The sequence below is a fragment of the Cherax quadricarinatus genome, chromosome 15 (assembly GCF_038502225.1).
Source record: "Cherax quadricarinatus isolate ZL_2023a chromosome 15, ASM3850222v1, whole genome shotgun sequence".
Classification (NCBI taxonomy): Eukaryota; Metazoa; Arthropoda; class Malacostraca; order Decapoda; family Parastacidae; genus Cherax; species Cherax quadricarinatus.
In genome coordinates, this window is record NC_091306.1 from 18,083,544 (window position 1) to 18,206,963 (window position 123,420).

Below are 123,420 nucleotides of genomic sequence, written 5' to 3' on the forward strand. Positions count from 1 at the left end.
CACATCTCTTCCCACTCTGACCTACACACTGACCACATCTCTTCCCACCCTGACCCACACACCAACCACATCTCTTCCCACCCTGACCTACACCCGACACACCGACCACATCTCTTCCCACCCTGATCTGCACACCGACCACATCTCTTCCCACCCTGACCTGCACACCGACCACATCTCTTCCCACCCTGACCTGCACACCGACCACATCTCTTCCCACCCTGACCTGCACACCGACCACATCTCTTCCCACCCTGACCTACACCCGACACACCGACCACATCTCTTCCAACCGAGACCTACACCCGACAAACCGAACACATCTCTTCCCACCCTGACCTACACACCGACCACATATCTTCCCACCCTGACCTACGCCCGACACACCGACCACATCTCTTCCCACCCTGACCTACACCCGACACACTGACCACATCTCTTCCCACCCTGACCTACACACCGACCACATCTCTTCCCACCCTGACCTACGCCCGACACACTGACCACATATCTTCCTACCCTGACCTACACAAGACACACCGACCACATCTCTTCCAACCTTGACCTACACCCGACAAACCGAGCACATCTCTTCCCACCCTGACCTACACACCGACCACATCTCTTCCCACCCTGACCTACGCCCGACACACTGACCACATCTCTTCCCACCCTGACCTACACACGACACACCGACCACATCTCTTCCCACCCTGACCTACACCCGACACACCGACCACATCTCTTCACACCCTGACTTACACACCGAGCACATCTCTTCCCACCTGGACCTACACCCGACACACTGACCACATACCTTCCTACCCTGACCTACACACCGACCACATCTCTTCCCACTCTGACCTACACCCAACACACAGACCACATCTCTTCCCACCCTGACCTACACATCGACCACATCTCTTCCCACCCTGGCCTACACACCAACCACATCTCTTCCCACCCTGACCTACACCCGACACACCGACCACATCTCTTTCCACCCTGACCTGCACACCGACCACATCTCTTCCCACCCTGACCTGCACACCAATCACATCTCTTCCCACCCTGACCTACACACCAACCACATCTCTTCCCACCCTGACCTACACCCGACACACCGACCACATCTCTTCCCACCCTGACCTGCACACTGACCACATCTCTTCCCACCCTGACCTGCCCACCGACCACATCTCTTCCCACCCTGACCTACACCCGACACACAGACCATATCTCTCTCCACCCTGACCTACACACTGACCACATCTCTTCCCACCCTGACCCACACACCAACCACATCTCTTCCCACTCTGACCTACACACTGACCACATCTCTTCCCACCCTGACCCACACACCAACCACATCTCTTCCCACCCTGACCTACACACCGACCACATCTCTTCCCACCCTGACCTGCACACCGACCACATCTCTTCCCACCCTGACCTGCACACCGACCACATCTCTTCCCACCCTGACCTACACCCGACACACCGACCACATCTCTTCCAACCTTGACCTACACCCGACAAACCGACCACATCTCTTCCCACCCTGACCTACACACCGACCACATCTCTTCCCACCCTGACCTACACACCGACCACATCTCTTCCCACCCTGGCCTTCGCCCGACACACCGACCACATCTCTTCCCACCCTGACCTACACACCGACCACATCTCTTCCCACCCTGGCCTTCGCCCGACACACCGACCATATCTCTTCCCACCCTGACCTACACACGACACACCGACCACATCTCTTCCCACCCTGACCTACACCCGACACACCGACCACATCTCTTCCCACCCTGACCTACACACCGACCACATCTCTTCCCACTGACCTACACCCGACACACAGACCACATCTCTTCCCACCCTGACCTGCCCACCGACCACATCTCTTCCCACCCTGACCTACACCCGACACACCGACCACATCTCTTCACACCCTGACCTTCGCCCGACACACCGACCACACCTCTTTCCACCCTGACCTACACCCGACACACCGACCACATCTCTTCCCACCCTGACCTTCGCCCGACACACCGACCACATCTCTTCCCACCTTGACCTACACCCGACACACCGACCACATCTCTTCCCGCCCTGACCTACACACCTACCACATCTCTTCCCACCTTGACCTACACCCGAGACACCGACCACATCTCTTCCCACCCTGACCTACACACCGACCACATCTCTTCCCACCTTGACCTACACCCGACCACATCTCTTCCCACCCTGACCTTCGCCCGACACATCGACCACATCTCTTTCTACCCTGACCTACACACCGACCACATCTCTTCCCACCCTGACCTACACACCGACCACATTTCTTCGCACCTTGACCTACACCCGACACACCGACCACATCTCTTCCCACCCTGGCCTTCGCCCAACACACCGACCACATCTCTTCCCACCCTGACCTACACACCTACCACATCTCTTCCCACCGTGACCTACGACCGACACACCTGACCTACACTGACACCAACCTTCATATGTGTCTCTCTTAAATAAAATAATCTTCCTATCACGAACGCCAGTACTTTACAAAGGGCTGCAGTGCCCAGTCGTGCTATCAGCCAGCTTAATGTGCAGTCAAAGAACAATCAGAAACGAGGAATAAAAAACTTATACAGCAGAAATATAAGAATATTAATTCTACTTATTATAATAATAATATAAAGAAGCGCTAAAGCCATTAGGGTTATTCAGCGCAGAAGGACACAGGGTAGTGCAGGATCAGAGTACCAGAGGTGGAGAGGATAACTGAGGAAAGTTAGAAAGGGTTGTGAGGAATGCTAAAGGAGGAATTATCAAAGTTTGTGTAATAAATTAGGTGCGGTCAAAAAGTCAAAGAGGAAGTCTGTGTATACACAGAAGAATAGTTCTGGTTGAACAAATATTCCCAGTATCAGAACGTACGTATATTATATGTACTGTCTACAACGTTCAAGGACAAGTTAAGCCTAACAATGAATAGAGTTTTGGAGAGAATGAGGAACATTCTCGGCTAGACCAGCAGTAACATACGCATACAAAGAGATCAGAGAATGGTGTGAACCAGCCAGAGGCACGAAAGAGTCTGGTGAAATGAGGCGTTCAATACAGACTGAATGCCCAGCAGAGATCTGCAATAACTGCCAGGAACAACTAACACGCTCCGTGAAACACCCAACGTTTCCCTCTACAACACTCCGAAGGGGCTACAGAGATGCTGGTGAAGGGTTTCTGATTCAAGGGATTGGAGCTACCTTCTCCCTCGCATCAAACCAGATTCCCTCCCATTCCCAAGACATTATATAACCCTCACAACGGGTTTAGTTATTTTCTGTGAATATGATGGTAATTTTTATTTATTAATCATTCTTGTCTTTCTGAGGTGGGTGTCAGTCACATCACTCAGACATGCTAGCACATCACTCAGACATGCTGGCACAACGGATGGGGTTGTAGGCGCCCTTATAAACACAAACATTAAAAATCAGGAACGTGACGGTAAGCTGTCCAATATACAAAAAGAGTTAGAAACAGAAATACAAATAGCTAGAGCTTCATTTAAGGTTATTAATATAATATTCAAGAGGTTGCTAGTAGAATTGCAGTAAATCAACCATTCAAATCATTATGAAGCTGTGTGTAGTCTGTGGTCAGTCAAACAAACGGGCTTCCACATGGATAAATTGTCATTTTTGTGGAAATTGGTGTCACGCTCCTTGTGCAGATATCCCAGAACTAGCTACAAGCAGTATTAAAACAGAGAAGTGTTTTTGGGTATGCCCAAATGAGGAAAATCTGTGGACTAAAATCACAAGGGTATTAAAAGAGGACAACATCAAAGCTGCTTTCATAGAAAACCTGGAAGCTTTCTACAACAGATGGGAACATAAAAAGTCTGGGCTGAATGGTACTGCCCTTGATACTGGCCATGTAGTCACAAACTGTAAGGCTGGAGGTGATGTCCTGGTAGTCAGTAAATGTGGGGCTGATAGTGCTGTCCTGGGAGACAGTAATGGTGAAGCTGGAGGTGCTGTCCTGGGAGACAGAAATGGTGAAGCTGGAGATACTGTCCTGGGAGACAGTAATGGTGAAGCTGGAGATTTTGTCCAGGTAGTCGGGAATTATACGCAGGAAGGAATACATATAAATGACCTCATAGGGGACAGGAGCCATAGTAGGGAAACAAGTGTAGTCAAAGATAAGATAAAACCAATATTGCAAACTAGAAATACCGCAGGAAATAGCAAACAAGAGGACTCCAATAGCAATAGTGAGGATAAATTACCAAAAACAACTGGTGGGAGCTCCATTGTTGGTGCTAGGGAGGATAGAAGTAAGACAGGGAAACATGCACCAACAGGGAATACAGTCACAGAAACCCAAGGCAAGCGGAAACCAAGCCTGTGCACATACTATGCACTTGGTATCTGCTGGCATGGGAAATCTGGAAAAACAGACGGGACATGCAACTATGACCACCCTAGAAAATGCCATGCCCATATGACAACAGGAAAATGCAAACTCCCTTCCTGTAAGCTTTTTCACCCTGAAATGTGTACCTCTTCAGTACAGGAAAGACTGTGCTATAACTTAAATTGCCAGGCATACCATCTAAAGGGGACAAAAAGATACAAAACATCCAGGCCATGGGAAAACCTGGGTAGCCACAGCTACCCAGGAAGGAAAAAAAACTGGCAGGAAATGGCAGAAATCGTACACCAAATCCAGTCATTCCTGGAGTGGAACCACAGTCGATGGCCTCCACTCCAAACCAACAGATACAGATACTAATGCCGGAAAAAAAATCCCCCCCCCCAGTACCAACAATACCACCAGTCCGATAACATTCTTCTTTGCAAATATACAGTGTCTAAAGCCAGCAACAAACAACAAAATACCTTTCATCCGTGGACTGCTTGCAGAGGCAAAGGCAATGTTGGCGGCTTTCACTGAGACCCACATAAAGGATCACTTGGACAACGAAATATGGATCCCAGGTTACAACCTATACAGATGTGACAGAGTGAACAGGCAAAAGGGGGGGGTTGGCCTGTACATTGCAGAGTCACTTGTTTGCACAGAACTGCTTAATGCCTCAAATGATGTAGTGGAAGTTTTAGCAGTAAAGGTCGAGAACCAAAACCTAGTCATTGTGGTAGTCTACAAGCCTCCGGATGCAACATCCCAGCAATTCCAGGAACAGCTGTTAAAAATTGACCACTGTCTGGAAAATCTTCCAGCTCCTGCACCCAACATCTTGCTCCTGGGGGACTTCAACTTAAGGCACCTAAAATGGAGGAATATAGCAAATAATATTGTTGCAGTAATAACACCAGGAGGCAGCTCTGATGAAAACTCACACTCACACGAGCTTTTAAATCTCTGCACAAAATTCAATTTAAACCAGCAAATAATAGAGCCTACTAGACTGGAGAATACACTAGACCTCATCTTCACTAACAATGATGATCTGATAAGAAATGTCACCATATCAAAAACAATATACTCAGATCACAACATAATTGAGGTTCAGACATGTATGCGTGGAGCCCCAGACCGACAAAATGAGACTAGTCACGAGGGAGCATTCACCAAATTCAACTTCAATAACAAAAACATAAAGTGGGACCAAGTAAACCAAGTCCTAACCGATATAAGCTGGGAAGATATACTAAGCAACACAGACCCAAACTTATGCCTAGAACAGATTAACTCGGTGGCACTCGATGTATGCACAAGGCTTATTCCTCTAAGAAAAAGGAGGAGTAGATGTAAAATAGAAAGAGACAGGCGCTCCCTTTACAGGCGACGGAAAAGAATAACAGAGCGGCTAAAAGAGGTCAATATATCTGAAATGCGCAGGGAGACACTGGTCAGAGAAATAGCAAGCATCGAACTTAAGCTAAAAGAATCCTTTAGGAGTCAGGAATCGCGGGAAGAACTAAAAGCCATAAATGAAATCGAAAGAAACCCAAAGTATTTCTTCTCCTATGCCAAATCAAAATCGAGAACAACGTCCAGTATTGGGCCCCTACTTAAACAAGATGGGTCCTACACAGATGACAGCAAGGAAATGAGTGAGCTACTCAAGTCCCAATATGACTCAGTTTTTAGCAAGCCGCTAACCAGACTGAGAGTCGAAGATCAAAATGAATTTTTTATGAGAGAGCCACAAAATTTGATTAACACAAGCCTATCCGATGTTATCCTGACGCCAAATGACTTCGAACAGGCGATAAATGACATGCCCATGCACTCTGCCCCAGGGCCAGACTCATGGAACTCTGTGTTCATCAAGAACTGCAAGAAGCCCCTATCACGAGCCTTTTCCATCCTATGGAGAGGGAGCATGGACATGGGGGTCGTCCCTCAGTTACTAAAAACAACAGACATAGCCCCACTCCACAAAGGGGGCAGTAAAGCAACAGCAAAGAACTACAGACCAATAGCACTAACATCCCATATCATAAAAATCTTTGAAAGGGTCCTAAGAAGCAAGATCACCACCCATCTAGAAACCCATCAGTTACACAAGCCAGGGCAACATGGGTTTGGAACAGGTCGCTCCTGTCTGTCTCAACTACTGGATCACTACGACAAGGTCCTAAATGCACTAGAAGACAAAAAGAATGCAGATGTAATATATACAGACTTTGCAAAAGCCTTCGACAAGTGTGACCATGGCGTAATAGCGCACAAAATGCGCGCTAAAGGAATAACAGGAAAAGTCGGTCGATGGATCTATAATTTCCTCACTAAAAGAACACAGAGAGTAGTCGTCAACAGAGTAAAGTCCGAGGCAGCTACGGTGAAAAGCTCTGTTTCACAAGGCACAGTACTAGCTCCCATCTTGTTCCTCATCCTCATATCCGACATAGACAAGGATGTCAGCCACAGCACCGTGTCTTCCTTTGCAGATGACACCCGAATCTGCATGACAGTGTCTTCCATTGCAGACACTGCAAGGCTCCAGGCGGACATCAACCAAATCTTTCAGTGGGCTGCAGAAAACAATATGAAGTTCAACGATGAGAAATTTCAATCACTCAGATATGGTAAACATGAGGAAATTAAATCTTCATCAGAGTACAAAACAAATTCTGGCCACAAAATAGAGCGAAACACCAACGTCAAAGACCTGGGAGTGATTATGTCGGAGGATCTCACCTTCAAGGACCATAACATTGTATCAATCGCATCTGCTAGAAAAATGACAGGATGGATAATGAGAACCTTCAAAACTAGGGAGGCCAAGCCCATGATGACACTCTTCAGGTCACTTGTTCTATCTAGGCTGGAATATTGCTGCACTCTAACAGCACCTTTCAAGGCAGGTGAAATTGCCGACCTAGAAAATGTACAGAGAACTTTCACGGCGCGCATAACGGAGATAAAACACCTCAATTACTGGGAGCGCTTGAGGTTTCTAAACCTGTATTCCCTGGAATGCAGGAGGGAGAGATACATGATTATATACACCTGGAAAATCCTAGAGGGACTAGTACCGAACTTGCACACGAAAATCACTCACTACGAAAGCAAAAGACTTGGCAGACGATGCACCATCCCCCCAATGAAAAGCAGGGGTGTCACTAGCACGTTAAGAGACCATACAATAAGTGTCAGGGGCCCGAGACTGTTCAACTGCCTCCCAGCACACATAAGGGGGATTACCAACAGACCCCTGGCAGTCTTCAAGCTGGCACTGGACAAGCACCTAAAGTCAGTTCCTGATCAGCCGGGCTGTGGCTCGTACGTTGGTTTGCGTGCAGCCAGCAGCAACAGCCTGGTTGATCAGGCGCTGATCCACCAGGAGGCCTGGTCACAGACCGGGCCGCGGGGGCGTTGACCCCCGAAACTCTCTCCAGGTAAACTCCAGGTAAACATCACTCAGACATGCTGACGCATCACTCAGACATGTTGACACATCACTCAGACATTCCTGCACATCACTCAGACATGCTAGCACATCACTCAGACATGCTAGCACATCACTCAGACATGCTGGCACATCACTCAGACATGCTGGCACATCACTCAGACATGCTGATGCATCACTCAGACATGTTGACACATCACTCAGACATTCCTGCACATCACTCAGACATGCTGGCACATCACTCAGACATGCTGGTACATCAGTCAGACATGTTGGCACATCACTCAGACGTGCTGGCACATCACTCAGACATGTTGACGCATCACCCAGACATGTTGACACATCACTCAGACATGCCTGCACATCACTCAGACATGCTGGCACATCACTCAGACATGCTGGCACATCACCCGTTATGATACATGTATTGCCTCTAGTAGCCCTTTACAAAGAAGTATGCTTTGATGTTGATGAATTATTATTATAGTCAAGGGGGAAGCGCTAAACCCGTAGGATTACACAGCGTCAAGGAACCTTCCTTGAGGAGTAATATTGATAACAAGCTCTTGATCAACTATGGGGGACAGCCTAGCTTAACCTAACCTAACTTAGAAATGGGCTACAAACAGTATATGAAGAAGTTCCTCATTGTTGGCAGGACGGGAGAATACTTATCTCTGAACGCTGGAACAGATTTCTTGAGATACATAAATACGATATTTGTTAAGTGAAAATATCTCCAGAGAATACTATGATTACCTCTAGCATACAGCCAGTTTCCGGTTCGTAACAATTTGACAAGTGTATTCTAGTCCAGTTATCCCGTGGCTTCTCAATAGCGCTTTTTGGGTTACAACTAAATGAATACAAACCAACCAAATAAAGGTTGAGATCTTTAATAACAAAGGTGTCTAGATGGTAATAATTACAGTTAATGTAACTTGAAGACTATGTGAAGAATACGAGAGTACGGGGAATACCCCACAAAGGAGGGTAGAGAGCCAGACACTTGCACCCACCTTAATTTAGCCCTCGCAACACAGATAAATCATAAACAGATACATCAACGTGGCTCTTGAATGTATTCAGACTTTTAAAACTGAAGTGGCAGAATGGAGATCATTTGAATTCTACCAAAATAAAGCCTAATGACTACAAGTGGGCCGTTAACCGTGCTAGAATGTACCGGAAAGGCAAACTAGCAATGTAAGTAAACGAGGTGTTTATTATTTTGAAGAAATAATGAATAATTAAATGTACGCATTCGTGACTGAACATTATATTCTTAACACTTTTCAATTTGGCTTCAGGCCAATAAAGTAGGAATTATGGATATATATAGTATATACTGCTACAAGGATTGGTCTGCTTATAAACTGAGAGTACTTTAATCCTTGATGATTAATGTACAAGTGAATTACAAACTTAACAATCCACATACAGTTGATAAACTTTAAGCCAATGAGACTAGCTAACCACCACAGCAACAGATATTTGTACCTCGGGCTGGGTTCCTCTAACAAGTTGACAGTAAACCCTTCAAACAGCTTCTCAGCTCGCAGGCGACAGGGCACACTACACTGACTACCCAACTGACATACATATTTCGGTGAGGTAATCTTTATTAATCGTTCACTTCTTGTATGGATGGTAAGCTATGTACGAGGTAATGCCTTTAATGAGGGGGTTGCTGAAGTCTGCGTTACTCCCAGCTCAAACATTTTAATATTAAATGTATACAAATACCTATTGTGGAAAATTGCATTTATCTGAATGTATCATTATGTACATAACAGTAAATGAACAAAGATAATTATTATTTATCAGTTAGACAAGTAGGAATTTGGGGCACCTAGGTCGCAAAAAATGTCCCCCTTCGATACCTACCACTGTCATATCCACTAGTTGCTCTGGACCTATTAATTACAAATAAAATGTACATACACCAGGAATTCTGGTAAATATATAAGTTTGTGGACTGTATATTAAAATTAATAAATGATTATATATATATATATATATATATATATATATATATATATATATATATATATATATATATATATATATATATACACCTTTATATAACAGAAGGAGAATATATCTTAATCATAACACTCACCAATTTGACTGGAGATTAATGTGTCATGTACAGGACCCCCCCTTTTGCCTACATTTATGAAAAATTTACTGGCCAGAATTTAAACATAAATTAGACAGCTTATCTGAGGTTTCTGGAGTTGTCCTGTCCTGTCGCCTGATACTCAAATTATGCAGGAATGCACATCCAACAATTTCGCCTCCTATTTGAAAGGTGTCAGCCCAATTTTAACCTCTAGAGCACGAAAAATTCTTCCCATTACTAATGTCTGTTACTCCAATTCAAACAAACAATGGCGACTGTCTTCTGCGCAGGTGCAGCTTCCCATTTTTTATGACAAATTTTACTAAATACAGTATGGCCATCTATTTACATATAACTACTGTATTTCTGGAAAATATATACAGTATTTTCCACACTGCCGCCGGGCGGGTTCGTTGCTAAAGACTCAAATTGCTCATTTGACAATGGTGGAGGACCTGGGTACATATAGGATCTGGCATCCACATGGCGACATATTACACAAGATTTAATCACCCTTTTTACACTTTGCCGTCCTTGTGGAATCCAGAAAGTTTCCCTAATACAATTTAAGGTATTTTGTACCCCACCATGCGTTACATTTTTATGGGCATTTAGAACAAGTAAATTTGTTAGATGATGAGTTTTGGGCAGTAAGATAGGGTGTTTAGCATAATCACCCAATTCAGCATTTTGTAACCTACCTCTGCACCTAATTACATTGTTCTCTAAATACAGCCCTAATTTCTCTATTATGGAACCTTTCACAATTTTTCTTTCCATCATCAATTTAATCTCATTTCCATAGATTTCTTCTTGTGCCCTCTTTATCCAATATTCAAGTGGATGTGAAAACTTATATGAGATATTCATCTTGTTAAGAAATTTAAACACCAACTTAGTTACATTGATTAGTTTGGGTAAAGAAGAATACCTATATCAATGGCTAATGAAGGACAAACTATTGGAGCGGTGGTTACAGTAATTTCAACAGGAGCAATATATGCCTTTTGTACAGGCCAATTAGCTTTATTTACCAACCAGCTCGGTCCTTTAAACCATGATACAGCATTTACAAATTTAGCATAAGGTAAACCTCGAGACAAGAAATCAGCTGGTTTCTCCTCACCAGGTATATGATTAAATGTTAACATATGCTGACCCAAACTATTATACTTCTCTTGCATCTGATTCAGCAACTCTGTTTTGTACGTACACAATTTTACTGTTTCCATTACGAATCCATTGTATGGATACCTCATTATCAGACCAAATTACAGTGTCGCTAATACTATTTATCTCCTGCAACTTATTTCTTATATAATTAGCTAATTTGACACCCACATAAATGGCTGTTAATTCCAACTGAGGCAAGGTACGTGATTTAATTGGAGACACTTTAGCCTTAGACATAACAAGAGAAATAACACTATTACATTGAAGGTAAGCAACTACTCCATATGCCAATTTTGAAGCATCACAAAAAATGTGGAGTACATTTTTCCCATTTGGATTGGCCACCTGGCGTGGGAACTCCAACATTGGATTTTTTTCATAATGACCAATTAATTCATCCCACCTGTTAATGAATTCCTCAGGTAGAATTTCATCCCAAGCACATTTAAGTTTATATGCTTCCTGTATTAATAATTTCCCTCTTATAGTAAGGGGTGACACTAAACCTAGTGGATCAAAACATTTGGAAACTTCAGCAAGCAAAACTCTCTTAGTTAATTTATTGAGCATACTGTAATTATTTGGTTTTAACATTAACAAATCTCTCTCATCATCCCAAGTTAATCCCAATACATTACTACATTTTGGGACTTCATCTCCAGGGTAATCTTTACTTATTTTGTCCTTCAATTTGGACGAATTACTATTCCATTCCCTCAGAGGCATATTTGCACTTTGCATTATTTTATTAGCCTCTCCATAAGTCATTAACAGTTCCTCTTCAGTTGACGTCACACCCAGGAAATTGTTCACATAAAATTGTTTGCTCATTACTTTACTCAAAGGACTTCCCAAAGGACCTGTCATCAAACAGTCATTTAAACTAGATACATTTTTGTTACTCCTGGCACTACAATTAAACACAATCCTCAAAGGAGTGGTCTTAGAATCCTTCTTCACTCCGTGATGTGGCAAATAGTGACCATAAATTTTGGCTTGCTCAGGAGGTACCTCTTCTATAAATTTATTAATTAATTGCTCAGCAATTATATCATTATAGACAGTTAACAATTCTGGTGTCTTACTCAGTTCGCGGAGCTGAGCCTTTAACTGTCCATATGCCATTCTGTAATTAGTGGGCAATTCTGGATGGTTCAGTCTCCATGGAAGTCGTACCCAGTATTGTCCAGATTCAAATTTTACATCTCTCAGGTATTGCTCCTGAGTAAAAGAATCGTCTGGACTTTCTTCATTTACATTTATTCCAATGCTGTCTAATTCCCACAATTTATGCACTGGCTCAACACCATCTTCTATGGAAGAATTATACTGGGGCACGATTTCATGAGTAAGACACACAGTTACGGTATTTGTAGTTTCCTCTAGTCATGAATTATTATTACGAGGAATCCTACCATACATTACATGGCCTCCTGCAGTCTTCAAAAGGGTACACCACATTTCTTTACCATACCCTTTACATAGGAGGCATAATAGTCACTACCTGTCAAAATATTTATTGGGCCTACAGAATCATCACTTACACCAGAAGGTGCTAAATTTACATTATGTGAAAGACTTTCTGTAGCTTTACTAAGCCCTACTGTAGATATTTTCTCTGGAAGTCTATCTACAATTACTTCATTAACACGTTTTTTCTCATTGCCCAACCTGACAGTTACATAAACAGTGTCATACAATTGAGCTCTTTTATCTGAGAGAAAACCAGATAATTTTAAAGTTGTGGGATCTCCCATCTGTACTTTCATACCATCAAGACATTTACGTTTTATGAAAGTACGCTGGGATCCCTGGTCCAATAATGCATTTACATTTTTTGATTTATGCCTTTTATCATCAATTTTTACCTGTAACACAGGTAAGGCTACTTCAGCAAAACCATCATTATTAATATTAGCAGCAATTTTTACATTAGCTACTGTTGTGTCAGGATTGTCAACATTATCATTATTATCAACATTATCATATAGACCCTTACACATGACTATACGGTGTCTTCCTTTGTGACATTGATAACAGTTATTTAATTTGGCATGACAATCCTTTACATTGTGATTACCTAAACACCTGATACATCTGTCAAGTTCCTCCAATCTTTCAACTTTATCATTCCATGAATTGTATGCATTGCAATTCTTAAAAAAATGAGTACCCTTGCAGAAAAGACAATCTCTCTTTTCTTTGACTAGTTTCTTATTAACTGAGCTACTCTTACGAGGGTACTTATTCTTCTTACATTGTGGAGAATCATTATTTCTGATTCCTGCTACTTGATATGCACCTATACAACTATTTTTAGGAAATGAATTTTGATTATTACCATTGGGATAATTTTTCCCTTTGTGAAACTTGACAGATACCTCAGAGTTATTATGTGTTGCATCTTTAAAATGATTTAGTTGGCTGGTCTGCAACTGCACAATTAATTCTTGTAGACCTAGTCTTATTTCCTCCAGTTCAAAACAACCCTTGTGATATTTGTTCGAGAGTCATTCAAGTGTTTTATAGCTTAATTTATTCTGTACCATGGCACTCAATAACCAGTCTGATTCCTTCAGATTATATTTATTACTTAAAGTTTTGAGAGTGCTCTCCAGTTTAACTCTAAACTGCTGTAAACCTTTGTAAGTATGATCCGGAGATTTTAAATTAACAATGATATTCACTAGATCCAACCTTGACTTTCACCAAGTCAACTGCTTCCTTGTAAAAGTCATCTACATTGGGAAAGGCTTGTATGAGTATGTGAGCATCTCCTCTTACCTGTCCTTTGAGGTAAAATAATTTAGTTACACAGGCTAGGTCACTCCTATCATGTACAACTGCTCTAAAAATTGACCAAAATTCCTCCCAATTTTCACCAGGATTAAATACAGGTAAACATAATTCTGGGAGTTTTGGCAAAGACATATTATTTGTTGGAGCAGACTGATTAACTGCCTGGTTTACACATTTTAATTTATTCAAGGCCTGACTTTTACAAGAATCTTTTCCTCTAATTCATAATACTGATTAATCTTGAGATCTACTTCAGTCTCATCTACACAGTTTACTAATAAATCTCCTTCATATTTGTTGTAATATAATTTGTATGAATCATATCTATTACCTAAAGCATCTAATTGCAATTTTAAATCATCAGTATTCACAGTTTCTTGATTCATTAATTCCAAACATTTATTATATGCCTTGGTTACATGACCCTTTCTAGCTTGCAGTGATGCTTTCTTTGCTCTATATTCCATATGTTTGTCTTCTATATTAATTTCCTCATTTTCAGCCATGATGCAATGTATTAAATTCAACTTAATTAATAACACTGGTTACAACTTACAACACTGATATAACTTACCTTTGAATAAATCCTAGCTACTTGAGCTTAGCAATTACATGCAAAAAATTATAATATAAATTTTAAATGTACATTAATACAAACAAACCTTTAGCCAGACTTGGCTTATCAAAATTATTATACAAATTAATATAAATCCTTGCCAGAATTTGGCATAGCAAAATTAATATTATACACATTAATATAATTAGTTACACTTGGCTTATCAATTACACATACACTGATATAAATCTTGGCCAGAATTGTCTTATCAAATTAATATTATACATATGCATTAATATAAATCCTAGCCACTTTGGCTTTGCAAAATTAATATTATACACATTAATATAATTAGCTACACTTAGCTTATCAATTACACATACACGTATACACATTAATATAATCTTTAGCCACACTTGACTTATCCAAATTAATATTGTAATAATTATAATCCACTACACATTAAGTAAATTTGTGAACTTAACATCCACCTCCTTCTGTCATTTCACATATAATTATTAAGTAATTAACTAATTAATTACTTCACTAATTACCTCCGGTTCAAGAAAGACCAACGGGCAAATTAAATGTGGAAAATTGCATTTATCTGAATGTATCATTATGTACATAACAGTAAATGAACAAAGATAATTATTATTTATCAGTTAGACAAGTAGAAATTTGGGACACCTAGGTCGCAAAAAATGTCCCCCTTCGATACCTACCACTGTCATATCCACTAGTTGCTCTGGACCTATTAATTACAAATAAAATGTACATACACCAGGAATTCTGGTAAATATATAAGTTTGTGGACTGTATATTAAAATTAATAAATGATTATATATATATATATATATATATATATATATATATATATATATATATATATATATATATATATATATATATATATATATATATATATATATATATATATATATATATATATATATATATATATATATATATATATGTATGTATATATACACCTTTATATAACAGAAGGAGAATATATCTTAATCATAACACTCACCAGTTTGACTGGAGATTAATGTGTCAAGTACAGGACCCCCCCCCTTTTGCCTACATTTATGAAAAATTTACTGGCCAGAATTTAAACATAAATTAGACAGCTTATCTGAGGTTCCTGGAGTTGTCCTGTACTATCGCCTGATACTCAAATTATGCAGGAATGCACATCCAACAATTTCGCCTCCTATTTGAGAGGTGTCAGCCTAATTTTAACCTCTAGAGCACGAAAAATTCTTCCCATTACTAATGTCTGTTACTCCAATTCAAACAATGGCGACTGTCTTCTGCGCAGGTGCAGCTTCCCATTTTTTATGACAAATTTTATTAAATATAGTATGGCCATCTATTTACATATAACTACTGTATTTCTGGAAAATATATACAGTATTTTCCACACCTATTGTCCATAAGCGACACTTTAGGCTTTGAATTTAATTATTTAATTTAAAAAACGCTAAACCCATGTGGGTCTTTCAATCCAATGGACAGTGAAGGTTCGAGTCTCGTCTCCCTATGGCCAGGCAGATGGGAGGATACATTGTCTAAATAATAATGTCGCCTTTGCTCATACATCTGATCCCTGGTTTTAAGACATGATATCATAACTCATAACGAGATCTTCATAATGTTGTGAAAGAAAATTTTGTAAGAAATTTTGTGTAGTGACTATTATTATTAAAATCATGGGGGAGCGCTGAACCCATAGGGATTATACATCGCCTGTAGGGGGATTGAAGGTACTCAGGCTCAGTTCGGGGGACTGGAGCACAGATCCAATTCCCCAGATCAAGAGCCCTCACCAACGTCAAGGACCCTCCCTTGAGAGTTGTGGAGTGACAGGGCGACCTCATGCACACGAAACCTGCTTGCTTGTTCGAGGCTCTAATTATAACAAATTCCTAGAATTATTTTTATATTCACAAGGAAGAGCTAAATTAATAGTCGTCAAACAGCGCCTTGGAAATGGGAAGTGAAAAGGTTGAAGGGGCAAATTCCTGGTTAGTACCTGTTCAACTATTCTGCTGGTATAATGTGTTAGTAACACACCGCGGGGGTTCATATATTAACTCATTTTTTTTATAAATTGCTTAACAGGACACCATATGACTCTTCTAGAAAAGTGTAGACGTATACTGCGGGTGCTTGTAAATGTATTTCGTAGAGAAGAGTGAATCAGCATATTGCTGGTGCTTATTGTGTAATTCGCATTTAAAAGAATAGTGTGGCCGTATACTGGCCGTATTTTAGGTTAATTTTACACATTAACAAGTGTTAGTCTCCATCTCGGCTCATTTCAGAGTCCTGCTCTAACTTGTGCATATAGCTCCCCCTTTATCCCAGGAACCAAACCGTAACAAGCGGTCGAACATGGCAACAGGTGGAACATGGCAACAGGTCGAACATGGCAGCAGGTCGAACATGGCAGCAGGTCGAACATGACAGCAGGTCGAACACTGGCAGCAGGTCGAACACTGGCAGCAGGTCGAACATGGCAACAGGTTGACCATTGACAGCAGGTCGAACATAGCAGCAGGTCGAACATGACAGCAGGTCGAACATGGCAGCAAGTCGAGCATGGCAGCAGGTCGAGCATGGCAGCAGGTCAAACATGGCAACAGGTCGAACATGGCAACAGGTCGAACATGGCAGCAGGTCAAACATGGCAACAGGTCGAACACTGGCAGCAGGTCGAGCATGGCAGCAGGTCGAGCATGGCAGCAGGTCAAACATGACAGCAGGTCGAACATGGCAACAGGTCGAACATGGCAACAGGTCGAACATAGCAGCAGGTCGAACATGGCAGCAGGTCGAGCATGGCAGCAGGTCGGGCATGGCAGCAGGTCGAACATGGCAGCAGGTCGAACATGGCAGCAGGTCTAACATGGCAGCAGGTCAAGCATGGCAGCAGGTCGAGCATGGCAGCAGGTCGAGCATGGCAGCAGGTTGAACATGGCAGCAGGTCGAGCATGGCAGCAGGTCGAACATGGCAGCAAGTCGAACATGGCAGGAAGTCGAACATGGCAGCAGGTCGAACATGGCAGCAGGTCGAGCATGGCAGCAGGTCGAGCATGGCAGCAGGTCGAGCATGGCAGCAAGTCGAACATGGGAGCAGGTCGAACATGGCAGCAGGTCGAGCATGGCAGCAGGTCGAGCATGGCAGCAGGTCGAGCATGGCAGCAAGTCGAGCATGGCAGCAGGTCGAGCATGGCAGCAGGTCGAGCATGGCAGCAGGTCGAACATGGCAGCAGGTCGAACATGGAAGCAAGTCGAACATGGCAGCAGGTCGAGCATGGCAGCAAGTCGAACATGGCAGCAAGTCGAGCATGGCAGCAGGTCGAGCATGGCAGCAGGTCGAACATGGCAGCAGGTCGAGCATGGCAGCAGGTCGAGCATGGCAGCAGGTCGAACATGGCAGCAAGTCGAGCATGGCAGCAGGTCGAACATGGCAGCAAGCCGAGCATGGCAGCAAGTCGAGCATGGCAGCAGGTCGAACATGGCAGCAAGTCGAGCATGGCAGCAAGTCGAACATGGCAGCAAGTCGAACATGGCAGCAAGTCGAACATGGCAGCAAGTCGAACATGGCAGCAAGTCGAACATGGCAGCAAGCCGAGCATGGCAGCAGGTCGAGCATGGCAGCAGGTCGAGCATGGCAGCAGGTCGAACATGGCAGCAAGTCGAGCATGGCAGCAAGTCGAACATGGCAGCAAGTCGAACATGGCAGCAAGTCGAACATGGCAGCAGGTCGAACATGGCAGCAAGTCGAACATGGCAGCAAGTCGAACATGGCAGCAAGTCGAACATGGCAGCAAGTCGAACATGGCAGCAGGTCGAGCATGGCAGCAGGTCGAACATGGCAGCAAGTCGAGCATGGCAGCAAGTCGAACATGGCAGCAAGTCGAGCATGGCAGCAGGTCGAGCATGGCAGCAGGTCGAACATGGCAGCAAGTCGAGCATGGCAGCAAGTCGAGCATGGCAGCAAGTCGAACATGGCAGCAAGTCGAGCATGGCAGCAAGTCGAACATGGCAGCAAGTCGAGCATGGCAGCAGGTCGAGCATGGCAGCAAGTTGAACATGGCAGCAAGTCGAGCATGGCAGCAGGTCGAGCATGGCAGCAAGTTGAACATGGCAGCAAGTCGAGCATGGCAGCAGGTCGAGCATGGCAGCAAGTTGAACATGGCAGCAAGTCGAGCATGGCAGCAAGCCGAGCATGGCAGCAAGCCGAGCATGGCAGCAGGTCGAACATGGCAGCAAGTCGAGCATGGCAGTAGGTCGAACATGGCAGCAAGTCGAACATGGCAGCAAGTCGAACATGGCAGCAAGTCAAGCATGGCAGCAGGTCGAGCATGGCAGCAAGTCGAGCATGGCAGCAAGTCGAGCATGGCAGCAAGTCGAGCATGGCAGCAAGTCGAACATGGCAGCAAGTCGAGCATGGCAGCAGGTCGAGCATGGCAGCAGGTCGAACATGGCAGCAAGTCGAGCATGGCAGCAAGTCGAACATGGCAGCAAGTCGAGCATGGCAGCAGGTCGAGCATGGCAGCAGGTCGAACATGGCAGCAAGTCGAACATGGCAGCAGGTCGAACATGGCAGCAAGTCGAACATGGCAGCAAGTCGAGCATGGCAGCAGGTCGAGCATGGCAGCAAGTCGAGCATGACAGCAGGTCGAGCATGGCAGCAAGTCGAGCATGGCAGCTAGTCGAGCATGGCAGCAAGCCGAGCATGGCAGCAGGTCGAACATGGCAGCAGGTCGAGCATGGCAGCAGGTCGAGCATGGCAGCAAGCCGAGCATGGCAGCAGGTCGAACATGGCAGCAGGTCGAGCATGGCAGCAAGTTGAACATGGCAGCAAGTCGAGCATGGCAGCAAGTCGAGCATGGCAGCAAGCCGAGCATGGCAGCAAGTCGAGCATGGCAGCAAGTGTAAAGAAACTTGCCCACACTATGAATGTACTCTATTACAGGAAGATTTTATTTGTTATTTTGCCCTTAGAGGAGAGATTATAGATAATTCCCGTACACCCACCTATTTTACTCTTCTACACCTTCCCCCCCCCCTCTGAAGACTCTTGGATCAAAAAGCGCTTTCAGCTCACATCTGAAGGGCCTGGGTTCGATACCAGCACAAGTGGAAACATTAGGCTGGTTTCCTTACACTTGTTGCCTCTGTTTACCTTCCAACCCGTTCACCCCTCAACACATATACACCCATTCTCTCTTTCTCTCTCTTCCTCTTTCTCCTTTCTCTCTCTCTTTCTCTCTTACCCCTCAAGGAAGGTTCCTTGATGTTGGTGAGGAGCTCTTGATTTAGGGAATTGGATCTGTGCTCCAGTTCCCCGAATTAAGCCTGAATGCCTTCCACATCCCCCCCCCCCAGGCGCTGTATAATCCTCCGGGTTTAGCGCTTCCCCCTTGATTATAATAATAATAATAATCTCTCTTTCTCTCTTCTTTCCTTTTTCTTTCTTCATCCCTTTCTCTCATCCTTCTCTTTCCCACTTTACCTTTCTCTCTCTCTCTCTCTCACTCTCTCTCGCACACACACACACACACACACACACACACACACACACACACACACACACACACACACACACACACACACACACACACACACATACATACACACGTATTTCTTCAGTCATAGAGGTGTCAGGAAGTGGAATAGTCTCTTAAGTGAGGTAGTGGAGGCAGGTACCATACATAGCTTTAAGAACAGGTATGTATGATAAAGCTCATGGAGCAAGGAGTGGAACTAGTGGCGACCAGCGAAGAGGCGGAACCAGGAGCTATGAATCGACCCCCGCAACCACAGTTAGGTGAGTAACACACACACACACACACACACTGGCACTAGTATGGAATCCACACCTGGTCAAGAATATGATGAAATTGGAGGAAGTGCAGAGGTTTGCAACAAGACTAGTCCCGGAGCTAAGGTGTATGCTCCAGGTAAACTCCAGGTATCTCCTACGAGGAAAGGTTAGGACGACTCAACGTGATGACACTGAGGGACAGGAGGACTTAAGAGGATATGATAACAACGTACAAAATTCTGAGATGAATTGAGAAGGTGAACAGATACAGAATGCTTAAGATGGGAAATAGGGACAAAAGGGCACAACTGGGATCTGAAAACTCAGAGGATTCATAGGGATGTTAGGAAGTATTTTATCAGCCTTATAGTTGCCAGGAAGTGGAACAATCTGGAGTGTGAAGTGGCAGAGGAAGGATCCATACATAGCTTTAAGAAGAGTTACGATATAGCTCTTGAAGCCGTGAGAGAATGGACTTAGTAGTGGCCAGCGAAGAGGCGGGGCCAAGAGCTGTGAATCAACCCCTGCAACTACATATAGGTGAGTACACACAAGTGCGCGCGCGCGCACATACAACAGGCAGTGTGTATCGGCAACTACTAACTAAAACTAACTATAACTAGGCCACCAGATATTCCGCACCCCTCCCCCCCCCTCCCCAGGTACAACATACATAGTATAACACTGACCGAGTTTTGTACTGTGTTCACCTTGAGATATATTTGTATACCTTATATTATAATTTAAGTGACATGCACAACGCTAGTAAAAAAAAAAAAAATGTGGTTTAATGTCACACTTTGCAAAGGTTTTATGCTGCTATTTTCTTGGAATGTTGCGTTCCGTGAGGTTATTGTTTGTACGTCTTGGAGACGTCGCTATCATGACGCAATGACCACGTTCATGCTACGTCTCAAACTCTTCTAAAGACGTTCAAGGTGAGCCTCACCTGACTGAGGACCTTCTTGGTGGTGGTTGTTGGTGTTGGTGGCTGTTGGTGGTGGTGGTTGGTGGTGGTGGTTGGTGGTGGTGGTGGTGGTGGTTGTTGTGGTGGTTGTTGTTGGTGGTGGTGGTTGTTGATGGTGGTTGTTGGTGGTGGTTGTTGGTGGTGGTGGTTGTTGGTGGTGGTTGTTGTTGGTGGTGGTTGTTGGTGGTGGTGGTTGTTGTTGGTGGTGGTTGTTGGTGGTGGTTGTTGGTGGTGGTTGTTGTTGGTGGTGGTTGTTGTTGGTGGTTGATGGTGATGGTGGTTGGTGGTGGTGGTTGGTGGTGGTGGTGGTTGGTGGTGGTGGTGGTTGGTGGTGGTGGTGGTTGGTGGTGGTGGTTGTTGGTGGTGGTGGTTGTTGTTGGTGGTGGTGGTGGTTGTTGGTGGTGGTGGTTGTTGGTAGTGGTGGTGGTGGTGGTGGTGGTGGTGGTTGTTGTTGGTGGTGGTGGTTGTTGTGGTGGTTGTTGGTGGTGGTTGTTGTTGGTGGTGGTTGTTGTTGGTGATGGTTGTTGTTGGTGGTGGTTGTTGTTGGTGATGGTTGTTGTTGGTGGTGGTTGTTGTTAGTGGTGGTTGTTGGTGGTGGTTGTTGTGGTGGTTGTTGGTGGTGGTGGTGGTGGTTGTTGTTGGTGGTGGTTGTTGTTGGTGGTGGTTGTTGTTGGTGGTGGTGGTGGTTGTTGTTGGTGGTGGTTGTTGTAGTGGTTGTTGTTGTTGTTGGTGGTGGTTGTTGTTGTTGGTGGTGGTTGTTGGTGGTGGTTGTTGGTGGTTGTTGGTGGTGGTTGTTGGTGGCGGTGGTGGTTGTTGGTGGTGGTTGTTGGTGGTGGTGGTTGTTGGTGGTGGTGGTGGTTGTTGTTGGTGGTGGTTGTTGTTGGTGGTGGTTGTTGTTGGTGGTGGTTGTTGGTGGTGGTTATTGGTGGTGGTGGTTGTTGGTTGTGGTTATTGGTGGTGGTTGCTGTTGTTGTTGTTGGTGGTGGTGGTGCTGGCTGTTGGTTGTGGTTGTTGTTGGTGGTGCTGGCTGTTGGTTGTGGTTGTTGTTGTTGGTGGTGGTTGTTGTTGGTGGTTGTTGTTGGTGGTTGTTGTTGGTGGTTGTTGTTGGTGGTTGTTGTTGGTGGTTGTTGTTGGTGGTTGTTGGTGGTGGTTGTTGGTTGCTGGTGGTGGTTGTTGGTGGCGGTGGTGCTTGTTGGTGGTGGTTGTTGGTGGTGGTGGTTGTTGGTGGTGGTGGTGGTTGTTGTTGGTGGTTGTTGTTGGTGGTTGTTGTTGGTGGTTGTTGTTGGTGGTTGTTGTTGGTGGTTGTTGGTGGTGGTTGTTGGTTGCTGGTGGTGGTTGTTGGTGGCGGTGGTGCTTGTTGGTGGTGGTTGTTGGTGGTGGTGGTTGTTGGTGGTGGTGGTGGTTGTTGTTGGTGGTGGTTGTTGTTGGTGGTGGTTGTTGTTGGTGGTTGTTGTTGGTGGTGGTGGTGGTTGTTGGTGGTGGTTGTTGGTGGTGGTTGTTGGTGGTGGTTGTTGGTGGTGGTGGTGTTTGTTGGTTGTGGTTATTGGTTGTTGTTGTTGTTGGTGGTGGTGGTGGTGGTGCTGGCTGTTGGTTGTGGTTGTTATTGGTGGTGGTGCTGGCTGTTGGTTGTGGTTGTTGTTGGTGGTGGTGGTTGTTAGTTTGAAGGTGATCTTGTACACGAGGGTCACTAAGGCTGCACCTAACATGTACAGTCAGTGTAGTATATACTGTACATAACAACCCACATACATTTATCTGATTTATTATTATTAGTATTAGTATTATTATTATTATTATTATTATTATTATTTTGTTGCGGCGCTGTATGACCCCGGGGGTTTAACACTTACTTTTGATTGTAATAATATTTTGTTGTTGCTGTTTTCATATTTTTTAATTTTTTTCCTTATATTATTACTAATTTAATTTTAAAAATAAAATATTTATTGTCTTTTATTAGTATTATCGTTGTTATTTATTAGTAGTAATTATAATAGGCAGTTGAAATTATTAGAAGATATTATTAACAGTTACTATTTATTTATTTATTTATTTATTTATTTATAATTTGAGCACACATACAGAGGTACAAAAAAATACAGATAAGAGCAGCATGCCAAAGCCACTTATACTATGCATAGCATTACGGGCTGGCTTAAAATTAACTTAAGATTAACTAAGCAATGATGAAATCAGTGAAAAACATTAACGTAAACTGATTACTATAAAGCACAAGTGAGTATTACAAAGACAGGTCATATGGTTGCATGCATTGTTGTAAATTCAGTAGAATGGAGTATTCTGTTAGGTAGTGTATTTAAAAAATAATAAAGTTAGATTGGGTTTTAGGTTTAACATTTATGTGATATAATTGTGAGAAACATTTAAGATATACAATTTATAAGGTTCAGTTATTCAGTATTTATTTGGTTTTGGGTGAGTAAGTGATCTTTGAGAAGAGACTTGAATAATTATTAGTAATAATTATTAGTAATTACTGCTGTTTAATGATATTTGTTATTTAGTAATTATTAGGATTTTTTATTTAATTATTAGTATTAATTATTACTTGATTTTAGTAAAAAATCAATAGTTTTGTTAGTAGTTATTACCCCGGATTGTTAAGCTACAATAGTGCCGGAAAACTAAGCAGTGTGACTTTTTTCTTTTACTATTGAGCCTTTGCTTATCTTCCCCGGGATGCCACCCACAACACTGTGCTAACACCCAGGTATCTCTTTACTGCTAAGTGGACAGGAATATACCTGGGGAGGGTTTCGGGGGTCAACATCCCCGGGGCTCGGTCTGTGACTAGTCCTCGTGGTGGATCAGGATCTGATCAACCAGGCTGTTACTGCTATCCGCACGCAAGCTGATGTACGAACCACAGCCCGGCTGGTCAGGTACTGACTTTAGGTGCCTGTCCAGTGCCTTCTTGAAGACAGCCAGGAATCTATTGGTAACCCCCTTATGTATGCTGGGAGGCAGTTGATTAGTCTTGCGCCCCTGACACTTATTGCGTTGTCTCACAATGTACTCGTGGCGCCCGTTTTTCCTTTGGGGAATGTTGCATCTCCTGCCGAGTCTTTTGCTTTCGTAGGGAGTGATTTTCGTGTGCAGATTTGGTACTAATCCCTCTAGGATTTTCCATGTGTATATTATCATGTATCTCTCTCGCCTTCGTTCCAGGGAATACAAATTAAGGGACTTCAACCGTTCCCAGTAATTAAGGTGCCTTATCGTACTTATGTCTGCCGTGAAAGTTCTTTCTACACTCCAGGTCAGGAATTTCGCCTGCCTTGAAGGGGGCAGTTAGTGTACAGCAGCATTGCAGCCTAGAGAGAATAAGCGTTTTGAAGAGAATCATCATGGGCTTGGCGTCCCTAGTTTTGAAGGTTCTCATTATCCATCCTATCATTTTCCTAGCAGATGTGGTAGATACATTGTTGTGGTCTTTGAAGGCGAGATCCTCTGACATTATCACTCCCAGGTCCTTCACATTACTTTTTCGCTCTATTGTATGGTTAGAATTTGTTATATACCCTGATACAGTTTTAATTTCCTCAAGTTTTCCATATCTGAGTAGTTGAAATTTCTCTTCATTGAACTTCATACTGTTTTGAGTGGCCCATTTGAAGATTTGGTTGATGTCTTCTTGGAGTCTTGCGGTGTCTTTGATGGAGGACACTGTCATGGCAGTTCAAGTGTCATCCGCAAAGGAAGACACGGAGCTATGACTTACATCTCTATATCAGATATGAGGATGAGGAATAGGATGGGAGCGAGTACTGTGCCTTGTGAACCAGAGCTGTAGCTGCCTCGGACTTCACTGTTTACATTACTCTTTGTGTTATATTTGTCGGGAAGTTATAGATCCAGGATGCAATCCTCTAGGATGCCACCCTCCAGGGCACAATCCTCTAGGATGCTGCCCTCCAGGATGCAATCCTCTAGGTGCCACCCTCCAGGATGCAATACTCTAGGATGCCACCCTCCAGGATGCAATTCTCTAGGATGCCACCCTCCAGGATGCAATTCTCTAGGTGCCACCCTCCAGGATGCAGTCCTCTAGGATGGCACCCTCCAGGATGCAATCCTCTAGGATGCCACACTCCAGGATGCAATCCTCTAGGATGCCACACTCTTGGACGCAATCCTCTAGAATCCTGCCCTCCAGGATGCAATTCTCTATAATGCCACCCTCCAGGATGCAATCCTCTAGGATGTCACTCTCCAGGATGCAATGCACTAGGATGCCACACTCCAGGATGCAATCCTCTAGGATGTCACCCTCCAGGATGCAATGCTCTATGATGCCACACTCCAGGATGCAATTCTCTAGGATGCCACCCTCCAGGATGCAATCCTCTAGGATGCCACCCTCCAGGATGCAATTCTCTAGGATGCCACCCTCCAGGATGCAATTCTCTAAGATGCCACCCTCCAGGATGCAATCCTCTAGGATGCCACCCTCCAGGATGCAATACTCTAGGATGCCACCCTCCAGGATGCAATCCTCTAGGATGCCACCCTCCAGGATGCAATTCTCTAAGATGCCACCCTCCAGGATGCAATCCTCTAGGATGCCACCATCCAGGATGCAATCCTCTAGGATACCACACTCCAGGATGCAATCCTCTAGGATGCCACCCTCCAGGATGCAATCCTCTAGGATACCACACTCCAGGATGCAATCCTCTAGGATGCCACCCTCCAGGATGCAATTCTCTAGGATGCCATCCTCCAGGATGCAATTCTCTAAGATGCCACCCTCCAGGATGCAATCCTCTAGGATGCCACCCTCCAGGATGCAATACTCTAGGATGCCACCCTCCAGGATGCAATCCTCTAGGATGCCACCCTCCAGGATGCAATTCTCTAAGATGCCACCCTCCAGGATGCAATCCTCTAGGATGCCACCCTCCAGGATGCAGTTCTCTAAGATGCCACCCTCCAGGATGCAATCCTCTAGGATGCCACCCTCCAGGATGCAATCCTCTAGGATACCACACTCCAGGATGCAATCCTCTAGGATGTCACCCTCCAGGATACAATCCTCTAGGGTGCTACCCTCCATGATGCAATCCCCTAGGATGCAACCTTCTAGGCTGCCACCTTAGGATGCAACCTTCTAGGCTGCCACCTTAGGATGCAACCTTCTAGGCTGCCACCTTAGGATGCAACCTTCTAGGCTGCCACCTTAGGATGCAACCTTCTAGGCTGCCACCTTAGGATGCAACCTTCTAGGCTGCCACCTTAGGATGCAACCTTCTAGGCTGCCACCTTAGGATGCAACCTTCTAGGCTGCCACCTTAGGATGCAACCTTCTAGGCTGCCACCTTAGGATGCAACCTTCTAGGCTGCCACCTTAGGATGCAACCTTCTAGGCTGCCACCTTAGGATGCAACCTTCTAGGCTGCCACCTTAGGATGCAACCTTCTAGGCTGCCACCTTAGGATGCAACCTTCTAGGCTGCCACCTTAGGATGCAACCTTCTAGGCTGCCACCTTAGGATGCAACCTTCTAGGCTGCCACCTTAGGATGCAACCTTCTAGGCTGCCACCTTAGGATGCAACCTTCTAGGCTGCCACCTTAGGATGCAACCTTCTAGGCTGCCACCTTAGGATGCAACCTTCTAGGCTGCCACCTTAGGATGCAACCTTCTAGGCTGCCACCTTAGGATGCAACCTTCTAGGCTGCCACCTTAGGATGCAACCTTCTAGGCTGCCACCTTAGGATGCAACCTTCTAGGCTGCCACCTTAGGATGCAACCTTTTAGGATGCAACCTTCTAGGCTGCCACCTTAGGATGCAACCTTCTAGGCTGCCACCTTAGGATGCAACCTTCTAGGCTGCCACCTTAGGATGCAACCTTCTAGGCTGCCACCTTAGGATGCAACCTTCTAGGCTGCCACCTTAGGATGCAACCTTCTAGGCTGCCACCTTAGGATGCAACCTTCTAGGCTGCCACCTTAGGATGCAACCTTCTAGGCTGCCACCTTAGGATGCAACCTTCTAGGCTGCCACCTTAGGATGCAACCTTCTAGGCTGCCACCTTAGGATGCAACCTTCTAGGCTGCCACCTTAGGATGCAACCTTCTAGGCTGCCACCTTGGGATGCCGTCCTACAGGATGCTGCCACCTCCAGGCTGCCGCCCAAAACGGCTTAACACACAGGTAAGCCTCGTTACTTGTCCCGTAGCTCGATCGCTAGCGCACTCAGCTCACACACTGAGGTCCGGAGTTCGAATCTCCTCTGGTACGGCTGGAAAACATTAGGGACGTGTTTCCATAAGACACTTGATGTCCCTGTTCACCCATCAGTAAAATGGGTACCTGGGAGTTAGTCGACTGGTGTGGGTCGCATCCTGGGACAAAAATGACCTAATTTGCCCGAAATGCTCGGCATAACAAGGGACTTTCTATATAGTAGTATATCATTGATGTCAGCTAGGACTGTATACCTTGTATATGTACTTGTAGTAAATGAAGATATTATTATTATTACTGGGAACGGTAATCCCGTAAGGGCATGTATAATGGGAAGCAGATTCGATCCGAGAAAGGGGAGGGTAGCTCCAATTCTTTTGATCAAGGGAGCCCTCGCTAACATCAAGGAGGAGCCTCCCTTGAAAGGGTGTTAACTTAAGTGACAATAACTCCAGCACCTGCTAACAATTTCTTAATGAATTCTACCTTCAGACGACGCAGCGTTCGTTTTTGACCAGCATTTTGTGTACCCAGTAAGCTATTTGTTGTAAAAGCGCTTACAGGTCTTATCTTATTTCGTATACCTAACAAGTAGAAGTGATTAGAAAGGGAATTAGAAATAATTTATATATAGATATTTTATTCATTGATGAATGGAGCAGAACATAAACATCAGGTTGTGACGTCCATTCTGGCCTCTACCACACTTGTTTTTTTTCCCATCTTCCTGCACTCTCTGGTGTCCTCTCGGTTATGGAGGCAGCAGGAGCAAGCACTGGAAGGAACACAAGATACATGATGGAAGGCGTTGGTGCTAGAGTCATCAGAGGACCAGACTGGAAGTGGGGGAAACAGGTAGGCTTGTCTCTGCTTTGTGGTACCTCTTCTCAACTGATCTGAGTTTCATGTGTAGAATATTACTGGTTATGAGTGTGAGGTTAGAAGAATGCAATTGCAAGAGTTTGCAGAGCCCTCATTAAACTACTAAGTGGTTTGTGTGGGTAGAGAATCAGAATATTACATTAAAAAAAAAGAGTTCAACAAGGACCCCAGTGGAAATGCCACTTTGTTTGATTATTTTGAGGTTATCCTAGGTAATTTTCACACATGTTGCTATATATGATAATTTGTGTAAGTGTATTTGTGTACCTGTACTTAGATGAACTTGCTAACAATATATGTTGCTTTTCTTAGACTGTTTCAGATTAAAGGACAGTGTTTTTTAATCTATTTCAAATTTTCATATCAGTATTGTATGATTTTTTGAGCTGCCAGTTACAATACAGTGCAGTACAGTATAAAATGAGAGATAAGATTTTGTTTGGATTTTTAACCCAGAGGGTTAGTCACCCAGGATAATCGAAAGTCAATGTCATTGAGGACTGTTTGTCTTATTTCTATTGAGATCCTTCAGTTTGGTCTCTCAGGATGCGACCCACACCAGTTGACTAACACCCAGGTACCTACTTGCTAGATAATCGGTGACAGCAGGTATTAGGAAACACACCCAATGTCTCTACTTGGAGGATGTTCTGGGGGGGAGGTCAATACCTCCATTGCCTGGTCTATGACCAGGCCTTGCATATACTGTAATTGTTGAATGTTGGACAGATTTAAGGACTGTTAATGATAATTTTCTGCAGGATGGTGGTGAAGGGCATGTGGGGACTGTGAGGAATTTTGAATCTCCTGAGGAAGTAGTGGTTGTTTGGGATAATGGAACAGCCGCTAATTACCGTTGTGCTGGTGCTTATGACCTCCGAGTTTTAGATTCTGCTCCGACTGGTGAGGACTACTGTATTTTGTATTTGTAAATTTTTATGAGTTCATCAGGGCCTCTGGGAATTCACATACCTTTGTTATATGATCATGGCCTTTAGATCCACACATTCATACTCTGACCAAATCAACTTTTATATACACTTTATAAACAATAATCAGCTTTCACTTATATGGTGTCCTTATGCTCTAATGTGGCTAAAAGGAAAATTATTTGTTATACAGTATATTATGAATTTTTTTTAATACACTGGCTGTCTCCCACCAAGGTAGGGTGACCCAGAAAAGAAGAATCATTTTCATCACTCTCTATTGCTGTTTTGCCATAGACATGCTGACATTATGACTTGGCTGCCCCTCCATACTTCGGTATCCCCTCCCCTCCTTAAGAGTGCAGGCTACTTTCCACCTTCAGGACTCATATCTGGCTGACCAGTTTCCCTGAATCCCCTGCTCACACTCCGTCAGCATGTAAGATCATAAAAACCACTTGCCTCCACTCACTCCTAACACACTTAACTTATCCTCTGAGCTGAGGACTAATGGATAATTGAATTTTCCTTGATTTTCTGATAAAATGAACTTAAAACTGCAGTCTCTCTTCACTTAGCAACGTTCTCGTTTACCGACGCCTCAGACTTACGATGGGCTCTCTGACCAGTATTCATAACTAAATAATGTATATTAGAGCTGATTTTCTCTATTCTGTTTATTTCAATATACAGTGGAACCTCAAAAATCGAACGTATCACATATCGAACGTTTCGAAAAATAAGACCATTTTTTCAGACAAACTGTGTCCCTATTATTGAACATGCCCCTATTTTCGGACCGCCAGGTACAGGACCTGTCCACTGGCCCGCTCTGTCCTCGTTCCCGTTCAGGCGCCATGAGCAGTCTAGCTTTGTTTATGCTTGAGTGAACACTAACCTGCAATCTCATTCACACATTTTACGATTATTTAATTGTGTTTAATGCTTGTAGGGCTGTGAAATAAGCTGCCATGGGCCCAAAGAAACTTGCTAGTGGTTCCCCTGTGGTAAAGAAAGTGAGAAACACCATAGATGTGAAGAAGGAAATAATACAGAAGTATGAGATTGGAGTGAGACTTGTTGAGCTTGCCAGGATGTACAGAGGACTGTGGACAGTTATTTTGTGAGACAGAAACAGACGACTGTGGACAGTTATTTTGTGAGACAGAAACAGACGACTGTAGACAGTTATTTTGTGAGACAGAAACAGACGACTGTGGAGTTATTTTGTGAGACAAACAGACGATTGTTGACAGTTATTTTGTGAGACAGAAACAGACGACTGTGGACAGTTATTTTGTGAGACAGAAACAGACGACTGTGGAGTTATTTTGTGAGACAGACGATTGTGGACAGTTATTTTGTGAGACAGAAACAGACGACTGTGGGGTTATTTTGTGAGACAGAAACAGACAACTGTGGAGTTATTTTGTGAGACAAACAGATGATTGTGGACAGTTATTTTGTGAGACAGAAACAGACAACTGTGGACAGTTATTTTGTGAGACAGACGACTGTGGAGTTATTTTGTGAGACAAACAGACGATTGTGGACAGTTATTTTGTGAGACAGAAACAGACGACTGTGGATAGTTATTTTGTGAGACAGAAACAGAGGACTGTAGACAGTTATTTTGTGAGACTGGGGTCCAATGACTCTCAAGCTGGTCCTAGTGGCATTAAAATACAGAGAAGGGAAGCAACCCCAGAGAGGGCTTTGATACCGGAAGTCCTCATGGAGGGGGATTCTCCTTCCAAACAATAACCCCAACTCCCTCTCTCCTCCTCCCTATCTTCCAGATGCCATCACCAATCTTCAATAAAGGTAAGCAAAAATGTTATTTTATATTACTATACATAATTAAAGACTATAGCATTTGTTGTGTGTATGTAAAACTGTAATTAATCTCTATAAAATGTATTTTTTGTGTGAATATTTTTGGGTTTCTGGAACGGATTAATTGTATTACCATTATTTCTTATGGGAAATATTGCTTCGAATTTCAGACTTTTCGAATTTAGAACTAGCTCCTGGAACGGATTAAGTTCGATTTTTGAGGTTCCACTGTACGGTACACTACTGTATAAACATTTAAAAATGTATCAGAAATGTTATAAATGGTGCAAAGGTGACATTAAACAATATCTAAGATGGTTGACACAAACTCACTACCATTATAGTATGCTCCTCACTTAGCGACGAATTCGTTTAACGATGTGGTCTCAGGAACAGAACTTTGTTGTTAAGTGAGGAGAGGCTGTATATACACATTCTGTACAGGAATTTTATATTACAGCATTTAAATTCAGATATAAAATGACTAGTAGATTCCTCTTGTATATTCTGTATTTTATTTTCTTCCCTCTGTACAACTGAAGTAGCTTTATATACCTATAGTAAACTTATACTGAATTAAATCCTAAAATATATTTTTAGATTTTGTTAGGAACACATTGACAGATGCCTCTTGATGTACTTGCATCACTGGCTCTATCTTGTATTAAAAGGCTTCACACTTAATCAGATTGAATTTTTTCAGGAGTGAAGCATGAGGGCACAATGTGTGATACTTGTAGACAGCAACCAATATTTGGTATACGATGGAAATGTGCAGAATGCAGCAATTATGACCTATGTTCTGTGTGCTATCACAGTGACAAACACAATCCTAGGCATCGTTTCTATCGCATTACCACAATTGGGTGTGAAAGGTAAAGTTTTATCTTTCTTCACATTTGGTACTTTTTTTTTTCTGGTATCCATCATGAGACATGATACTGAAGATGTAAAAACAATTTAACAATGCTAATATACTGTACATTCTTAATGCTGTCTTTCAAAAGTTAGCATGGTGGCAGCCAGGAAATGCAAAGGGCCAAAGTAATATGGGATCTTCACTTGATATGAAGATTGTGCAATTTCTAGTCAATTAATACTCCTGCAACTGGTTTTTCTTGCTCTGAAAATTCACTGTTGCCATCTAAGTTTTTTAACACCTTAACTAAATAAAAGAATGTAATGTAAGTTAAATAGTATTGTTAAACTTTAGGTTAATTTTATAAAAGTGCTTTTTCAAGCATTGTAAAAAAAAAAAAAATTGTGCAAAATAAGTTTGGATTTAAATTGTACGGTCAATCTCTGTAAATAGAAAAGCTTACCATAAAAAAATGGAAAAAGGAAATAAAACACAATTACCTTTAATAGGCAACTTAGAAAATACAAATATTAATATCTGGCCATTTAACATTTTGCTTTCATTTCATTCTTAATCCTTTGTTTGGTACATGGGCGATGGCAAACATTTTTTTATTAGTCCAAAAATTTTTTGGACAGACTTTATACAGCTCATTATATTCTCTCAGTATATAATATTTTCATGTAGCTTTACTTTGTATATGCAGTATTGTTGATTTGTTGTCTGCTGTTGAAGATTACTGGAATTTACTATCCACAGAGTGTTACTTGAACCTCGGCGTAAAAGTAAAAAAATTGGCATCCGTGGTATCTTTCCTGGTGCTAGAGTAGTAAGAGGAGTAGATTGGCAGTGGGAAGACCAAGATGGAGGTAATGGGAGACGCGGTAAAGTCTCAGAGATTCAAGATTGGTCTGCAGCTTCACCAAGATCGGCTGCCTATGTCATCTGGGATAATGGTGCCAAAAACTTGTACAGGGTTGGCTTTGAAGGCATGGTAAGATGTCACTACTGAAATGAGGTATAGCAGCTACTTATAAATATGAATGCCAAATCAACATTTAACATTGTTTAGAAAATGTTTGGAAGTCTTCCTTTGACAATCTTAAATATTTTTCTTCCTATGAAGTTAAATTGGAAGATGTCAGAGGCTGTAGTTATGATTAACTTCAGATATGCTGTTGGAGTGTGAGCAGGGTAATATTTTGTGAAGGTACAGTGGACCCCCGCATAACGATTACCTCCGAATGCGACCAATTATGTAAGTGTATTTAAGTAAGTGCGTTTGTACGTGTATGTTTGGGGGTCTGAAATGGACTAATCTACTTCACAATATTTCTTATGGGAACAAATTCGGTCAGTACTGGCACCTGAACATACTTCTGAAGTGAAAAAATATCGTTAACCGGGGGTCCACTGTATTCAGGAAAACCAGTTAGTCAGACTTGAGTCCTGGAGGTGGGAAGTACAATGCCTGCACTCTGAAGGAAGGGTATGGGATACTTGTTGTTTAGAGTGACATCTAAACTGTTGTATCTGTGCACCTCTGGCAAGGCAGTGATAGTGTGAATGATGGTATTTTTTTTTTGGGGGGGGTCACCCTGCCTGAGTGGGAGATGGCCATAATTTTGTCTAAATTGTAATTTTACAATTCCTTAACTAGGTGAATATCTAGTTTCCTTATTGATATATGCAACTTTGTAACAAGCTGACACACGTTAACTAAAGATACATGGACAAGGTAGCCGTTTTATTTAAGAACGTTTAGTTCTTGGTGTAGCTTGTCAAGTACAAGGTCTGTAAGCAGAACCATGGTGTTAGCCAACGACTGGAAATTCAGAGATACTTTAAGCAGTAAAAGTACACATATATGCAAATCCCCCTACCATAGGCTAGCACGGTGGTAGCTTGAGTTACGATGGTCTAGAGTTATAATAATTTTGAGTTATGATTTACCTTCATAAAGGAATTTGGTTTTGAGTTGGGATGAAATACTTGAAATACAACATGCAAATAATGATTGGTAGGCTTGTGTGAGTGTGTTAGATTGGAATGATTGGAGATTAGTAACTTTTATGACTTGATGTCCTGTTGGTAGCATGAAGGGATTCAGGTAAACAGGCTAGCCAGACTTTAATTCACCCCTCCTTCAAAGTGCCTGCACATTGAAGGAGGGGTAAGGATGATGTAGTTCAGAGGGTCATTTGATTTGTAATGTCTACTCCCTTCTGGTGATTTTATTTTTTTTCTTTCTCCAACTTTCTTTGGTAGTAGATGGCCAGTGTGTTCAAAAAATATTTGAGCATTCCAAGATTACATATTAAAAAATTACTGATATATATTGCAAGGTTCAAGTATGTAGGTCTTTTTGCTTTCTTTTTTTATCCTCATCAAGTTGGCCGTCTCCCATCGAGGCAGGGTGACCCAAAAAGAAAGAAAATCCCGAAAAAGAAAATACTTTCAGCATCATTCAACACTTTCACCTCACTCATACATAATCACTATCTTTGCAGAGGCACTCAGATAAAACAGTTTAGAAGTCCCTCCAAACTGTCAATATCCCAGACCCCTCCTTTAAAGTGCAGGCATTGTACTTCCCATTTCCAGGACTCTAAGTCTGGCTAAATCTATAATAACTGGTTTCCCTGAATCCCTTCACTAAATATTACCCTGCTCGCACTCAAACAGCTCCTCAAGTCCCAAAAACCATTCGTTTCCATTTACTCCTATCTAACACACTTGCACCCTCTTGCTGGAAGTCCAAGCTCCTCACCCATAAAACCTCCTTTACCCTCCCTCCAACCTTTTCGAGGATGACCCCTACCCCACCTTCTATCCCCTACAGATTTATATGCTCTCTAAGTCATTCTACTTTGATCCATTCTTTCTAAATGACCAAACCATATCAACAACCCCTCTTCAGCCCTCTTGAGCAATACTCTTAGTAACTCCACACCTCCTCCTAATTTCCACACTCCAAAATTTCTGCATAATATTTACACCACACATTGCCCTTAGACAAGACATCACTGCCTCCAGCCGCCTCCTCGTTGCAGCATTTACAACCCAAGCTTCACACCCATATAAGAGTGTTGGTACCACTATACTACTTTCATACATTCCCTTCTTTGCCTCCTCAGATAACGTTTGTCTCCACAGATACCTCAACGCACCACTTACCTTTTTCCCTTCATCAATTCTGTGGTTAACTTCGTCCTTCATAAACCCATCCGCTGACAGCTCGGCTCCCAAATATCTGAAAACATTCACTTCTTCCATACTCCCTCTCTCCAGTGTGATATCCAATTTTTCTTTATCTAAAGCATTTGATATCCTCACCACCTTACTCTTATCTATGTTCACTTTCAACTTTCTGCCTTTACACACCCTCCCAAATTTGTCAACTAACCTTTGCAACTTTTATTTAGAATCTCCCATAAGCACAGTATTATCAGCAAAAAGTAACTGTCAACTCCCATTTTGTATTTGATTCCCTATAATTTAATCCCAGGTGGCCCGGTGGCCTGGTGGCTAAAGCTCCCGCTTCACACATGGAGGGCCCGGGTTCGATTCCCGGCGGGTGGGAACATTTCGACAAGTTTCCTTACACCTGTTGTCCTGTTCACCTAGCAGCAAATAGGTACCTGGGTGTTAGTCGACTGGTGTGGGTCGCATCCTGGGGGACAAGATTAAGGACCCCAATGGAAATAAGTTAGACAGTCCTCGATGACGCACTGACTTTCTTGGGTTATCCTGGGTGGCTAACCCTCCGGGGTTAAAAATCCGAACGAAATCTTATCTTATCTTACTCCTCTCTCCAACACCCTAGCATTTACTTCTTTTACAACCCCATCTATAAATATATTAAAAAACCATGGTGACATGACATTACACATCCCTGTCTAAGACCTACTTTTACCGGGAAGTAATCTCCCTCTCTCCTACACACCCTAACCTGAGCCTCAGTATCCTCATAAAAACTCTTTACAGCATTTATTAACTTACTACCTATTCCATACACTTGCAACATCTGCCTCATGGTTCCCCCTATCCACTCTATATATATGCCTTTTCTAAATCCATAAATGCAATGAAAATTTCCCTACCTTTATCTAAATGCTGTTCACATATATGCTTCAATGTAAACATTTGATCTACACTTAACCTACCCACTGGAAAGCCTCTTTGCTCATTTGCAATCCTACTCTGTCTTACCTCAAATTCTTTCATTAATAACCCTACTGTACACTTTACATGGTATACTCAGTAAGCTTATTCCCTTATAATTTTTACAATCTTTTTTGTTCCCCTTCCCTTTATGTAAAGGAACTATACATGCTCTCTGTCAATCCCTAAGTATCTTCCCCTCTTTCATACATTTATTAAACAAAAATACCAACCACTGCAATACTATATCCCCCCCTCCTTTTAACATTTCTTTCATGATCCCATCAGTTTCAGCTGCTTTCCCCCTTTCATTCTACGTAATGCCTCACGCACCTCCCCCACACTCACATCCTGCTCTTCACTCCTAATAGATGTTATACCTCCCTGACCAGTGCATGAAATTACTACCTCCCTTTCTTCGTCGATATTTAAAAGTTACTCAAAATATTCCCGCCATCTACTTAATACCTCCAGCTCCCCATCTACTAACTCCCCTACTCTGTTTTTAACTGACAGATCCATTCATTCCCTAGGCTTTCTTAACTTGTTTATCTCACTCCAAATTTTTTTCTTATTTTCAGCAAAATTTCTTGCCAGTGCCTCTCCCACTCTTTCATCTGCTCTCCTGTTGCACTCTCTCACCACTCTCTTCTCCTTTCTTTTACTCTCCATATATTCTGCTGTTCTTACAACACTTCTTCTTTGTAAAACTTTCATAAGCTACCTTTTTTCTCTTTTATCACACCCTTTACTTCATCATTCCACCAATCACTCCTCTTTCCTCCTGCACCCACCCTCCTATAACCACAAACTTCTGCCCCACATTCTAATACTGCATTTTTAAAACTATCCCAACCCTCTTCAACCCCCTCACCACTACTCATACTTGCATTAGCCAACCTTTCTGCCAATAGTTGCTTATATCTCATCCTAACTTCCTCCTCCCTTGTTTATACACGTTCACCTCTTTCTTACTTGCTGTTGCCATTGTCCTTTTGTCCCATCTACCTCTTATTCTAACTGTAGCTACAACTATATAAAGCTCCAATATATCCATGCCCCTCTATAAACATGTACATCCTGACACCTACCCATCAACCTTTTATCCACCAGTACATAATCTAACAAACTACTTTCATTACGTGCTATATCATACCTTGTATACTTATTTATCCTCTTTTTCATAAAATATGTATTACTTATTGCCAAACCTCTTTCAACACATAACTCAATTAAAGGCTCCCCATTTTCATTTACCCCTTGGACCCCGAAGTTATCTACTAGTCCCTCCACAACATTTTCACCCACTTTAGAATTGAGATCCCCAACCACAAGTACTCACTCACTTGGTTCAAAACTCCCCATGCACTCGCTTAACATTTCCCAGAATTTCTCTCTCTACACTTCTCTCTTCTCCAGGTGCATGAACACTTACTATAACCCACTTTTCACATCCAACCCTTATTTTACACCACATAATCTTTGAATTTGTACTTTTATATTCCTTCTTTTCCTGCCATAACTTATTCTTCAACATTATTGCTACTCCTTCTTTAGCTCTAAGTCTTTTTGAAATCCCTGACCTAATCCTATTTATTTCTCCCCACTGACACTCTCCTACCCCCTTCAGCTTTGTTTCACTTAAAGCCAGGACATCCAGCTTCTTCTCATTCATCATAACATCCACAATCATCTTTCTTTATCATGATTAATTATACTACTCTTACTCTGTCCATGTTTGAATTTTATTTAACATCATGCCAAAATATAGTATAAAGTACAGTTGTACCCCGAGTTTCGAACTTTCTTCTTAACAGAATGCTGTTCGAGTGCCGTTACCGAACGAATTTGTTCCCATAAGGAATACTGTAAATTAGATTAGTCCATTTCAGACCCCAAAAATGCACTTACAAAAGCACTTACAGTAATACACTTACATAATTGGTTGAGTTGGGAGCAGTTCGAAACTTGGGGTACCACTGTATATTGCATTTGTAGTCCTCATTATCTCAGAAATATCTGCTTGCATATTTGCACACCAATTCTTATTGTTGCAGTATAGTATAGTTGTATAGTATATTGGTATTTTTACATTATAATTTCAGGCTGATCTTAAAGTAGTAAATGATGCAAAGGGAGGAACTGTGTATCGTGACCATCTTCCCATGCTTGGCGAGCAAAACCCGGGCCGCTCAGGTCCTCATGGGCTGGCCATTGGAGACCAAGTAAGTGTAAGAATTGTTCCATGGCTGCTCTTGTCTTGTTTTAGTTTTTAATTAATTTAAATGTGCATGTGTAGCAATGGAAAGAAACATAAGGAGAAGTTTTGAGGAAATCTTTCTTATCCACTGAAACTTTCTAAGCAAAATACAGTAGCTGTTGTATGGGGATGCCTTGTCACTTTTTCCTATTCCCTGTGTTTTTAAATTTATTATTTCCTGATTCACATTTTGCCTCCTCTATAGCTAATAATAAATTGTTTTAGGGTTCATTTTGCTAACTCCCTAACCATATATTTTTGAGTGTACAGAACTTACTATTCATTGTTAATAGTGAAACTATTTTTAGATAGTGTCAGTAATGCTTCCAGTACATCTTCATAAAGCTTTGAATACACATGCATATAATTTGTGTAATATGTGGTGTTTAAGGTGATGCTTTAATGTATTTTTTTATGGAAATGATATTTTTATGAATCTGCTACAAACTTTAATTGTTATTTTTTTTTAAATTTCATCTTTAATCTAATATTCTTTAACTAGAACAGGATTTCATTCAACCATGCTCTTTATATGAAGTGCTTGAGTTATGTCTTTTTCTTAGTCCATCTCATAACTTGCCTTTATAAATTATTTTACAAATTTGGTCACCTGCCATAAATGTATCTAGAAATATGGAACATTTAGTAACAATGCTTATAATTTATCGTTTCAACTTCTACATTCTTTTCTTTTTTTAACTTATGAATAGTGCAGTTGCCATTTTTTGATTGTAGAAATAAACATGCGAGACAAATGGAAAAGAGGGGGAAAAAAGCGATAAAAACTAATAAAAATGCTACTGTGATTCATGAAATACAATTTATTATTTAACCCCTTGACTGTCGCAACCCTCAATCGTGAGGCATCTCCTGGTGTCGCAAAATTTAAAAAAAAAAATTATTTTTTTCTTATGATATGATAGAGAATCTTTTCACAATTGTAATGACACCAAAAAACAAAATTTGATGGAAAACTGACGGAATTAAACTCTTGCGAAGTTAGTGACCTCGGCGATATTTAAAAATCGGCTATTTCGCCCACTTTGAGCCCTATTTTCGGCTAGTTCCATTGTTCCAGTCAACCAAACTCATAGCTATTTCTTTAGAACTCTGTTTTTTCTATCGATTGTGTACAAGAAACTGCCCATTTACCGATTTCAACTACCCAGTAACGTGGTCAGAAATTTGCAATTTGGCCAATTTCACGAAAATTAAAAAATATGACAGTTTCAAAATAAGGTCCAGAATGAACAATGCAGACATTCCTGGCTCTAAAATAACATTTTCTTTGTTCATTAATCACATATCCAGCCCCCTCTGATATTACTCTTGCTTTCTATTTTGAATTTTTATTCAAACAAAAAATAGAAGATTTACTGTTATGCAGACTACTGCAATACTGTAATAATTGTACAAATAATGTCAACCCATTCATGACTGCATATTAGAATGGCTAGTTGGACATTTATTGGACAATGACATCATTTGTTTACTTTTGAACATCGGCAAAAATCAAACATTTCCCCTACTTTGAGCTCCATTTCCAGGCTCTTTTCTTAATAAAACCAATCAAAATCACCTCCATTTCTATAATATGTATTCCATTCTATCAGTTGAGACCAAGAAAATGAGAATAAAACCATAAATACTATACGAAAATAGACCACAAAGTCAGCATTTTAATTAAAAAAAAACGGTCGGAGTATTTTTTTCTCATTATGCATTGCGTGCTCCAGGATTTTTTTATATGGTGCACACTGACCACACAGACCCATTCTCTCACATGTGGACCTACCAGCTTTCTCCTGCTTGATTTGAAGCCGCTAGAATTTATGAGTATACATATATACGTCACCTAGGTAGTAGGTTGGTAGACAGCAACCGCCCAAGGAGGTACTACCGTCCTACCAAGTGAGTGTAAAATGAAAGCCTGTAATTGCTTTACATGATGGTAGGATTGCTGGTGTCCTTTTTTCTGTCTCAAGATCATGCAAGATTTCAAGTATGTCTTGCTACTTCTACTTACACTTAGGTCACACTACACATACATGTACAAGCATATATATATACACACCCCTCTGAGTTTTCTTCTATTTTCTTTCTAGTTCTTATTCTTGTTTATTTCCTCTTATCTCCATGGGGAAGTGGAACAGAATTCTTCCTCCGTAAGCCATGCGTGTTGTAAGAGGTGACTAAAATGCCAGGAGCAAGGGGCTAGTAACCCCTTCTCCTGTATAAATTACTAAATTTGAAAAGAGAAACTTTTGTTTTTCTTTTTGGGCCACCCTGCCTCGGTGGGATGCGGCCGGTTTGTTGAAAAAAAAAAAATATACGTCAAACACGGTACCTCGTAAGACGTATATATACGACCGAAACAGTCAAAGGGTTAATGACAAGTAGCAGATTATCCAACGAGAATAAAAACACATAATACTATGACTGGAACAATACACAAATTACCCTGCACATAGGAGACTAAAACTTATGGCAATGTTCTGGTCCAACTTGGATGATTAACCCTTTCAGGGTCGCAACCCTTGGTCTCAGACTTACTCTCAGGGTTGCAATATTTAAAAAAGAATAAAAGTTTTTATATTTTATGAAATGGTAGAGAATCTTTTTCCGAAAGCAATGAAACCAAAAGTATGAAATTTGATGGAAAACTTAGGGAATTATGCTCATAAAGTTAGCAGTCTTGGTAATATTTACGCACTGGTGATTTTGCCCACTTTGTGCCCTAGTTTTGGCCAATTCCATTGTTCCAGTTGACCAAACTCATAGCTATTTTGCTAGTATTCCTTCTATTCTATCGATTGAATACAAAAAAATGCCCATTTACCTATTAACATTTTTCCAATAAGGTGATCAGAAATTGGTAATTTGGCCAGTTTCACACAATATTCAAAAGTTTCCAGTTTAAAAATAGGGTCTAGAATAAACAATGTAGACATTCCTGGCACTAAAAAACATTTCCTTTGTCATTAGTCACATCTCCAGGAACCTCTTATATTTCACTTGCTTTCCATTTTGAAATTTTATTAACACAAAAAATAGAAGATTTACTGTTATGCAGACTAGTGCACTATTGTTGCATTATCGAACATTTCCGCTACTTTGAAATCAATTTCAAGCTACTTTCAGTCCTGAAACTAATCAAAATCATCTGTATTTCTGTAATATATCATCCATTCTGTCAGGTGAGACTAAGAAACCGAGTTTTTTTTATATTTTTTATTATTAACACATCGGCTGTTTCCTACCAAGGCAGGGTGGTCCAAAAAAAGAAAAGCTTTCATCATCATTCACTCCACTGCTGTCTTGCCAGAGGCATGCTTACATTACAATTATAAAACTGCAACATTAACACCCTTCCTTTAGAGTGCAGGCACTGTACTTTCCATCTTCAGGACTCAAGTCTGGCCTGCTGGTTTCCCAGAATCCCTTCATAAATGTTACCTTGCTTACACAATAACAGCACGTCAAGTCCTAAAAATCATTTGTCTCCATTCAGTCCTATTTAATACGCTCATGCATGCTTGCTGGAAGTCCAAGCCCCTCGCAAACAAAACCTTCTTTACCCCATCCCTCCAACCTTTCCTAGGCCAACCCCTACCCTGCCTTCCCTCCACTACAGATTTATATGCTCTCGAAGTCATTGTATTTTTTTTCGCCCTCTCTACATGTCCGAACCACCTCAACAATACTCCTCAGCCCTTTGGATAATATATTTGTTAACCCCGCACCTCCTCCAAATTTCCAAACTATGGATTCTCTGCATTATATTTACATCACACATTGCTCTCAGACATGATTTCTCTACTGCCCCCAGCCTTCTTATTGCAAGATTCACATCCCATGTTTCACACCCATATAAGAGCATTGGTATAACTGTACGTGTACTCTCATACATTTCCCTCTTTGCTTCCATGGATAACGTTCTTTGTCTCCACAGACTCTTCAGTGCACCACTCACCTTTTTTCTCTCATCAGTTCTGTGATTCGCCTCATCTTTCATAGACCCATCTGCTGACACGTCCACTCCAAAATATCTGAATACATTCACCTCCTCCATACTCCCTCCAATCTGATTGCCAATCTTTCATTACCTAAATTTTTTTGTTATCCTCATCACCTTACTCTTTCCTATGTTCACTTTTAATTTCCTTCTTTTACATACCCTACCAAACTCATCCACTAACCTCTGCAACTTCTCTTCAGAACCTCCCAAAAGTATAGTGTCATCAGCAATGAGCAACTGTGAAAATTCCCACATTGTGTTAGATTTTTTTATCTTTTAACCCCGCACCTCTTGCCAACACCTGAGCATTCACTTCTCTTACTTCTCTATCTCTAAATATATTGAACAACCATGGTGACATCACACATCCCTGTCAAAGGCCTACTTTTACTGGAAAATAATCTCCCTCTATCCAGCATACTCTAATCTGAGCTTCACTATCCTTGTAAAAACCCTACTGTTTTCAGTAACCTACCTCATGTTCCATATATTTGCAACATCTGCCACATTGCCTCCCTATTCACCCTATCATATGCCTTTTCCAAATCCATAAATGCCATAAAAACCTCTTTACCCTTATCTAAATGTTGTTTGCCTATATGTTTCACTGTAAACACTTGGTCTATACACCCCCTACCCTTCCTAAAGCCTCCTTGCTCTTCTGCTATCCTGCTCTCTGTCTTACTCTTTATTCTTTCAATAATAACTTTACCATACACTTGACCAGGTATGCTTAACAGATTTTTTTTCTTTGAACAAACTAGCCATATCCCACTGAGGAAGGGTGACCTAAAAAGAAAAACAAAAGTTTCTCTTTTAAAATTTAATAATTTATGCAGGAGAAGAGGTTACTAGCCGCTTGCTCCCAGCATTTTAGTCGCCTTTTATGACACACATGGCTTACAGAGGAAGGATTCTCTTCTGCTTTCTCATGGAGAACTCAACAGACTTCTTTCCCAATAATTTTTACACTCTTGTGTCCCCTTTGCCTTTATATAAATGAACTATGCATGCTCTCTGCCAATTCTTAGGTATCTTACCCTCTTCCATACATTTATTAAATAAAAGCACTATCCACTCCATAACTATATCCCCATCTGCTTTTAACATTTCTGTCTTTATCCCATCAGTCCCAGCTGCTTTACCCCCTTTCATTCTATCCACTGCCTCATTCACTTCTCCCACACTCACAACTGGCTCTTCCTCACTCCTACAAGATGTTATTCCTTCTTGCCCTATACATGAAATCATAGCTACCCAATCTTTATCAACATTTAACAGTTCCTCAAAATATTCCTTCCCTCTTCCTGATACCTCCAGCTCTCCATTTGATAACTCTTCTCTCCCATTTTTAACTATCAGAGCCATTTGTTCCCTAGGCTTTCTCAATTTATTAATTCTACTCCAAAACTATTTCTTATTTTCCACAAAATTTGTTGATAACATCTCACCCTTTCTCTTATTTGCTCTCTTTTTACATTCCTTCATCAGTCTCTTAAACTTTCTTTTTCTCTCCATATACTCCTCCCTCCTTACATCACTTCTACTTTGTGAAAACCTATTGTATGCTAACTTTTTCTTCCTTACTACTCTTTACCTTATTGTTCCACCAGTCGGTCTTCTTCCCTCCTGCACCCACTTCCCTGTAACCACAAACTTCTGATGAACACTCTAACACTACATTCCTAAACCTACCCCATACATCTTCATCCCCGTTGCTTATGCTCTCACTAGTCCATATATCTTCCAATAGTTGTTTATATCTTACCCAAACTGCCTCCTCCTCTAGTTCATAAACCTTCACCTCTCTCTTACTTGTATCCCATCTACCGTTTACTCTCACTGTAGCTACAACTAAAAAGTGATCTGACATATCTGTGGCCCCTCTATAAACATGTACATACTGAAGCATACCCAACAGTCTTATATCTACCAGTATGAAGTCCAACAAACTACTGTCATTACACCTTATATCATATCTTGTATAAAAGCACATGAAAATACACCAGGTTTTAAGCCAAAAACATGGTCGCAGTTTTTTTCCTCATGCACTACATGCTGCAGGATTTTTTTATATGGTGCACACTTATTGCATTGACCTATTCTCTCTTATCTATGCCCAAATTTACTGCTCACAGCTTATCTCAGTGAGTTGAGCTCATGGCATAGTACTGTAGGACCGACACTGGCTTCAGAGCCGTTATATAACAGGACTGACACCGAAAGGGTTAACTAGTCACATGACTAGTTAATGCGATCAGTTGATAGTACTAGTCAGGTTATTTGTGTATTATCTGGCAAAAAGTCACGGTAGCCTTGGTGGTAGTGTCAGGTAATGGTGAGACTGATCAGCTTATCAAAATTTAGAATTTTTTTTGTTGGAATAATATTTTTTCGATATTACTGTCTTGCCAAGTGAGTGTAAAACTGAAGCCTGTATTATGAAGTACTGCAAAAAAAATATTTATATAGAATAACGCTCCTTATATACTTAGTATACTGAAAGTGGACATGTATTATTCCCTGAAAGCAAACACAGTTTTATTCCAGCCAGTCAGGCAGTTGCCAGGACAGGAGCAGATGAAAGGTGTGTTTAGCTCATAATGAGTCGGGTGGTGACTGGGGTAAAGTCATCATGTTTGGGCGGTAGTTTGAGTAGGTAATTTTGATAAGTTTTTTAGTGTATACTATAGGTGTTTGTGCTCTCATGTTTATTTGTAAGGCCCTAATATGCAGAGGCCTGTTTATGCGAGAGTACTGTATGGTGTTTTGCCTGCTGGTAATTAGTCTACCAGCCAGAAGTGAAGATGGGGGTGTGTATGTCATGGTGCCTCTCTGATGATTTATTTTGTTTAACTCATTAGTAGCAGTATGCTAGTGAGCTAATGTGAACTGGAGTGTGGTGTTTTTTTGGAGTAGATTGTAAGTTGTATATATTTTTTATTTTTTTTTTTAACAAGTCGGCCATCTCCCACTGAGGCAGGGTGACCCAAAAAGAAAGAAAATCCCCAAAAAGAAAATACTTTGATCATTCAACACATTCACCTTACTCATGCATAATCACTGTTTTTGCAAAGGTGCCCAGAATACAACAGTTTAGAAGCATATGCGTATAAAGAATAAAACATACCCCTCCAAACTGCCAGTATCCCACACCCCTCCTTTAAAGTGCAGGCATTGTACTTCCCACTTCCAGGACTCAAGTTTGGTTATATGTATAAAAATAACCGGTTTCCCTGAATCCTTTCACTAACTATTACCCTGCTCACACTCCAACAGCTTGTCAGGTCCCAAATAGCATTTGCCTCCATTCACTTTCTATCTAACATGTTCACACACGCTTGCTGGAAGTCCAAGTCCCTCACCCACAAACCCTCCTTTACCCCGTCCCTCCAACCTTTTCACGGACGACCCCTACCCCACCTTCCTTTCCCTACAGATTTATATGCTCTCCATGTCATTCTACTTTGATCCATTCTCTCTGAGTGATCAAAACACCTCAACAATCCCTCTTCAGCCCTCTGACTAATGCTTTTATTAATGCCACACCTCCTAATTTTCAAACTCCGAATTTTCTGCATAGTATTTACACCACACATTGTCCTTAGACAGGACATCTCCACTGCCTCCAACCGTCTCCTCGCTGCAGCATTCACATACCAAGCTTCACACCCATATATGAGAGTTGGTACCACTGTACTTTGATACATTTCCTTCTTTGCCTCCATAGATAATGTTTTTTGTCTCCACATATACCTCAATGCACCACTTACTTTTTTTCCTTCATCAATTCTATGGTTAACCTCATCCTTCATACATCCATCCACTGACACGTCTACTCCCAAATATCTGAAAACATTCACTTCTTCCATACCCCTTCTCTCCAATTTGATATCCAATTTTTCTCTATCTAAATCATTTGATACCCTCATCACCTTACTCTTTTCTATGTTCACTTTCAACTTTCTACCTCTACACACACTCCCAAACTCATCCACTAACCTTTGCAATTTTTCTTTAGAATCTCCTGTAAGCACAGTATCATCAGCAAAAAGTATCTATGTCAATTCCCATTTTGTAATTGATTCCCCATAATTTAATCCCACCCCTCTCCCGGACACCCTAGCATTTACTTCTTTTGCAACCCCATATATAAATATATTAACCCTTTGACTGTCGCGGCCGTATATATACGTTTGTGAGGTACCGTGTTTGACGTATATATACTCATAAATTCTAGCGGCTTCAAATCAGGCAGGAGAAAGCTAGTAGGCCCACATGTGAGAGAATGGGTCTGTGTGGTCAGTGTGCACCACATAAAAAAAATCCTGGAGCACGCAGTGCATAATGAGAAAAAAAAAACTCCGACCGTTTTTTTTAATTAAAATGCCGACTTTGTGGTCTATTTTCGTATAGTATTTGTGGTTGTATTCTCGTTTTCTTGGTCTCATTTGATAGAATGGAAACTATATTATAGAAATAGAGGTGATTTTGATTAATTTTACTATAAAAAGAACCTGGAAATGGAGCACAAAGTACAGGAAATGTTTGATTTTTGCCGATGTTCAAAAGTGAACAAATGATGTCATTGTCCAATAAATGTCCAAATAGCCATTCTAATACGCAGTCATGAATGGGTTGATGTAATTTTTACAATTACTACAGTATTGCAGTAGTCTGCATAACAGTAAATCTTCTATTTTTTGTTTGAATAAAATTTCAAAATAAAAAGCAAGAGTAATATCACAGGGACCTGGAGACATGACTGATGAACAAAGAAAATGTTATTTTAGAGCCAGGAATGTCTGCATTGTTCATTCTGGACCTTATTTTGAAATTGTCGTATTTTTTAATTTTCGTGAAATTGGCCAAATTGCAAATTTCTGACCATGTTATTGGGTAGTTGAAATCGGTAAATGGGCAGTTTCTTGTACTCAATCGATAGAAAAAATAGAGTTCTGAAGAAATAGTTATGAGTTTGGTTGACTGGAATAACGGAATTAGCCGAAAATAGAGCTCAAAGTGGGCGAAATTGCCGATTTTTAAATATCGCCGAAGTCGCTAACTTCGCGAGAGCGTAATTCCGTCAGTTTTCCATCAAATTTCGTTTTTTTGGTGTCTTTACAATCGGGAAAAGATTCTCTATCATTTCATAAGAAAAAATAATTTTTTTTTTTTTCGAATATTTTGCGACACCAGAAGCAACTTCAGGATTTGGCCCTTCGACAGTCAAAGGGTTAAACAACCATGGTATCATTACACATCCCTGTGTAAGACCTACTTTTACTGGGAAGTAATCTCCCTCTCTTCTACATGCCCTGATCTGAGCCTCACTATCCTCATAAAAAACTTTACAGCATTTAGTAACTTACTACCTATTTCATATGCTTGCAACATCTGCCACATTGCTCCCCTATCCACTCTGTCACATGCCTTTTCTAAATCCGTAAATGCAATGAAAAGTTCCCTACCTTTATCTAAATACTGTTTACATATATGCTTCAATGTAAACACTTGTTCTACACATCCCCTACCCACTCTAAAACCTCCTTGCTCCTCCACAATCCTACATTCTGTCTTACCTTTAATTCTTTCAATACTAACCCTACCATACACTTTCCCTGGTATACTCAGTAAACTTATTTCTCTATAATTTTTACAGTCTTTTGTCTCCCTTCCCTTTATATAAAGGAACTATGCATGCTCTCTGCCAATTCCTAGGTACCTTCTTCTCTTTCATTATATTTTTTTTTTTATTATCACACTGGCCGATTCCCACCAAGGCAGGGTGGCCCGAAAAAGAAAAACTTTCACCATCATTCACTCCATCACTGTCTTGCCAGAAGGGTGCTTTACACTACAGTTTTTAAACTGCAACATTAACACCCCTCCTTCAGAGTGCAGGCACTGTACTTCCCATCTCCAGGACTCAAGTCCGGCCTGCCGGTTTCCCTGAATCCCTTCATAAATGTTACTTTGCTCACACTCCAACAGCACGTCAAGTATTAAAAACCATTTGTCTCCATTCACTCCTATCAAACACGCTCACGCATGCCTGCTGGAAGTCCAAGCCCCTCGCACACAAAACCTCCTTTACCCCCTCCCTCCAACCCTTCCTAGGCCGACCCCTACCCCGCCTTCCTTCCACTACAGAATGATACACTCTTGAAGTCATTCTGTTTCGCTCCATTCTCTCTACATGTCCGAACCACCTCAACAACCCTTCCTCAGCCCTCTGGACAACAGTTTTGGTAATCCCACACCTCCTCCTAACTTCCAAACTACGAATTCTCTGCATTATATTCACACCACACATTGCCCTCAGACATGACATCTCCACTGCCTCCAGCCTTCTCCTCGCTGCAACATTCATCACCCACGCTTCACACCCATATAAGAGCGTTGGTAAAACTATACTCTCATACATTCCCCTCTTTGCCTCCAAGGACAAAGTTCTTTGTCTCCACAGACTCCTAAGTGCACCACTCACTCTTTTTCCCTCATCAATTCTATGATTCACCTCATCTTTCATAGACCCATCCGCTGACACGTCCACTCCCAAATATCTGAATACGTTCACCTCCTCCATACTCTCTCCCTCCAATCTGATATTCAATCTTTCATCATCTAATCTTTTTGTTATCCTCATAACCTTACTCTTTCCTGTATTCACCTTTAATTTTCTTCTTTTGCACACCCTACCAAATTCATCCACCAATCTCTGCAGCTTCTCTTCAGAATCTCCCAAGAGCACAGTGTCATCAGCAAAGAGCAGCTGTGACAACTCCCACTTTGTGTGTGATTCTTTATCTTTTAACTCCACGCCTCTTGCCAAGACCCTCGCATTTACTTCTCTTACAACCCCATCTATAAATATATTAAACAACCACGGTGACATCACACATCCTTGTCTAAGGCCTACTTTTACTGGGAAAAAATTTCCCTCTTTCCTACATACTCTAACTTGAGCCTCACTATCCTCGTAAAAACTCTTCACTGCTTTCAGTAACCTACCTCCTACACCATACACTTGCAACATCTGCCACATTGCCCCCCTATCCACCCTGTCATACGCCTTTTCCAAATCCATAAATGCCACAAAGACCTCTTTAGCCTTATCTAAATACTGTTCACTTATATGTTTCACTGTAAACACCTGGTCCACACACCCCCTACCTTTCCTAAAGCCTCCTTGTTCATCTGCTATCCTATTCTCCGTCTTACTCTTAATTCTTTCAATTATAACTCTACCATACACTTTACCAGGTACACTCAACAGACTTATCCCCCTATAATTTTTGCACTCTCTTTTATCCCCTTTGCCTTTATACAAAGGAACTATGCATGCTCTCTGCCAATCCCTAGGTACCTTACCCTCTTCCATACATTTATTAAATAATTGCACCAACCACTCCAAAACTATATCCCCACCTGCTTTTAACATTTCTATCTTTATCCCATCAATCCCGGCTGCCTTACCCCCTTTCATTTTACCTACTGCCTCACGAACTTCCCCCACACTCACAACTGGCTCTTCCTCACTCCTACAAGATGTTATTCCTCCTTGCCCTATACACGAAATCACAGCTTCCCTATCTTCATCAACATTTAACAATTCCTCAAAATATTCCCTCCATCTTCCCAATACCTCTAACTCTCCATTTAATAACTCTCCTCTCCTATTTTTAACTGACAAATCCATTTGTTCTCTAGGCTTTCTTAACTTGTTAATCTCACTCCAAAACTTTTTCTTATTTTCAACAAAATTTGTTGATAACATCTCACCCACTCTCTCATTTGCTCTCTTTTTACATTGCTTCACCACTCTCTTAACCTCTCTCTTTTTCTCCATATACTCTTCCCTCCTTGCATCACTTCTACTTTGTAAAAACTTCTCATATGCTAACTTTTTCTCCCTTACTACTCTCTTTACATCATCATTCCACCAATCGCTCCTCTTCCCTCCTGCACCCACTTTCCTGTAACCACAAACTTCTGCTGAACACTCTAACACTACATTTTTAAACCTACCCCATACCTCTTCGACCCCATTGCCTATGCTCTCATTAGCCCATCTATCCTCCAATAGCTGTTTATATCTTACCCTAACTGCCTCCTCTTTTAGTTTATAAACCTTCACCTCTCTCTTCCCTGATGCTTCTATTCTCCTTGTATCCCATCTACCTTTTACTCTCAGTGTAGCTACAACTAGAAAGTGATCTGATATATCTGTGGCCCCTCTATAAACATGTACATCCTGAAGTCTACTCAACAGTCTTTTATCTACCAATACATAATCCAACAAACTACTGTCATTTCGCCCTACATCATATCGTGTATACTTATTTATCCTCTTTTTCTTAAAATATGTATTACCTATAACTAAACCCCTTTCTTTCATACATTTATTAAACAAAAATACGAGCCACTCTAACACTATATCCCCCCCCTGCTTTTAACATTTCTGTCATGATCCCATCAGTTCCAGCTGCTTTACCCCCTTTCAGTCTACGTAAGGCCTCACACACCTCCCCCCACACTTGCATCCCACTCTTCTTCACTCCTAAATGATTGTATTCCTCCCTGGCCATTCCATGAAATTACCGCCTCCCTTTGTTCGTCGATATTTAAAAGTTGTATGTAAGTTATATATAAGTGGGTTATAGTAAGCATATATGCACCTGGAGAAGAGAGAAGTGTAGAGGAGAGAGAGAGAGATTGATTTTGGGAAATGTTGAGTGAATGCGTGGGGAGTTTTGAACCAAGTGTGAGAGTAATAGTGGTTGGGGATTTTGATGCTAAAATGGGCAAAAATGTTGTGGAGGGAGAAGTAGGTAAATTTGGGGTGCCAGGGGTAAATAAAAATGGGGAGCCTTTAATTGAGCTATGTGTAAAAAGAGGTTTGGTAATTATTATTTATTATTATCACACTGGCCGATTCCCACCAAGGCAGGGTGGCCCGAAAAAGAAAAACTTTCACCATCATTCACTCCATCACTGTCTTGCCAGAAGGGTGCTTTACACTACAGTTTTTAAACTGCAACATTAACACCCCTCCTTCAGAGTGCAGGCACTGTACTTCCCATCTCCAGGACTTAAGTCCGGCCTGCCAGTTTCCCTGAACCCCTTCATAAATGTTACTTTGCTCACACTCCAACAGCACGTCAAGTATTAAAAACCATTTGTCTCCATTCACTCCTATCAAACACGCTCACGCATGCCTGCTGGAAGTCCAAGCCCCTCGCACACAAAACCTCCTTTACCCCCTCTCTCCAACCTTTCCTAGGCCGACCCCTACCCCGCCTTCATTCCACTACAGACTAATATACTCTTGAAGTCATTCTGTTTCGCTCCATTCTCTCTACATGACCGAACCACCTCAACAACCCTTCCTTAGCCCTCTGGACAAAAGTTTTGGTAATCCCGCACCTCCTCCTAACTTCCAAACTACGAATTCTCTGCATTATATTCACACCACACATTGCCCTCAGACATGACATCTCCACTGCCTCCAGCCTTCTCCTCGCTGCAACATTCATCACCCATGCTTCACACCCATATAAGAGCGTTGGTAAAACTATACTCTCATACATTCCCCTCTTTGCCTCCAAGGACAAAGTTCTTTGTCTCCACAGACTCCTAAGTGCACCACTCACTCTTTTCCCCTCATCAATTCTATGATTCACCTCATCTTTCATAGACCCATCCGCTGACACGTCCACTCCCAAATATCTGAATACATTCACCTCCTCCATACTCTCTCCCTCCAATCTGATATTCAATCTTTCATCACCTAATCTTTTTGTTATCCTCATAACCTTACTCTTTCCTGTATTCACCTTTAATTTTCTTCTTTTGCACACCCTACCAAATTCATCCACCAATCTCTGCAACTTCTCTTCAGAATCTCCCAAGAGCACAGTGTCATCAGCAAAGAGCAGCTGTGACAACTCCCACTTTGTGTGTGATTCTTTATCTTTTAACTCCACGCCTCTTGCCAAGACCCTCGCATTTCCTTCTCTTACAACCCCATCTATAAATATATTAAACAACCACGGTGACATCACACATCCTTGTCTAAGGCCTACTTTTACTGGGAAATAATTTCCCTCTTTCCTACATACTCTAACTTGAGCCTCACTATCCTCGTAAAAACTCTTCACTGCTTTCAGTAACCTACCTCCTACACCATACACTTGAAACATCTGCCACATTGCCCCCCTATCCACCCTGTCATACGCCTTTTCCAAATCCATAAATGCCACAAAGACCTCTTTAGCCTTATCTAAATACTGTTCACTTATATGTTTCACTGTAAACACCTGGTCCACACACCCCCTACCTTTCCTAAAGCCTCCTTGTTCATCTGCTATCCTATTCTCCATCTTACTCTTAATTCTTTCAATTATAACTATACCATACACTTTACCAGGTATACTCAGCAGACTTATCCCCCTATAATTTTTGCACTGTCTTTTATCCCCTTTGCCTTTATACAAAGGAACTATGCATGCTCTCTGCCAATCCCTAGGTACCTTACCCTCTTCCATACATTTATTAAATAATTGCACCAACCACTCCAAAACTATATCCCCACCTGCTTTTAACATTTCTATCTTTATCCCATCAATCCCGGCTGCCTTACCCCCTTTCATTTTACCTACTGCCTCACGAACTTCCCCCACACTCACAACTGGCTCTTCCTCACTCCTACAAGACGTTATTCCTCCTTGTCCTATACACGAAATCACAGCTTCCCTATCTTCATCAACATTTAACAATTCCTCAAAATATTCCCTCCATCTTCCCAATACCTCTAACTCTCCATTTAATAACTCTCCTCTCCTATTTTTAACTGACAAATCCATTTGTTCTCTATGCTTTCTTAACTTGTTAATCTCACTCCAAAACTTTTTCTTATTTTCAACAAAATTTGTTGATAACATCTCACCCACTCTCTCATTTGCTCTCTTTTTACATTGCTTCACCACTCTCTTAACCTCTCTCTTTTTCTCCATATACTCTTCCCTCCTTGCATCACTTCTACTTTGTAAAAACTTCTCATATGCTAACTTTTTCTCCCTTACTACTCTCTTTACATCATTCCACCAATCGCTCCTCTTCCCTCCCGCACCCACTTTCCTGTAACCACAAACTTCTGCTGAACACTCTAACACTACATTTTTAAACCTACCCCATAAGTAATACATATTTTATGAAGAAGAGGATAAATAAATATACAAGGTATGATATAGCACGTAATGAACGTAGTTTGTTAGATTATGTACTGGTGGATAAAAGGTTGATGGGTAGGTGTCAGGATGTGCATGTTTATAGAGGGGCAACTGATATATCGGATCATTATTTAGTTGTAGCTACAGTGAGAGTAAGAGATAGATGGGAAAAAGAGGAAAATGGCAACAACAAGCAAGAGGGAGGTGAAAGTGTACAAACTAAGGGAGGAGGAAATTCGGGTGAGATATAAGGAACTATTGGCAAATAGGTGGGCTGGTGCCAGTATGAGTAGTGGGGGGGTTGAGGAGGGTTGGAATAGTTTTAAAAATGCAGTATTAAAATGTGGGGCAGAAGTTTGTGGTTATAGGAGAGTGGGTGAAGGAGGAATGAGGAGTGATTGGTGGAATGATGAAGTAAAGGGTGTGATAAAAGAGAAAAAGTTAGCTTATGAGAGGTTTTTACAAAGCAGAAGTGTTATAAGAAGAGTAGAGTATATGGAGAGTAAAAGAAAGGTGAAGAGAGTGGTGAGAGAGTGCAAAAGGAGAGCAAATGATAGAGTGGGAGAGGCACTGTCAAGAAATTTTAATGAAAATGAGAAAAAATTTTGGAGTGAGTTAAACAAGTTAAGAAAGCCTAGAGAAAGAATGGATTTGTCAGTTAAAAACAGAGTAGGGGAGTTAGTAGATGGGGAGATGGAGGTTTTGGGTAGATGGCGAGAATATTTTGAGGAACTTTTAAATGCCGACGAAGAAAGGGAAGCGGTAATTTCGTGCACTGGCCTGGGAGGTATACCATCTTTTAGGAGTGAAGAACAGGATGTGCGTGTGGGGGAGGTGCATGAGGTATTACATAGAATGAAAGGAGGTAAAGCAGCTGGAACTGATGGGATCATGACAGAAATGTTATAAGCAGGGGGAGATATAGTGTTGGAGTGGTTGGTACTTTTGTTTAATAAATACAGTGGACCCTCGCATAACGCTATTAATCCGTTCCTGAGAGCTCAATGTTAGGCGAAATTATCGTTATGCGAATTAATTTTCCCCATAAGAAATAATGGAAATCAAATTAATCCATGCAAGACACCCAAAAGTATGAAATTTTTTTTTTTTTACTACATGAAATATTAATTTTAATACACACAAACTGAAGAAGACATGCACAGTTACATGACACTTACCTTTATTGAAGATCTGGTGATGATTGATGGGATGGGAAGAGGGGAGAGTGTTGATGGTCTTAGTGTCTAGAAGGGGAATCCCCTTCCATTAGGACTTGAGGTGTCAAGTCCTTTTCTGGGGTTACTTCCCTTCTTCTTTTAATGCCACTAGGACCAGCTTCAGAGTCACTGGACTTCTGTCGCACAACACATCTGTCCATAGAGGTCTGTACCTCTCGTTCCTTTATGACTTTCCTAAAGTGGTTCACAACACTGTCAGTGTACAGGTTGCCAACATGGCTTGCAACAGCTGTCTGAGGGTGATTTTCATCCATAAATGTTTGCACTTCAAGCCACTTTGCACAGATTTCCTTAATCTTTGAAGTAGGCAACTTCTTCAATTTCTCTATCCCCTCCTCCGAAGCAGTTTCCTCAGGTGTGGCCTCTTGCTGTTGAAGTTGATCTAGCAGCTCATCAGTGGTTAGTTCTTCATTGTCCTCCTCCACTAACTCTTCCACATCCTCCCCACTAACCTCCAACCCCAAGGACTTTCCCAATGCCACAATTGATTCCTCAACTGGCATATGCCTCTCAGGGTTAGCCTCAAATCCTTCAAAATCCCTTTTGTCTACACATTCTAGCCACAGTTTCTTCCAAGCAGAGTTCAAGGCCCTCTTAGTCACTCCCTCCCAAGCCTTACCTATAAGGTTTGCACAATTGAGGATATTAAAGTGATCTCTCCAAAACTCTCTTAGAGTCATTTGAGTTTCTGAGGTCACTACAAAGCACCTTTCAAACAGAGCTATTGTGTACAGTTTTTTGAAGTTTGAAATGACCTGCTGGTCCATGGGCTGCAAGAGAGGAGTGGTATTAGGAGGCAAAAACTTGACCTTAATGAAGCTCATGTCCCCACAAAGTCGCTCTGCCAAGTCTGTAGGATGACCAGGAGGCACTTAAGGTCTAATTTATTTTCAATTAGGTAATTTTTCACAGTGGGGGCAAATGCTTGGTGTAACCAGTCATAGAAAAAGTCCCTAGTGACCCATGCCTTACTGTTTGCCCTCCACAGCACACACAAATTAGCCTTGAGGATATTCTTTTGCCTGAACGCTCTGGGAGTTTCAGAGTGATACACTAATAAAGGCTTCACTTTGCAGTCACCACTAGCATTGGCACACATTAACAGAGTAAGCCTGTCTTTCATAGGCTTATGTCCTGGGAGTGCCTTTTCCTCCTGAGTAATGTAGGTCCTGCTTTGCATTTTCTTCCAAAACAGGCCTGTTTCGTCACAATTAAACACTTGTTCAGGTTTCAGTCCTTCACTGTCTATGTACTCCTTGAATTCCTGCACATATTTTTCAGCTGCTTTGTGGTCCGAACTGGCAGCCTCACCATGCCTTATCACACTATGTATGCCACTACGCTTCTTAAATCTCTCAAACCAACCCTTGCTGGCCTTAAATTCACTCATATCATCACTAGTTGCAGGCATTTTTCTAATTAAATCCTGATGAAACTTCCTAGCCTTTTCACATATGATCGCTTGAGAGATGCTATCTCCTGCTATCTGTTTTTTGTTTATCCACACCAATAATAGTCTCTCAACATCTTCTATCACTTGCGATCTCTGTTTCGAAAACACAGTTGCACCTCTGGCAAGAACAGCTTCCTTGATTGCCGTTTTCTTTGACACAATAGTAGCGATTGTTGATTGGGGTTTACTATACAACCTGGCCAGCTCGGAGACCCGTACTCCACTTTCATACTTAGCAATGATCTCTTTCTTCATCTCCATAGTAATTCTCACCCTTATTCCTGTAGGGTTGGCACTAGAAGCTTTCTTGGGGCCCATGGTCACTTATTTTGCAGATGAAATCACCAAAAACGCTGTAATAATACGAAATGTTCCGATTGTATGCTTGGATGTTACCGCGGAGGCTGGCTTGTAAACAATGCCACCGGCGGAACATGTGAGGCTGGCTCAGGCCGTACATAGACGCGTCTTGGACGAATAGCGTTGAGCGAGTTTTTTAGTGCTATGCGAGGCAAAATTTTAGCGATAAAATGTATCGCTGTGGGGTTTTAACGTTATGTGATGCCAACGTTATGCGAGGGTCCACTGTATATGAAAGAGGGGAAGGTACCTAGGGATTGGCGGAGAGCATGTATAGTCCCTTTATATAAAGGGAAGGGGGACAAAAGAGATTGTAAAAATTATAGAGGAATAAGTTTACTGAGTATACCAGGAAAAGTGTACGGTAGGGTTATAATTGAAAGAATTAGAGGTAAGACAGAACGTAGGACTGCGGATGAGCATGGAGGTTTCAGAGTGGGTAGGGGATGTGTAGATCAAGTGTTTACATTGAAGCATATATGTGAACAGTATTTAGAAAAAGGTAGGGAAGTTTTTATTGCATTTATGGATTTAGAAAAGGCATATGATAGAGTGGATAGGGGAGCAATGTGGCAGATGTTGCAAGTACGTATATGGAATAGGTGGTAAGTTACTAAATGCTGTAAAGAGTTTTTATGAGGATAGCGAGGCTCAGATTAGGGTGTGTAGAAGAGAGGGAGACTACTTCCCAGTAAAAGTAGGTCTTAGACAGGGATGTGTAATGTCACCATCGTTGTTTAATATATTTATAGATGGGGTTGTAAAAGAAGTAAATTCTAGGGTGTTCATGAGAGGGGTGGGATTAAATTATGGGGGATCAAATACAAAATGGGAATTGACACAGTTGCTTTTTGGTGACGATACTGTGCTCATGGGAAATTCTAAAGAAAAATTGCTAAGGTTAGTGGATGAGTTTGGGAGTGTGTGTAAAGGTAGAAAGTTGAAAGTGAACATAGAAAAGAGTAAGGTGATGAGGTTATCAAATGATTTAGATAAAGAAAAATTGGATATCAAATTGGGGAGGAGGAGTATGGAAGAAATGAATGTTTTCAGATACTTGGGAGTTGTCATGTCGGCGGATGGATGTATGAAGGATGAGATTAATCATAGAATTGATGAGGGAAAAAAGTGAGTGGTGCGTTGAGGTATATTTGGAGACAAAAAAGTTATCTATGGAGGCAAAGAAGGGAATGTATTAAAGTATAGTAGTACCAACACTCTTAAATGGGTGTGAAGCTTGGGTTGTGAGTGCAGCAGCGAGGAGGCGGTTGGAGGCAGTGGAGATGTCCTCTCTAAGGGCAATGTGTGGTGTAAATATTATGTAGAAAATTCAGAGTGTGGAAATTAGGAGAAGGTGTGGAGTTAATAAAAGTATTAGTCAGAGGGCTGAAGATGGGTTGTTGAGGTGGTTTGGTCATTTAGAGAGAATGGCTCAAAGTAGAATGACATAGAGAGAGTATAAATCTGTAGGGGAAGAAAGGCGGGGTAGGGGTCATCCTTGAAAAGGTTGGAGGGAGGGGGTAAAGGAGGTTTTGTGGGCGAGGGTCCTGGACTTCCAGCAAGCGTGTGTGAGCGTGTTAGGAGTGAATGGAGACGAATGGTATTTGGGACCTGACGATCTGTTGGAGTGTGAGCAGGGTAATATTTAGTGAAGGGATTCAGGGAAACCGGTTATTTTTATATAGCCGGACTTGAGTCCTGGAAATGGGAAGTACAATGCCTGCACTCTAAAGGAGGGGTTTGGGATATTGGCAGTTTGGAAAGATATGTTGTGTATCTTTATAGGTATATGCTTCTAAGCTGTTGTGTTCTGAGAACCTCTGCAAAAACAGTGATTATGTGTGAGTGAGGTGAAAGGGTTGAATGATGATGAAAGTATTTTCTTTTTGGGGATTTTCTTTCTTTTTTGGGTCACCCTGCCTCGGTGGGAGACGGCTGACTTGTTAAAAAAAAAAAAATTTATGTAGGTGAGTTTTTGACCTTCCTTCCTAATAATAATTAATATTGTTTAATATATGAGTACATTCTGGCCCAAGGTTTGCTGTTTATTTCAGTGTAATTTTATAACCCCTAGACAGCAGTGTGAGCAGCCTTTAGGAGCCAGGATCATTCTATTTAAGTTACGATATCAAAGTCATAACATGATGGCCTGCAGTGAAAAATTATGACGTTAACAGTGGTAATTCACATTTGAAACCTGGAGTCTTTAAAGGAAGGATTGTTAGTAGTAACTTTTTTCAGGTGTAATGCAATAATGTTTCTGCCTGACTGACAGGAATAAAAAGCGTTCGCTTTCAGGGAATAATACACGTCCACTTTCAGTATTCTACATGGAAAATGATATATATGGAGCGTTATTTTATATAATTATTTTTTTTACTGTACTCCGTAATACCTGTAATTGCTTTACATGATGGTGTCTCTTTTCTGTCTCATAAACATGCATGATTTCAGGTATGTCTTGCTACTTCTACTTACACTTAGGACACACTATACATACATGTACACTACAAGCATATTCAGTAGGGCCCCCACTTTACGGCATTCCACTAATATGGACATTTCAAATTATGACCAAAACCCACTTTATGGCTACCCCGTATACGGCTCAAGAAATCGTAATGACACGATTGCAAACAAACCATACCCCCGGCTGGGATTGAACCCGCGGTGGTTTTATTGGCTGTTTCTTTGTGCTTCTTGATAGAATGAAAGTAGTTTGAGATAGGGCTCAGTGCAGTGAAAATGTTTGATTTTATGGCAGTTTTCCTGAGGAGGCATAGGTCCCTGTACCACCCTTCCCTTGGTCAGGTTTATGGGATTTTACTTGTACTGTATGCTTCAATTATTGGGATGCAATAAAACCAAGACAAGTCATTCTTGGTTATATTTTATTACCCATGAAATAGGGTAATACTGTACTTGGATTCAAAATGGAGGGCAGGTGTTATATAGGAGAGGTCTGGGGGACATGATTAACCCTTTCAGGGTTTTCGACGTACTAGTACGGCTTATGCACCAGGGTTATTGACATACTAGTACGCCTAAATTCTAGCGCTTTCAGATCTAGCGAGAGAAAGCTGGTAGGCCTACATATGAAAGAATGGGTCTGTGGTCAGTGTGCACAGTATAAAAAAATCTTGCAGCACACAGTGCATAATGAGAAAAAAAAACTTTGACCATGTTTTTGGATTAAAACAGCAACTTTACACTGTATTTTTGTATGATATTTATTGCTGTATTCTAGTTTTCCTGGTCTCATTTTATAGAATGGAAGACATATTACAGAAATTGAGATGATTTTGACTGGTTTTACAATGAAAAGAACCTTGAAATTGAGCTCAAAGTAGCAGAAATGTTCGATTTTTACCAAAGTTCAAAAGTAAACAATCATGCCGCGTCCAATACACGTCAACTGGTGAGTCTAATATTATTTCACAAGTGCGCTGATATTATTTATACCATTTCAACACTAATGCAGTAGTCTGCATAACAGTAAATCTTCTATTTATTGTAAGAACAAAAATTCATAGTTGAAAGCCAAAGAAATATAAGAGGGGCCTGTGGACGTGACTAACGAACAGTAAACTTGTTATTTTAGTGCCAGGAATGTCTTTCTTGTTTATTCTGGACACTATTTGGGAACTGGCATCTTCTGAAATTTGTGTGAAATTGGCAAAATTGCCAATTTCTAACCACTTTATTGGATAGTTGAAATTGGTAAATGGGTGGTTTCTTGTACTCATTCGATAGAAAAAATGGAGTTCTAGTGAAATAAATATGATTTTTGTGGACTAGTACACAGGAATTGGCCAAAAATAGGGCTCAAAGTGGGCGGAATCGCCGATGCGTAAACATCGGTGAGACCGCTAACTTCGCGAGAGCATAATTCCGTAAGTTTTCCATCAAATTTCATACTTTTGGTGTCATTATGATCGGGAAAAGATTCTCTATCATTTCATAAGAAAAAAATAATTTTGTTTTTTCCAAAAAATTTTCGACCCTGAGAACAAGTTTAGGAGAGGGCCTCTTGACCCTGAAAGGGTTAATGAACAGGATAGGTTGCTTAAGCAGCTGGAATGCATACAGTGTTTATTCTGAACTGTTTTTAAATTGAAATGTATTGAATTTTGTGTAAAATTAGCCAAATTACCCACTTCTGTGCACTTTATAGTGCACAGAAGTCAATAATACATAGCATACTATTGATTGTTTTATATGCATAGAAATTAAATAAAAAAGTTTATTCAGTTAAGTAATAGAAAGTGATGAGAATAACTACTGATGATGAAATTATATGTTGTATTATAGTGATAGTACTAGGCTATTTTGCCCTGGAGTTAAACTTATGACAAAAAGATTTCCTCAATATTATTTCTCACCTTTAAGATTGTGATTTTTTTTTTTTTTTACCAGATCTGTGATGAATGTAGTGTTTGTTTTTGTTTATTTTTGTATTTGTGGAATGCAGCTGTCATATAATTACATTTACTTGGTAAAAATATAGCAAATGTAATTTACTTATGTGTCATATCTTAGTGTTCCAGACAAAAGCTCGTATTCTAGTTGGGTTAGTGCAAATATATATCTTGATAAACATGTCTACTAGCCAGTATTTAATAATTTTTTTAAACAAGAACTTTTACCTCTCAAGTTATACACTATTTAGAAATTGATGCATCTAGTAAAACAAACGTAAATTAAAACCAATGCAAAAGTTTTATTACTCTGAACCATCTCTCATCAAGGCTGTTGATAAAGATTGGCAGTTTTCCTTTCCAGTTAGTAACTAGCTTTAATGTATGTACATGCTAGTTATAGTTAGTGTTGGATCCTGCTTCTGTTGATGTGGATATATAATTAACCTTTTAATTAAACTTTTTTTTTCCCCTATGAAAAGTCTTAATTGGTAACTGGTTTGACTAAAAATAGTCACTTTTGGTCTTGTACTCAGTGCCTGTATCCAGAAGGGTTGTTGCATTAAGAGTTTCTGTACATACAGTACTTGCATTCATAGACTTTCCTTCTGAGGCATTCCTTCCAAAGTTATTTCTTCAGATTCTAATATTCAGTTTTTATATGTTCTATATACAGTGGAACTCCAGATCGTAGTTAATCTGTTCCAGAAGGTCGGTTTAAATCTGAAACATACGAAAACCAAAGTAATATTTCTCATAGGAAATAATGTACATAAATACAATTAATCCGTTCCAGACACCCAAAAATATTAACAAAAAATACATTTCTTAAAGAATAACTATAGTTTTACACACAGAAAACAATGAGAAATAAATATAAAACACTAATGAAATGGATAAATGAACATTTAAATCACTATTACATACCTTTATTGAAGACACTTGTTGGTATATGGAAGAAGGTGAGGAGGGGAGAGAGAGGAGAGCTTATTGTTTGGAAGGGATATCCCCCTCCATAAAGACTTCAGGTATCAAAGCCCTATCTGGGGTTACTTTTCTTCTTTGTCTTTTACTGGCACTGGATCCCTGTCGCGCTAAAAATCTGTCCAGAGAGCTCTGTTTCTGGCGTCTCTTTAAGATTTGCCTAAAATGGGCCTCACCATACCATACAACACTGTGTATGCCACTACACTTCTTGAATCTGTTGAACCAGCCTCTGCTGGCTTTAAATTCACTAAAAGCAGCACTTGTTCCAGGCATTTTCTTTACGAGATCTGCATGCAACTGCCTTGCCTTTTCACAAATGATCGGCTCTACAATATTATCTCCCGCTAACTGTTTTTCGTTGATCCACACCAACAACAACTTTTCCACATCTTCGATTGTTTGTGATCTCTGTTTCATTAGTATATTTACCCCTCTCACAACTTTAGCTTCCTTGATTTCTGCTTTCTTTGCCAGAATGGAACAGATTGTTGATTTAGACTTCCCATATATCCTGGCAAACTCGACTAAATGTACGCCACTTTCGTATTTTTCTACAATCTCTTTCTTGAATTCTATCGTGTTTCTCACCTTCTTTACCAAAGGGCTGGCACTAGGAACTTTCTTTGTGCCCATGGTGGCTTATTTTGCAGTCACACTCGATAGTGAAATAATGCTCACTCGACCAGTGACAGACCCAGACTGAGACACGTATGCATGAGTGGCAGCTTCCTGGGCGGGCGGATGTGTGTGATACATACGATTTCCGGGTGGAGGTACGAAATTTCGCCCAAAAAAGTGGTCTAAATCTGAAATGTATGATATTCGGTGTGTACGAAATCTGGAATCCCACTGTATATAAATTCTATGTGGTTCCTTCTTTTGGCCACTCAACCTTTATTTGGAATTGGCCTCTGTTAATTTTTTCCACTTGTCTCTTTGTTATTAGCTTAACTTATCTGTCAGGTCTGTCATTTATCATTGCCTAAGAAAATTAACAGATGGGTACAAAAATGTGTTTTTACTAGCACTCTACTATGAGATGCCTTGATAAATAACAGTGTGTATTTTTACTTAAGTTCTGTAGATGAGTCTAGTTCCAGGCATCTCAGTAACCGGCTGTAAGCCTACTAGTGAGATGGCATTACTGCTTCTACTTAAATATAATATTCTCAGAGAAGAGAAGGGCCAAGTACTACATTATGCAGGTACCATGCAAATTTTGCACTTACCTGCCTGTACAAGAAGGGTTGCATAGCACCTTCTGCCAGGTTTTCTTGTACGTTTTGTGTATCAGTTTTTGCATTTGCTTCTTTTTGTTTGTTGTCCTCCTCACATTATTACAAATGCAAAATAACTAGAAAAATGTAATTGTAATATGATGCTTATTTTACACCAAAAATACCACCCACTTTGAGGCTACTTTAAGAACATTCAGCATGCAAAGTGAGAACATAATATTGTTCTCACTTTGTATATTATATTATACTCAGCCTTCATTACAGTCTCAATTTAGAGCTCCTCTGAATTTTCTTCTATTGAAAGACAATCCAAAATTTTTTGTGTTTTACCAAACAATCTGCAAAGAGTTTTACAGTAAAATAATACAGTATATATCTGAAATTTGGGCACACTTGATATTTCCCTTGACATTTATATTACATTATCAATAATATTGTTGTAGACACCTCATGTATGACCACTTATACACTTTTGTGCATGCATTACAAAATGCTTTTTACAGCTCTTTCATTTCTCCTCTTATAAATCCTAACTATCAGAACATTAGCATTACCCAGATTTTGCAGCTAAGGCGCAGGCACTGCTTTTCTCATCTCTCCTGAAGTTTGCTGCCCTTTCATACATCAACTCAGGTTCTGCTTTACAAGTGATCACACTCTGTGCATCATAATGGACACCATCGTTTACTTATATAGCAAATACAGTGATACCTTGAATTTTGAACGGCTCCCATCTTGAACAATTATGTAAGTGTATTTTTGGGGGTCTGAAACAGATTAATCTAATTTACATGATTCCTTATTGGAACAAATTCGTTTGGTAATGGCACTCAAACAGCCTTCTGGAATGAGTTAAGGCCGAAATTCGAGGTACCACTGTAGTATGCGTAGGATTTGGTTCATAGTTATATACTATGCATTTTTCATGTATTCCTTAGTTTCCAAGGTTAAAAAAAGTGTGTGTGTGTACTCACCTATTTGTGGTTGCAGGGGTCGAGTCATAGCTCCTGTGTGTGTGTGTGTGCGTACATACATACGTACGTACTCACCTAGTTGAGGTTGCAGGGGTCGAGTCCAAGCTCCTGGCCCCGCCTCTTCACTGGTCGCTACTAGGTCACTCTCCCTAAACCTTGAGCTTTATCATACCTCTGCTTAAAGCTATTTATGGATCCTGCCTCCACTACATCGCTTCCCAAACTATTCCACTTCCTGACTACTCTGTGGCTGAAGAAATACTTCTTAACATCCCTGTGATTCATCTGTGTCTTCAACTTCCAACTGTGTCCCCTTGTTGCTGTGTCTCATCTCTGGAACATCCTGTCTTTGTCCACCTTGTCAATTCCTCTCAGTATTTTGTATGTCGTTATCATGTCCCCCTTATCTCTCCTGTCCTCCAGTGTCGTCAGGTTGATTTCCCTTAACTTCTCCTTGTAGGATATACCTCTTAGCTCTGGGACTATTCTTGTTGCAAACCTTTGCACTTTCTCTAGTTTCTTTACATGCTTGGCTAGGTGTGGGTTCCAAACTGGTGCCGCATACTCCAATATGGGCCTAATGTACACGGTGTACAGGGTCCTGAACGATTCCTTATTGAGATGTCGGAATGCTGTTCTGAGGTTTGCTAGCTGCCCATATGCTGCAGCAGTTATTTGGTTGATGTGTGCTTCAGGAGATGTGCCTGGTGTTATACTCACCCCAAGATCTTTTTCCTTGAGTGAAGTTTGTAGTCTCTGGCCCCCTAGACTGTACTCCATCTGTGGTCTTCTTTGCCCTTCCCCAGTCTTCATGACTTTGCACTTGGTGGGGTTGAACTCCAGGAGCCAATTGCTGGACCAGGTCTGCAGCCTGTCCAGATCCCTTTGTAGTTCTGCCTGATCTTTGATCGAATGAATTCTTCTCATCAACTTCACGTCATCTGCAAACAGGGACACTTCGGAGTCTGTTCCTGCCGTCATGTCGTTCACAAATACCAGAGACAGCACTGGTCCTAGGACTGACCCCTGTGGGACCCTGCTGGTCACAGGTGCCCACTCTGACACCTCGCCACGTACCATGACTCGCTGCTGTCTTCCTGACAAGTATTCCCTGATCCATTGTAGTGCCTTCCCTGTTATCCCTGCTTGGTCCTCCAGTTTTTGCACCAATCTCTTGTGTGGAACTGTGTCAAACGCCTTCTTGCAGTCCAAGAAAATGCAATCCACCCATCCCTTTCTCTCTTGTCTTACTGCTGTCACCATGTCATAGAACTCCAGTAGGTTTGTGACACAGGATTTCCCATCCCTGAAACCATGTTGGCTGCTGTTGATGAGATCATTCCTTTCTAGGTGTTCCACCACTCTTCTCCTGATAATCTTCTCCATAACTTTGCATACTATACATGTCAGTGACACTGGTCTGTAGTGTAGTGCTTCATGTCTGTCTCCTTTTTTAAAGATTGGGACTACATTTGCTGTCTTCCATGTATCAGGCAATCTCCCTGTTTCGATAGATGTATTGAATATTGTTGTTAGGGGTATACATAGCGCCTCTGCTCCCTCTCTCAGGACCCATGGAGAAATGTTATCTGGCCCCATTGCCTTTGAGGTATCTAGCTCATTCAGAAGCCTCTTCACTTCTTCCTCGGTTGTGTGTACTGTGTCCAGCACTTGGTGGTGTGCCCCACCTCTCTGTCTTTCTGGAGCCCCTTCTGTCTCCTCTGTGAACACTTCTTTGAATCTCTTGTTGAGTTCCTCACATACTTCATGGTCATTACTTGTTGTCTCTCCTCCTTCCTTCCTTAGCCTGATTACCTGGTCCTTGACTGTTGTTTTCTTCCTTATGTGGCTATATAACAGTTTTGGGTCAGATTTGTGTGTGTGTGTGTGTGTGTGTGTGTGTGTGTGTGTGTGTGTGTGTGTGTGTGTGTGTGTTTGTGTTTGTGTTTGTTTGTTCATTCTCCTAATTGTGGTTGCAGGGGTTGATTCATAGCTCCTGGCCCTGCCTCTTCACTGGCCACTACTAGGTCCACTTTCTCCCTGCCCCATAAGCTTTATCATAATTCTTCTTAAAGTTATGTATAGATCCTGCCTCTGCTACATCACTCTCCGGACTGTTCAGCTTCCTGACAACTCTGATTGAAGAAGTAGTTTTTAACATCCCTGTGACTCATTTGAGTTTTCAACTTCCAGTTGTGACCCCTGATTTGTCGTGTCACATCTCTGAAACATTCTGTCCCTATTCATCTTGTCGGTTTCTCTCATTATTTTATGTGTCGTTATTATGTCCCCCTCTCCTGTCCTCCAGTGTTGTCAGGTTGAGTTCCCTTAACCTTATCCTAGTCTTGTTGCAAACCTTTGCACTTTCTCTAATTTCTTGATGTGTTTGAGGAAATGTGGGTTCTATACTGGTAATGCATACTCCAATATGGGCCTGATGTACACGGTGTACAGTGTTGTGAATGACCCCTTACTTAGATGTTGAAATGCTATTCTCAGATTTGCCAGGTGCCCGTATTCTGCAGCTGTTATTTGGTTGATGTGCGCTTCAGGAGATGTGCTCAGTATGATACTCACCCCCAAGATCCTTTTCCTTGAGTGAGTTTTGCAGCCTCTGATCTCTTAGGCTCTGACCTCTGTCTGGTCATCTTTGTCCTTCCCCAATCTTCATAACTTTGCACTAATTGGGGTTAAACTCCAGGAGCCATTTGTCAGACCAGGCTTGCAGTCTGTCCAGATCTCCTTGTGGGCTTACCTGATCCTCATCCGCTTGTATTCTCCTCATTAACTTCACATGGTCTGCGAACAGGCACACCTCTGAATCTAACACTTTCGTCATGTCATTCATATATATAGGAACAGCACTGGACCTAGGCCTGACCCTTATGAAACCCCACTTGACACATGCACCCACTCTGACACCTTATCTCGTAGTGTCACATGTTTCGTTCCTGTCAGGTATTCCCTGTTCGATGGCAGTACTTTTCCTGCTATTCCTTCCTACTCTAGTTTTTCAACCAGTCTCTTGTGTTGTACTGTGTCAAAAACCTTCTTACAGTCCAAGAAGATGCAGTCTACTCGTCCCTCTCTCTCTTGTTGTAGAACTCCAATAGGTTTGTGATGCAGGTTTTTCTCTCCTGAAACTGTGCTGTTCATTCCTTTCTGGGTGCTCCACCATTCTTTTGATAATCTTCTCCATAACTTTACATATTATACATATCAGAAACACTAGTCTGTAATTTAGTGCAACCTATCTGTTTCCTTTCTTGAAAAGTGGGACTATATTTGCAGTTGCCCTGTTTTGATAGATTTATTGAAGATTGTTGTTAGTGGCACACACAGTGCTTCTGCTCTCTCTGAGGACCCAAGGAGAGAGATTTTGTGTGTAGATGTAGGTGTGTACATGTAAATGTAGATGTGTGTGTGTAGGTGTGTGGGGGGGGGGGGGCGGAGAATGTAGGTATGTATGTACGTAGGTAGGTATGTATTTAGGTATGTAGGTCACCCTGGAGTGTGATACATAAATGTTGTGTTTGAAAAAAGTTTAAAGTTATCCATCTCATTATTTCATAAAACAGTTTTAAATTGTTTGGTCTTTAAGAAGTCTTGCCCATGCAAATATAGTTTTGTATTATATATTGCTTTTGTGTGTGTGGATTCAAATGCCCTGTGATAATGAGCTTGACTAGATTTGTTCCTTAATGGCATTTCTAACACTACCTTTAAAGCTTCCTGCCTACTTGCCTTTCTGCCTACCTATATGCTGTGTAACTACTTACCTGCCTACTTCCTGCTTGTAAGTGTCATAGTAAATAGTATCTGTAGTATTCAGAATGCCCTTTAGTTTTTTTTTTTTGAAATTTGGAACATAAAAATGGGAATTAGTTGGAACATAAAGGACTTGGATTTCCAAATGTGATATAGTAACTTTGTCATCAGCAAGCTGTTTTGTAAGTATAAACAAATTTGTATTTAATTACCCTAAGTGTGTTTCTATCACAAACTTACTTTTGAGTGGTATTTGATTTGCATTTACAGTAATAATCTTCTTTAAAGTGTCTTTTCCTGGTAGAGTATCTTTTAAGATTTTTATTATTAAATTATGCTAGCATGCCTCACATAGATTATCAGTACAATGGACCCCACCTTACGATGGCATCGCGTTACGTTAAATCCACCATACGATACATTTTAACACAAAAATTTTGCCTCGCCTCACGCTAAAAAACTCGCCTCCCATGATTCGTCCGGGACGCGTCCCATGTGTGGCCTCAGCTGCTCCGTGCGTGCCAGTGTTTACAAGCCAGCCAGTGCGGTCGCATCTATGCGTACATTTGGTACATTTCATGTTATCACAGTGTTTTTAGTGATTGTACCTGCAAAATAAGTGTCAACCCTGCGGGAAAAAGGGTGAAAATTACCATGGAAATGAAGAAAGAGATAATTGCTAAGTGCGAAAGTGGAGTGCGTGTCTCGGAGCAGGCCAGGTTGTATACCAAACCCCAATCAACCATTGCTACTATCGTGGCCAACAAAATGGCAATCAAGGAAGCTGTTCTTGCAAAAGGTGCAAGTTTGTTTTCGAAACAGAGATCACAAGTACTCGAAGATGTTGAGAGACTGTTATTGGTGTGGATAAACGAAAAACAGATAGCAGGAGATAGCATCTCTCAAGCGATCATGTGTGCAAAGGCTAGGAAGTTGCATGATGATTTAATTAGAAAAATGCTTGCAACTAGTGGTGATGTGAGTGAATTTAAGGCCAGCAAAGGTTGGTTTGAGAGATTTAAGAATCGTAGTGGCATACATAGTGTGATAAGGCATGGTGAGGCTGCCAGTTTGGACCAAAAAGCAGCTGAAAAATATGTGAAGGAATTCAAGGATTACATAGACAGTGAAGAATTGAAACCTGAACAAGTGTTTAATTGTGACAAAGCAGGCCTGTTTTGGAAGAAAATGCCAAGCAGGACCTACATTACTCAGGAGGAAAAGGCACTCCCAGGACATAAGCCTATGAAAGACAGGCTTACTCTTCTGATGTGTGCTAATGTTAGTGGTGATTGCAGAGTGAAGCCTTTATTGGTGTATCACTCTGAAGTTCCCAGAGCGTTCAGGCAAAACAATGTTGTCAAGGCTAATTTGTGTGTGATGTGGAGGGCAAACAGTAAGGTATGGGTCACTAGGGACCTTTTCTATGACTGGTTACACCATGCATTTGCCCCCACTGTGAAAAATTACCTAATGGAAAAGAAATTGGACCTTAAGTGCCTCCTGGTATTAGACAATGCTCCTGGTCATCGTTCAGACTTGGCAGAGCGACTTTCTAGGGACATGAGCTTCATTAAGGTCAAGTTTTTGCCTCGTAATACCACTCTTCTCCTGCAGGCCTTGGACCAGCAGGTCATTTCAAACTTCAAAAAACTCTACACAAAAGCTATGTTTCAAAAGTGCTTTGAAGTGACCTCAGACACTCGATTGACTCTGAGTTTTGGAAAGATCACTTTAGCATCCTCAATTGTGTAAACCTTATAGGTAAGGCTTGGGAGGGAGTGACTAAGAGGACCTTGAACTCTGCTTGGAAGAAACTGTGGCCACAATGTGTAGAAGAAAGGGATTTTGAAAGGTTTGGGACTAACCCTGAGAATCCTATGCCAGTTGTGGAATCCATTGTGGCATTGGGGAAGGACAGTGAAGAACTAACCACTGAAGAGCTGCAAGATCATCTTCAACAGCAAGAGGCCAGACCTGAGGAAACTGCTTCAGAGGAGGGGATAGAGAAATTGAGGAAGTTGCCTACTTCAAAGATTTAGGAAATGTGTGCAAAGTGGGTTGAACTGCAAACCTTTGCAGATGAAAATCACTCTGACACAGCTACTGCAAGCCGTGATGGTGACTATTACAATGACAATGTTACCGCCCATTTTATTAAAGTCTTAAAGGAACGGGAGGTACAGACCTCTATGGACAGATATGTTGTGCGACAGAGGTCCAGTGACTCACAAGCTGGTCCTAGTGGCATTAAAAAATGAAGGGAAGTAACCCCGGAAAAGGACTTGATACCTCAAGTCCTAATGGAAAGGGATTCCCCTTCTAAACGATAACAGCTTCCACACTCCCCTCCTCCCATCCCATCAATCATCACCAGATCTTCAATAAAGGTAAGTGTCATGTATTGTATTCTTAGTAGAGTATTATTTGTGCATGTCTTCTTAAGTTTGTGTGTATTAAAATTAATATTTCATGTGGTAAAATTTTTATTTTTTCATACTTTGTGATGTCTTGCATGGATTAATTTGATTTCCATTATTTCTTACGAGGAAAATTAATTCGCCATACGAACGGATTAGTATCGTAATGCGGGGGTCCACTGTATTTATTACTTAAATATTTTCCTGAAAGCTTATTATTCTCATAACATAGAAATTCATATTTATTTGTAATGTTAAAATTTTTGATGTACTGGTTTTATCAGCAAATGCCAATAATCTCAAAGAAGATTTTGATGTGTTCAGGTTTTCATGTTAAATTATTGTAAAGTATTATGGTAAATAGATGGAAGGTGTGTATTGTTTTATAAAAGAAAAAGGGAAAATTAGTGCAGCGCTTGAAAATTTTGTTTGCTGTGTCGTGCAAGAATACAGGTTGGCCATCACTAATCCGGCATCATTGGGACCTGTAGTGTGCTGGATTAGTGAGTTTGCCAGATTACAGAGTGTTAGGTTAGAATACACTTAACCCTTTGAGGGTTTTAGTCGTACTAGTATGGCTTACGACCCAGTGTTTTTGATGTACTAGTACGCCTAAATTCTAGCGCCCTCAAATCTAATGAGAGAAAGCTGGTAGGCCTACATATGAAAGAATGGGTCTATGTGGCCAGTGTGCGCAGTATAAAAAAAATCCTGCAGCACACAGTGCGTAATGAGAAAAAAAAACTTTGACCATGTTTTTGGAATAAAACAGCGAATTTGCACTGCATTTTCGTATGGTATTTATTGTTGTATTCTAGTTTTCTTGGTCTCATTTTATAGAATGGGAGACATATTACAGAAATTGAGATGATTTTGACTGGTTTTACAATGAAAAGTACCTTGAAATTGAGCGCAAAGTAGCAGAAATGTTCGATTTTGATCAAAGTTCAAAAGTAAACCAATCATGCCAAGCGTCCAATACACGTCAACTGGTGAGTCTAATATTCTTTCACAAGTGCGCTGATATTATTTATACCATTTCTACACTAATGCAGTAGTCTGTATAACAGTAAATCTTCTATTTTTTGTAAGAATAAAAATTCAAAGTGGAAAGTCAAAGAAATATAAGAGGGGCCTGGAGATGTGACTAATGAACAGAGAACTTGTTATTTTAATGTCTTTTTTGTTTATTCTGGGCCCTATTCAGAAATTGGCATCTTTTGAAATTTGTGTGAAATTGGCAAAATTGCTCTAATTCTGACCACTTTATTGGATAGTTGAAATTGGTAAATGGGTGGTTTCTTATACTCATTCGATAGAAAAAACGGAGTTCTAGCAAAGTAGTTATGATTTTTGTCGACTAGTACATTGGAATTAGCCGAAAATAGGGCTCAAAGTGGGCAAAATCGCCGATGCGTAAACATCATTGAGACCGCTAACTGCGCGAGAGCATAATTCCGTAAGTTTTCCATCAAATTTCATACTTTTGGTGTCATTATGATTGGGAAAAGATTCTATCTTTTCATAAGAAAAAATAATTTTTTTTTTTAAATTTGGCCGACCCTGAGAACAAGTTTCGGAGAGGGCCTGTCGACCCTCAAAGGGTTAATTAACCTGTCAATAGAGATTCTTTCTGCTACATCTTCCTCATTTTCATCACTGATTTCTCCTCCACTGGTTGTGGATTTACAGCCATCTGCACAATTTCTGAGTCAATATAATGATGAAATTTGAGTAAGTATAATGATGAAATTTGAGTCAGTATAATGATGAAATTTGAAATTATGCTAGCCAAAATTAGTGCCAGATTACTGATGGAACCGGATAACTGTTTGCCGAATTAGTGATGGCCAACCTGTAGTAGTACACGTATTAGTAAAGTGATAGACAATCAGGCTAATTCATGTAGGCAGAGTGGTGGTAAGGTGATAGACAGTCATGCTTATTTAGGGAGTGTGGTGATAAGGCAATAGATAATCATGCTTATTTAGGGAGTGTTGTGGTAAGGTGATAGAGATGCTTTGGCATGTTGGATACAAGTTAGTGTGAATTTTATTTTCTCATGTAAAGTGGTTAGGAAATTAATAGCATAATTCAGTTCTTATATACTTTACAAACTTTTCATTTTAACTCTTTGACTGTTTTGGTTGTATATATATGTCTTATGAGCCAGTGTTTTTGATGTATTTATAATAAAAAATTCTAGCGGCTTCAAATCAAGCGGGAGAAAGCAAGTATGCCCACATGTGAGAGAATGGGTCTGTGTGGTCAGTGTGCACAATATAAAAAAAAATCCTGCAGCACACAGTGCATAATGAGGAAAAAAACCCTCCAGCCATGTTTTTGGATTAAAATGTCGACTTTGAGGTGTATTTTCGTATAGTATTTATGGTTGTATTCTCATTTTCTTGGTCTCATTTGATAGAATGGAAGACATATTACAGAAATAGAGATGATTTTGATTGGTTTCACGATGAGATGGACCTTGAAATTGAGCTGAAGGTAGTGGAAATGTTCGATTTTTGCCGATGTTCAAGAGCAAACAAATGACGTCATTGTCCGATAGGTGTCCAGTTAGCCATTCTAATATGCAGTCATGAATGGGTTGACATTATTTAGGTAATTATTACAATAATGCAGTAGTCTGCATAACAGTAAATCTTTTTTTTTTTCTTTTGAATAAAAATTCAAAATAGTAGTTGAAATCGGTAAATGGACAGTTTCTTGTACTCAGTCGATATAATAAATGAAGTTCTAAAGAAATAGCCATGAGTTTTGTTGACTGTGACAATGGAATTGGCTGAAAATAGGGCTCAAAGTGGGCGAAATCGCTGATGCGTAAACATCGCCGAGATTGCTAACTTCGCAAGAGCGTAATTCCGTAAGTTTTCCATCAAATTTTATACTTTTGGTGTCATTAACCCTTTGATTGTCACAACCCCCAATCCCGAGGTGTCTCCTGGTGTTGCAAAATTAAAAAAAAAAAAAAAAAATTTTCTTATGAAGTGATAGAGAATCTTTTCCCGATTGTAATGACACCAAAAAAAACGAAATTTGATGGAAAACTGACGGAATTATGCTCTCGCGAAGTTAGCGACCTCGGCGCTGTTTACAAATCGGCGATTTTGCCCACTTTGAGCCCTATTTTCGGCTAATTCCATTGTTCCAGTCGCCCAAACTCATAGCTATTTCTTTAGAACTCCATTTTTTCTATCGATTGAGTACAAGAAACTGCCCATTTACCGATTTCAACTACCTAATAATGTGGTCAGAAATTTGCAATTTGGCCAATATCACGAAAACTAAAAAATATGACAATTTCAAAATAAGGTCCAGAATGAGCAATGCAGACATTCCTGGCTCTAAAATAACATTTTCTTTGCTCATCAGTCATGTCTCCAGGCCCCTCTGATATTACTCTTGCTTTCTATTTTGAATTTTTATTCAAACAAAAAATAGAAGACTTACTATTATGCAGACTACTGCAATACTGTAATAATTGTACAAATAACATCAACCCATTCATGACTGCATATTAGAATGGCTAGTTGGACATTTATTGGACAATGACATCATTTGTTTACTTTTGAACATTGGCAAAAATCAAACATTTCCCCTACTTTGAGCTCCATTTCTAGGTTCTTTTTATAGTAAAATCAATCAAAATCACCTCTATTTCTATAATATGTTTTCCATTCTATCAAATGAGACCAAGAAAACGAGAATACAACCATAAATACTATACGAAAATAGACCACAAAGTCGGCATTTTAATTAAAAAAAACGGTCTGAGTTTTTTTTTCCCATTATGCACTGCGTGCTCCAGGATTTTTTTATATGGCGCACACTGACCACACAGACCCATTCTCTCACAGGTGGGCCTACCAGCTTTCTCCTGCTTGATTTGAAGCCGCTAGAATTTATGAGTACAGTGGACCCCCGCATAGCGATTTTAATCCGTGCAAGAGGGCTCTTCGTTATGCGATATGATCGGTATGCGAATGAATTTTCCCCATAAGAAATAATGGAAATCAAATTAATCCGTGCAAGACACCCAAAAGTATGAAAAAAAAAAATTTTACCACATGAAATGTTAATTTTAATACACACAAACTGAAAAAGGCATGCACAATTACATGACACATACTTTTATTGAAGATCTGGTGATGATTGATGGGATGGGAGGAGGGGAGAGAGAGTGTTAGTGTTTAGAAGGGGAATCCCCTTCCATTAAGACTTGAGGTGTCAAGTCCTTTTCTGGGGTTACTTCCCTTCTTCTTTTAATGCCACTAGGACCAGCTTCAGAGTCACTGGACTTCTTTCGCACAACATATCTGTCCATAGTGGCCTGTACCTCTCGTTCCTTTATGACTTCCCTAAAGTGTTTCACAACATTGTCAGTGTACAGGTTGCCAACACGGCTTGCAATAGCTGTGTGAGGGTGATTTTCATCCATGAAGGTTTGCACTTCAAGCCACTTTGCACAGATTTCCTTAATCTTTGTAGTAGGCAACTTCTTCAATTTCTCTCTCCCCTCCTCTGAACCAGTTTCCTCAGGTCTGGCCTCTTGCTGTTGAAGTTGATCTATCAGCTCATCAGTGGTTAGTTCTTCATTGTCCTCCTCCACCAACTCTTCCACATCCTCCCCACTAACCTCCAACCCCAAGGACTTTCCCAATGCCACAATGGATTCCTCAACTGGCATAATCCTCTAAGGGTTAGCCTCAAACCCTTCAAAATCCCTTTTGTCTACACATTGTGGCAACAGTTTCTTCCAAGCAGAGTTCAAGGTCTTCTTAGTCACTCCCTCCCAAGCCTTACCTATAAGGTTTACACAATTGAGGATATTAAAGTGCTCTCTCCAAAACTCTCTTAGAGTCAGTTGAGTTTCTGAGGTCACTACAAAGCACCTTTCAAACAAAGCTCTTGTGTACAGTTTTTTGAAGTTTGCAATAACCTGCTGGTCCATGGGCTGCAAGAGAGGAGTGGTATTAGGAGGCAAAAACTTCACCTTAATGAATTTCATGTCCCCATAAAGTCGCTCTACCACGTCTGTAGGATGACCAGGGGCATTGTCTAACACCAGGAGGCACTTAAGTTCTAATTTCTTTTCAGTTAGGTAATCTTTCACATTGGGGGCAAATGCATGGTGTAACCAGTCATAGAAAAAGTCCCTAGTGACCCATGCCTTACTGTTTGCCCTCCACAGCACACACAAATTCTCCTTGAGGACATTCTTTTGCCTGAACGGTCTGGGAGTTTCAGAGTGATACACTAATAAAGGCTTCACTTTGCAATCACCAGTAGCATTGGAACACATCAACAAAGTAAGCCTGTCTTTCATAGGCTTATGTCCTGGGAGTGCCTTTTCCTCCTCAGTAATGTAGGTCCTGCTTGGCATTTTCTTCCAAAACAGGCCTGTTTCATCACAATTAAACACTTGTTCAGGTTTCAGTCCTTCACTGTCTATGTACTCCTTGAATTCCTGCACATATTTTTCAGCTGCTTTGTGGTCCAAACTGGCAGCCTCACCATGCCTTATCACACTATGTATGCCACTACACTTCTTAAATCTCTCAAACCAACCTTTGCTGGCCTTAAATTCACTCACATCATCACTAGTTGCAGGCATTTTTTTAATTAAATCCTCATGCAACTTCCTAGCCTTTTCGCTTATGATCGCTTGAGAAATGCTATCTCCTGCTAGCTGTTTTTCATTTATCCACACCAATAAGAGTCTCTCAACATCTTCCATCACTTGCGATCTCTGTTTCGAAAACACAGTTAAACCTTTGGCAAGAACAGCTTCCTTGATTGCCTTTCTGTTGCCCACAATAGTAGCGATGGTTGATTTGGGTTTCTTGTACAACCTGGCCATGTTGGCGACACGCACTCCACTTTCATACTTATCAATGATCTCTTTCTTCATCTCTATTGTAATTCTCACCCTTATTGCTGTAGGGTTGGCACTAGAAGCTTTCTTGGGGCCCATGGTCACTTATTTGGCAGATAAAATCACCAAAAACACTGTAATAATACGAAATGTTCCGATTGTATGCTTGGATGTTACCGCGGAGGCAGGCTGGTAAACAATGCCACCAGCGGCACATGTGAGGCTGGCTAAGGGCGCACATTGGACGTGTCTCGGACGAAGAGCGGTGAGCGGGTTTTTGAGCGGTATGCGAGGCAAAATTTTTGCGATAAAAGCGAGCGGTATGCGGATTGTACGTTATGTGATGGCGACGGTATGCGGGGGTCCACTGTATATATACGTCAAACCCGGTACCTTGTAAGGCGTATGTATACGGCCGCGACAGTCAAAGGGTTAACATCGGGAAAAGATTCTCTATAATTTTATAAGAAAAAATATATTTTTTTTTTTTTTTTTTTGAAAATTTTGTGAGACTTAGGATTTGGGGTCGCGACAGTCAAGGCCTGTCGACCCTTTCAGAAAAAAAAATTATTTTTTCTTATTAAAAGATAGAGAAACTTTTCCCGTTCATAATGCAGCAAAAGTATGAAATTTGATGGAGAACTTACAGAATTATGCTCTCGCGAAGTTAGCGGTCTCGACAATGCATCAGCGATTTCGCCTGGTTTGAGCCCTATTTTTGGCCAATTCCCGCGTACTAGACGACAAAAATCATAAATATTTCACTAGAACTCCATTTTTTCTATCGAATGAGTACAAGAAACCACCCATTTACCGATTTCAACTATCCAATAAAGTGGTCAGAAAATAGCAATTTTGCTAATTTCACACAAATTTCAAAAGATGCCAATTTCCAAATAGGGTCCAGAATAAACAAGACAGACATTCCTGGCACTAAAATAACATTTTCTCTGTTCATTAGTCACGTCCCCAGGCCCCTCTTACATTTCTTTTGCTTTCCAATTTGAATTTTTATTCTCACAAAAAATAGAAGATTTACTGTTATGCAGACTACTGCATTAGTGTAGAAATGGTATAAATAATATCAGAGCACTTGTGAAAGAATATTAGACTCACCAGTTGACGTGTATTGGACGCGTGGCATGATTGTTTACTTTTGAACTTTGGCAAAAATCGAACATTTCTGCTACTTTGAGCTCAATTTCAAGGTACTTTTCATTGTGAAACCAATCAAAATCATCTCAATTTCTGTATTATGTCTTCCATTCTATAAAATGAGACCAGGAAAACTAGAATAAAACAATAAATACCATACGAAAATGCAGTGCAAAGTCGCCGTTTTAAACCAAAACATGGTCAAAGTTTTTTTTTCTCATTACGCACTGTGTGCTGCAGGATTTTTTTTATACTGTGCACACTGACCACATAGACCCATTCTTTCATGTGTAGGCCTACCAGCTTTCTCTCGCTAGATTTGAATGTGCTAGAATTTAGGCGTACTAGTACGTCAATAACCCTGGTGCGTAAGCCATACTAGTACGTCAATAACCCTGGTGTGTAAGCCGTACTAGTATGTCGGAAACCCTGAAAGGGTTAATAAAAATGCAATGTAAAGTTAAATGAAAACCAAAAGTAATAGTTGCTCATGACTTCAGAGGAGGAGAAGGTAGAATTATTTAGGATTAAACATGTTGGTATTACAAAAATATAAAGATAAAGGAAAGATCTGCAAAGGTGAATGTGGCAGTATATAACTGCAGAAGTTGATTAAGAGAAGAAAGCAGGAAGTACAGCGCAAGTATTTTATGTTTAGTGAAAATGCACGGGGATAATAGTTTTTGTTTTTAATACAGTACAAATAGAATATTTTAAAATCCATTCATGTATAAAAAAATCAAATTTTGCAGAAGTGCATTACTGTATTTGGATAGCACCTGTATGTCTGTATTAACTACTGAATGACTTGTTTATACATATTATACTTCTTTACAGTATGTGTGTGGGCATCAGGCATGCACTTCACTTGTAATATTTTTCTGATAATACAGACTTGACTAGTAATTAATTTATTATTATTTTTATTATCACACTGGCCGATTCCCACCAAGGCAGGGTGGCCCGAAAAAGAAAAACTTTCACCATCATTCACTCCATCACTGTCTTGCCAGAAGGGTGCTTTACACTACAGTTTTTAAACTGCAACATTAACACCCCTCCTTCAGAGTGCAGGCACTGTACTTCCCATCTCCAGGACTCAAGTCCGGCCTGCCGGTTTCCCTGAACCCCTTCATAAATGTTACTTTGCTCACACTCCAACAGCACGTCAAGTATTAAAAACCATTTGTCTCCATTCACTCCTATCAAACACGCTCACGCATGCCTGCTGGAAGTCCAAGCCCCTCGCACACAAAACCTCCTTTACCCCCTCCCTCCAACCATTCCTAGGCCGACCCCTACCCCGCCTTCCTTCCACTACAGACTGATACACTCTTGAAGTTATTCTGTTTCGCTCCATTCTCTCCACATGTTCGAACCACCTCAACAACCCTTCCTCAGCCCTCTGGACAACAGTTTTGGTAATCCCGCACCTCCTCCTAACTTCCAAACTACGAATTCTCTGCATTATATTCACTCACCACATTGCTCTCAGACATGACATCTCCACTGCCTCCAGCCTTCTCTTCGCTGCAACATTCATCACCCATGCTTCACACCCATATAAGAGCGTTGGTAAAACTATACTCTCATACATTCCCCTCTTTGCCTCCAAGGACAAAGTTCTTTGTCTCCACAGACTCCTAAGTGCACCACTCACCCTTTTCCCCTCATCAATTCTATGATTCACCTCATCTTTCATAGACCCATCCGCTGACACGTCCACTCCCAAATATCTGAATACGTTCACCTCCTCCATACTCTCTCCCTCCAATCTGATATCCAATCTTTCATCACCTAATCTTTTTGTTATCCTCATAACCTTACTCTTTCCTGTATTCACTTTCAATTTTCTTCTTTTACGTACCCTACCAAATTCATCCACCAATCTCTGCAACTTCTCTTCAGAATCTCCCAAGAGCAGTGTCATCAGCAAAGAGCAACTATGACAACTCCCACTTTATGTGTGATTCTTTATCTTTTAACTCCACGCCTCTTGCCAAGACCCTCGCATTTACTTCTCTTACAACCCCATCTATAAATATATTAAACAACCACGGTGACATCACACATCCTTGTCTAAGGCCTACTTTTACTGGGAAATAATTTCCCTCTTTCCTACATACTCTAACTTGAGCCTCACTATCCTCGTAAAAACTCTTCACTGCTTTCAGTAACCTACCTCCTACACCATACACCTGCAACATCTGCCACATTGCCCCCCTATCCACCCTGTCATACGCCTTTTCCAAATCCATAAATGCCACAAAGACCTCTTTAGCCTTATCTAAATACTGTTCACTTATATGTTTCACTGTAAACACCTGGTCCACACACCCCCTACCTTTCCTAAAACCTCCTCGTTCATCTGCTATCCTATTCTCTGTCTTACTCTTAATTCTTTCAATAATAACTCTACCATACACTTTGCCAGGTATACTCAACAGACTTATCCCCCTATAATTTTTGCACTCTCTTTTATCCCCTTTGCCTTTATACAATGGAACTATACATGCTCTCTGCCAATCCCTAGGTACCTTACCCTCTTCCATACATTTATTAAATAATTGCACAAACCACTCCAAAACTATATCCCCACCTGCTTTTAACATTTCTATCTTTATCCCATCAATCCCGGCTGCCTTACCCCCTTTCATTTTACCTACTGCCTCACGAACTTCCCCCACACTCACAACTGGCTCTTCCTCACTCCTACAAGATGTTATTCCTCCTTGCCCTATACACGAAATCACAGCTTCCCTATCTTCATCAACATTTAACAATTCCTCAAAATATTCCCTCCATCTTCCCAATACCTCTAACTCTCCATTTAATAACTCTCCTCTCCTATTTTTAACTGACAAATCCATTTGTTCTCTAGGCTTCCTTAACTTGTTAATCTCACTCCAAAACTTTTTCTTATTTTCAACAAAATTTGTTGGTAACATCATCTAATTTATGATAAAATATTATTCGGATGCTTTGCTATTTCTTTCACGGTTGGCTACAAAAAATTTAAAATTTAACCTATTGCAATAGAAAGCCTGATATTTCTGATTGAACCATGCTTAAGTGATGAAGAAGCAACAAAGAAATAGCAGAGTATGCTTGCTAGTTAATTACTGGCCATGGCTTTGCTACTGTAAAATTTTAATTGCCCTAATCTTTTATTTCAGTTCGCTTCATTTTTATAATTGCAGTAATCAGTCCATTTTGGTTTATTTGTTTGTTTTGGTGTTTTGCGAGAACTCAGAACAATTCAGGGATGACCCAAATGACCGTTAATGACAGTAAGCACCAAAAGAAAGTTGTTTAATTGCATATTTCGATATTTCGGAGCAGTTTAGACATTTTCTGACATATTTGAAATTTTAGCTGCAGTATGCATATTGTGATTAGCAAAAAAAATGATTGGATATTGGCTGGTCCCTATGAATTCAGATAAATTGTATTTGTATAGTTCTGTCTTTTTAACTTTTTTTGTTAATAGGTACAGTAATTGGATAGCAATTCCATTTATGTGTGCCCAAATTCAGAGAGATTGTTTCTATATACAGTGCTTTGAAAAGTATCGTATGAGTATTCATAATAGTTACATGCTTGTCATTAATGCATATACTATATTGATGCTAATTTTGTATTCATTGTTTTTTTTTATTTTTAATAGTGATTGCTTTATTAAATAAGAGTATTACTGCATTATATTTTACAAATTAAGATTAAATAATGCTAATGTTCTATATTTTAAATATCTTATAGCAGCTGAATTAGTTTAAATGTATGCCTTAAGTTTCATTAACATGCTTAATTTTTGCAGATTTTATTAAAATTTTCACTTAAATTTATTTATTAATTTCTCTATAACTTTTAATTTTAGGTAAATGTTGATTTGGAATTGGAGATTGTACAGTCTCTGCAGCATGGGCACGGTGGCTGGACAGACGGCATGTTTGAATGTCTTGGCACTACTGGCACTGTGGTTGGCATCGATGAAGACCATGACATTGTTGTTGCTTATCCCTCTGGCAATAGGTGAATATGATTATATTTTTATATGATAAGTTGGCATAATATTGGAGATTGATGGCTACCATGAATATTGCTCAGAAAATATTGCTAGTGGGAGAAGACAGATTTCTACTTAATTCTACAGTGTTTAAATAAGTGACTTAGGCCTAATATATAGTCAGTGTGTTTTGTGCACTATGTTTCACCTTAAAAGAGAAACTTATAAGTAATTTATTGTGCATTCTGCTAATTATACACATTTAAAAAGATTTGCTCATTAAGATCAGTCTGAAATTTTTCTGATTTTCTGCCCCCCCCCCCCACCCCAACAAGTTGGCCATCTCCCACCGAGGCAGGGTGACCCAAAAAGAAAGAAAATCCCCAAAAAGAAAATACTTTCATCATCATTCAACACTTTCACCTCACTCATACAACAGTTTAAAAGCATATATGCATATGTAAAGATATACAACATATCCCTCCAAACTGCCAATATCCCAAACCCCTCCTTTAAAGTGCAAGCATTGTACTTCCCATTTCCAGTACTCAAGTCTGGCAATATAAAAATAACTGGTTTCCCTAAATCCCTTCACTAAATATTACCCTGCTCACACTCCAACAGCTCGTCAGGTCCCAAAAACCATTCGTCTCCATTCACTCCTATCTAACACGCTCACCCACACTTGCTGGAAGTCCAGGCCCCTCGCCCACAAAACTTCCTTTACCCCTCCCTCCAACCTTTTTGAGAATGGCCCCTATCCTGCCTTCCTTTCCCTACAGATTTATGCGCTCTTCAAGTCATTCTAATTTGATCCATTCTGTCTAAATGACCAAACTACCTCAACAACCCATCTTCAGCTCTCTGACTAATACTTATATTAATTGCACACCTTCTCCTAATTTCCACACTCTGAATTCTCTGCATAATATTTACACCACACATTGCCCTTAGACAAGACATCTCCACTGCCTCCAGCTGCCTTCTCACTGCAGCATTTACAACCCAAGCTTCACACCCATATAACAGTGTTGGTACCACTATACTTTCATACATACCCTACTTTGCCTCCATAGATAACGTTTTTTTGTCTCCACATATGCCTCAAGCACCACTCAACTTTATCCTTCATCAATTCTGTGGTTAACCTCATCCTTCATAAACTCATCCACTGACACCCAAATATCTAAAAACATTCACTTCTTCCATACTCTCTCTCTCCCATGTGATATCCAAATTTTCTTTATCTAAATGATTTGATACCCTCATCACCTTACTCTTATCTATGTTCACTTTCAACTTTCTACCTTTAGACACCCTCCCAAACTCGTCCACTAACCTTTGCAACTTTTCTTTAGAATCACCCATAAGCACCGTATCATTAGCAAAAACTAACTGTGTCAACTCCCATTTTGTATTTGATTCTCCATAATTTAATCCCACCCCTCTCCCCAACACCCTATCATTTACTTCTTTTACAACCCCACCTATAAATGTATTAAACAACCATGGTGACATTACACTATCCTCATAAAAAAACTTTACAGCATTTAGTAACTTACCTATTCCATATGCTTGCAACATCTGCCACATTGCTCCTCTATCCACTCTATCATATGCTTTTCTAAATCCATAAATGCAATGAAAACTTCCCTACCTTTATCTAAATACTGTTTGCATATATGCTTCAATGTAAACACTTGATCTACACATCCCCTACCCACTCTATAGCCTCCTTGCTCATCCGCAATCCTACTCTCTGTCTTACCTCTAATTCTTTCAATAATAACCCTACCGTACACTTTTCCTGGTATATGCAGTAAACTTCTTTTTTCAACATACCAGCCGTATCCCACTGAGGTGGGGTGGCCCAAAAGGAAAAACAAAAGTTTCTCCTTTTAATTATTTTTTATTATTTTTTTATTATCACACTGGCCGATTCCCACCAAGGCAGGGTGGCCCGAAAAAGAAAAACTTTCACCATCATTCACTCCATCACTGTCTTGCCAGAAGGGTGCTTTACACTACAGTTTTTAAACTGCAACATTAACACCCCTCCTTCAGAGTGCAGGCACTGTACTTCCCATCTCCAGGACTCAAGTCCGGCCTGCCGGTTTCCCTGAACCCCTTCATAAATGTTACTTTGCTCACACTCCAACAGCACGTCAAGTATTAAAAACCATTTGTCTCCATTCATTCCTATCAAACACGCTCACGCATGCCTGCTGGAAGTCCAAGCCCCTCGCACACAAAACCTCCTTTACCCCCTCCCTCCAACCTTTCCTAGGCCGACCTCTACCCCGCCTTCCTTCCGCTACAGACTGATACACTCTTGAAGTCATTCTGTTTCGCTCCATTCTCTCTACATGTCCGAACCACCTCAACAACCCTTCCTCAGCCCTCTGGACAACAGTTTTGGTAATCCCGCACCTCCTCCTAACTTCCAAACTACGAATTCTCTGCATTATATTCACACCACACATTGCCCTCAGACATGACATCTCCACTGCCTCCAGCCTTCTCCTCGCTGCAACATTCATCACCCATGCTTCACACCCATATAAGAGCGTTGGTAAAACTATACTCTCATACATTCCCCTCTTTGCCTCCAAGGACAAAGTTCTTTGTCTCCACAGACTCCTAAGTGCACCACTCACCCTTTTCCCCTCATCAGTTCTATGATTCACCTCATCTTTCATAAACCCATCCGCTGACACGTCCACTCCCAAATATCTGAATACATTCACCCCCTCCATACTCTCTCCCTCCAATCTGATATCCAATCTTTCATCACCTAATCTTTTTGTTATCCTCATAACCTTACTCTTTCCTGTATTCACTTTTAATTTTCTTCTTTTGCACACCCTACCAAATTCATCCACCAATCTCTGCAACTTCTCTTCAGAATCTCCCAAGAACACAGTGTCATCAGCAAAGAGCAACTGTGACAACTCCCACTTTATGTGTGATTCTTTATCTTTTAACTCCACGCCTCTTGCCAAGACCCTCGCATTTACTTCTCTTACAATCCCATCTATAAATGTATTAAACAACCACGGTGACATCACACATCCTTGTCTAAGGCCTACTTTTACTGGGAAATAATTTCCCTCTTTCCTACATACTCTAACTTGAGCCTCACTATCCTCGTAAAAACTCTTCACTGCTTTCAGTAACCTACCTCCTACACCATACACCTGCAACATCTGCCACATTGCCCCCCTATCCACCCTGTCATACGCCTTTTCCAAATCCATAAATGCCACAAAGACCTCTTTAGCCTTATCTAAATACTGTTCACTTATATGTTTCACTGTAAACACCTGGTCCACACACCCCCTCCCTTTCCTAAAGCCCCCTTGTTCATCTGCTATCCTATTCTCCGTCTTACTCTTAACTCTTTCAATAATAACTCTACCATACACTTTACCAGGTATACTCAACAGACTTTTTTTTTTTTTTTTTTTTTCCCAACAAGTCGGCCGTCTCCCACCGAGGCAGGGTGACCCAAAAAAGAAAGAAAATCCCCAAAAAGAAAATACTTTCATCATCATTCAACACTTTCACCACACTCACACATTATCACTGCTTTTGCAGAGGTGCTCAGAATACAACAGTTTAGAAGCATATACGTATAAAGATACACAACATATCCCTCCAAACTGCCAATATCCCAAACCCCTCCTTTAAAGTGCAGGCATTGTACTTCCCATTTCCAGGACTCGAGTTCGACTATATGAAAATAACCGGTTTCCCTGAATCCCTTCACTAAATATTACCCTGCTCACACTCCAACAGATCGTCAGGTCCCAAGTATCATTCGTCTCCATTCACTCCTATCTAACACGCTCATGCATGCTTGCTGGAAGTCCAAACCCCTTGCCCACAAAACCTCCTTTAACCCCTTTTTCCAACCCTTTCGAGGACGACCCCTACCCCTCCTTCCTTCCCCTATAGATTTATATGCTTTCCATGTCATTCTACTTTGATCCATTCTCTCTAAATGACCAAACCACCTCAACAACCCCTCTTCTGCCCTCTGACTAATGCTTTTATTAACTCCACACCTTCTCCTAATTTCCACACTCCGAATTTTCTGCATAATATTTACACCACACATTGCCCTTAGACAGGACATCTCCACTGCCTCCAACCGTCTCCTCGCTGCTGCATTTACCACCCAAGCTTCACATCCATATAAGAGTGTTGGTATTACTATACTTTCATACATTCCCTTCTTTGCCTCCATAGATAACGTTTTTTGACTCCACATATACCTCAACGCACCACTCACCTTTTTTCCCTCATCAATTCTATGATTAACCTCATCCTTCATAAACCCATCCGCCGACACGTCAACTCCCAAATATCTGAAAACATTCACTTCTTCCATACTCCTCCTCCCCAATTTGATATCCAATTTTTCTTTATCTAAATCATTTGATATCCTCATCACCTTACTCTTTTCTATGTTCACTTTCAACTTTCTACCTTTACACACATTCTCAAACTCATCCACTAACCTTTGCAATTTTTCTTTAGAATCTCCCATAAGCACAGTATCATCAGCAAAAAGTAACTGTGTCAGTTCCCATTTTGAATTTGATCCCCCATAATTTAATCCCACCCCTCTCCCAAACACTCTAGCATTTACTTCTTTTACAACCCCATCTATAAATATATTAAACAACCATGGTAACATTACACATCCCTGTCTAAGACCTACTTTTACCGGGAAGTATTCTCCCTCTCTTCTACATACCCTAACCTGAGCCTCACTATCCTCATAAAAGCTCTTTACAGCATTTAGTAACTTACCACCTATTCCATATGCTTGCAACATCTGCCACATTGCTCCTCTATCCACTCTATCATATGCCTTTTCTAAATCCATAAATGCAATAAAAACTTCCCTACCTTTATCTAAATACTGTTCACATATATGCTTCATTGTAAACACTTGATCTACTCATCCCCTACCCACTCTGAAGCCTCCCTGCTCATCCGCAATCCTACATTCTGTCTTACCTCTAATTCTTTCAATTATAACCCTACCATATACTTTTCCTGGTATACTCAGTAAACTTATTCCTCTATAATTTTTACAATCTCTTTTGTCCCTTTTCCCTTTATATAAAGGGACTATACATGCTCTCCGCCAATCCCTAGGTACCTTCCCCTCTTTCATACATTTATTAAACAAAAGTACCAACCACTCCAACACTGTATTCCCCCCTGCTTTTAACATTTCTGTCATGATCCCATCAGTTCCAGCTGCTTTACCCCCTTTCATTCTACGTAATGCATCACGTACCTCCACCACACTTACATTCTGCTCTTCTTCACTCCTAAAAGATGGTATACCTCCCTGGCCAGTGCATGAAATTACCGCCTCCCTTTCTTCCTCAACATTTAAAAGTTCCTCAAAATATTCTCGCCATCTACGTAATACCTCCCTCTCCCCATCTACTAACTCCCCCACTCTGTTTTTAACTGACAAATCCATACTTTCCCTAGGCTTTCTTAACTTGTTTAACTCACTCCAAAATTTTTTCTTATTTTCATTAAAATTTCTTGACAGTGCCTCTCCCACTCTTTCATCTGCTCTCCTTTTGCACTCTCTCACCACTCTCTTCACCTTTCTGTTACTCTCCATATACTCTGCTCTTCTTATAACACTTCTACTTGTAAAAACCTCTCGTAAGCTGCCTTTTTATCTTTTATCACACCCTTTACTTCATCATTCCACCAATCACTCCTCTTTCCTCCTACCCCCACCCTTTTATAACTGCAAACTTCTGCTCCACATTCTAATACTGCATTTTTAAAACTATTCCAACCCTCTTCAACCCCCCCCCACTACTCATCTTTTCACTAGCCCACCTTTCTGCCAATAGTCGCTTATATCTCGCCCGAACTTCCTCCTCCCTTAGTTTATACACTTTCACCTCCCTCTTACTTGTTGTTGCCACCTTCCTCTTTTCCCATCTACCTCTTACTCTAACTGTAGCTACAACTAAATAATGATCCGATATCAGTTGCCCCTCTATAAACATGTACATCCTGGAGCCTACCCATCAACCTTTTATCCACCAATACATAATCTAACAAACTACTTTCATTACGTGCTACATCATACCTTGTATATTTATTTATCCTCTTTTTCATAAAATATGTATTACTTATTACCAAATTTCTTTCTACACATACCTCAATTAAAGGCTCCCCATTTACATTTACCCCTGGCACCCCAAATTTACCTACTACTCCCTCCATAACATTTTTACCCACTTTAGCATTGAAATCCCCAACCACCATTACTCTCACACTTGATTCAAAACTCCCCACGCATTCACTCAACATTTCCCAGAATCTCTCTCTCTCCTCTACATTCTTTCTTCTCCAGGTGCATACACGCTTACTATAACCCACTTTTCACATCCAATCTTTATTTTACTCCACATAATCCTTGAATTTATACATTTGTAGTCCCTCTTTTCCTGCCATAGCTTATCCTTCAACATTATTGCTACTCCTTCTTTAGCTCTAACTCTATTTGAAACCCATGACCTAATCCCATTTATTCCTCTCCATTGAAACTCTCCCACCCCCTTCAGCTTTGTTTCACTTAAAGCCAGGACATCCAGTTTCTTTTCATTCATAACATCCACAATCATCTCTTTCTTATCATTTACACAACATCCACTCACATTCAGACTTCCCACTTTGACAATTTTCTTCTTATCCCCCTATAATTTTTGCACTCTCTATTGTCCCCTTTGCCTTTATACAAAGGAACTATGCATGCTCTCTGCCAATCCCTAGGTACCTTACCCTCTTCCATACATTTATTAAATAATTGCACCAACCACTCCAAAACTATATCCCCACCTGCTTTTAACATTTCTATCTTTATCCCATCAATCCCGGCTGCCTTACCCCCTTTCATTTTACCTACTGCCTCACGAACTTCCCCCACACTCACAACTGGCTCTTCCTCACTCCTACAAGATGTTATTCCTCCTTGCCCTATACACGAAATCACAGCTTCCCTATCTTCAACATTTAACAATTCCTCAAAATATTCCCTCCATCTTCCCAAGTTTAACAATTCCTCAAAATATTCCCTCCATCTTCCCAATACCTCTAACTCTCCATTTAATAACTCTCCTCTGCAATTTTTAACTGACAAATCCATTTGTTCTCTAGGCTTCCTTAACTTGTTAATTTCACTCCAAAACTTTTTCTTATTTTCAACAAAATTTGTTGATAACATCTCACCCACTCTCTCATTTGCTCTCTTTTTACATTGCTTCACCACTCTCTTAACCTCTCTCTTTTTCTCCATATACTCTTCCCTCCTTGCATCACTTCTACTTTGTAAAAACTTCTCGTATGCTAACTTTTTCTCCCTTACTACTCTCTTTTTAAATTCAGTAATATATACAGGAGAAGGGGATACTATCCCCTTGCTCCCGGCATTTTAGTTGCCTCTTAAGTCATGCATGGCTTAAGAGGCCATGTGTGAGGAAATAAACAAGGACAAGAACTAGCAAGAAAATAGAAGAAAACCCAGAGGAGTGTGTATATATATGCATGTACATGTATGTGTAGTGTGACCTAAGTGTAAGTACAAGTAGCAAGATGTACCTGAAACCTTGCATGTGTATGAGACAGAAAAAAATGACACCAGCAACCCTGCCATCGTGTAAAACAATTACAGGCTTCCGTTTTACACTCACTTGGGAGGGCGGTAGTACCTCCCGGGCGGTTGCTGTCTACCAACCTACTACCTAGATGCAGTAAACTTCTTTCTTTCTTTCAACACACCGTCCGTATCCCACCAAGGCAGGGTTACCCAAAAAGAAAGACGAAAGTTTCTCTCTTAAATTTAGTAATTTATATGGGAGAAGGGGTTACTGACCCCTTGCTCCCGGCATTTTAGTCGCCTCTTACAACACGCATGGCTTACGGAGGAAGAATTCTGTTCCACTTCCCCATGGACATAAGAGGAAATAAAAAAGAAGAAGAACTAGAAAGAAAATAGAAGAATACCCAGAGGGGTGTGTATATACAGGTCTCCCTCAACATTCATGTTTTCAACTTTCACGGGCTTCACACATTCGCGAATTCCCAACCGCCAAATTCCCAGCCACCAAATTCCCAGCCGCCAAATCATATTTAAGTTTCCCGCCACCTGCGAGTCCCTACTACCCTCCCTCCAACCCCCGCAACTGGCAGCCAGCCCTCCCACCACTCAGTGTGGTGAGTGTTTTGTTTGTTCATTATTTGCTATTAAACTACAGAATAAATAATGTAAACCCATTCATGACTGCATATTGGAATGGCTATTCTGACAGGTATTAGATGGTGACATCATGTGTTTACTCTTGAACACTGCAAAGAATTAAACATTTCTGCTACAGCTAATAATAACAATAGTAATAATAATAATAATAATAATAAATATGATATAATTGAAGAAGGAAATTGTACAAAAATATGAGGGAGTGGTTGACACATCGTCAGTGTGACTTTGTTTATGCTGGAGTGAACATTAGTCTCCCTGCTCTTCCAAACATTTCACAATAATTCATTGTGTTTGGTGCTTGTAGATTGAGTGTGACTGGAGTGGTAGAGGCAGTGATTGAGGCAATGGTATTTAATAACATACATGTTAATAATAATACATGTTATTAATAATATGTACTATTATTATTTATAACATATATGTTATTAAATACCACTGCCTCAACCGCTGAGTTGTTGTGAAATGTTTGGAAGAGCAGGGAGACTAATGTTCACTCCAGCATAAACAAAGTCACACTGACGATGAGTCAACCACTCCCTCATATTTTTGTACAATTTCCTTCTTCAATTATATCATATTTATTATTATTATTATTATTATTATTATTATTATTATTATTATTATTATTATTATTATTATTATTATATTATTACTATTGTTATTATTAGCAATAGCAGAAATGTTCGATTCTTTGCTGTGTTCAAGAGTAAACACATGATGTCGCTGTCTAATACCTTTCCTAATAGCCATTCCAATATGCAGTCATGAATGGGTTTACATTATTTATTCTGTAGTTTAATAGCAAATAATGAACAAACAAAACACTCACCACACTGAGTGGTGGGAGGGCTGGCTGCCAGTTGCGGGGGTCGGAGGGAGGGTAGTAGGGACTCGCAGTGGTGGAGGCAGTGGTGGAGTCTGTGGTATTTAATAACATACATTATTAAAGCATAACATGTATATATTTAGTACAATTTACGACGTTTTCATGTATTTTATGATTATTCATGGTTCAACAAGTTAAGGAAGCAGTATTGTAATATATTTCCCTACAATAGAAATGTTAAAAGCAGGTGGGGATATAGTTTTGGAGTGGTTGGTGCAATTATTTAATAAATGTATGGAAGAGGGTAAGGTACCTAGGGATTGGCAGAGAGCATGCATAGTTCCTTTGTATAAAGGCAAAGGGGATAAAAGAGAGTGCAAAAATTATAGGGGGATAAGTCTGTTGAGTGTACCTGGTAAAGTGTATGGTAGAGTTATAATTGAAAGAATTAAGAGTAAGACGGAGAATAGGATAGCAGATGAACAAGGAGGCTTTAGGAAAGGTAGGGGGTGTGTGGACCAGGTGTTTACAGTGAAACATATAAGTGAACAGTATTTAGATAAGGCTAAAGAGGTCTTTGTGGCATTTATGGATTTGGAAAAGGCGTATGACAGGGTGGATAGGGGGGCAATGTGGCAGATGTTGCAAGTGTATGGTGTAGGAGGTAGGTTACTGAAAGCAGTGAAGAGTTTTTACGAGGATAGTGAGGCTCAAGTTAGAGTATGTAGGAAAGAGGGAAATTTTTTCCCAGTAAAAGTGGGCCTTAGACAAGGATGTGTGATGTCACCGTGGTTGTTTAATATATTTATAGATGGGGTTGTAAGAGAAGTAAATGCGAGGGTCTTGGCAAGAGGCGTGGAGTTAAAAGATAAAGAATCACACACAAAGTGGGAGTTGTCACAGCTGCTCTTTGCTGATGACACTGTGCTCTTGGGAGATTCTGAAGAGAAGTTGCAGAGATTGGTGGATGAATTTGGTAGGGTGTGCAAAAGAAGAAAATTAAAGGTGAATACAGGAAAGAGTAAGGTTATGAGGATAACAAAAAGATTAGGTGATGAAAGATTGAATATCAGATTGGAGGGAGAGAGTATGGAGGAGGTGAACGTATTCTGATATTTGGGAGTGGACGTGTCAGCGGATGGGTCTATGAAAGATGAGGTGAATCATAGAATTGATGAGGGAAAAAGAGTGAGTGGTGCACTTAGGAGTCTGTGGAGACAAAGAACTTTGTCCTTGGAGGCAAAGAGGGGAATGTATGAGAGTATAGTTTTACCAACGCTCTTATATGGGTGTGAAGCTTGGGTGATGAATGTTGCAGCGAGGAGAAGGCTGGAGGCAGTGGAGATGTCATGTCTGAGGGCAATGTGTGGTGTGAATATAATGCAGAGAATTCGTAGTTTGGAAGTTAGGAGGAGGTGCGGGATTACCAAAACTGTTGTCCAGAGGGCTGAGGAAGGGTTGTTGAGGTGGTTCGGACATGTAGAGAGAATGGAGCGAAACAGAATGACTTCAAGAGTGTATCAGTCTGTAGTGGAAGGAAGGCGGGGTAGGGGTCGGCCTAGGAAAGGTTGGAGGGAGGGGGTAAAGGAGGTTTTGTGTGCGAGGGGCTTGGACTTCCAGCAGGCATGCATGAGCGTGTTTGATAGGAGTGAATGGAGACAAATGGTTTTTAATACTTGACGTGCTGTTGGAGTGTGAGCAAAGTAACATTTATGAAGGGATTCAGGGAAACCGGCAGGCCGGACTTGAGTCCTGGAGATGGGAAGTACAGTGCCTGCACTCTGAAGGAGGGGTGTTAATGTTGCAGTTTAAAAACTGTAGTGTAAAGCACCCTTCTGGCAAGACAGTGATGGAGTGAATGATGGTGAAAGTTTTTCTTTTTCGGGCCACCCTGCCTTGGTGGGAATCGGCCAGTGTGATAATAAAAAAAAATAATATTGGGGCACCAAACATTCACGGTTTTTCAACATTCGCGAGGCTCTTGATCCCCTAACCTTCGCGAATGTTGAGGGAGACCTGTATATGCTTGTACATGTATGTGTAATGTGACCTAAGTGCAAGTAGAAGTAGCAAGACATACCACCAGCAATCCTACCATCATGTAAAACAATTACAGGTTTTCGTTGTACACTCACTTGGTAGGACGGTAGTACCTCCCTGGGCAGTTGCTGTTTACCAACCTTCTACCTAGGATGCAGTAAACTTATTCCCCTATAATTTTTACATTCTCTTTTGTCCCCTTTCCCTTTATATAAAGGAACTGTACATGCTCTCAGCCAATCCCTAGGTACCTTCCCCTCTTTCATACATTTATTAAACAAAAATACCAACCACTCCAACACTATATTCCCCCCAGCTTTTAACATTTCTGTCATGATCCCATCAGTTCCAGCTGCTTTACCCCCTTTCATTGTATGTAATGCCTCATGCACCTCCCCCACACTCACATCCTGCTCTTCTTCACTCCTAAAAAATGTTATACCTCTCTGGCCAGTGCATGAAATTACTGCCTCGATTTCTTCATTAACACTTAAACGTTTCTCAAAATATTCCCGCCATCTACCCAATACCTCCAGCTCCCCATCTACTAACTCCCCTACTCTGTTTTTAACTGACAAATCCATTCATTCCCTAGGCCTTCTTAACTTGTTTATCTACAAAGTTTTTTCTTATTTTCAGCAAAATTTCTTGACAGTGCCTTTCCCACTCTATCATCTGCTCTCCTTTTTCACTCTGTCACCACTCTCTTCACCTTTCTTTTACTCTCCATATACTCTGCTCTTCTTATAACATTTCTGCTTTGTGAAAATCTCTCATAAGCTACCTTTTTCTCTTTTATCACACCTTTTACTTCATCATTTCACCAGTCACTCCTCTTTCCTCCTGTACCCACCCTCCCATAGCCACAAACTTCTGCCCTACATTCTAATACTGCATGTTTAAAACTATTCCAACCTTCTTCAACTCCCCACCTACTACTCATACTTGCACTATCCCACCTTTCTGCCAATAGTTGCTTGTATCTTACCCTAACTTCCTCCTCCCTTAGTTTATACACTTTCACCTCTCTCTTACTTGTTGTTGTCATTTTCCTTTTGTCACATATACCTCTTACTCTAACTGTAGCTACAACTAAATAATGATCCAATATATCAGTTGCCCCTCTATAAACATGTACATCCTGAAGCCTACCTATCAGCCTTTTATCCACCAATACGTAATCTAACAAACTACTTTCATGACATGCTATATCATACCTTGTATACTTATCCTCCATTTCATAAGATATGTATTACTTATTACCAAACCTCTTTCTACACATAGCTCAATTAAAGGCTCCCCATTTTCATTTACCCCTGGCACCCCAAATTTACCTACTACTCCCTCCACAACATTTGTACCCGCTTTAGCATTGAAATCCTCAACCACAAGTACTCTAACACTTGGTTCAAAACTCCCCATGCACTTGCTCAACATTTCCCAAAATCTCTTTCTCACCTCTACACTTCTCTCTTCTCCAGGTGCATAAACGTGTCCAGTAACCCACTTTTCACATCCAACCCTTATTTTACTCCACATAATCCTTGAATTAATTCATTTATATTCCCTCTTTTCCTGACATAACATATCCTTCAACATTATTGCTACTCCTTCTTTAGCTGTAACTCTATTTGAAACCCCTGACCTAATCCCATTTATGTCTCCCCACTGAAACTCTCCCACCCCCTTCAGTTTTGTTTCACTTAAAGCCAGGACATCCAGCTTCTTCTCATTAATAACATCCACAATCATCTCTTTCTTATCATTCACACAACATCCAAGCATATTCGAACATCCCACTCTGATCTTTTTCTTCTTTTTCTTTTTAGTAGGCTGTATGGGAAAAGGGGTTACTGGCCCATTGTTCCCGGCATTTTATTTGACTTTTGCAACACACATGGCTTATGGAGGAAAAATTCTTATTCCACTTCCCCATGGATATAAAAGGAAAAGCAATAAGAACAAGAACTATTAAGATTAAATCAAAGAAAACTCAGATGAGCATGTATACATTAACATGTACATGAATGTAAAGTAAAAGGACACAAGTGCAACTAATGTGACATTTTATTGTGGCAACGTTTCGCTCTCCAGGAGCTTTATCAAGCCATTACAAACAATACATGGGCACAGAGGGTATATAAAGGCTCAGAGTGAGGTGCAATACTAGTGAGGTACCATTTCGATGTTCACTAGTGGTAGTAGTAGTAGTAGTAGTAGTAGTAGTGACAAAAATAATACAATATGGTAGAGCAATTAATTCGTACATGAGTAAAAGGATATAAAAGTTATTACTTGGGTAACATAAAAATAGGTTGGACAAATATAGACTGGAAAGAGGCAGGTTGTTTCAGTGTTCACTCTCTGTAATGTGCTTTGTGTAGTATAACAGGAGAGACTATGTGATGGCAGGGTTTACTGTTTTCAGGAGGATTCTTGCTAAGACTTCGGAGATGGTGAAGTTGCCGTTGTTTTGTTTAATTGTATTCGAAACAGCGATCAGTGCTGATTCGAGGCACTTGCGTCTGCGGAAATTAGTTTCTTTGATCACTAATTGGGCGTCTCTGAATTTCATGAGATGATTGGTGGAATTTCGGTGTTGTACACAGGCGTTGTTCAAGTTATCGTTCCTACATGCGTAAATGTGTTCATTGAGGCGGGTGTTGAGTTTTCTTGCTGTTTCACCTACTTAGATCTTGTCACAGCCTCCACAGGGTATAGTGTAAACTCCTGCATTGACTGGTTCGTGGTGCTTGGGTTTTGTCCTGGTTAGATCCTTGATTGAAGTGCTAGAAGCGATGGCGACTCTGGTGTTAGCTTGTGAAAGTACTTTTGAGACGTTTAGTGCAACCTGGCTGTTGGGAAGAATTATAACTTTGTTGGGAGCGGTGTTGATGCGTGGAGAATTAATGATCTGAAGAGCTCTTTTCTTGCAGTCTTTGATGAAAAAAGGAGGAAATTGTAACTCAGTGAATGTTTGGTGAATGTATGTACATTCTCTCTCCATAGAGTATGGAGGAGGTGAACGTATTCAGATATTTGGGAGTGGACGTGTCAGCGGATGGGTCTATGAAAGATGAGGTGAATCATAGAATTGATGAGGGAAAAAGAGTGAGTGGTGCACTTAGGAGTCTGTGGAGACAAAGAACTTTGTCCTTGGAGGCAAAGAGGGGAATGTATGAGAGTATAGTTTTACCAACGCTCTTATATGGGTGTGAAGCGTGGGTGATGAATGTTGCAGCGAGGAGAAGGCTGGAGGCAGTGGAGATGTCATGTCTGAGGGCAATGTGTGGTGTGAATATAAGGCAGAGAATTCGTAGTTTGGAAGTTAGGAGGAGGTGTGGGATTACCAAAACTGTTGTCCACAGGGCTGAGGAAGGGTTGTTGAGGTGGTTCGGACATGTAGAGAGAATGGAGCGAAACAGAATGACTTCAAGAGTGTATCAGTCTGTAGTGGAAGGAAGGCGGGGTAGGGGTCGGCCTAGGAAGGGTTGGAGGGAGGGGGTAAAGGAGGTTTTGTGTGTGAGGGGCTTGGACTTCCAGCAGGCATGCGTGAGCGTGTTTGATAGGAGTGAATGGAGACAAATGGTTTTTAATACTTGACGTGCTGTTGGAGTGTGAGCAAAGTAACATTTATGAAGGGATTCAGGGAAACCGGCAGGCCGGACTTGAGTCCTGGAGATGGGAAGTACAGTGCCTGCACTCTGAAGGAGGGGTGTTAATGTTGCAGTTTAAAAACTGTAGTGTAAAGCACCCTTCTGGCAAGACAGTGATGGAGTGAATGATGGTGAAAGTTTTTCTTTTTCGGGCCACCCTGCCTTGGTGGGAATCGGCCGGTGTGATAATAAAAAAATAAAATAATGTACATTCCTCGTCAAGAAACTCAGGACTACAAATTCGGTATGCTCTTAGGAAAAACTTGATGATGATGCCTCTTTTGGTCTTGGTATCTTGACTGGAATAGAAGTGTGTGAGATCATTTTTATTGGTGGGTTTCCGATAAACTTGAAATCTTAGGTTGAACAACGCCTGTGTACAACACCGAAATTCCACCAATCATCTCATGAAATTCAGAGACGCCCAATTAGTGATCAAAGAAACTAATTTCCGCAGACGCAAGTGCCTCGAATCAGCATTGATCGCTGTTTCGAATACAATTAAACAAAACAACGGCAGCTTCACCATCTCCGAAGTCTTAGCAAGAATCCTCCTGAAAACAGTAAACCCTGCCATCACATAGTCTCTCCTGTTATACTACACAAAGCACATTACAGAGAGTGAACACTGAAACAACCTGCCTCTTTCCAGTCTATATTTGTCCAACCTATTTTTACGTTACCCAAGTAATAGCTTTTATATCCTTTTACTCATGTACGAATTAATTGCTCTACTATATTGTATTATTTTTGTCACTACTTCTACTACTACTACTACTACTACCACTAGTGAACATCGAAATGGTACCTCACTAGTATTGCACCTCACTCTGAGCCTTTATATATCCTCTGTGTCCATGTATTGTTTGTAATGGCTTGATAAAGCTCCTGGAGAGCGAAACGTTGCCACAATAAAATGTCACATTAGTTGCACTTGTGTCCTTTTACTTTACATATTGTCGGTAATTCTACCAACTTTATTACAATGTACATGAATGTGTAGTGTGACCTAAGTTAGTAGAAGTAGCAAGACTTACCTGAAATCTTGTATGTTTATGAGACAGAAAAAAAGAATATTCTCTCTTATTATTTTCAAATGGCACTGATTTTGTTTAAATATCACTGCAATTTTCTTATCTCAACAAGGTGGACCTTCAATCCAGCTGTTTTGACAAAAGTTGGTGGTGGGGTCGTGGTTAGCAATGACACTAGCACTAGTCAACAATTTAGTGTTGGTGACCTTGTGCAAATATGTGCTGACTTGGAGAGGATCAAGATCCTTCAACGTGGTCATGGAGAGTGGGCTGAGGCAATGGTACCTGTAAGTATACCTCTGTAGTTGTAAATATTCACCTAAGGAGATGTAGCATACGAGTCATTAATGAATATAAATCTCACTTTTTTAAAGCCAGGCATCGGAGTTTAAATTATCTCATCACTCATCTCCCACCAATGTAGGGTGACCCAAAAAGAGGAAATGATAACCATCATTCATTCAGGTATCACAAGTCAGATGACCCAGACATCAACATCCCCACCCCTCCTTCAGAGTGCAAGTGCTGTACTTCCCACCTCTTAAACTCATGTTCATCTAACTGACCATACCATAGGTGGGGTTTGAACCTGCGGTCAGAGAGTCTCAAAGCTCCAGACTGGCACGTTAGCCACTGGGCCAGCTAGCCACAATAGCGTCTCTGACTGCGGGTTCAAACCTCACCCGTGGTATGGTCTGTTTGCGATCAGGTCATTACGATTTCATCTAACTGGTTTTCCCTGAATCCCTTGATAAATAATACCTTGCTCACACCCCCAGCAACACACCAAACCCTATAAACTGTTACGATCTAACATGCTTGCACACACTGTTGGATGTTCAAGCTTTTACCACTTAAAACTTCTTTCACCCGTCCTTCCAACCTTTTCTGGGAAGACTCCTATACCACCTTCCGTCCACTCCAGATTTATGTACACTGTTTGCCATTCTGTTATGTTCCATCCTTTCTAAATGGTCTAACCTCCTATGCAACCTCTCCACCCACATGAATTATACATTTTGTAACCCCACACTGCCTGCAAGTTTCTGTGCTCCTAATTTTCTCCATAATATTTATACCACACATTGCTCTCAAACATGACATCTCTACTGTCCTCATCACTACATTGTTTATAAACCATGCCTCAAACCCATATAAAGGTGTTGGTGCTACTACACTTACTACATTCCCATTTTTTACCTCCATATATAAATTTGTCCTAGGTAGTAGGTTGGTAGACAGCAACTGCCCAGGGAGGTACTGCCCTCCTGCCAAGTGAATGTGAAATGGAAGTCTGTAATTGTTTTACATGAGGGTAGGATTGTTGGTGTCCTATTTCTGTTTCATAAACATGCAATATTTCAGGTATGTCTTGCTATTTCTACTTACACTTAGGTCACACTTTCTTCTTTCAACGCACTGGCCGTATCCCATTGAGGCGGGGTGGCTCAAAAGGAAAAGAAAAGTTTTTCGTTTTATATTTAGTAATAGGTAGTAGGTTGGTAGACAGCAACCACCCAGGGAAGTACTACCATCCTGCCAGATAACTGTGAAACAAAAACCTGTAACTGTTTTCCATGATGGTAGGATTGCTGGTTTCTTTTTCTGTCTCATAAACACTCTAGATAACAGGGATATCTTGCTACTCCTACTTACACTTTGGTCACACTTCACAGACACGCACATGCATATATATATACATACATCTAGGTTTTTCTCCTTTTTCTAAATAGCTCTTGTTCTTCTTTATTTCTTCTATTGTCCTTGGGGAAGTGGAAAAGAATCTTTCCTCCGTAAGCCATGCGTGTCGTATGAGGCGACTAAAATGCCGGGAGCAATGGGCTAGTAACCCCTTCTCCTGTAGACATTTACTAAAAAAGAGAAGAAGAAAAACTTTATAAAACTGGGATGCTTAAATGTGCGTGGATGTAGTGCGGATGGCAAGAAACAGATGATTGCTGATGTTATGAATGAAAAGAAGTTGGATGTCCTGGCCCTAAGCGAAACAAAGCTGAAGGGGGTAGGAGAGTTTCAGTGGGGGGAAATAAATGGGATAAAATCTGGAGTATCTGAGAGAGTTAGAGCAAAGGAAGGGGTAGCAGTAATGTTAAATGATCAGTTATGGAAGGAGAAAAGAGAATATGTATGTGTAAATTCAAGAATTATGTGGATTAAAGTAAAGGTTGGATGCGAGAAGTGGGTCATAATAAGCGTGTATGCACCTGGAGAAGAGAGGAATGCAGAGGAGAGAGAGAGATTTTGGGAGATGTTAAGTGAATGTATAGGAGCCTTTGAACCAAGTGAGAGAGTAATTGTGGCAGGGGACCTGAATGCTAAAGTAGGAGAAACTTTTAGAGAGGGTGTGGTAGGTAAGTTTGGGGTGCCAGGTGTAAATGATAATGGGAGCCCTTTGATTGAACTTTGTATAGAAAGGGGTTTAGTTATAGGTAATACATATTTTAAGAAAAAGAGGATAAATAAGTATACAAGATATGATGTAGGGCGAAATGACAGTAGTTTGTTGGATTATGTATTGGTAGATAAAAGACTGTTGAGTAGACTTCAGGATGTACATGTTTATAGAGGGGCCACAGATATATCAGATCACTTTCTAGTTGTAGCTACACTGAGAGTAAAAGGTAGATGGGATACAAGGAGAATAGAAGCATCAGGGAAGAGAGAGGTGAAGGTTTATAAACTAAAAGAGGAGGCAGTTAGGGTAAGATATAAACAGCTATTGGAGGATAGATGGGCTAATGAGAGCATAGGCAATGGGGTCGAAGAGGTATGGGGTAGGTTTAAAAATGTAGTGTTAGAGTGTTCAGCAGAAGTTTGTGGTTACAGGAAAGTGGGTGTGGGAGGGAAGAGGAGCGATTGGTGGAATGATGATGTAAAGAGAGTAGTAAGGGAGAAAAAGTTAGCATATGAGAAGTTTTTTCAAAGTAGAAGTGATGCAAGGAGGGAAGAGTATATGGAGAAAAAGAGAGAGGTTAAGAGAGTGGTGAAGCAATGTAAAAAGAGAGCAAATGAGAGAGTGGGTGAGATGTTATCAACAAATTTTGTTGAAAATAAGAAAAAGTTTTGGAGTGAGATTAACAAGTTAAGAAAGCCTAGAGAACAAATGGATTTGTCAGTTAAAAATAGGAGAGGAGAGTTATTAAATGGAGAGTTAGAGGTATTGGGAAGATGGAGGGAATATTTTGAGGAATTGTTAAATGTTGATGAAGATAGGGAAGCTGTGATTTCGTGTATAGGGCAAGGAGGAATAACATCTTGTAGGAGTGAGGAAGAGCCAGTTGTGAGTGTGGGGGAAGTTCGTGAGGCAGTAGGTAAAATGAAAGGGGGTAAGGAAGCTGGGATTGATGGGATAAAGATAGAAATGTTAAAAGCAGGTGGGGATATAGTTTTGGAGTGGTTGGTGCAATTATTTAATAAATGTATGGAAGAGGGTAAGGTACCTAGGGATTGGCAAAGAGCATGCATAGTTCCTTTGTATAAAGGCAAAGGGGATAAAAGAGAGTGCAAAAATTATAGGGGGATAAGTCTGTTGAGTATACCTGGTAAAGTGTATGGTAGAGTTATAATTGAAAGAATTAAGAGTAAGACGGAAAATAGGATAGCAGATGAACAAGGAGGTTTTAGGAAAGGTAGGGGGTGTGTGGACCAGGTGTTTACAGTGAAACATATAAGTGAACAGTATTTAGATAAGGCTAAAGAGGTCTTTGTGGCATTTATGGATTTGGAAAAGGCGTATGACAGGGTGGATAGGGGGGCAATGTGGCAGATGTTGCAAGTGTATGGTGTAGGAGGTAGGTTACTGAAAGCAGTGAAGAGTTTTTACGAGGATAGTGAGGCTCAAGTTAGAGTATGTAGGAAAGAGTGAAATTTTTTCCCAGTAAAAATAGGCCTTAGACAAGGATGTGTGATGTCACCGTGGTTGTTTAATATATTTATAGATGGGGTTGTAAGAGAAGTAAATGCGAGGGTCTTGGCAAGAGGCGTGGAGTTAAAAGATAAAGAATCACACACAAAGTGAGAGTTGTCACAGCTGCTCTTTGCTGATGACACTGTGCTCTTGGGAGATTCTGAAGAGAAGTTGCAGAGATTGGTGGATGAATTTGGTAGGGTGTGCAAAAGAAGAAAATTAAAGGTGAATACAGGAATGAGTAAGGTTATGAGGATAACAAAAAGATTAGGTGATGAAAGATTGAATATCAGATTGGAGGGAGAGAGTATGGAGGAGGTGAACGTATTCAGATATTTGGGAGTGGACGTGTCAGCAGATGGGTCTATGAAAGATGAGGTGAATCATAGAATTGATGAGGGAAAAAGAGTGAGTGGTGCACTTAGGAGTCTGTGGAGACAAAGAACTTTGTCCTTGGAGGCAAAGAGGGGAATGTATGAGAGTATAGTTTTACCAATGCTCTTATATGGGTGTGAAGCATGGGTGATGAATGTTGCAGCGAGGAGAAGGCTGGAGGCAGTGGAGATGTCATGTCTGAGGGCAATGTGTGGTGTGAATATAATGCAGAGAATTCGTAGTTTGGAAGTTAGGAGGAGGTGCGGGATTACCAAAACTGTTGTCCACAGGGCTGAGGAAGGGTTGTTGAGGTGGTTCGGACATGTAGAGAGAATGGAGCGAAACAGAATGACTTCAAGAGTGTATCAGTCTGTAGTGGAAGGAAGGCAGGGTAGGGGTCGGCCTAGGAAAGGTTGGAGGGAGGGGGTAAAGGAGGTTTTGTGTGCGAGGGGCTTGGACTTAAGCAGGCATGCGTGAGCGTGTTTGATAGGAGTGAATGGAGACAAATGGTTTTTAATACTTGACGTGCTGTTGGAGTGTGAGCAAAGTAACATTTATGAAGGGATTCAGGGAAACCGGCAGGCCGGACTTGAGTCCTGGAGATGGGAAGTACAGTGCCTGCACTCTGAAGGAGGGGTGTTAATGTTGCAGTTTAAAAACTGTAGTGTAAAGCACCCTTCTGGCAAGACAGTGATGGAGTGAATGATGGTGAAAGTTTTTCTTTTTCGGTCCACCCTGCCTTGGTGGGAATCGGCCAGTGTGATAATAAAAATTTAGTAATATATATACAGTAAAAGGGGTTACTAGCCCCTTGCTCCTGGCATTGTAGTAGCCTCTTACGACACGCATGGCTTTTGGAGGAAGAATTCTGTTCCACTTCCCAATGGAGATAAGTGGAAATAAACAAGAACTAGTAAGAAAAATGGAAGAAAACCCAGAAGGGTGTGTATGTATGTATGTATGTTGGTATAAACCTTGGTAATAAATACCGACAAGTTGGTTGATCAAGGTCCCAGGACCGAAACGTTTTCTAATAAATATGTTATAGTGTTTGCTTACGTGTCTTTCTAAACCATGTATGTATGTATATATGTATACAGTGGACCCCCGGTTAACGATATTTTTTCACTCCAGAAGTATGTTCAGGTGCCAGTACTGACCGAATTTGTTCTCATAAGAAATATTGTGAAGTAGATTAGTCCATTTCAGACCCCCAAACATACACATACAAACGCACTTACATAAATACTCTTACATAATTGGTCACATTCGGAGGTAATCGTTATGCGGGGGTCCACTGTATATGTATATATGTATATACGTATGTATATATGTATATATATACTGTGATCTTATTGCATATATATATATATATATATATATATATATATATATATATATATATATATATATATATATATATATATATATATATATATATATATATATGCAAAACAACCACTCTGAAAGAATAGAGAGATTCCAAGCACTTTCGTGACTACTCACATTATCAATGTGAGTAGTCACGAAAGTGCTTGGAATCTCTCTATTCTTTCAGAGTGGTTGTTTTGCATATTCTGAAATCACCTGTTTACTGTGATCTTATTGCATATATATATATATATATATATATATATATATATATATATATATATATATATATATATATATAAAGAGAAGAATGTGTAAATTCAAGGATTATGTGGATTAAAGTAAAGGTTGGATGCGAAAAGTGGGTCATAATAAGCGTGTATGCATCTGGAGAAGAGAGGAATGTAGAGGAGAGAGAGAGATTTTGGGAGATGTTAAGTGAATGTATAGGAACCTTTGAACCAAGTGAGAGAGTAATTGTGGTAGGGGACCTGAATGCTAAAGTAGGAGAAACTTTTAGAGAGGGTGTGGTAGGTAAGTTTGGGGTGCCAGGTGTAAATGATAATGGGAGCCCTTTGATTGAACTTTGTATACAAAGGGGTTTAGTTATAGGTAAACATATTTTAAGAAAAAGAGGATAAATAAGTATACAAGATATGATGTATGGCGAAATGACAGTAGTTTGTTGGATTATGTATTGGTAGATAAAACACTGTTGAGTAGACTTCAGGATGTACATGTTTATAGAGGGGCCACAGATATATCAGATCACTTTTTAGTAAGTAAGTAAGTAAGTAAGTAAGTTTATTCAGGTATACACAAATACAGTTACATAGAATTATCATACATAGCAGCATATGTGTAGAGAACCTAGGATAACCCAAAAAAGTCAGACAGAGTGACTTATTTCCAGAGTGACTTATTTAGTTGTAGCTACACTGAGAGTAAAAGGTAGATGGGTTACAAGGAGGATAGAAGCATCAGGGAAGAGAGAGGTGAAGGTTTATAAACTAAAAGAGGAGGCAGTTAGGGTAAGATATAAACAGCTATTGGAGGATAGATGGGCTAATGAGAGCATAGGAAATGGGGTCGAAGAGGTATGGGGTAGGTTTAAAAATGTAGTGTTAGAGTGTTCAGCAGAAGTTTGTGGTTACAGGAAAGTGGGTGTGGGAGGGAAGAGGAGCGATTGGTGGAATGATGATGTAAAGAGAGTAGTAAGGGAGAAAAAGTTAGCATATGAGAAGTTTTTACAAAGTAGAAGTGATGCAAGGAGGGAAGAGTATATGGAGAAAAAGAGAGAGGTTAAGAGAGTGGTGAAGCAATGTAAAAAGAGAGCAAATGAGAGAGTTGGTGAGATGTTATCAACAAATTTTGTTGAAAATAAGAAAAAGTTTTGGAGTGAGATTAACAAGTTAAGGAAGCCTAGAGAACAAATGGATTTGTCAGTTAAAAATAGGAGAGGAGAGTTATTAAATGGAGAGTTAGAGGTATTGGGAAGATGGAGGGAATATTTTGAGGAATTGTTAAATGTTGATGAAGATAGGGAAGCTGCGATTTCGTGTATAGGGCAAGGAGGAATAACATCTTGTAGGAGTGAGGAAGAGCCAGTTGTGAGTGTGGGGGAAGTTCATGAGGCAGTAGGTAAAATGAAAGGAGGTAAGGCAGCTGGGATTGATGGGATAAAGATAGAAATGTTAAAAGCAGGTGGGGATATAGTTTTGGAGTGGTTGGTGCTATTATTTAATAAATATATGGAAGAGGGTAAGGTACCTAGGGATTGGCAGAGAGCTTGCATAGTTCCTTTGTATAAAGGCAAAGGGGATAAAAGAGAGTGCAAAAATTATAGGGGGATAAGTCTGTTGAGTATTCCTGGTAAAGTGTATGGTAGAGTTTTTATTGAAAGAATTAAGAGTAAGACGGAAAATAGGATAGCAGATGAACAAGGAGACTTTAGGAAAGGTAGGGGGTGTGTGGACCAGGTGTTTACAGTGAAACATATAAGTGAACAGTATTTAGATAAGGCTAAAGAGGTTTTTGTGGCATTTATGGATTTGGAAAAGGCGTATGACATATATTTATAGATGGGGTTGTAAGAGAAGTAAACGTGAGGGTCTTGGCAAGAGGCGTAGAGTTAAAAGATAAAGAATCACACATTAAGTGGGAGTTGTCACAGTTGCTCTTTGCTGATGACACTGTTCTCTTGGGAGATTCTGAAGAGAAGTTGCAGAGGTTGGTGGATGAATTTGGTAGGGTATGTAAAAGAAGAAAATTAAAAGTGAATACAGAAAAGAGTAAGATTATGAGGATAACAAAAAGATTAGGTGATGAAAGATTGGATATCAGATTGGAGGGAGAGAGTATGGAGGAGGTGAATGTATTCAGATATTTGGGAGTGGACGTGTCAGCGGATGGGTCTATGAAAGATGAGGCGAATCATAGAATTGATGAGGGGAAAAGAGTGAACGGTGCACTTAGGAGTCTGTGGAGACAAAGAACTTTGTCCATGGAGGCAAAGAGGGGAATGTATGAGAGTATAGTTTTACCAACGCTATTAAATGGGTGTGAGGCATGGGTGATGAATGTTGCAGCGAGGAGAAGGCTGGAGGCAGTGGAGATGTCATGTCTGAGGTCATTGTGTGGTGTGAATATAATGCAGAGAATTCGTAGTTTGGAAATTAGGAGGAGGTGTGGGATTGCCAAAATTGTTGTCCAGAGGGCTGAGGAAGGGTTGTTGAGGTGGTTTGGACATGTAGAGAGAATGGAGCAAAACAGAATGACTTCAAGAGTGTATCAGTCTGTAGCGGAAGGAAGGCAGGGTAAGGGTCGGCCTAGGAAAGGTTGGAGGGAGGGGGTAAAGGAGGTTTTGTGTGCGAGGGGCTTGGACTTCCAGCGGGCATGCGTGAGCATGTTTGATAGGAGTGAATGGAGACAAATGGTTTTTAATACTTGAAGTGCTGTTGGAGTGTGAGCAAAGTAACATTTATGAAGGGATTCAGGGAAACCGGCAGACCGGACTTGAGTCCTGGAGATGGGAAGTACAGTGCCTGCACTCTGAAGGAGGGGTGTTAATATTGCAGTTTAAAAACTGTAGTGTGAAACACCTCTCTGGCAAGGCAGTAATGGAGTGAATGATGGTGAAAGTTTTTCTTTTTCGGTCCACCCTGCCTTGGTGGGAATCGACCAGTGTGTTAATAATAATTTTTTTTTTTTCAACAAACCGCCCGTATCCCACCAAGGCAGGGTGGCCCAAAAAGAAAAACTAAAGTTTCTCTTTTTAAATTTAGTAATTTATACAGGAGAAGGGGTTACTAGCCCCTTGCTCCCAGCATTTTAGTCGCTTCTTACAACATGCTTGGCTCATGGAGGAAGAATTCTGTTCCATTTCCCCATGGAGATAAGAGGAAATAAACAAGAACAAGAACTAGAAAGAATATAGAAAAAAACCCAAAGGGGTGTGTATATACATGCTTGTACATGTATATGTAGTGTGACCTAAGTGTAAGTAGAAGTAGCAAGACGTACCTGAAATCTTGCATGTTTATGAGACATAAAAAAGACACCAGCAGTCCTATTATGAGTTGGTGTTCAGCAACCCACTACAAGACAACAAGGTAGAAATGCAGAAATATTTTTCACTCCAGAAGAAGGCCGTGCAGACCAACTAATTGACATTAGTACAAAATCCCATAGTTTTCGAAAAAGAAATGGAACACATGCCCACTCACTAAGCACCTGGACCAGATTCATGGAATGCTATATTTATAGAGAAGTGCAAAGTACCACTAGCACGAGCCCTCAGTATTCTTTGGAGAAAGAGCTTAGATCTAGGTGAAATACCGGAGGCCTTAAAGAGTGCAGACATAGCTCCTTTGCATAAAGGATGTAGTAGAGCACTAGCTAAAAATTACAGACCAGTAGCCCTAACCTCTCGCATCATAAAAATCTTTGAAAGAGTGATGCGACGGCAGATTACAAATTTCATGGACCAGCACAACCAACATAACCCGAACCAGCATGGTTTTAGAGCAGGATGATCATGCCTGTCACAGCTGCTGAACCATTATGACAGAATTATGGAGGCATTGGAATCTGACCAAAACGCAGATGTGATTTACAGAGATTTTGCGAAGGCATTTGACAAATGCAGTCATGGAGTGATAGCGCACAAAATGAGGTCCATGGGCATTATGGGGAAGGTAGGCAGATGGATTTTCGGTTTCCTAACATACAGAACACAAAAAGTAGTGAATAGGGCAAGATCCAGCATCAGCGAGGTCAAAAGCTGAGTGCCCCAAGGCACTGTCCTGGCACCTCTGCTGTTTCTCATCCTCATAGCAGACATGGACAAAAACACCTGGCACACTTTTGCATCATCATTTGCAGATGACACTAAAATAAACATAAAAGTCAGTACGGTAGAGGACACTGAAAAAGTACAGGAAGACATAAACAGGGTTTTCCAGTGGGCAGTGAAGAACAACATGATGTTCAGTGGTGATAAGTTCCAGCGGCTTAAGTATGGAAAGAATGAAGAACTCAAAAGGAACACTATATACAAAACTCAAGAGGGTCACCAAATAGAACATAAGGAACACGTAAAAGACTTGGGAATAATTATGTCAGCAGACCTTTCTTTTAAAGACCATAACAAGACAAAGATCACAAGAGCCAGGAAGATGCCGGGGTGGGTATTGAGAAGTTTAAAAACAAGGGAAATAATGCCGATGGTGACACTCTTCAAATTGCTAGTGCTCCCTCACTTAGAATATTGCTCAGTGCTGACGGCCCCGTTCAGGGCAGGAGAAATATCTGAGCAGGAACAAGTACAGAGATCATTTACAGCTCACATTGAGGCTGTAAAGCACCTAAATTACTGGTAACGCCTGCAAGTCTTGAACATGTATTCATTGGAGAGGAGGAGAGAGAGAGACATGATAATATATACCAGGAAAATACTTGAGGGCCTGGTCCCAGTTCTGCACACTGCCATAACAACATACTGGAGTGAGAGATATGGGAGGAAGTGTAAAATAAACCCAGTGAGGAGCAGGGGTGCAGTGGGGACAATAAGGGAACACTGTTTCAACATCCGGGGTCCCAGACTATTCAACATGTTACCAGAAGATATCAGAAACATGGCTGGAACAAGTGTAGAAGCCTTCAAGAGGAAACTGGACAAGTATCTTCACCAGGTGCCAGATCAGCCAGGCTGTGATGGATATGTGGGGCAGCCGGCCTCCAGCAGCAACAGCCTGGTTGACCAGGCAAGCACCAGATGAGCCTGGCCCATAGCCGGGCTCAGAGAGTAGAGAAACTTTCGAAACTCTTCAAAGGTATATCAAAGGTAGGGTATGTCATGTAAAGCAATTACAGGCTTTTGTTGTACACTCACTTGGCAGGACGGTAGTACGTACCTCCCTGGGTGGTTGCTGTCTACCAATCTACTACCTAGGCCACATACACGTACAGTAGGGCCCCACTTTTTGGCGTTTTGCCTTACGGCGTTCCACTAATACGGCAATCTCAAATTATGACCAAAACTTTCTATGCAACAAGAGGTCTTTCAAGTATGGTGTGCACCACCCAGTTTTTTACATTCTCCTTAAGCACATCTATCTATTATGTAATAATCACTCTAGGGCACATTAAATGTCTAATTTTACATCAATATAGACATTTTCATTAATTCATCTGTGATATTTTCTTCAAAATTATATAAGAAACATGTTACATAGCATATAAACATGCTGTTTATATGTTATGGAGGGGTGGTTGCTAGGTGGAGGGAAAATATTACATCACTCCCCTTAATACATAACGCTTTTGTTTACAATTCTTGGCATGAATTATTCATTACTTCTCCCTTTGTTTATGATGGCATCTAAAGGTAGTTGTTAGAGACAATTAAACTCAGTGAACATGGTATGTTGATGGTAATAATATGGCTCTGGGCCACATTAACCCTTTCAGGGTCAGCAGGCCCTCTCCTAAACTTGTTCTCAGGGTTGGAAATTTTTCGAAAAAAAAAAATTTATTTTTCTTATGAAATGATAGAGAATCTTTTCCCGATCATAATGACACCAAAAAGTAGGAAATTGATGGAAAACTTATGGAATTATGCTCTAGCGAAGTTAGCGGTCTCAGCGATGTTTACGCATCGGGGATTTCGCCCAATTTGAGCCCTATTTTCGGCCAATTCCAATGTACCAGTCAACAAAAATCATAACTATTTCACTAGAACTCCATTTTTTCTATCTAATGAGTACAAGAAACCACCCATTTACCAATTTCAACTATCCAATAAAATGGTCAGAAATTGGCAATTTTGCCATTTTCACACAAATTTCAAAAGATGCCAATTTCCAAATAAGGTCCAGAATAAACAAGACAGACATTCCTGGCACTAAAATAAAAAAATTTCTGTTCATTATTCATGCCCCCGGGCCTCTCTTACATTTCTTTTGCTTTCCACTTTGAATTTTTATTCTCACATAAAAATAGAAGATTTACTGTTATGCAGACTACTGCATTAGTGTAGAAATGATATAAATAATATCAGTATACTTGTGAAAGAATATTAGACCCATCAGTTGACGTGTATTAGACGCGTGGCATGATTTGTTTACTTTTGAACTTTGGCAAAAATCGAACATTTCTGCTATTTTTAGCTCAATTTCAAGATACTTTTCATTGTGAAACCAATGAAAATCATCTCAATTTCTGTAATATGTATTCCATTCTGTAAAATGAGACCAGGAAAACTAGGATACAACCATAAATAGCATACAAAAATACACTGCAAAATCGCTGTTTTAAAGCCAAAACACGGTCTGAGTTTTTTTTTCCTCATTATGCCCTGTGTGCTGCAGGATTTTTTTTATACTGTGCACACTGACCACATAGACCCATTCTTTCATATGTAGGCCTACCAGCTTTCTCTCGCTAGATTTGAAGGCACTAGAATTTGTGTGTACTAGTACGGCACCAACCCTGGCGTGCAAGCTGTACTAGTACGGCACCAACCCTGAAAGGGTTAAATATTGTGTAAGTATGTAGGTAGGTGTAGGTATGTAGCCCAGGTGGACTTTGCTTAATCTATCTAAATACACTTCACAGTAGAATAAATTAACATAAGTATGAGATGTGGTAGCCAGGCAACTTGTAGGACTTGTGGTAGTCAGGGAACTTGTGTTAGCCAGGCAACTTGTGGTAGCCAGCCAACTTGTAGGGCTTGTGGTAGCCAGGCAACTTGTAGAACTTGCGGTAGCCAGGTGACTTGCGATAGCCAGGCAACTTGTAGGATTTGTGGTAGCCAGGTGACTTGCAATAGCCAGGCAACTTGTGGTAGCCAGGTGACTTGCAATAGCCAGGCAACTTGTGGTAGCCAGGTGACTTGCAATAGCCAGGCAACTTGTGGTAGCCAGGCAACTTGTAGGACTCGTGGTAGCCAAGCAACTTGTAGATAACAAAAAAAGGCACAATTCCGTGACTGGAACGATACACAAATAACCCGCACATAGAAGAGAGGAGCTTACGACGTCGTTTCGGTCCGACTTGGACCATTTCGGTCCAAGTCGGACCGAAACGTCGTCGTAAGCTCCTCTCTTCTATATGCGGGTTATTTGTGCAACTTGTAGGACTAGTGGTAGCCAGGTGACTTGTGGTAGCCAGGCAACTTGTGGTAGCCAGGCAACTTGTGGTAGCCAGGCAACTTGTAGGACCTGTGGTAGCCAGGCAACTTGAAGGACTTGTGGTAGCCAGGCAACTTGTTGTCCAACATCAGAGAAAATGTCACTGTAATATTACTGAGGGTAACTAGAAAATCATTTGTTTGGTATGCCTTCACTCAGGGCGTCATTTCTTCTAAAAATGGTGTTACATGAGAATGGAAGTGTTTCTCTTTATTGATTCTATTGTATCAGTGTGGAGACAACTTGTACACAATGTAAAGTGATGAAAACCAGACGTGTTCATCTGGATTATTTACATTATGTGTGGGTGGGGTGGCGAGGTCTGACCTTCCTGGCTACCCATACTTCCCAAACCTGACTTACAAATAAAACTCACCTCTCACCCTACATTAACCCTTTCAGGGTTGAGAGGCCCTCTCCTAAACTCGTTCTCAGGGTTGAAAATTTTTCGGAAAAAAAAAAATTATTTTTTCTTATGAAATGATAAAGAATCTTTTCCCAATCATAATGACACCAAAAAGTATGAAATTTGATGGAAAACTTACGGAATTATGCTCTCGCGAAGTTAGCGGTCTCGACGATGTTTACGCATCAGCGATTTTGCCCACTTTGAGCCCTATTTTTGGATAATTTCATTGTACTAATCGACAAAAATCATATTTCGCTAGAATTCCATTTTTTTATCGAATGAGTACAAGAAACCACCCATTTACCGATTTCAACTATCCAATAAAGTGGTCAGAAATTGGCAATTTTGCCAATTTCACACAAATTTCAGAAGATGCCAATTTCCAAATAGAGTCCAGAATAAACAAGACAGACATTCCTGGCACTAAAATAACATTTTCTCTGTTCATTAGTCACATCCCCAGGCCCCTCTTACATCTCTTGCTTTCCACTTCGAATTTTTATTCTCACAAAAAGAAGAAGATTTACTGTTATGCAGACTACTGCATTAGTGTAGAAATGGTATAAATAATATCAGAGCACTAGTAAAAGAATATTAGACTCACCAGTTGACGTGTATTGGATGCTTGGCATGATTTGTTTACTTTTGAACTTTGGTAAAAATTGAACATTTCTGCTACTTTGAGCTCAATTTCAAGGTACTTTTCATTATGAAACCAATCAAAATCATCTCAATTTCTGTAATATGTCTTCCATTCTATAAAATAAGACCAGGAAAACTAAAATACAACCATAAATACCATACAAAAATACACTGCAAAGTCGCTGTTTTAAACCAAAAACACGGTCGCAGTTTTTTTCTCATATACTGTGTGCTGCAGGATTTTTTTTATACTGTGCACACTGACCACATAGACCTATTCTTTCATATGTAGGCCTACCAGCTTTCATTAGATTTGAAGGCGCTAGAATTTAGGCGTACTAGTACGTCAATAACCCTGGTGCTTAAGCCGTACTAGTACGTCAGAAACCCTGAAGAGGGTAATGAATCTACTGTATAATTATTTATCCCTCTGGGGATTTTTAATTAAATACTGTAGTATATTACGTGTGGGTGGGGTAGGGTGGCGTAAGGTGGGCTGACCTGGCTGGCTACCATACTTCCCGAGCCTGACTTCCTACAAATTAACTCCCCTCTCACCCTACATTAAGACTACAAATATTTTAAGGAAAGTAATGGGTGTACTGTGTGTGTAGTATTTCACTTTTTATTGTTTTTAATGCCTAGTTCTATTATTAACATAATGTATGTTAGTGTAAACTTGTTACCTAGCATTTATATGCATTTATAAGTGGAAAAAATGGCTTTCTGCTTTCTGACAATGTCTGCTTTCTGGCAGTAGCCTAGAACCTAACCTACCGTATAAGTGGGGCCCTACTGTACAAGCATATATACACACCCCTTTGGGTTTTCTTCTATTTTTCTTACTAGTTCTTGTTATTGTTTATTTCCTCTTATCTCCATGGGGAAGTGGAACAGAAATCTTTCTCCATAAGCCATGCATGTCATAAGAAGTGACTAACATGCTGGAAGCAAGGGGCTATTAACCCCTTCTCCTGTTTATATTACTAAAGTTAAGAAGAGAAACTTGCTTTTCTCCTTGGGCCACCCTGCCTCAGTGGGATATGGCCGGTTTGTTGAAAGAAGAAAGAAAGATATACACGTACAGTGGTCCCTCGATAATCGTCGGGCTCGATAGTCTTCCTTTTCGGAAATCGTTGCGTTATTTTCGTCAAGACATTGGCTCGCAAATGGTCGGTTGACTCGCTAATCGTCATTCGTCCTGGACGCATACTCACAGCTCTGAGTTGCCTCGGCCTCCCTTCCCAGCCAGTGTGCCATTGTTTACCAGTGAGCGACGGTCCCCTCACTTGTTCATACGAAATATTTCATAATATTCCATTCATTTTAGTGCTTGCAAGTGCTAAATAAGCTACCGTGGCTCCAAAGTAAGCTCCTAGTGCCAAGCCTTTGGCAAAGAAGGTCAGAAATACGATTGAATTTAAGAAAAACATCATTGAACAATATGAAAGTGGCATACGTGTGGCCGAACTGGCCAGAATGTATAACAAACCCCATACAACCATATCTTCCATCGTGGCAAAGAAAAAGGAAATCAGGGAAGCTGTTGTTGCTTGGAGAAAATTGTGGCCAGATTGTGTCCACAAGAGGGATTTTGAAGGGTTTGTGGCTGACCCTGATGAGCCTATGTCAGTTGTGAAATCTATTGTGGCATTGGGGAGTTCCATAGGGTTGGATGTGAGTTTGGAGGATGTGAAAGAGTTGGTGGAGGACCACAACAAAGAGCTAACCACTGAGGAGCTGCAAGAGCTTCAGCAGGAACAGCAACAGATCGCAGCTCAGAATCTTGCTGCAGAGGAGGAGGAAGAGAGATGGAAGAAGGTGCCTTCTTAAGAAATTAAGGAGATTTTTGAAATGTGGGGTAGGATGGAAAGATTTATGGAGAAACATCACCCTGAGAAGGATGTTGCAAGCCTTATCGGCAACTTGTACAGTGACAGAGTCTTGGCCCATTTTAGGGAAGTTTTAAAGAGATGCCAGAAACAGAGCTCTCTGGACACTTTTTTTGCGAGACAGGACTCCAGTGACTCTCAAGCTGGTCCTAGTGGCATTAAGAAACAGAGAAGAGAAGTATGTAACCCCAGAAAAGGACTTGGTACCTGAGGTGTTGATGGAAAGGGATTCTCCTTCCAAACAGTAACTAATCCAATCTCTCTCCTCCTCCAGCCTTCCATACACTAAGAAGAATTGCCGATAAAGGTAAGTGTTATGCTGTTCATGTTTCATTCATCGTGTCCCATTGTATTGTTTATGTACTACATCCATGTTGTGTATCTTTATACGTATATGCTTCTAAGCTGTTGTATTCTGAGCACCTCTGCAAAAGCAGTGATAATGTGTGAGTGTGGTGAAAGTGTTGAATAATAATGAAAGTATTTTCTTTTTGGGGATTTTCTTTCTTTTTTTTTGGGTCACCCTGCCTCGGTGGGAGACGACCGACTTGTTGAAAAAAAAAAAAATCTATATTTCATGTAAAAAAAATTTTTGTTTTAATACTTCTGGGTGTCAGGAATGGATTAACTGTATTTACATTATTTCTTATGGGGAAAATTGATTAAAAAATCATCATTTCGATAATCGTCGCACTTCCAGGAACGGATTACCGACGATAAACGAGGGACCACTGTAAATTTGTTTCTTTCAGCAGATGCCTCAACCCACCAACTATGTTTTCTGCCCTCGTCTGTTCTGTGATTCACCTTGTCTTTCATAGACCCATCTGCTGACACACCCTCCCTGGGTGGTTGCTGGTAGACAGCAACCACCCAGGGGGATACTATCATCCTGCCAAGTGAATGTAAAATGGAAACCTATAATTGTTTTACATGATGGTAGGATTGCTGGTGTCTTTTTTCTGTCTCATGAATGTGCAAGATTTCAGGTACGTCTTTGTACTTCTACTTACACTTAGGTCACACTACACATGCATGTACAAGCACATATATACCCTCCCCTCTGGGTTGCCTTCTATTTTCTTACTAGTTCTTGTTTATTTTCTCTTATCTCCATGGCGAAGTGGAACAGAATTCTTCCTCAGTAAACCATGCGTGTCATAAGAGGCGACTAAAATGCTGGGAGCAAGGGGCTAGTAACCCCTTCTCTGGTGTACATTACTAAATTTAAAAAGAGAAACTCTTGTTTTCCTTTTTAGGTCACCCTGTCTCGGTGGGATATGGCTGGTTTGTAGAAAAAAAAAATTTCTTCCACACACTTTACCTGGTACAGTGGATTCCCAAGTTTCGTGATTAATCCATTCCAGAGAGTCTGCCGAAAGTCAAAATTCACAAAATTCGAAATCTTTTTCCCTACAAGAAATAATGTAAATCCAATTAATCTGTTCCAGACACACACACATACATAAAAGAATGAGAAATCAAGTATAAAACAATAACAACATCACACTTACCTTTATTGAAGACTCTTGTTGGTGTATGGAGCATAAGAAAGCAGGAACACTGCAGCAGACCTGTTGGCCCATACTAGGCAGGTCCTACACAAACCATCCCACTAACAGAATATTTGCCCAACCCAATTTTCAATGCTCCCCAAGTAATAAGCTTTGATAATTCTATTCACTCATGCACAAGTCCCACTCAAATCAAATCGTGTATGTGGGGAAGTACCCTGGCTGGTTTGTGTGGGGAAGTACCCTGGCTGGTTTGTGTGGGGAAGTGCCCTTGCTTGTGTACATAAGAACGTAAGAAAGCAGGAACACTGCAGCAGACCTATTGGCCTGTACTAGGCAGGTCCTTCACAGACCATCCCACTAACAATATTTGCCTAACCCAATTTTCAATGCTTCCCAAGCAATAAGCTTTGATAATGCTATTCTATTAAATGCTGCAGCGAGGAGGCGGTTGGAGGCAGTGGAGATGTCCTGTCTAAGGGCAGTGTGTGTTGTAAATATGCAGAAAATTTGGAGTGTGGAAATTAGGAGAAGGTGTGGAGTTAATAGTATTAGTCAGAGGGCTGAAGAGCGAGTTGTTGAGGTGGTTTGGTCATTTAGAGAGAATGGATCAGAGTAGAATGACTTGGAGAGCATATAAGAACATAACATAAGAAAGGAGGATCACTGCAGCAGGCCTGTTGGCCCATATAGAGTAAGGAAGGCAAGGTAGGTGTCGTCCTCGAAAAGATTGGAGGGAGGGAGGTAAAGGAGGTTTTGTGGGCGAGGGGCTTGGACTTCCAGCAAGCGTGTGTGAGCGTGTTAGATAGGAGTGAATGGAGATGAATGGTTTTTGGGACCTGAGAAGCTGTTGAGTGTGAGCAGGGTAATATTTAGTGAAGTGATTCAGGGAAACCGGTTATTTTTATATAGCTGGACTTGAGTACTGGAAATGGGAAGTACAGTGGACCCCCGCATAACGATATTAATCTGTTCCTGAGAGCTCATTGTTATGCGAAATTATCGTTATGCGAATGAATTTTCCCCATAAGAAATAATGGAAATCAAATTAATCTGTGCAAGACACCCCAAAGTATGAAAAATTTTTTTTTTACCACATGAAATATTAATTTTAATACACACAAACTGAAAAAGATATGCACAGTTACATGACACTTACCTTTATTGATGATCTGGTGATGATTGATGGGATGGGAGGAGGAGAGAGTCTTAGTGTTTAGAAGGGGAATCCCCTTCCATTAAGAATTGAGGTGTCAAGTCCTTTTCCGGGGTTACTTCCCTTCTTCTTTTAATGCCACTAGGACCAGCTTCAGAGTCACTGGACTTCTGTCGCACAGCATATCTGTCCATAGAGGCCTGTACCTCCCGTTCCTTTATGACTTTCCTAAAGTGGTTCACAACATTGTCAGTGTAATAGTCACCAGCACGGCTTGCAATAGCTGTGTTAGGGTGATTGTCATCTAAAAAGGTTTGCACTTTAAGCCACATTGCACACACTTCCTTAATCTTTGAAGTAGGCAACTTCTTCAATTTCTCTCTCCCCTCCTCCGAAGCAGTTTCCTCAGGTGTGGCCTCATGCTGATGAAGATGATCTAGCAGCTCATCAGTGGTTAGTTCTTCATTGTCCTCCTCCACCAACTCTTCCACATCATCTTCACTAACCTCCAACCCCAAGGACTTTCCCAATGCCACAATGGATTCCTCAACTGGCTTAGGATTGTAAAGTAAAAGGACACAAGTGCAACTAATGTGACATTTATTGTGGCAACGTTTCGCTCTCCAGGAGCTTTATCAAGCCATTACCGTTGCCACAATAAATGTCACATTAGTTGCACTTGTGTCCTTTTACTTTACATATTGTCGGTAATTCTACTGGCTTAGGATTCCCAGGGTTAGCCTCAAACCCTTCAAAATCCCTTTGGTCTACACATTCTGGCCACAGTTTCTTCCAAGCAGAGTTCAAGGTCCTCTTAGTCACTCCCTCCCAAGCCTTACCTATAAGGTTTACACAGTTGAGGATATTAAAGTGCTCTCTCCAAAACTCTCTTAGAGTCAATTGAGTTTCTGAGGTCACTACAAAGCACCTTTCAAACAGAGCTTTTGTGTACAGTTTTTTGAAGTTTGCAATAACCTGCTGGTCCATGGGCTGCAGGAGAGGAGTGGTATTAGGAGGCAAAAACTTCACCTTAATGAAGCTCATGTCCGCAGAAAGTCGCTCTGCCACGTCTGTAGGATGACCAGGGGCATTGTCTAACACCAGGAGGCACTTAAGGTCTAATTTCTTTTCAGTTAGGTAATTTTTCACATTGGGGGCAAATGCTTGGTGTAACCAGTCATAGAAAAAGTCCCTAGTGACCCATGCCTTACTGTTTGCCTTCCACAGCACACACAAATTAGCCTTGAGGATATTCTTTTTCCTGAACGCTCTGGGAGTTTCAGAGTGATACACTAATAAAGGCTTCACTTTGCAATCACCACTAGCATTGGAACACATGAGAAGAGTAAGCCTGTCTTTCATAGGCTTATGTCCTGGGAGTGCCTTTTCCTCCTGAGTAATGTAGGTCCTGCTTGGCATTTTCTTCCAAAACAGGCCTGTTTCATCACAATTAAACACTTGTTCAGGTTTCAGTCCTTCACTGTCTATGTACTCCTTGAATTCTTGCACATACTTTTCAGCTGCTTTGTGGTCCGAACTGGCAGCCTCACCATGCCTTATCACACTATGTATGCCACTACGCTTCTTAAATCTCTCAAACCAACCTTTGCTGGCCTTAAATTCACTCACATCATCACTAGTTGCAGGCATTTTTTAATTAAATCCTCATGCAACTTCCTAGCCTTTTCACATATGATCACTTGAGAGATGCTATCTCCTGCTATCTGTTTTTCATTTATCCACACCAATAAGAGTCTCTCAACATCTTCTATTACTTGCGATCTCTGTTTCGAAAACATAGTTGAACCTTTGGCAAGAACAGCTTCCTTGATTGCCGTTTTCTTGGACACAATAGTAGCGATTGTTGATTGGGGTTTACTATACAACCTGGCCAGCTCAGAGACACGCACTCCACTTTCATACTTAGCAATGATCTCTTTCTTCATCTCTATAGTAATTCTCACCCTTATTCCTGTAGGGTTGGCACTAGAAGCTTTCTTGGGGCCCATGGTCACTTATTTTGCAGATAAAATCACCAAAAACACTGTAATAATACGAAATGTTCCGATTGTATGCTTGGATGTTACCAAGGAGGCTGGCTGGTAAACAATGCCACCGGCGGAACATGTGAGGCTGGCTCAGGCCGCACATTAGACGCGTCTCGGACGAATAGCGTTGAGCGGGTTTTTTAGCGGTATGCGAGGCAAAATCTTAGCGATAAAATGTATCGGTATGAGGATTTAACGTTATGTGATGCCAACGGTATGCGGGGGTCCACTGTACAATGCCTTCACTTTAACCCTTTGAGGGTCGACAGGCCCTCTCCAAGACTCATTCTCAGGGTCGGCCAAATTTAAAAAAAAAAAAAAATCTATTTTGAAACGATAGAGAATTTTTTCCTGATCATAATGACACCAAAAGTTTGAAATTTGATGAAAAACTTACGGAATTATGCTCTTGCGAAGTTAGCGGTCTCGGCGATGCTTACGCATCGGCGATTTTGCCCACTTTGAGCCCCATTTTCGGCCAATTCCACTGTACTAGTCAACAAAAAACATGGATATTTCGCTAGAACTCCATTTTTTCTATCAAATGAGTGCAAGAAACCAATCATTTATCAGTTTCAACTATCCAGTACAGTGGTCAGAATTTAGCAATTTTGCCAATTTCACACAAATTTCAAAAGATGCCAATTTCTGAATAGGGTCCAGAATAAACAAGAAAGACATTCCTGGCACTAAAATGACATTTCCTCTGTTCATTAGTCACGTCTCAAGGCCCCTCTTAAATTCTTTTGCTTTCCATTTTGAGTTTTTATTCTCATAAAAAATACAAGATTTACTGTTATGCAGACTACTGCATTAGTGTAAAAAATGGTATAAATAATGTTGACGCACTTGCAAAAGAATATTAGACTCACCAGTTGACATGTATTGGACACATAGCATGATTTGTTTACTTTTGAACTTTGGTAAAAATCGAACATTTCTGCTACTTTGCGCTCAATTTTAAGGTACTTTTCATTGTAAAACCAGTCAAAAATCATCTCTGTTTCTGTAGTATGTCTTCCATTCTATAAAATGAGACCAAGAAAACTAGAATACAACAATAAATACCATGCGAAAATACAGTGCAAAGTCGCTGTTTTATTAAAAAAAACGGTCTAAATTTTTTTTTCTCATTATGCATTGTGTGCTGCAGGATTTTTTTTATACTGCGCACACTGACCACATAGACCCATTCTTTCATATGTAGGCCTACCAGCTTTCTCCCACTAGATTTGAGGGCGCTAGAATTTAGGCGTACTAGTACGTCAAAAACCCTGGGTCATAAGCCGTACTAGTACGGCCGAAACCCTCAAAGGGTTAAAGGAGGGGTTTATGATATTGGCAGTTTGGAGGGATGTTATATATCTTTATATATGCTTCTAAACTGTTGTATCTGGGCTCCTCTGCAAAGACAGTGATTATGTATGAATGAGGTGAAAGTGTTGAATGATGATGAAAGTATTTTCTTTTTTGGAATTTTCTTTCTTTTTGGGTCACCCTGCCTCGGTGGGAGATGGCTGACTGGTTGTAAAAAGAAAAAAAAAAATTCTATTCACTCACGTGTAAGTCCCACTCAAATCAAATCGTGTGTGTGGGGATGTACCCTGGCTGGTTTGTGTGGGGAAGTACCGTGGCTGGTGTGTTCTTTCTTGAATTCTATCATGTTTCTCACCTCCTTTACCAAAGGGCTGGGACTAGGAGCTTTCTTTTGGACCAATTTGGCTTATTTAGCAGTTGCAAGTACAAAAAACAATAGATTATTATGAAATGTATAGTATGAACGCTTGGGGTGGTGGTCACTTGCCCAGAAACAATGCCACACTGACTATCTAAATGATGTGTGGGAGCCTTTGTGTATGCCCAGCCACTGGGAGGCCGTGTTCCATACGGATGAATCGCAAGGCAAATCACGAAATGTGAGGCTATATTTGACGAAAAAAGTTGCTGAAAGTCGAAATTCACGAAGCGTGATGCCCACAAAACTCGGGGGTCCACTGTATACCTAACAGTCTTATTCCTCTATAATCTTACTCTTTTTTTTTCTTTTTTTTTTCTTTATGAGGGAATGTTACATTCTCTCTGCCATTTCTTAGGTATCTTCCTTTATTTCATGCATATTTTGAACAAATACCCTAACCACTCCAAAACTGCTTTTAGCATCAAAGTCTTAATCCCATCTGAACCAGCTGCTCAAACCCCTTTTATTCTATCTACTGCTAACACACTCCCCACACTCACCTCTAGCTTTTTCGTACTCCTACCAGATCTTATTTATTCCTGCCCAGTACAAGAGACTGCCTCTTTTGCACTCAGTATTTAATCCTTTCACTGTCCAGACTCCCAAAATTAATATTGCTCTTGTGTCCACCTTTCTCCCCCCACACAGAATTATATTGTTCCATATAATATATTTTTTGGTTTAATTTTTATCTTAATCTCCTAAACTGTTGTATCTGAGCACCTCTGCAAAGACTGATTATGTATGAATGATGGTGAGAGCGTTGAATGACGAAAGTTTTTTCTTTTTTGGGTCACCTGCCTCAGTGGGATATTGCCGATGTGTTAAAAAAAAAAATGAATTTGACAAAGGAGTTCTATCAGTTCAAATAAAGTGTTTGCTTTTGTTGAAATTTTAGTAACATATGAACTGTGGTAGTTTTATTACTGAATGCTCAATCAGTTTAATTTCCTATTTCTTTTCCTTTTTATAAGCATTAGTCACTCATCCACTTATCTCTAACCAAAGTTATGTTGCTCAGCAATTCATTTTTACTTCTGTTTTACCATTTGTGTTTTCCTATTATATTTTTCAAGGTTAAATATTTTTTTTGCTAATTTATTATTGTTATGGAACAGACTTTAGGCAAGATTGGACGAGTACAACAAATATATCATGACAACGACCTCAAAGTTGAGGTTTGTGGTACCTCTTGGACATACAATCCTGCAGCTGTTACCAAAGTTGCTTCTGATGGTACAGTTCCTGGTGCTGCTAGTGGAGGTAAGATTTCTTTATGCTTGTATTGTTACTTTGAATCAAACTCTTGACATAGTGTACTTCATAATGTGTCTGAATATACAGCTCAGTAATACAAAAAAAAAATATTATGTACAAGGTTATCTTAAAGTGAGTTACCTTTAACTCCTGCAGTTGGTGCATATAGATGTTTCTTTTATTTATACTGAAATGTTGCTTTTATTTTTATTAATTGTTTCTTTTTAACTGTACTTGTTTTACATGATAGTAGGATTGCTGGTGTCTTTTTTTCTGTCTCATAAAAACATGAGAGTTAAGGTACGTCTTGCCACTTTTACTTACACTTAGGTCACATGTACAGTGGAACCTCGATTTACGAGTTTAACCCTTTTAGGGTCTGTGCTGTAGTTCTACGGCTTTGAGTTGAGGGTCCAAACCATAGATCTACGCCATGAGCTCAGCTCACTCTGATAAGCTGTTAGTGGTAAATTTGGGCCTAGATATGAGAGAATACATCTATGTGGTATGTGTGCACCACATAAAACATCCTGCAGCACACAGTGCATAATGAGAGAAAAAACTGAGACCGTAATTTTCGATTAAAACAGCGAATTTGTATGTTTTTTATAGTTGTATTTGCGATTTCTTGGTCTCATTTGATAGAGTGGAAGATATATTACAGAAATAGAGATGATTTTGATTGGTTTTAGTACTGGAAATGGCTTGAAACTGAGTGGAAATGTTAAATTTTTGCTGATGTTCAAGAGTAAACAGATGACCTCACACGTCTAAATACATGCCAGCTGGTGGGTCTAATATACGTTCACAAATGTGGTGATATTATTTATACAATTATTACAATATTGCATAACAGTAAATCTTCTATTTTTTGGTTTGAATAAAAATTCTTTATGTGAATAAAAAATTAAAATGGAATTAATTTGTAAAGCCTGAAAACATAACTAATGAACAGAGGAAATGTTAGTTTAGTGCCAGGAATGCCTGTGTTGTTTATTCTGGACCCTATTTTGAAATTGGAATATTTTGAATTTTCATTAAATTGGCCAAATTACCAATTTCCGATCACTTTATTTTGTAGTTAAAACAGTTGACTTGGTGATTTCTTGTGCCCAATCGATAGAATAGAAGTAATACTAGTGAAATAGCTACAAATTTGATCGACTGGAATAATGTAATTGGCCTAAAATGGGAGTCAACTTTGGCAAAATTGCCGTTGCATAAATGTCACTGACACATCAAAATATGCGAGAGCATAATTTCGTCACTTTTCCATCAAATTTTGTACTTTTTGTTTTATTACCTTCAGAAAAATGATTCTCTACCATTTCATAAGAAAAAATAACAAATTTTTTTTTTTGAAAATTCTTGGACCCTGGTGCACACTTTGAAATTTGGCCTCTGGACCCTGAAAGGGTTAATCTGTTTCGTTACCTAGCTCGTAACTTAATTTGCTCAATTTTTAAATTTTCCTAATTTAAATTAATTGAAGTGCCATTAATCCGTTCCAGTGGAATTCCTTCTCACAGAAGGCAGGGCAAAATACTTCAATATGACGCTAATATCAACTCTACGGCTTATTTATCTATCACAATTCAACTAATATGACATAATAAACAATAAAAATAACATAGAAACATGATATATACTCTAGAATGAATAAAATATGTCATGTGATGAGTGGTGGCAGCAATTCCCACTCCCACACTGACCAAATCTTCCATGCTCTTATAAGAGAAAACTGAGTGTTTGTGATGCTAACTGCACTAGATCACTAGTTTCATAAGGACAACACTGAAACCATGTATTTATAAATAAGAAATATTATATAAAAACATAATGAAACATAATAGAGAATGT

At 40.6% G+C, this 123,420-nt stretch overlaps 1 protein-coding gene across 1 annotated transcript; it reads left to right on the forward strand.

The window, feature by feature from the left end:
- Positions 1–28,248: 28,248 nt before the first annotated feature.
- LOC128692037 (E3 ubiquitin-protein ligase mib1-like) lies at positions 28,249–121,566 on the forward strand (the record flags this gene model as incomplete). The annotated part of the gene is given in 8 exon segments (XM_070085190.1): positions 28,249–28,438; positions 29,227–29,368; positions 31,934–32,105; positions 32,849–33,083; positions 38,359–38,478; positions 81,547–81,701; positions 97,655–97,829; positions 121,422–121,566. Coding segments are annotated over 8 exon segments (1,246 nt in total), but the record flags the coding sequence as incomplete, so codon positions are not given.
- Between the last annotated feature and the right edge of the window lie 1,854 nt (positions 121,567–123,420).